This window comes from Lipophrys pholis (genome assembly GCF_963383615.2).
Source record: "Lipophrys pholis genome assembly, chromosome: 22".
Lineage (NCBI taxonomy): Eukaryota > Metazoa > Chordata > Actinopteri > Blenniiformes > Blenniidae > Lipophrys > Lipophrys pholis.
In genome coordinates, this window is record NC_137644.1 from 8,601,131 (window position 1) to 8,745,309 (window position 144,179).

At 42.4% G+C, this 144,179-nt stretch overlaps 4 protein-coding genes across 6 annotated transcripts; 1 reads left to right on the top strand and 3 right to left on the bottom strand.

Annotated features, from left to right (window-relative positions):
• Window positions 1-461: 461 nt before the first annotated feature.
• gnai1 (guanine nucleotide binding protein (G protein), alpha inhibiting activity polypeptide 1) lies at window positions 462-22,131 on the bottom strand. Of its 3 annotated transcripts, none has more exons than XM_080492179.1 (10): window positions 21,844-22,131; window positions 21,548-21,695; window positions 8,891-8,933; window positions 7,679-7,820; window positions 7,290-7,447; window positions 5,123-5,251; window positions 3,585-3,714; window positions 2,987-3,140; window positions 2,644-2,872; window positions 462-1,555 (listed from the first exon to the last, which is right to left on the bottom strand). In XM_080492179.1, the coding sequence occupies exons 2-9, from the start codon at window positions 21,663-21,665 to the stop codon at window positions 2,682-2,684; spliced, it is 1,065 nt and encodes a 354-aa protein (XP_080348305.1). In that variant the 5' UTR covers window positions 21,666-21,695; window positions 21,844-22,131; the 3' UTR covers window positions 462-1,555; window positions 2,644-2,681. The 3 variants fall into 3 exon arrangements, with proteins under 3 accessions (XP_080348305.1, XP_080348306.1, XP_080348304.1); XM_080492180.1 differs by having other exon boundaries at window positions 21,548-21,711; window positions 21,844-22,010; XM_080492178.1 differs by having other exon boundaries at window positions 21,548-22,051.
• A 4,206-nt stretch (window positions 22,132-26,337) lies between these two features.
• Window positions 26,338-33,489, top strand: cd36 (CD36 molecule (CD36 blood group)). Its single transcript, XM_080492375.1, has 12 exons — window positions 26,338-26,709; window positions 27,078-27,238; window positions 27,925-28,069; window positions 30,061-30,216; window positions 30,304-30,395; window positions 30,634-30,683; window positions 30,777-30,846; window positions 31,635-31,822; window positions 31,948-32,066; window positions 32,158-32,231; window positions 32,407-32,461; window positions 32,831-33,489. The coding sequence occupies exons 1-12, from the start codon at window positions 26,587-26,589 to the stop codon at window positions 33,005-33,007; spliced, it is 1,410 nt and encodes a 469-aa protein (XP_080348501.1). The 5' UTR covers window positions 26,338-26,586; the 3' UTR covers window positions 33,008-33,489.
• A 924-nt stretch (window positions 33,490-34,413) lies between these two features.
• On the bottom strand, window positions 34,414-86,132 carry sema3c (sema domain, immunoglobulin domain (Ig), short basic domain, secreted, (semaphorin) 3C). Its single transcript, XM_080492260.1, has 18 exons — window positions 85,947-86,132; window positions 79,843-80,029; window positions 62,676-62,836; window positions 61,994-62,056; window positions 58,920-59,039; window positions 55,779-55,869; window positions 52,340-52,459; window positions 52,108-52,250; window positions 51,908-52,022; window positions 51,294-51,363; window positions 49,405-49,549; window positions 47,957-48,179; window positions 44,170-44,258; window positions 43,204-43,245; window positions 42,816-42,973; window positions 41,035-41,102; window positions 38,372-38,502; window positions 34,414-36,767 (listed from the first exon to the last, which is right to left on the bottom strand). Exons 2-18 carry the CDS (start codon window positions 79,976-79,978, stop codon window positions 36,327-36,329), a joined length of 2,316 nt encoding a protein of 771 aa, XP_080348386.1. The 5' UTR covers window positions 79,979-80,029; window positions 85,947-86,132; the 3' UTR covers window positions 34,414-36,326.
• A 31,616-nt stretch (window positions 86,133-117,748) lies between these two features.
• fam180a (family with sequence similarity 180 member A) lies at window positions 117,749-130,935 on the bottom strand. The gene is made up of 3 exons (XM_080491674.1): window positions 130,587-130,935; window positions 121,040-121,137; window positions 117,749-119,792 (listed from the first exon to the last, which is right to left on the bottom strand). The coding sequence occupies exons 1-3, from the start codon at window positions 130,705-130,707 to the stop codon at window positions 119,463-119,465; spliced, it is 549 nt and encodes a 182-aa protein (XP_080347800.1). The 5' UTR covers window positions 130,708-130,935; the 3' UTR covers window positions 117,749-119,462.
• Between the last annotated feature and the right edge of the window lie 13,244 nt (window positions 130,936-144,179).

Consider the following 144,179-nt stretch of genomic DNA (forward strand, 5'->3'; position numbering starts at 1 on the left):
GTCCTCACGGGGTGAGGTTATTCGGTGTTTGTCCTCACCTGTCATCCTGAAGTAACATTTCCTCTGAGGAGAAGTCCTCACCTGTTCCTCAAGTAACGTTCTTCTGTCATCCTCGCTTGCTCCTCATGAAGTAACTTTGTTCTGTGCAGTCGCCCGTGAAGTTACGTTCTTCTGTGTAGTCCTCATACGCAGTCCTGATTGGTTGGTTGTTAGAAGATGCATTCAAATGTACTGGGAATTCACACTTCACACTCACACGTTGCCAACTTTGTTTATACTAATTTCGGATTTATTTATTTTTATTTAATGTTTTTGTGCTTCTGAGTTCAGGCCATTACCTGTGATGCGATGTTGAAATAATGTAGTGGGAAGCTCCCCAGCCAGAATATCAGTATGAAACAGCACAGCTGACGGATTAACAATAATCTGCTTTAAAAGGTTAATAACCCAACCACAGCGTTTGCTTTGTAAATGGTTTTTATTAGCAAAATAAGGGAGATGAGTCTACAAAGATTCTCCTTTCTGGGAGAACAAACACATACACTGACGGTTGTGGCAGTTTCTTTTCATGAACAGATCCAGGACCAAAGGTTCCGCCACTTTTCTCGGTAAAAGCAGAATCACAGACCCGGCTCCGTCCGCCTTCTCCGGGGAAACTCTTCTTCGGACCGTCGTCGCCGGCGAGGAACAACCTCCTGTGTGGTTCAGCTCCTCCCCTCCAAATACGTTAAAATATACAGTAAAATGTGCCGACTCGGGTCTCTGCACGGAAAACACTTGGGCGTCGCCTCGGCTCACCATCTTCTGAATGGAAAAGTTTATGCGTTTTAGAAACCAGAAGCCCATGTTAGTGGGGTAAAAGTAACAATTTACATCTCAGTATTGTACTGTGATCAGCCCGGGGGGCTTCCATTGTCATGGCGGGGCGAGGGGGGGTTTGGGGGTCTGTGGAGGCTACGTGTTGGTCCCGATGGAGACCAATGTACCTGCAGAGGAGAGACCAGCGTCTTCCTGACGGGGGTGGGGGGCACAGAGGAGACACTAACATATGAAGACGGTTCCCCTCTTACGTCTAGAACAATCAGCAGGCAACAGAACGAGCATCAGGACAACGACCGCGGGAAAATTCATGCCAAGGCACAAGAACCAACCGACTGGGCAGCCGAGTTGTCGCGCCTCCTTTTTTCTTCCCCGCTCATTTTTCAAATTTTTCTTTTCTTTTTTAGGTAAAAGGGAAGAACGAAAAGATGCTTTTTCCACCAACTTTCCTTTTCCAGAAGACAGCGGCAGAACAGACAACAAGAACGACCGCCTCTTTTCTCCTCGAAAATAAAAACGAAGAAGAAAGAAAAGAAAAAAAAAAAAAAAGACGGTTTTACAATGATACAAACATCCTACACAAATGTTGCAACGCTAAGTTTCAAAATGTTCCAAGACGAAAACATAAATAAAGCTGTTTAAAAGTGGCGTATAGTACAGCACTGGTCCGTGACTGATCCTCCCCGATCCGCTCGTCTTCAACGCCGAAGACGCAAGAAAAAAGTGGCTCCGCCGCCTGAAAGGAGAAACAAAGAAACGATGAAGGACCCACGGAGACGACGCGCAGGTTTTTCTGTAAACGAACGATTTGATTCCCGTTTCTTCAAAACGACTCATGACAGAGAATCCAGCAAAACAATGGAATGTGATCGGTTGATTAAGAAATAGCATCTGCAAGAAGAAGTCCTTTCGCCGTGTATTGGGTGTCCGTTTACACAACAGTGGTGCTAGGAGCCGCTGAAAAGGCAACTTTTGCAAAATACTCCGACTCCCGTCTCCATGAAAACAGGGGAAAACACAACTCTTTGAAAACGCTCCAATTATGACTATGAAATGAGAGAAAACGCAACTTTTGCTTTTGCTCTGACTCCGTCTCGTGAACAGAAGTATACACAACTTTTTTGAAAACGCTAAAACTTCATCTCCAGGGAAATGAAGGACATCGCAACTTTTTGAAAACGTCAACACGTCATCTCCATGGTAACGGGAGAAAACGCAACGTCTTGAAAATGCTAAGACTTTGTGTCAGTGGAAACGAGGGAAAACGCAACTTTTTGAAAACGCTAAGCTTTCACCTCCTTGGACACGAGGGAAAATGCAACTTTCTGAAAATGCTAACATTTCGACTCCGCGGAAACGCGACAGAATTAAACTTTTTGAAAACAACTTCAACTCCATCTCCATGGAAACGTGTGAAACGCAAGTTCTTGAAAACGCTGAGACTTTGTCTCTGGAAAAGAAAAAAAAAAACACAACTTTGTGAAAACGCCAAGACTTCATTTTAGTGGCAATGGGGAAGGGCAACTTTGTGAAAATGTTCAGACTGTCTAAAACAGACAGAAACTTTTCTTAAACAATGCTCCCGCACAAAAATGTTTACAAGGGACAATTATTATGTTGTATGAGAAAATGTTTTCTGACATAAAAAAGTAGCTTGAATGTTAGACAGGATGATCGGGAGATGTAGTACACAGACTGTGTTTAAAAAAAAATGTTGAAATAAAAACTCGCTTGAGGTTTCAAAACCGACCAAAGTCAAATGGTCTGGTTAGTGACGACATTAGTTCCCACCCGGGCCCGTTTGGGAGCGTTTGTTTTCCTCACCAGGAGTAAAAAGATGGTGTTTTGCGCTGGCCGCCCGCTCAGAAGAGCCCGCAGTCTTTCAGGTTGTTCTTGATGATGACGTCGGTGACGGCGTCGAACACGAACTGCACGTTCTTGGTGTCGGTGGCGCAGGTGAAGTGGGTGTAGATCTCCTTGGTGTCCTTCCTCTTGTTCAGGTCCTCGAACTGACACTGGATGTAGGCGGCCGCTTCCTCGTACGTGTTGGAGCCTGCGGACGGAAACGGGGCAGTAAAGTCTGACCCACTCTAATGTTTGAACCCCCCCTAACCCCCCCCACCCCCCGCCGCCGCTTTAGACAGCGGCTCCCTGCGTGCGGCCTCACCGGCGTACTCGGGGTAGCAGATGGTGAGCGGACTCTTCTTGATCTTCTCCTCGAACAGGTCCTTCTTGTTGAGGAAGAGGATGATGGAGGTGTCGGTGAACCACTTGTTGTTGCAGATGGAGTCGAACAGTTTCATGCTCTCGTGCATCCGGTTCTGAGGGAAGTTAAAAAATTTTTTTTAAATTAAAATAGAACGGGAACTCGGTAGAGCACATCCCTTCGCCAACGCTACATTTGTCACCATGAAAACCAGAAGATCACAAGGTTATCTGCTCCGCCACACCACTCCGTCCATCATTTGTCACGGTTGTTTGAATTGCTTCCTGTCGTCACTGTTTGACACTGATGTACACACATTTTACAATTTCCATATGATCTACCCACCCCCCCCCCCCCCCCCACCCCCTGACCTTTGACCCAATTGCTTTCACCACCCTTGGATAAAAACAAATCATCCCTGAAAACATCATGCAATTTGTGTCAATAGTTTTGGCGAAAAGTCAGTAACACCTAGACATACAAACCAACCGATAAATAAACAAATACACGCGGACAGAAATGTAACCGAGAGCGCCGGGTCGCCCCCTGAGCCCCTCACCATCTCCTCGTCTTCGGCCAGCACCAGGTCATAGTCGCTCAGCGCCACGCAGAAGATGATGGCGGTCACGCCCTCGAAGCAGTGGATCCACTTCTTCCTCTCTGACCTCTGACCGCCAACGTCGAACATTCTGAGGGGAAGGTCGGCGAAAACAGCGCGAACGCTCATTTAAACGCTCCTGTTTGCATGTGATGCTGTTATTGTGAGTAAACATTCTCCACTGCACTTAGGTTGGAGTTTACAGCTTAAAGCTACATGATGTATTTAATTATTAGGGGCTTGAATCAGAGTATTATTCCTACAAGCAGACAATTCAATGCGATGTGGTCCAGAAGAAGGGTTTTATATTGATGGATTTCCATCAATGTGACGCTTCATTAGTCATTTTGGGGATTTTTTTCTCCACCAAGTCAAATTTAACTGGAGCCGCAAAACCAAAAAACTAAAGTTTCATATATGCAGTTGTTTTAAATCAAAACCTGTATCTTATGTTGCTTTCATTAAGTTTACAATTAGTTATAATTTTCACAATTTCAGCCATTTTTGTACCTGATTTTAGTGGTTTCATCTTCCTTTGGCAGCATTTTTAGACAATTTGGAAATTTTTTAATAGAATACAATAGAAATTAATTCCATTAAGCATTGATTGCTCTACACGGAATAAATAGAAAACAAATTGAAGCTCAAATAAGACAAGCTAGAATATAATACATTTTAAATATCAATACGCACAAGGCTTATCGGTCACATTTAAGTTATTTAAAGCCTTTTTTATCCAAGAGATCAAAAAGTCATTTTGAAAATAATTCTCATGGGTAAATAAAATAAAATGTTTGTTCAGGTAAAACTTAGTGAAAGATCCAAAGAGCCACAAGTGGCTCCAGAGCTGCAGGCTGCAGACCTCTGGACTCAATTTACAGAACATTTTTGAGTTAATGTAAAATCCCCCCCAAAAATACTATCTTATAATATAATTTAAAAAAAAAACAACTAGTATTATCAGCAAGCAATCTTAAAAAAAAACGGTTACGTTATTGTGAATAAACTTCCCCAAAAATGTTTAATTTGAGTATCTAATAAAAAAGTTATTTCAGCGTGTAATTCTCCGACAAACAATTTCATTTTAGATGTAAATCCTACAAATGTGGCTCATCTCAGTGTATAATTCCTCAAAATGGGTCCCAGTGCTAAAAGCTCAGCCTGGTAGTCGTTTGGTTTCTTAGGCAGAAGAAGAAAGGCAGGGAGGGACCGTGTGACGTCTTTATATACTCAAACTAAAACCAGTAAACGCAACTTTAACTTGTTAAAACATGCAAGCGACAAGCGACAAGCTCAGCAGGTTGGCCCGCTTTCATGAGGAGTAAAACATGGAGAAAAGTCCTTTTCTCTTCCTTTTTCTCCATGAAAGTCTTCAGGTTTCTGTTCCTTGTGATTTATCATAAATACATGGACTTTTTTTTTTTTTTTCACCTTATTGTTTTTAATAATGACATAAAAAAAGACAATTCTGGTCGAATATTGACGAGTAAAATCCTCACTTGAAGTGCAGGTCCTTGAAGGTGAAGTGCGTCTCCACGATGCCGGTGGTTTTGACTCGGGTCCTCAGGACATCCTGCTGGGTGGGGATGTAGGTGGCCTGGGATATCCTGTCCAGGTCGTTCAAATAGCTGCGAGGACGAGAAGAAAGGCAGTGAGGAATGTGTTGGACAACTTTTCTTCCTTTCTACCCCAAAGACGGCCCCTCAAACGGATTTAAACTGACCCATATTCATATATTCAGCTAACTTCTTCTTGAAGTCGGTTTCACATTGGAAGGGTCGCCGACCCAATGACCTTTAACAAAACCTTGTGCACAAGTGGGAAACAGACTTGAACCAAACTGGAACCTGGTTCACATACAAACATTCACCGAACAGAATATCACTACTTGTTTTAGGTGGGCTGTGGTATCCTGGAGGTTTGGAACGGTTTCTTTACAGATTTTATGAAGTCCAAAGAAACCAAACCCCAAAATATGACAACTCTTTCTAAATATATCAAATGCAGAACTTTGCATTTAAGCAATTTCTCCCTGGGATAATAATAGTAGTATAGAATCATTTTGTATTTACCTGTAACAGTAAGAAGGGTCAAACTCGCGTACGGGTCAAGCTCGAATCTGAAGGTTTAGATTTGCATTTATCCTTTAACATAATAAAACAATTTATTTCATCTAATAAAATTCTTAAATTATGTGAAAGTGTAACTTTTCCATGGGATTTTCTCGACTAGTGTATAAGTGCTACGACCTTGAAGCGCTAAAATTGGGAATTGAGTTGCTATAAAAGTAGTTTATAATTATTTATAGTGTCTTTGTTTGACTGAAATCTTCATTCTGAAGTATTTGATTGTTTTATTGTGTTGGACTGGTGGTCCGAGGGCTTCACCAGTGTTCAGCAGCACCTTTTCAAGTTTTGCATTTACACGCCAGTGTTTTGAAAGCGGTGTCAAGTTTTCCATTGTCGGCATTGTCCATCAAGTGCAGAGGATCTGTTTACTACGGCTCTGACGTGCAGGAGCGGTCGCATCATTTCACAAACGTTGCGTTTCCACGGAGACAGGAGCGTTTTTAGCAGCTCTCGGCACGTCGTTGTGCATACAGACTCGTAAAATATAACAAAAGTTTTCCATTTTCACTCGACATCGTTGCGTAAACGTGGCCTCAAAACGACCAGGAAGAAGATGGCGAGCCTCTGCAGCGTTCACTTCCCCCCGGGGCAGTTTCAGGTTTTTTACGTATCATCTGCGGTTAAACACCCAGCCGGTCTTTTCCGTGTCATTTCTGTGGTCGGTGGCGTTCCTCTCGGGCTCCGCTCGCTCCCACAATCCCACTGGAAACTCCCCACGTGTGAGCCTGATTGTCTCTGTGCATCAGAGCCTGTAATGGACTCTCCACGTGTCCAGGGTGCCGTCCCACATTCTGCAGAGTGCTGGGACAGAGACTCTCCCGGCTCCACGGGAACAGATGATTGGATTTTTCCTCAGTTCTCATCAGTTTTGTTTTTTTTTTTACTCCTTTTTTTACTTGACCTTGACATGAGTTATCTTCGAACAAACAAACCATTTTGTGTTACTTCTTCTCTGTTATCAGGATATCAACGTGTAATTAGAGCAAACAGACTGACTGCATTCTCATAGATTATGTTTCCATGAGCTGTGCGTTGGTGCTCCACAAAGCCAGAACTTTATATGTTTTAAAAAATGTAATTAAATAAATACAGTTGGGCTGGTTCAGGACACGCTGGATTATTTTCTAGTGAAGCTGCTGCAGGTTTAGACTGCTGGAGGTCCCCCTCTCTTGTGTTGCATTTGGTGCCATAGAAATCTAATTAAAACTGAGTTTCCTGTTTTTGTGCCACAAAGTATTTTGACTTTACATGACGTGGCGAATGTTCCAGCACTGGAGTGTCAGGTCAAAGAGCCGCCGCTCTACAGGCTCGGTGGAGGAAGGCAAATATTGACAGTGTGAAAGTCCAAACTGCTTTCTGAGAAGTCAAATGACAGTAATTTGGGCTTTTGGTGAGAGGAGGTGAAACGCTGTGTGTGTGTGTGTGTGTGTGTGTGTGTGTGTGTGTGTGTGTGTGTGTGTGTGTGTGTGTGTGTGTGTGTGTGTGTGTGTGTGTGTGTGTGTGTGTGTGTGTGTGTGTGTGTGTGTGTGAGACTCACTACGCCGCCGAGTCGTTGAGCTGATATTCTCGGGAGCGGATGAAGCAGGCCTGAACTCCTCCGTCCTTCCACAGCCGCTTGATGACGCCGGCCAGCTCGGCCGTCATGAAGCCCTCCTCGGCCGATCCGGCCAACACGAACAGCTGCCGTGCGTCGTCCTGGGAGAGCGGGCAAGGTCAAGAAAAAAAAAAGAAAAGAAATCAGCCTTCAGATATATAAACGAGAATCTGCAATTAAGGCTCTGGGAGCAGCTCAACGCTCTTCTTTTAATCATCACCATTAACAGAGATGAAGTAACTACGTATAAATCAGTTTCAGATCTTCTCTCAATGTCGAGGCCACTACTACTTTTAACCGGACCGCGTCACGCTCCTATCGCCGTCACTCACAGCTCTGGCAGCGTTGCCGAAGTCGATCTTGAGGCGCCCCATGGCTCTGATGATGGCGATGATGGATTGGATGGTGTTGCTGTAGACCACAGCCTTGTACTGCTTGCACTCCTCTTCTGAGTAGCCCGCCTCGTGGATGATTCTGCAGAAAGAAAAAAAAAAAGAAAAAAATAAGAACTCATTTTGCCGATACTCCCCGCTGGATGGCTCGTCATTACTTTTCCCCCCCCAACACTAGAAAAGAGTGATGTGTCTCCAGGGCTCAGTTCCCTTTAAAACACCTCGAACGTATCCTAATTGTTTCATCCGCACAAACAAAAAGCGGCCAGAAAGGCCCTGAACTCTTTAATTCCAGCCACTGGAATTCTGATCATCCAGGGACACAAAGCCTCCATGAACACACGTCCTGGATGAATGCATCCCAACCCCATCAAGACCTACTGATTGAACTGAAACAGGGATCAAAAACACTCTATGTGAACCAAAATGAGGCTGAATGTCCGAGCTGCTGAAAACAAGCCGCAAGGCGATGCCACAGGACCATTCCCAACAGAAACGTAGATTATTCCTACAAGGTGGAAAATCCGGCCCAGACTTCAGAATAGTTAGACTAAAATGTCTACTACTGTTCTAGAAATGTTCAGGCTACACATTTTAATGAAATCATTTTGTGCAAAAAAAAAACAACAACTGAGAAATAAGCTCCATCTTTACCGTTTACATTGTCTAAATCAATTTGTCAACTGAAACTGTCTTAACCACTCCATATCATGACCGAAGTATTTCCATAAGATTTCTCAATGTGCAGCATTCAAACCGTGAAGCATCAGAAAGAAAAAGCCAAATAAACATGACTGTACAATCCCCGTACTGCACAACTGACGTGTGCATGTCTGTCCATTGATGGGAGTCGGCTTATGAAAAATACACGCATGCACGCACGCACGCACGCACGCACGCACGCAAAGGCTCTGTTAAAGTATTCTGCTGGGGCGTCTCTGTGATCCATTATGCATGGTATCTGTTTTGTGCTGCGATCCGCAGAGCGTAGCATTGCCCAGAGAGACGTCACAAATGCATGATTGCTGTTTGACAGTGTTTGTGTTCTGGAAAATGAGTCCTTTCTCTGGTGTGTAATCTACTGTGGTGCCATAATGCTGATCTGATAGGAGAAGTCACTGTAGGGGGGGGCGGGGGGGGGGGCAAACTCACTTCATCTGCTTGACGATTGTGCTTTTCCCCGATTCGCCAGCACCTGAAACAAACAAAAGAAAGCTTTGTTAGAGGGTGTGAATATTTCAAGAGGTTAATGCTTACAGTATATATACACAAGATTAGATGCAGCTCCGTTTGTAGAGCGAGTCTTTGTGCAAGGTTGCCAGTTCACCCCGTCCATGTGTTGAATTGCCCTGGGGAAAGACACTAAACTCCAAATTGCTCCCAATGGTGTGCGAGCGCCACGCATGGCAGCAATCACCGGCGGTGTGTGAGATGTGACTGATCATGTAAAACGTGTTGAGACTGCTGAAATGGTAAGAGTGCAGGGCATGACTGAAGTAACCGACCACATTCCTTCTCCATCTTTACTTTTTTGCTCAACGTCAGAAACATTTTCAAGTGAAAACGGGAAACGTTCGTTGAGTTTTGGGTGTCTGGTTTACTAGACAACAACGCTCTGCGCCACTGAAAACACGATTCATTTTAACTTGAAACTTTGTCATGCAAACGGGGCCTGAGCCAGTTTATCTGTTATCCAGGTGCAAACAGCTCCGTCAGACAGTACTGGAACAGACCCTCATTTTAAATCAGAATGTGCATTTATGAAAAAAATTAAATAAAATTAATATGAAGGCTGTTTCAGGAAAATAAAACGCGACATATGAACACTCAACTGGAGCGGCAAGCCAAGCATCCGTACACTAACCTGCACAGCGGCTGCCTCTAGTGGTCAAGAAAATAAAGTAGTTTATCACTATAATGCTTCTCAGTAGAAGAATTAAAAGCTTCAGTAAGTCCGAGTTGTGTCTCAATACAAAGTGCCCGGATGCTAAATGCTAATTCAACCCATTAACGGCTATGATTGACGGCTTGAAAAGGCTAATAACCCTTTATAGGTTACTAATGTAATTCTTTATATTTCTATATTTTACAACTGTTTCACTTTCGATAGAGAAAAATAAGTCTGAAAGAGTAAAACTGACCACAGTTAGACACACTTCACTACCGTGGTGCGATTCTGACGGGATTCCTGTAAAAGATTGTCGACACACTTTTTCAAACAAAGGACTACTGAATCTGACATGCATTTGAAAGCCAACATTATTCCCCCCCCCTCACGCCAGACAAGAAAGAAATGTGCAAATTACCAAACGAGGTCACTTATACAAAACCCCGATGTCGAGTGGTCGACAAAGAAATCGCTCCAACACGAGAATTCTTTGTGACCAGATGGCATGACAAGAGACCTGGGAATGAACTCCGCGCACAACCACTTCAATCAAAATGTTACTGAGAGACGAGTGTGTGTTTAACCTGAGGTCTGCATATGACTTGGATATTACAGTTAACAGGGCGTCTTTCACAACTGCTGCTCTGTCCTCTGCTGCAGGCGGCCCAAGCTTCACAAGACAAGTACGGCGAGCCCTCCACGTACACCGAGATTAGTGAAAACCCTGCGCGCTACGTTCCGGAGGGTCCGAAGCATCGTGAAGCCAGCAGGAGGGGATGAGAAAACAGATTCATCAGTGACATGTGATAGCATACCCTAAATAAACCAGCGGTTGTCGATTAGACGTGTGGAGTAGTATATTGTAGCTGGACTGAAGCTGCGCCTGCATTCAGGGCAAACAACCAACTCTGAAATCTCTCCGCGGATCGTCGATTCTGCAGATTGATTCCCCCTTGCATCAAGTTTGCTCAAAACCGTTAAAAGCATCGGGCATGATTTCTCAAAGCCGATGATCGGATTGCTTTATGTTGTTATCCTGGACGAGGGGAGTCAATGCCAAGCGGTAACCACACACAATGATTACTTGAGGAGAAGCAGATGTTCCTCTGGGAGCCTCATTTCCTCCTGGCATTTAAAATGCATTCTGGACGGGTTGGACTGGAGTCGAATAGCATCCCGCCACATCAAAGTTCAGCCTCAATACAGCCGAGGTGTCCGATCGTGACGGAGACCAGACTAAACGGTCAATTCATGTACAGCAATGGTGACCACCACTCTCTCTCCGCAAACAAATGGCTGAACGACTAAAAGCGTCTCTTCTGGATGACGCCAAACTCTAGGCAAATAAATCACATCTAATCGTGGACGATTTCTTTTGTTCTGGTTTAGAAATGATGAACTGATGGGGCCTTCTGACATCTTTGGATCTACGACTTAAAGCTTCATGCCAAACAGCAAAACTGCACAGGTCATAGGAAGGACTAAGGATGACGTCGCATTGGCCACTTAAGTACAAACGATTTGAGTAACAGCCATGTTTTTTGCTATTTTCAGTTAAAACTTCATGAAAAAGTGTTTTATTCGCTTCGTATCTAAAAAACAAAAACAAACCTCCAGTCAGTAACCGTGTGGCCGTGGTGCTTTATTATCATATGCAGTGGTCACGGAGAAATGACGCTCCAGACCCACTGTGTTGATATAGTGTTTTTTGCGTTTCTTGAGAGAGAAAGTAGCATGAAAGCAACCGGAGCAAAGTACTGCAGCTCCTTTTCATTCCCTGACAGCCGAGTTGTCAAACTCATTTGGGCTCAGGGGCCGTATAAAAGCCCCGCTTCAGGCCGGAGTTGCACGGAGAAGTTCCGTAAGCCTTTTACTTTGTGAAAATGGTCTCTGGCAGGTATATTTGATGCCCCTTCTGTATATCTGTTCATTGGACTCATTAAAGGCTACTCTGCTGAAACGTTCAGTCCCATTCAGCAGCATGTTGACCATTTCCATTCATGCGTGTAGAGGTAGTACAGTTCGCCTGTGCTGAGTTCTTTTAGTCTCACACATAATGGATAAAAAAAAATGTTTTAAAGCAAAAAAGTCCTATTTGTGTGGTCAATTTAGCACGTGATCCGTGATGAAGATCTATGGGAGATTACCAATCAGGAAGAAATGGCAGGCACACGCTCAGGACTGCCTCAAACCGGCATAAGATTGCCAGATTAGCTCAAGATCATTCGGAATGGCATGATTTTGTGGATACCCGATGCCCCTCTTAATAGGATTGGGCTAAATTAACGAATCAATTTTGTAAAAAAATAAAAAAAATAATTGAAATGAAATGTAGATTTCAACATCACCACTCAGCAATCAAAACAAGCTGGAAGGAAAAAAAAAGTTAGGCAACCACTGACATAGGGGGTAACAGCAATTCAAAATGTACTTCAGAAGAGAAACAGATACCAAAAGATGAACCAAAGGCCATAAACGTTAAATCAGATGACTGCTTCGTGATTAATCAGTTGGTTTTTTTTTAATGTCAGCAAGTCTCTCCTTGCACAAGCCCGCTGTGTGTCTGGAGTTTTATCAGCTCACAGGGTTCACCTCATGTTTTGGGCAGGGAGGCCGCTGCCTCACCGTTCACGGTAAAACGGATCATTCCAGGAAAAGACTGTCGACGGTTTACGAAGGACGGCAGAGATGATGAGACCGTAAATCTCTCAAACGTCACAGTGTCATGGCAACTGCTCTGGTTATATCCGGGACACCTCCAGAGTGGGTCTACAGTCACCTGAGGAGGATCTGTGAATTGTGTGTGTGTGTGTGTGTGTGTATGCGAGTGTGTGTGAGATATATTGGCTCCCATTATGTATTATGCATCTGCTGCCCTTTCTCCCTTTGGTGCTCAAACCATTGGAAGTGATCTTTTATTGGAAATCTTCCGTTTACCAATCTCAGTCATAAGTGATATCCCCATAAGCCATCATTAGAGATAATGGGCATTACTATAAACGACATTACATCATGCTGAATCAATGTTCTCGTGTTACAGTGGAGACTTCCAGCCAAGCCGGATCTCTCCCGACGTGATGCTCCTCTGCCACCGGAGAAGGTTTCTCAAACCCGGCGAGAGTGTCTACTCCCTCAGTAAACACCCACAGCTTTTCTTGAAACAGCAGAAAGAGGAAGTGCAATCATATCAGGAAATCTACCGCTTGGCTTGTTGCTCCCTCGTGATACTGTCAGCATGGTGTGTGCTCTTGCAAAATATATCATCCACTGAGATCTACTTCCACTTTTTGTGAAGCACGCCACTCGCTGACTTCTTCACGAGCTTGAATCATTGGGTGTGTGTGCGGCAGCTCCGCTGCAATCCCGGGGAAGCACAAGGTCCACGCTGAAAACCCGCAAACCGGACTCGAACCGGGGACCGTTGCACTATGAGTCACTGATATGAACCAATAAACCATGAAAAAATCCCTGATAAAGCACCAAGAATGTCGAGAAATAAATGCTTTTCTGGTGCTTTCAGGGCTTGAACTTTGATTGGAATTAAATACCTGTGAAACTGACACAGTAAAAGACTTAATCCTGTTTCATTTTTACATTCCGAGATCAAATACCTCACAGAATGAATAAAAAGTCCCTTTCAGATCCTCACATAGCGGTCATGCAGATGGATCAGACAAAAGAATTGCAGATAAGAGCACAGCCATGTGCCAAAAAAATAAAAATAAACACGAGATAGAATTTACATTTCAAGTCTTTGGTACAGGTATTTTGCTTTCTTTTTTAGTTTTCACGACATGCCTTTGACATGTTTCGATGGTGCTCTTTCGTTGACGGAACAACGACGACGAAAGAACGTCATGATGAAGACGGTCAGAAGGTTTCAAAGGTGTTCAAAGAAGCTTAAACACATACGAACAAACTAAAGACATAATGAATTTAATTTGGATGAAGTCTTTGGTGAAACCTCAATGCTGAACATGTTATATATATATATATATATATATATAACATAAAGAAATCACATAAGTAAGAAAAAAAAACCTGAATAAACATGATCCGTAAGTCTACGGTTTCATTTATTCATCTACCAAAATCACTTAGAAAAGCATTGTTCTTGCATCAATAAATTAATAAAATGTGATGAGTTGCAGCTAATTTCACAATCGAGCCCCGTCACGTGCTCCTTGCAAAGAGAGGTTATCCAATAACTGATTTTCACTCGGTTGAGTTGCTCAATCGTGCTCCACAAAGCACTGCATCCCTTCGCTGTGTGCACACCGTCGGTCTAAATTCCTCCAAAGTTTCCCACCAGTCACAGCCGTGTGTCGACAGTACAGTCCTGGCGCTTCACCTTCAGGATAATTGGATCAGAGTCACCTGAGGACACATTATTTTAATTACGTGTCACCACTCGGGCACCCCAGAGACGGGGGAGGTGATGCTACAGTGGCAGCTCCCTGTGCTCCGGGGCCAAGCGCTCGGCTGTACGAGTCCCTGAAGGGAATCGGGCACAGACGCCAATGCCAATGCCCCTGCAGCCATTTTCACCACACCTCAGACACTTCACATACCAGTGCAGTGCTTCTTGAATGAACAGCTACTTCAGGCGGCCAGCAGGCTCATACCCAAGTTCAAGAAGCCTCCTTATAAAGGGAACTCGGGCTAAGTGGCAGCGGCATGGTCAATGTAGGCTGACGTGTTTGAGACAGAAACCTCATCGAGCCACTGATTTAAAGGGGTCATATTATGCTAAATTCACTTTCCAAATGTAATATGTGACCCCATACCTGGAAATGATGCCCCAGAAGTGAGGAAAATCTGTCATCTCCCTCCCTGGCTTGTTTCAATTTTTAAAAAGTGTGTGCGAATCAGAACTCAAACCCTATAGTGTGTCATCGGGGGTTTAGCCAATCCCAATCAAGGTAGGCCCTCCCTTTGACCCTCCCAACAATTAGGCAGCTCTGCTTTGGCACATGGCGCCACGAGAGGAAGCACTTCCTCCTCTTCCCAGGATGGGCATGTGTGGGCGGAGCCAGTCCAGCTCACGCGGACACAGCAGATTCTGAATGCAGCTCATATGATCTGATTTTAAGTCAGTTCAACAAGCGAGCCAACTCAAACCAGATATTTTTGGTAAAACCAGTTTCTTCCACTGGATGGTGCAGTGAGTCGCAAAAGAGTATATTCTGCCAACTCTTCTCATCACTTGCAAATTTAGCAATCAATAAAACAATGATTACAGCTCTTCGCAACCACATTTGTGTATCGTCCTATTTTGGGATAAATTTAAAAAAAAAGTCAAAACATTACGAAGAAAGAACATTTTCTGTAGTTTGGATTTTCAGTTGCAAAACTATATTTCTACTGTACCCAGCTGAATGTAAACATTTTACTATTAAATGTTTAGCTCTTCGTTGGTAGCTGAAGCATTGGTTTCAGTACGGCGGATAAATGGCAAATTCTTACTTTTTTACAAATCTTTGAGTGAATCGACACACCATCTTGTGGCACAAACTCGTACTGCAACAATAAATCACATTTTAGTGGTTATACCATCATATATTCTGATACGTTTTTTCTCAGTAAGATAATCATTTTATCTTTCGATTTTTCTCATAACAGGTTTTTTAATGACATTTAAAAACGTAAATCGCTATTTTTTTTTTTAAGAGTGCAAAAGATAATTCCTCACATTCCGGGAAATAAAACAACTTGTCGAGCTCAGCCAAAATAAACAGTAATGTCAGTTAAATCAAAGTGAAAATCACTCTAAACGAAACCAGCTGTACAAACGCTGACTACTAATTTTACCCGCTCAGTTTAGGTAAAACTGGATGAATCCCATATAGTTTGTGGGCGAGCATTTATTATAATCAATGAGACGTGAGCCTCGTGTTTATGTAAGTGTCCTCCCAACACCGGTGATATCATCTGGGTGTGTCTCCTGTCAAGGCCTGGAGGTCTGACGAGCACCGAATGCACACGCACTCAAAGACCTTTAAGGGTTTTAGAGGAACCACAGAGTCATGTTACACACTTTGATACGCCCACCCCAAAGACAGACTGAAAACCACTGGAGCAGCTGGTTTCTGTTTCTAGTAGGTTCAAACTATTTTTGGGGGGGAAGATTCGGAGTAACTCTTGCAGTGGAAATGCTTCTGCTTCTCTTCTTCCACGGAGAACAGAGCAGCCTCTATCTACTGACCACAAACACATCTTTCCTTTGGGTTCGACCTCCCCTAAGTAAGAAGTCAGAGGACAGGGAACGTTGTATAATCATGGTATCTGCAATGAAATGTGAGTAGAAAAAAAATAAAATAAAAAGGGGGGGGGGGGGGTTACTTTTCAGGCCAGCAACAGTTAATGTTGAAAATTCTTTTGGGGTCATTGAGATAAGTTTGGTCATGAGACGTTCACTTTTAGTTGAGGAGTTAAACGGCCCCGGGAAGGTTTATGGGGTTTGGCACAATGTGCGAAACACATTAGTGATGCCGCATTAGTGGCATGAGCCCGCCGACCCTCTTCTCAGCTTTTGGTTCTCGGATCTTACTCAGCCGCACACATCCTTCAGTCATACCCTCGTCCTGATTTATTCCTCCTTTCATTCACTAACCAATTCCTCTTTGTTTTACGCCCCTCCCCGCCAACACAGGGGGATGTGAGCATGACTCACTCGTGAAGGACTCCAGGAGCGTCCGAGCAGCGCTGCCCATCGAGCGGAGGGAGGGCCGCCGCGACGCTAAATCACAAGGATCGATACGCCGCGAGAGGTAATCGACGGCGGCGGGGATTGTTTCCCCCCACACGTGCTCGCACCTCCAGACTGCTCGCGGCTAATTGTCGCAAACTCCCAACAACTCGACTACTTTGTCGTCTTGCGTTCAATCCGAGGAGCCTCTCGTCTGGGGGATGAGTGGCAGTCAGGTGGTTATATAACGTGAACAGTATGGGAAACATCGGCGGGGAGAACAATGGCTGAAGTCACACAAAGCTGCCTCGAGGATTATTAAAATCTTCCCACAGTTGCACGGCAGCTATAGAATGAGTAATTAGGCTGAGGTGATTGTAATCTATTTTAGCACGTAGATATGAATAGTAGGATAATTGGGTCCTGGAGAGGACGGGGATATAACGAGAGTCAAAGAAAGACTAAAAGGCTTAATGAGAAATATGCTCAGTATATTACAGAAAAGATTGAAGTAGAACTTCTTGGGGTTTTTTTTTTGTCATTTTGACCGACAGAGAAGATTCTACAAAATGATCCATTTTCCCTTTTACACTTTAACACAGTTGTTCACTTAAATTTACCCAACTAGAGATTTCCTTACAGGAGGAGTGTGAAAATCGGATCACAAGTCTACTTCTCTAACCTCGAGGCAGTGACCATGAAAACCAAGAAAACACCTCTTGATAAAGATACATGGTGGAAGGAGAACTGCTATAAGCACGACTTAAAAGTGAGCCGTAAGCATGAATTATGAAAAGGCCTAAAGATTGTTGAGTCGTAAAACACAGTTTTTTCAGAACATAACCTTCTCACAAATGAAAAAACGAGGTCTGATCTCAAGTTTTCTTGTCATTACATTCTGCTGTCATGCATTATCACGCTATAATCTTGAAGAATATACCCGGTTGGAAAAGTTTCCAGTTAAATTAACCCTGTAGAGGTCGAGTGACTATATTTGGCAACTCAACACAGGATACATGGCATAGCTGAACTATATATCGAAACTTCTCAAGTTTACCATAATGGCTTTACCCTTTTGCTTCGACTGTGAGAAAATACTGAAAAATATTTCATTGTGTCCAATGTATGTATTGAATGATTCATATTAGGGTCAGCTTTTTGCAAGGAAGACAATAAATTGTTGGTCTTTGACAGTATTTAGCTCCAAATTCTGAAACAAATGTACTTTAGGCGAGTTTTGCACTTTAAAACTGATTTTAATAGATATTGATGACCTAAAGCAGCAGGTTAATATCGCAATAATGGAATAAACCCAATATCATATGTGAGCTTTGCAAATCTGAAAATACTACAGCGACAGTGTGTTCCAGTTGACCTCAGATTCATTTTTCAAGATGAGAAAGTCGGATTTTCACAAGCCGAGGCAGGAATTCTGGGTTTGAACTTGAAAAACAAGGTTTCTATAAGGCTACAGACTTTAATGTATTCATGCACTGCAATGACTACTGCAAACATAAAACTTTGCTGTTGAGAAATTATTGTATTCTTGTAAATAGAATAAGATTTTTTTTTTTCTCCCTATAATCTGATTCATTCTCATTATAGTGCAACACGGACGGTTATGATAGCAATTTTTTGGGGGGTTCCTTTTTCACTTTCAACATTTCAAACCAGTTTCTGTAGATGTGCGCAAAGTTGGAGTCATTTTGACCCGTGCGACTTCCTGTTCTTACATGGATGTGATGACTGCAAGAGCCCTCGAGCGCGTGATCACCCTTCGCGGGGACGTTCTGGAGCCAAACACACCAAACTGCGACCATCTGGACTGAAGCGTCTCCACATTTGGTCGAGTTCCTCAACACCCTGAACACACACCTCTGAAGGCCGTGCCAGCTGTTTACTACCAATCCACACGCTTTGTTGACTCCTTCTCTTAGTGGAAAGGGGGTGTTTAGAGGAAAGCACACGCTGAAGTTCACAAAACCTCAAAGAAAAGTATATTTTTAGTGGTGGTTTATCTGCACGGTAAACAGCTGGAAAGCCTAAGAGGGTTTTCGCCGGGCGCAGCTTCTTCATTTTTAATGCTTCCGTCACTGGCAGCGCTCTCAGCTTACAGGCCCTCGCTTCCTTTCTCCCGGCATGTCTGCGGTGTCACTTCGGGCGAGTAACCTGAAGAGGCTGAGCGGGTTACCTGGCTACCGAACAGCCAGCGGAACGCGCACAAACGACGGGCCGCGGGTCCTGACGGACGGTCATCCCGCACGGAATGCCAAGTCGTAGTCAAGCCTCTGGCGGCCAAGCACAAACTTGACCCGACTCGTCCCGTCTGGCTGCCCCCCCCCCCCCGAGGAATCCAGCCTGCCATCACCGTGAAAATATGTACATTCCTCTTCAAACACAACGATACTCGCATCCAATCGTCACGTCTGTGTACCGGGATTACAAAGCCCCGTCTACTGATACAATAAACACTCGGATAAAGAAGCCCGAGTGGCTGCGCTCGTCTCACTCGGGCTCGCTTTGTGTCCACAAAAGCTGCAAACAAGCTCCCATTCTGTTGCATTCTGTCAGGTGTTTGCTCGCCGCCGCCACTGACTACAAGCTTTGTGTCCTGGTAACCCACATACCACGTGTGTGCATGTCAACATTCCCCGCAGCTCCGTGGAAAAGTTTCTCACCCATGGCCTTTATTGATGAGTGAAACAGAGTTCCCCCAAATGTAAGTAAACGCCATCTATTTACACACAAACGGGCTCCTGGCTGCGAGGAAATCACGTAACTGTGCAAGAGAACAGGCAAAATAAATGAGATAAAACAGCAGTAATGAGGGACTGAAGACTTCAAGAGTTGCACGGGGAAATTTAAATTCGATTGTTTTGGTCTTCAAAAGTGCCGGGATGTATAAAGGTCGGGGGGGGGGGGGGGGGGTAAAACTGGCCTCAGCTGAGAGAAATGAGAGGCTCATGAAGTAAACAACTCAGCGTAAGCACGTAATGTTATAAAGATGGTTGGTTTTTTAAGAGGATCATGGCCATTTAGTTTAATTGGAAACTACTTTCTGCTCCTGTTTTGACATTTTCATGATGCAATATTTCAGCCAGCTCAGTGAGAACTGAGATTAGGCCAAGTGAGCACAGATTAAACGACTTGGTTGCGTTTGGTTATTGTTCAGTTTCATGAAATTGACAGTTTAATATAAAAAAAATAAAAAAAATAAAAAAAATGTAAATCTGAAGGGAATTACACATGAAAATGTTGACTAACAGATTTTTTTAGAAGTTGGCTCAAATAATCCTTCATAAACGTCATATTTGAGTCAGATTTTTTTTCTATTTGGAGGATGGAGTGTTGGTAGGTTATTTTTTTAAATAAAGCATGAGAGGAGCAGCAAAACATTGTAAACTCAACACCATCTACCTCATTCTTACCTTTTGTAAAAAACAGAATCTGCATGTGTGTACAGGCGAAGATATGCGTTTGGTAGATTATTTCTCTTTAGTAAAAATGCATCCATGCAATAAATCTGTTGGCAACTCTGTTCGCTCCTTTTAATTGATGAATTTGTGTAATAAGGAGCAAAGCTGGGAATGTGTGCTGCACGAGAAAAGAGAAATTGTCAAATATAAGTTTCCCCGAGTAGGTTCCAGTTGGAAGTTGGAACATAAAACCTTTAGTGTGTTTTGGGCGTCTGTTTATACAATAACGGTGCTCGGAGCCTCTGAACTTTTTGAAAATGCCCCAACTCCGTGTCCACGAAAACGCATCTTTTCTGACACGAAACCACTGCGCTTGTGCACCTCGGCCATAGTAAAAAGCTCTTCTGCACATGCTCAGTAGATGGACAATAAGAACAATGTTTCTTCCAGAGTGTCATGACTCCCGGTCCACATTCTCCTGGGACTTGGTAGTTTTATAGTCGGCAGCCACCGTAGTAATAAATGCAACTTGGCCGTCTGTCCATACGAAGGTCCGTGCGCTCCTAATGGTTATTGTTTAAAAGGTCATTGTTGTGGGTGTGGCTTCACGAAAAGCACAAAACAACATAACAGCGGCAACCCCTGGCCTGGCACGTTAACTACGATTTCTGTAAACAGACATCGTTTTGAAAACCTTGCTGCATACATAAATCCAAAACTTTTCCGCAAAAAAAAATGATGCATTTTCACTTAAAACGTTGTGGTGTAAACAGGCTCCTAAAAACCTACTTGCCTGAAAAGATGAAAGCAAAATACTAATGACATAATGAACTCTACATTTCTCTGCTTGTATGTGCTCTATGCGTAGAGGTGTGGTCAGCCTGTTGGGAGAGATGTAGTGAAACCTGACATTTATACCCGATATAAACCAATAAAGACATGCTGGTTGATGAAATTCGCTCATATTTCGATTATAGTTTGAGTCGGTGAACCTATCGTTCTGACAAACATGATGCCCGCGGGCCAAAACGACCCGGAAGAGGCTCCAATCTGGCCAAACCACCAAACAAACGGTGAAAATTCCATAATACCGAGACCCGAGCTGAGATGTCATTGATGCTGCAAGGAAAAATAGCTCCCTGCAAAAACGTGCATTATGAAGCAGAATTTAAAAAGGTGTTTTTGGACATCTGACTGTACTTTGCAGCAGAAGGTTTAATTAAATTTGGCTTGAGATTCTAGCCATTTTCAGTCTGAACATTTTCATCACATAAAGTTGAAATTTAAAGGTTATTATGGCACTATTTTACCAGTCTTGCGTACTCAGGAGGAAAGTGTGCAGTTTGTGGCCCCTGAGGTAAGATGTGTTTGACACCTTTGTGCTAAAAAGACAAAAGGGGAACTTGGTAAGAATTACAAAGCTTTAGTCCATCAGGAGGTTCAGTTTTCTTATGGATGGATCCTTTGTGCCTGGTGAAAAATGAGTTTTAGTCACCCTGACTCGGGCCTGGGGCCCCATTGAGCCACTGAGCCCATTTCCACTGGATTAACCAAGAGGAAATGTGCCATTGTTGGGAGGGATTCGGTCTGTGCCAGTGGTCTGGGTGGGTGTAATTGGAACAGTTGCAAGAAAAAGAAAAGGTGGAAATGTCATGAAGTGGACTTTTCAAAGTGGAATTAAGGTTTGCGAGTTTAATTATGTGTTGCGTTCCATGGCGCACCGAACCTACAGACGAACCAAGTGTGATCTGGCGTACTGGAGGTGATTAAAGAGCGGTGTGGTTCCAGGGAGTGTCCTCCTCCTCCTCCTTCCTTACCCAGCAGGAGCAGCTTGACCTCCCGGGCAGCCTTCTCCCCGTCGTCCCGCAGGTTGCGGTCGATCATCTTGCTGCGCTCCACCGCCGCCTTGTCCTCGGTGCTCAGCGTGCAGCCCATCCTCCACCGTGTCCTTCAACCCACACCGTGCTGAGAAGAAACACCTCTAGAACACCATAGATCCCGGCATAAAGGGGTTCAAAACTGCCTTCAAACCCGCACACACGCCCTGTTGTTGTTTTTTTTTTTTTTTTTTTTTTTAGATGGCGTTTAAAAAGCAAGAAAAAGAGGGAGGTACCGATTAAAATAACGGAGGGAAAGGGTGTCGGTAATCTCCAGGCTGGCGCCGATTCGGGGTGATAATCCTCACGAGCATCCGAGGGACAGCGATGAGAAAAGGGGAACGGTTCCTCGGTGCTGCCTCTCCCGCCCGTCCGCCTCCATTCGTTGCAGTCAGCGGTGACTGTCAGTGAACGTCCGTGCGGCTCGCGCTGCGCCCCGTGCGTAAAGCTGCGCCAACGAACGAGCGCGCGCGCTCCCGGACGTCCGCTTCGACAAAATAACAGCCTCAAGATTAAAAGTCCTCCTGCAAAGTTGGTGTTACATGCATATGTCAGGTTATGGTAAAAGCAGCAACTAAGTAAATACCACCTATCCATTCATCCACCCACCCATCCATCCGATAGAAGAAGAAAGAGCCATGCAATAAAGCTAATAATAATCTGCTGGCTCCACAACTACTCAATGTGTGGAAGGTGGGCTGAGCAGCTGGTTGTGTTCGTAACGCCGCATTACATTTACACCGGATGAATTTTCATTGAAATGTGATTTAAAACGAAAATCAGAATGGCGCTTACACAGATTCGATCCATATGCCCAGGGGCGACTGGTCATTAGCATCAGAAAGGACTGCATGCAAAGTATGCGAATATTTCTTTAAGATTATCTACAGTATTTTCTTGTCTGTGAATAAAACTTCATCTTATATAGCATATAATTACTGTGTGAGGACTGTACTCCCTGGTTATTGGTCTCCTCTTGCGGTTTCAGGTTGTTTCCTCCTGATCCACACCGATGCTGCATTAGTGGGGCTAGCCCCTCTCTCACCATGCAGTGTGTATTGGATGCAGTAAAGTGAAAGTGCGCATGCTCAGGCTGTGGCGCCATTCATTCAGATCACGTGATTCTGGTGCCGCGTTATTAGACTGCTCAAACCTGATTGGCTGGTGCTGATTGACGCGGAGCTTCACAGAACCTGAGCGAGTCGTGACAAATACCATCTTGTTAGCAGCTACAGCTAACAAACACTTTTGAATAAAAATGTATTAGTTTGATTATTTCCGAGGACGAGTTTAAAACGCTTAGTTTAGCAGAGAAAATTAAAGTAAGTAGTTGAAAAACTGTGTGACACGGTGAGGAACATTTTTTAGGAATCTCATTAATTTGGAGCTTTAGTGGCCGTTGAGTGGTTGAGCTGTATCTGTGAACCATTATGACCTGGTCCTCACCCCATCGTTGATATTTTTATATTTTTATTGAATTTCTTTTTTTTGATCCGCTATTTCCATGGCTCAACATTTTTTACGGGATCAACTCCTATATGGTTGTTATAATGTTGTGGCTTAAAGGTTGTGCACACACTTTACTATGGAATTCAATAGTGTCACTCGACCTAAATAAACTCTTGCCCCACCAAGTATTTACGTCTAGAAACGCCACTGCATATGCCTTCATCAAACAACATGTAGGCCTTGTAGACTTTGACCAGCTGGTATTCCACACAACAAGAGGAAGTGCTAATGGCCAGGCCTAAGAGAGGGAATGCACACATTTCAGGAAGTGTTATTTAAAACAATGTATTGCTTAATCTCATTTCCAAAATATATCCAGCTGGGTTTTCCATAATTGAGAGCTTGTTGATAACTGGTCATACTTCAAACACAAGACTGCTGTGTTGATTCACTGAAAAAGCAGGATGTTATCTTATAAGAAGTTTGAATATATTTACATAAAATTACGTGAGCTATGAGGGATTATACCTCTGATCACATTACCTGCTCAGGTTCGGGGAAATAAGCAGCCAGCCTGGGTCAGTCCCGTCCCATTGCATTCAGTTGCACGGCCATTGTTTGTGGTTTGAATAATTTAACCTGCCAAAGTCAAGCCTGGTTCTTCAAAGTCATGGAAGTCTGCGTTGCGTCTCTTCATGAAACTTTTTGAAACAGTGGAGCGAATGATCAAAGTGACTTACATAAATGTTTTTTTTTCTGAGCTTCTGCAAACTCATCATGTGACCTCTGAATTCTAGTTCCTGCTGATTTACCTGTCACAGGCATGCACACACACGCACACACGCACGCACGCAAACACACACACACACACCCACACACCACACACACACACACACACACACACACACACACACACACACACACACACACACACACACACACACACACACACACACACACACACACACACACACACACACACACACACACACACACACACACACACACACACACACACGCACACTGGCTAGAAGGCTGACATTAATTTATTTAGCACATTAAAACCACAGACAAGGAACCATTGATTAATTTCCTTGAAATATTCCCATGAGTATCAGTATGTGAGAAAAAAGGCTTCGGCTTCAGGCGGTTTTTCTGCACATACATTTCTTATATGTGTCCAAGAGTTATAATCTCTTGAGACTTATGTGTTTTTCTGTGTCTCCTTTTTTTTTATCACTCCATCCATCCATCCATCCATCCATCCATCCATCCATGTATATATAAAAACTAACTTGGATCTGGAGTCTGTCGATGTTGACAGTCTATGTCTGTGGCAGTGGAAAGGACTGGACAGGGTAGTCCACCCTGGCCTGGGTAAACACATGAAGATAAACAATCACATGACCTTTTTTTCGTCTATTTACTTCATCACACAAACATCTGATTTTTCCAATGTATTTTAGTTTTTTCAGAAGCGTATTGTCTTTGCATTGCATTATTAGAGCAATAAAAAAAAAATCTGTGATGGACTGGTGACCTGTCCGTGGTTGTGGATGGCCGGCTCTAAACTCTAACCTTATGTGTTTCTGTGTTTCCACAGGCGGGATAAACACTCGGTGAGATTCAGACTGTTTGTTAAAATACAGACGTCTTTGCCATGAACTGTAGAGGCCGGGCCTCCACACTGCGCGCGCACATCCTGAATGAAGGAATGCCAGTGCTGCACTCTAGTGGTAGGCATATGGAGCTTCACAGTGTCTAAGTCGTTAAAGGTGCAGGAGCGCCACTAAATCCTACAGGACCGACTCACAATGCATTTAAAGCAGCTTGTGATGGAGAATTTGAAGTTAGGGATGTGAAACCTGCAGCTCCGGAGACACTTTGAACCCAGTTGCTTTGTCAAACTACATGCAAGTATTTTCTTAAAAAAAGAAATCTTTAAAATATTGATGCTGCCAGATAAAAGAAAGTTAGAAACTAAAATATGCATTATATTCAGGTGATTTCTCTTCTAGTGGTTTATTGTTTCACACATCAGACTTCTGCATATATGAAAAAATACAAGTCTCTGAGAAAAATTATTGTTAATGTCCATGTATGCCAACACATATTTGTTGATTTACAGGTATTATTAGAGCTCCACTACACATTTATATCGTAGTTTAAAGCATGCATTTTCACATCAGGGCAATTTCTAAATCAATAAAGATAAATCTTGCCCTCTATAAGATTATCATTGTATTGTAACAGCTGAAAACAGTGACATAATGTTCCTAATTGTAGTTCAATGATTTAATTCTTGCAACACAAACTATGTGTAAAGATTTGTAGGTTTTTAAAGGTGAAATTGAGATTTTGGAGACAGAGTCAGAGCCTTTTCAGAAAGTTGCGTTTCCCCCCGTTTCCATGGAGACAGAGTCAGAGCCTTTTCAGAAAGTTGCGTTTCCCCCCGTTTCCATGGAGACAGAGTCAGAGCCTTTTCAGAAAGTTGCGTTTCCCCCCGTTTCCATGGAGACAGAGTCAGAGCCTTTTCAGAAAGTTGCGTTTTCCCTCATTTGCACAGAGACGGAGTCAGTATTTTTCTGAATGTTGCGTATTCCCATGTTTCCATGGAGACAGAGTCAGCGTGTTTTCAAAAGATTCCACCTGGGCAGCCGCTTCCAAAAAGCGGCTCCCAAGCTTCTAAAACACATTGTTGCGTAAACTAAGCCTGAGTTGGGCGATTGCCTGTGGTTGCAGAGACTCATGATAAGCATGAGGGGATATCTGGGAGAGATAAAGAGCAATGAAAAGACACGGCTGCAGATTGCAGGATAAGGCTTTGTGATTGTGTATGCGCAACGAGAATACACTGAATCATTGATGTGGTGTGGCTTCTTATCAAAGTCGCTTGTTGGCGGAACGGGCAACGAGTTTGGGCCAAAAAAAGGAATGTGATGGATTGGAGGGGCAGTGGTGGTCAAGAGGGTAGAGAAGAAAAGGTTGTGTTGGGAGGTTTACCAGTTTGAATATCTGATTAATCAGTATGTAGTAATAATAATAATAAAAAGGTCACGAAAACTTGAGGAGTGATTTATGTAAAATGCTCTTCAATCAAGTCAAGTACTCGTACAGTGTGTGTGTGCATCAGGTTCACTTTCAACCTTTATCCTCAAGTAATTGTGGCTGTTATCAGCTGGTCAGAAGTTGATGATACCTGCAGGGAAGGCTCTCGGCTGACCCTCCAACCCGCCATGTGCTTATATAAATGCCTGTAGGGGAGGTGCCTGGGCACCTGCCAGAGGCGTGTGTACCTTTACCTGGCCTGGGCCGCACCGTCAGCTCCTCCGACAGCTCAACCCGCCCGAGTCTGCCGCTCCTGCTGCTGGGACGCAAACACAGGCAGTGCTCAGAACACACACAATCACACACACACACACACACACACACTCTCTCTCACACGCGCTCCACCGGCAACACAGAGACAGAAGGAGAACCGGCGGAGAGACGGACAGACGGCTGAGAGAGGAGGGGGAACGCACACTACCATGGGCTGCTGTAACAGGAGGTGCGGGCTGATCGCCGGAGCGGTGTTCGGGGCGGTGGTGGCCATCCTGGGAGGCGTCCTCATCCCCCTCGGGAACAGCATCATTCAGGGGACAGTGGAGGAGGTACAACGCTCCCTTTCACCCCAGATTAGAGGACAGGGAGGGACAGAGATGCTTGAACAGCATGTGTGTGTGTGTGAGTGTGTGAGTGAGTGTGTGCGTGTGCCATATGCAGGGATCAAGGTGAACGGGGAGAAAGCTTTTTTTGGAAAGCTGCTTTCAAATGGCAAACAAGGAGCCGTGCAGAAAGTGTGCCTTTCGAAACACATCTGTGCTTGAGAAATTTTCACCGATTAACATCCAATTGTCCTTTCAGATGACATTTTTTTTATTTTTTTATTTTCTTCAATGTTATCAGTGGAGCTGTCGGCCTGCTGGCAGTCTTGAAGGCAAGTTAAAAATAGACTGTGTCTCTGTCTTGTGGGGTTTAGGAAGCCGTGATCGAGCCTGGAACGACGGCTCACGACAACTGGGTGGCCGCGGGGGCAGGGGTGTACAGGCAGTTCTGGATTTTCGACGTGAAAAACCCCATAGAGATTGTGGAGCACGGAGCCACACCGGTGGTGTTGGAAAAAGGACCGTACACGTACAGGTGAGAGCGGCTCGAGAGCTCCACCAGAGGGCGGCACGATATTTGGGGAAAAACAGACTTATGTCGACGATGTGAATGTCTTTGCGCGTTGACAGCGCTCTTTCTCCAACTTCGCTGTGTTTTATTGGTTTGTTTTTCCACCACCCTTCACTCGGCCGCAGTTCAGTCAGTCTTTTGTTTTTATCGTAAATCAAATTGCTATCGTGAACACTTACATCGACGATGTGAATGTCTTTTTTTGAGATTTGTTCTGTCTACGGACAGTGCTCTTTCTCTCTTTCTCTCTCCCCAAATGTGTCGCGTTCAGTTTCAAAAGAGACGCAGTTTCTCGACTTTCTCGTTTTTTTCAGTCATTTGTTTGTATTCTTTTTGTGCCTCTGAGTTTTTCTAAAGATTAAGGAGTCAAATGATCAGAATTTTTCCTATTGGCTCACATGTTTTGAGTTTACACTTTGAATTTGAAGAGCATGAAAGTACAGTACCTGGAAAGGGAAAGTATCATGGTTCAGTCAGTCTTTCGCAGTGTGTGTCTGACGCATGTCGCAATATTAATCAGCAATTTATTGCGAGGCGCTTCCTCACATTTCGATTTCCCTGCTGTCAGATTTGTACAATGTTTGAAACGGGAAAAATCCGTCTTTTTCCATGACATTTTTCGCCGGTTTCGGATTCGTTGCTGTTTTCAGGACACGCTATCTCCCCAAAGCGGACATCGTCTTTAACCCCAATCTGACCGTGTCCTTCAATCTGCCCGGGGGCGCCATCTTCGAGCCGTCCATGTCAGTGGGACCCGAGGAGGACAACGTCACCGCCCTCAACCTGGCAGTGGCTGTGAGTACCTGCATCCAAGGCCGATGACTTCACTCTTAACATTTTACTCGGTTCCCGTTGTGAGCGATGCAAGCAAAGCCAAAGCAAACTGTGCAGGCCAGGGTGGGCCGCTTTGGTCCGCCATCAGTCGGTTTAGTAAACCTTTTTGACTTTTCCCCGTCTGTGTTTGGGAAATATGACCACAGAGCAGTTCTACTTCCTCCTTGGGTATTTGTTTCGACTGAAATCATTTCAGAAAGCCATGATTAAAGGTGAAGAGCCATTTAGAGATTTTTGAATACAGCCACTGTTTGACACCTGACATTGTGAATAAAAAGACCGTTTGTAGTTTACAAGGAAATAACACCTCGTATTTGGAACCATTACAGTTATTTGATCAATATCCTCTTTGGGTTCAAGCTTGAGTTTCTGTTACAGATTCACACATATTTTTGAAATGCGCCGTTTGTAAGCTATTAACATAGAAAGATTTGCTCAAACTCAAATGACAAGAAAAGGGTTAAAACATTTCAAGAAAGAGCTCAAAAAAAACAAAAAAATAAAAAAATCTCTCCAAAGAAAATCTGGAATGACAACAAAATATAACATTTTTGATCAAATGTCTGCTGTTATAAATTGTACTTCATGAATGTCATAAATGCCAGAATAGAGAAACGGTACTAAGAAATATAAAAGGTTGAATTTCATGACATTTCTAAAAAGAAAAAAATCAATAATGGTAAAACAACTGATGCAACTAAATCCACAAAAGATGACTAAGAACACAGAAATGCATTGTTGACCAATTTAAACCAAACGTGAAAAAAATTTCTTTTTTACAAATCAATGTCAGGCTATAAATGGCTAAAACTGCAAAAATGGTTAAAATAGCTAAAACAACTAAAACAGCTAAAATCACAGATGGAACGGTTAAAACAGCTAAAATCACAAGAAATGTAGAGGTAGTTTAAAAAGTCAAAAAGTCCCATTTACTCGACAATGGTATCAAGGTAAAACAAACATTTAGTTGCGTTTTAGGGGCCTGTTCAAATGACAACGGTGCTCGGACCCACTGAAAATTCAACTTTTGGAAAATGCTCCGACTCTGTCACTGTGGACACGAGGAAAATGCGACTTTTCTGAAATGCTGCTATTGTGCACGCACACCAGGGCCGTAGTAAATAGTTCTTCTGCACATGCTCAGCAGATGGACAATAACAAGAATGTCATGACTCCCTGTCCAAATTCTCCTGGGTCTTGGTAGTTTTAGAATCGACAGTCACCGCATTAACAATCCAACTATGTCGTCTGTAGAGTTTGTGTGTGTGCTTTCAATACAAAAAAACTCAATAGCACCAACTCGTGGTCTGGCATACCAACTACATCGTTTTCAGCATTTCTGCCATTTTCGTGTAAACGGATATCATCTTCAGAACTCTGTAGTGTAAATGTCATATTTTCCTAAAATGTTTTTGCTTGAAATGTTGTGGTGCCGATGAGGCCTTAGTTGATTGAAAATTTTACAAAGCGAAAAAGTCAAACAAGCTAAAATAGCTCCATTTACAAAAAAATATAATTAAATTTTTAAAAAAAGTTTGAAATTCTGAACAAATTTCTTTTGTAGTTAAAACAAAGTAAAAAAAAGTTTAAAAAGAATCTAAATAAAAATAAAACCGCAAAAGTCAAAAATGGCTTAATTACAAAAAATATTTCCCAAAAAACTACATAGAAGAAAACAATAAAACAATATGAAGAACTACATGTTGTCTTGAAGTTGAATATTTAGTGATATCATAATAACATTTGCCAACTCTGGTCTCATCTGGGCTCAGCTCGAGTTATTGATCATCAACAAACCAAGGAACATATTTATTATTGGGTCCTTTGATCAGAAGTTATTGTGTAACCTTTAGTATTAAAAGCATTTTCACACAGCTGCTGTGTTTGCATGTCAAGTACGCGATGAAAATGAAAGCATCTTGACGTTATGAATGTTTTTGATTTTCCCCCAGGGAGCTTATTCAATGGTGACCCCAGAATTTCACGCCACCCTCAATCTTATGATGAAATTAAGCAAGTCATCCCTGTTCCAGCGCCGCACGGTCAAAGAAATGCTGTGGGGCTACATGGACCCCATGCTGAAAGGCACTGTGGGACTTTTTCCGGCTGTAAGAAAGTCTGCGCACAATCCCGACGGTTCAGTCCATATTTGCGAGTGAAATGCGCCCTGACTTCCTCAAACGTGTCTCTTCCAGTACAACAGCACCACTGACGGCCCCTACAATGTCTACACCGGGAAAGACGACATCGCTAAAGTGGGAAAAATTGACAACTGGAAGGGAGAGAGGTGAGTCCAGCATTGAAAAAAAACAACAAAAAAAACAAGCTTCTAATCACTTTCAAAGGTGTGATTTTGAGACGTGAGAATCCTGTTTTCTTTCCAAACTGTGAAATTTCAAAACAAAATGAGACGAATCAGGTTGTACAGACATTGACAAGTGAGGACCATGATGTTTCTTTTTGGGGGGGGGGGGCCGTTAAATCAAAAATGTGCAAATCTTATGTGTTTGATTTTAATCCAACAGGAAGTTGAGTTTTTGGAACGACACGTACTGTGACATGATCAACGGCACAGGTACAGCGGTCTCATTGACACACAGCAGGAGTAAAAGGTTTTCTGTTGTGAACCCTTGGATCAAAACATTTCATTTTATCGTCTTTTTCTCAGATGCTTCCTCCTTTCCTCCCTTTGTGGACAAGACGAAGCCCCTTTATTTCTTCTCCTCAGACATCTGCAGGTACAGAAATTCCTCTCCCCTATCCCAAGGTGGAATGTGCACAATTAATTGAACGTGCAATATGTGAAAAATGCAATTGTTGATATCACAATAATAAATCCCTGATCAGTTGTGAGACAACAAACCGTTCGTCTTTGCTTGAGAGGTGCAATTTTTCGGTTTCAGCTCTTTAGTATCTATTGTTTCTGGTTTATTTGCACTTCAAAGGTAGAAACGGCTTAACAATGAAATTCTACTTATTTTTCTTTGTGTATTTTAAGATCAAAGCTGGTAATTTATGGATTGTAATACAGTCATTTTACTGTATGAAATCGGGGTCTATGTGGCCCCTGGATCTGAAACGAGGTATTGAAAATAGGTCTGAAACCTTTATGATAAAAATTTAAATTTTTGCCCGTTTTCCACTCAATTAATATTGTTAAGAGACATTTTATCCAAGTTTGGAGCTGTTTTAGCCATGTTAGCATTTTATTTTTAGCCGTTTTTACCTCATTTGCTCTTTCTAGTCATTTAGTGACCATTTTTTCTTTTGTTGTCGTATTGGTTCAGGCTGATTTCTGTGTCAAAGTTTTAGTATTTTTAGTTACTCTGAATGGTTTAGTCATTCCAATGTAACGTTTTGTTCGCCACTTTCCATCCTTACCCACTTTTTCCTGACACACATATTAGAGGACGCTCCTTGACTTGAGTGTCACATTTATCCTCATGAACTGTGGGATAAGAGTTTAGACGGGTTGCAGACCTCTTCTTAAGAGGATGGAATCAAGTTAAAGTTGCTTCGTCTTCAGGTCGGTGTCGGCCAGCTATGACTTCAGTTACGACCTGAAAGGCATCGAAGTTTACCGCTACGGCCTCCTCCCTTCCACCATGGCGTCTCCTGTGGACAACCCAGAGAACCGCTGTTTCTGCAGAGACCCTAAAACCACCAAGAACTGCACCCTGGCCGGAGTGCTGGACCTCACCGCCTGTCAAGACGGTCAGTCAGAGCTTTGTTTTGATCCTGACTCAACTGGAAGTCGCAGCCCACAGTTCTGCTGTTTTGTCACTCTGCTCAGCTGCCTGGCATTTTGACTTGCTATTCTTTGCTCGCCATCTGGACAGGAAGAACCATCTACATATCCCTGCCCCATTACCTTCATGGCAGTCCGTCCCTGCGAGAGGCCGTCTTGGGCCTCAACCCCATCCCGGAGTACCATAACACCTACATGGACGTAGAGCCTGTACGATCCAACGGATAAGTGTTTTTTTGCTTTTTCCAAGCGGAAATACTTAAAAGGTAGTAACCTCGTCCCCTCGTGTTTTCTCACTCAGAATACTGGCTTCACCCTGAGGTTTGCCAAGAGGATTCAAGTGAATATGATGTATGGGCCGTCGAAGAACATCACGTAAGTAGTTGTTTTGTTTCCTCGCTTCATTTTGTACAACGCTACGTGTTTTTCCATCCCTGTTCCTCACACGAGGGAGCACAGGCAAAATTCCCAGAGTCAAACAAGTCAAAGAAGCAAAGTTTTGAGGCAGAATCGTGCACCGAATGTCAAGTAACAAAGTCTCCTCCTGCAGGGTGCTGAAGAAAGTCAAAGATTACACCATATTCCCAATTGTTTGGATGAATGAGGTAAGAAAACAAAGAAATCTTGAAAGTCTGTTAGCTCCAGTTGCATTTAAATCAGATACAACCATCAGAGGCTATATTCACTCTGCACTGTCTCTGGTGATGGAATTCGAATTTTTGTACGAGTAGCCCGTGTCAGATTTAAAACCAGACGAAGGCATATTACCCTGATCTCGACTGAAATGAGATCACTTCCGACTTATCACTGTCAAGTTAATAACGGACAAACAAACCGATCAACAGCAATGGAAACAAAACAAAAACAAACTGGTTTCTAAAACAAGTACATATAAGCAAATCAAAACGTGGTACTTGAGCTTCTGCTGCAGTGTTAGCCTAGCCTCACGCTTACCGTCTCTCCTGTGGAACCAGACGGCCATGCTGGACGACGAAACAGCCGACCTGTTCAAGAAGGAGCTCGTGTCCCGCATCCAGATGCTGGAGACCATACAGCAAGTGCTGATGGGAGTGGGCGCGGCCATCTTTGCCCTGTGTCTCATCTCGTATTGCGTGGTGAGGTTCAAGGGCAACCAAGAGAAGTCCGTGTGAATGCATCGCCACAAGCACAACGCCGTTAAGCTGCTACTGGAAAGCCAACCTTTTTGATATAGACTTGCACTTTCTTTGGGCGGGAGGTGTTATTCCAGTGTTATTTATAATCTATTTGACTCCGAGGGAGGAATACTGTGATTTTGTAAATGCTCAAGAATTCCTTTGCCAAGCGTTATTTTAATTGCAAAACACTGTAACGTGAACTCAATCAGGGATTTCTAAGGAGAGGGGGTAGCGACTTCTCTTGACTGTTGAGTAAAATTCCTCCGACTCCAGCAGAAGAGTGTGCTCCTGCGAAAGAAATGTATATGAAGCCAATACTGCACAAATGTCTGTATACCCTGCTGAACTGGTGTGTTCCAAATGAATAAAAGCTGAAAAAGTGACTTTTTCATTGGGTGTCCTCTACTTGGATTGTTGAAAACTGCGCCGTCCTTTGATTTGATGTGCAACTCGGGGAGAATAAATATCTGCATTGTGCTTTCGTCTTTACCTCAAGTGACTTATGAATATTTCTATCCAGTTAGAGGTTACTCTTAGGTTTGTTTGTTTTTTAATTCACCTTAGCAGGCTCCTACAGGTGGCTTTCATTCTACTGCACATACTGTATACTATCATAACAATAATATAATAAAATAATATATGACCACATTCACATATTGAAAAAACTTTTCTCCATTTAAATTTGGGTAAAAAAAATATATGTCTTTTAGGTGGATCTTATTTTCTGGCTTAAAATTATTTACAAAAGTAAAATAGTTTAAATGGCATAAAGCAAATAAACTACACATAAAAAGGGAAACAAGCTAAAATGGTTAAAACAACGAAACCAAGTGAATTGGCCAGAATGGTCAAAATTGGCTAGAATGAATAAATAAATAAAAATACAAAAGTTAGAATCGCTCAAATGGGCTAAAATGGCAAAAAAGGTAAAATGGCTAAAGCTGGTGAAATATATGTACATAGCTTGCGTACATAACTGCAAAAACATTAAAAGATTAGTTTAGGTTTTGCAAAAACAATAAAAAGGAGTATTTAACACGACTCCATAAATCTGATATAACATTAACATTGTTCCCGGCTTCTCGTGGAAGAATTCCCCCAAATTCAAAGAAATGTGTCTAAATATTATAGTCAGCATGTTAAAATCTAATTTAAAAAAATTCCTTAAAAAACATTTGAGTTAGCAGGCCAACTCAAATGTTTTTATTCCAATAGTTCTGACATCTATCCTAGAGCATTACAATTAGCAGGGTTATTAAGCACAAAATCCACATTTTGATAAATAACTTGATTAAGAATGAAGTCTTATAATAAACTCATTATTTTCTATAAACGGGAAATTCATCTGAACATATTTATTCAGGCTATCATCACATTAATAAATAGAAATACATCGATTTCAAAGCGCTAAGTTTACACTGGTGTTACTGGTAACACAGTTTTATTGAATGTTGGGCAGAGAACCATACGGGGGAATAAACAGTCTTTTTCTCAGAATGAAAATAATACCGCATACCTCTGCAATTTGCAGATACAGTCACAGTTAGTGGGTGAAATGTGGTGAAATTATAAACAGTATGACACTTTCAAAAAAAAACAGGCGCAACATTAAATTAAAAGCATGAGAAAATACTTTGTACACGAGGAACCATAAACTATCTACATTAGCTACGTTTAAAAAAAATGCTATTCACATATGTCAACTGGTCTAAATCACAGATTACTTCACTACGTGACAATAACTACATTTAAACTGAAATTATGTACATGTGTTGTAGAAAGTGTGAAAAATGCTGAATTATATTGTCCTGTTCCAGCACCTCATATGATTCCCAGGAGCTAAAATGTGCGTATCAACTAGCTTTGCTGCTAAAATCGAACCCAGAGACTTTTTTTTTTTTACATGAACGATGGAATTCTACCGGCATGCAGGAGTGCTGGAAACAGGTTGTGATAAAGTATGCAGCTGAGGTACATGCTCTTCCACTATGTACATCAAACGGAAAAAAAAAAAAAAAACATGTGAAAGGTTTGCAGCAGCTCACATGGAATTCATATTCTGCTCAGTAACTTAAGCTCCTTCAATTTCAAATTTTTTTTTTATTCGGAACACATCTGTGCTATTGTACATAGCATGCAATGCTACTATTCCCCGATAAGTTGTGTTTTGCGATAATGACGCAATTCATGATAAATGCAAACACTTACGTAGATGATACTGATGTATTTGTTGACTTTGAATTCTTTATAGGAAATAATTAAAGCTGTCAATCAATGAAACTTCTCTTATTTAACACGGTTAATTTAAGGATAATTTATCGTATTTCAGCTTGTCATTTGCGATGTTCATATTACGGAAATTTACTATGTATTTTGAGGCCCTAGAGTAGATACACTTTGGTGAGTATTTCAACTAATGATACACTAATCAGGGTGTTAACTATATATGTTCCTCCATTTATACTGCTAAATTAACATAATGACATCTGCAATATACAGATTGCAAAAGACTTAACAGCGATAAATTGTGTTTCTATGCATGTGCATATTTAGAAGAAATATGGGATTAATTGCGATGAAATCACAAATAAACAGTGCCAATATTGATTATTAATGACAGCCCAAATAATTTTATACCTGGTCTCCACAAGGGTTTGGAATACATTAAAAATGAGAGATTAAAAGAGAAATTCTGCTGATCGGAACTTAAGATTCACACTGGATGGGAAAAGAACAAAAAGCACTGTTATGTAGATGGAATAACAAAGCAAAAAATACATTGACATCGTCACCATAAGTGTTTGTAGAATCGTATCGTTACGGCAATACCCAACATTAGCGCATGTTTATCGCGCGGCCCGAAACCAAACTCAACGTGTCCGTTTCGGTTTTTACAGTCCGACAAGAAAGTCAGAGAGCTGCGTCACAGACTGTTATTCTGAGAAATGTCAGCCGAGGACGGTTCAACAATTGCATCCACTTCAGTTTGTTTTGTGACTGCAAATGAATGACTCGTGTGCGTGTGTGTGTGTGTGTGTGTGTGTGTGTGTGTGTGTGTGTGTGTGTGTGTGTGTGTGTGTGTGTGTGTCACAGCCATCTGTGCAACACAGTACTTCATGCTAAAAAAACAAGGATTCTGCCTACAAAGCTCCTCACACCCACCTCCTGGGTTTACTGTACGTCCACGGTGCAGCTCTGCAGTCCAGATGAGACTTTGGGGGGCAGGAAACAAGGATCAGCTTGATTCTGAATCAGGAGGAAGGTGTGAGGTTTTATTTTATTTTTTTGCCAGTTCGCCCTCCATCTCTCTGCGTCAGTCCTCGGGGGTGTGATTCCGCCGATTGCGGCTCTTCCTCCGGTCCAGGAGGGGCTTGAGTTTGGCCAGATCCCCCCTGAGGGGTCCGGGCGGCGGTGGTTGCTGCTGCTGCTGCTGCTGCTGCTGCTGCCTCTGCTGGAGGCTCTGGAGCTCCTTCCTCTCCTTGCAGTACTGCTGCACAGCCAGCGTTTCCGCGGGGCTGAAGGCTGCCAGCAGGACTTTGGGATGCAGGGAGCTGGCCCACGCCCAAGGAGACTGCTGCTTGTCCGTCAGCACGCTCACCATGGCCTCGCTCAGCACGCGCAGCCGGATCTTGGCCACGGTGCGCTTGAAGCCGTTCTCGGTGGTCAGGCAGTAGTACAGGCCCTGGTCGGACAGCTGGGCGCTGCGGATGAGGAGGCCGTGGTCGGTGGAGACGACGCGGTCGCTAAGTTTGACCTAAGACAAACCACAAACACAGCAAAAATGTTGTGTTTTCACAGTTTCATGGTCCACAATGGGTTTGTTGTTTCCACTTCGAGAGGCACCGATAACGTCTGCCCTGCAATCTCTCAGACTCACTCCATCGCTCACAAATTTAGAAAGCTTGGGAGAGTTTCCTCAGTGTCAAGATCTCACAGTGCTTTACTTTGGGATAGTTTGAGAAACACTGAAAGATTTTGGTTTGGTGCCCTTTCATACTGCAGTTTTCGGGTGCAGGACGAGGTCAAGTTAAGTAATTGCTGGTTGTTGGTTATGGCTAGATAGATGGATGGATGGATGGATGGATGGATGGATGGATGGATGGATGGATGGATGGATGGATGGATGGATGGATGGATGGATGGATGGAGAGAGAGAGCTAGAGAGAGAGATAATGACCTATAGTATAAGTATAATCATGTTTATGGAACAATATTATTAGAAATTTGACAAGCCAATACAGATACATTTATTGTCACAGATGTCCTACATCTGTTCATTGGTATTCAATGGTTTTTTTGTGTGTATCTTTCACACAAATTCGGGATACAGACTTTTCTATTATCGAGAAGGTAGTGTAGTTCATTGATTTATCATCCTCAAATTCCCGTCTTCACTGACATTTTAATAGATGGTTGACAATCACAAAACACATGAAAATAAGCGGAGCTTGTTTTAGGAATAAAGTAAAAGCCTCACACTCCTGCTTCTTAAAAAGTAACAACATTGACATTGTTTTGCCCCTTTTCCTGCCTCATATTCTCAATTACTGCACAAGTTCACTTCTCTGATGAAAAATTATATCACCACATGTCATGAGAGACTATAGGCAGACTATATGATTTAGATTGGGATCTGATTTCAGACCTTACAATGTCTGAACACTCAGTTACAACATACATGCATCATTCCGGCTTTTATTTGTCTAACATTGTGCAATTTATACATATAAATAATGACAGCGCAGCCTTGTCTTTCTAATAAATCTAAATAAATGCAGCGTACTTCTTCTTTATTGACTGCTGAATATATGAGCCAAGTGTCGGTTTGGAGAAGACCGCAGTGATTACACGTCGTAAAAACTGCAGTGATATATTTCAGGGGCCGGCTTCTTTTTCTCCCGACGAAACGGTGATTAAATGGCCATTACTGTGACACCGCTGGGCTGAGAGGAGGAAGAAATCCATAAAGGACGTGTCTCTATGAAGCGGCTGCTCTCCTGCAAGTCTTTATTAAAGCTTTTTATCGTGCAACACTGCAGAGGGTAAAAATGACCCCCCCCCCCCCAAAAAAAAAGTGTCTCATTCTAATTCACCGTCCAGCACAAGGTGGACGACTCATAACTATACGCTATGAAGTAAAGCCTCGTTTCCACTTCGCACTATGTGCCGGTATGGTACGGTACAGTTTTTGGCGCGACAAGAGTTGTGGACAGTACCGAAAGTACCCAACCATTACTAGCACACGGCTCATCGGCCGTATGAACCATATACAACCTGTGTGTAGACACTGGTATATTAGCGTGTCATGTAACGCGGTCGTGACATTGACCTTGGACGTCTTCTCCGAGTCCAACAAACCTCTTTCCTCCTGTCGTTGTCCCTCTGAATCAGCCAGCGAATGGACGCCTGAGGAGACTTGGGAAGACACTCCAGGAAAGTGGTGTTGTTTTTCACGCCGTACTGCGTCATCTCCACCGCGTTTCTGTAAGCTAACACACACACACGCACGCACGCACGCACGCACGCACACACACACACACACACACACACACACACACACACACACACACACACACACACACACACACACACACACGCACACAGAGTCGAGGGAGATGCATCAGACGTCAGTCGCTGACAGACACAAAGCCCACAGATGGAGTCGGATCTGCGAGAGTGAAAATGTTGACATGGAGCTCAGTCTGACACCTGCAGCACAACCGAAGGGGGGAAAAAAATAAAAAATGCTCTTACAAACATGACGATCCTCCCCGCTTCGGTTCCTTCGGTTCGTCATTTTTGTTGTGTTCACATGTTTTCTCGCTCGGCTGGAGGCATGACGGCTGTGACTAATTACTGGTATTGGGTCTCATGGCTGTTCTCCCACTCTCACGTTCATTTTTTTTCCAAAATGGAAACCAACAATGAATTCTCCTCGCTCATTAAAGTCCACGGGATGGGCTTTCATGAAGGATGTCATGCCATTAGAAATAATCTCATAGTAACATCTGTCGGATCCGATCCCAGCCTCAACCTCTTTGAGGGATTTCACAGCCTGACCATGCAAATATTGCAATAAAAAGAAAAATATGAATTATTTTCAAAACCTATTTTGTATGTTTTAATCATCTTATAAGAAAAAAAATTTGCATTATGACTTAACATTTCACTGTACAAGATGCTCTTTAAAAAATTTTTACTAAAACTTTTGATGAAAATGTGATGCCTCTGTGTATATAGAACATTTATTCATATTATAAATAAATATATTTTTAGTACTAAATTCATGTAGGCATCTTAGAGATTCCTCAGCATACTTTATTATGTCTAAAATAATGTGTCTTTGATAATCAATAGGACAAAAAAACTTTAAATATTTACAATTCAATAATATTTAGAAAACAAAAGAACAAATATAGTAGGTTCTAGGACAAATATCTCCAAAAATACAACTTTAATTGGTAAGTATGGCTTGGTTTTCTCTAAAACAGCAGATCCAACATATTTATTTTTATATATTTTGAGTGCATATAATTTCTAAATACCTTTGCATGAACTTGCCGTCATTTCACGGCAGGGAAATAAAAGTCAAAGTTTGTAAAGCGACTGTTTCTTCTGTTGCAGTTTGTCTTCAGCGTGAGTCCTTTCAACACTTCGTCCCAAAGTGTTGATATTTAGATTTTATATTCTATCTACAAAACATACAACACGTATGTTATGTGATCTGTTCGTTTTGCAACAAAATTCCTCTAAAGTGACTTGATTTATTGCTCATTTAGATGCACGTTACTTAACGTCAGACACTTTCCATGTTGATGTTCAGAGGACCGAATTACTTTGGATTAACGAGGTACTTCTCCGCTAGTAAACAGGAGTTTAGTTAAACAGTAAGGGAGACAACAGCTGCAGGCAGTGCTAATGCTAACAGTTGCTTCGTATGCAAGAAAAAAAGAAGAAGAGAACAGCTCAACAACTGAGCTCATGCTCCACAAACGTAAGAGGAATAAACCTACTGTAACTGCATGTGGAGTAATCAGTTACTAATGAGTTACTAATGACATGCTATTGCCTGGAAAAGGCTCCAACACCATAGCGACACATTATGTAACACTATAATAAATTTTCACTCATTATTTAATGATGCCGTATTTTGTAATGAAATTCTTGGAACTACTTTGTTATAAACTCCATCAGATTTTGTAATAACTTAATAATAATAGTAATAATCATCTATAATAGTTGCATGACATAATTCCGATTGCATGTGTTTAAGTCTTCTGAAAATGTTCTTGCATGACTAGTTTTCAGTCAGTAATAGTTAATTAGTGTCGCTTTTGCTTCGAGCTTGTAAACAAATTCTCCATTATAACGAGTATAGTTACATTTGGTTTCGGTTTGACCGATGCGACATTAGTTGGAAAAAAATTAAAAAAAAATAAAAATCTAAGATGTTTAATGTTGTTCTGATGGTATGATTTTTGTATTGTTGTTTTTTTCAAATAATTAATTTGGATGGTTTGTTACACAATACACCAAATTATTACATAAAAAATCCAGTTGTAAAAACAAGTTATTTGAAAATGCATTCAAGAATTGTATCACAAAATACAGCAGATTATTAAAAAGTGTGGCGTTACTACAAGAGGTGAACATTTTGTACATTATTATTTTTAATAATAATAATAATGATAATAATAATGGATTATTACATCATGTGGCCCTACAAACCCTAATAAAACATTTAATAATAGTATTTTATGTAATTTCACCAGCATGAAACAATGACGATATTAAACTATATAATTCTTCTATCTGGAACGTTTTAGCATTTACAAAACAAATCTTTGAAAAAAATTGATTTTGTTGCTCTGTTTTAATTCCTGCTGAGAAAATAAACAATAAACGATCCTGCTAACGCACTATGTTCAGCCATGTTGAGTGAAGTTCTGCAAGTTTTTAACTTGCGATGGCTGAGCTTCTGCTCAGCTCTGTGTTATATACAAATCTCTTTTGTTAATTACCTTTTAAATTGAATCCCCGGCACTGAGTGAGTGGATTTCCATGGATTATATCCTGCCGCCTGCTTCTCCTTTAAAAAAAAAGGAATAAAAAAAAGGATAAACGTGAAATGCAAAATGAAATACACAACCACAGAGAGCCAAAACAAACGGAGGGAAAGTCTGACTGTGTTTTTCCACTCAGTGGAGCACATTCATGTAGAACAGCTTGAGGGACCGAGCAAGTAAACAGCTGACACATCTCAGACACATTCTCTGTGGGGAAAAACAGAGACGGGCTTTTTGTTCCTGGGACCAAACTAAACTTGACCTGCGTCTGAAAGAAATGTCAAGAGACGCGCAGCTGGGCCTTCGGCAGACCGCAGGAGGATCGGCGAGGTGTCTCTCGCAAAAAACCTCGTCTGTGTTATGTCTCGACGCATAAACAACAAAAGCTCAATTTGTGACAAGTGCGCCCTGAAGGATGCCAGTCATGTGATCTCTTTGCCCTCGTCAAGTTGTTGAACAGCTCCATTTTTCGAGCGACGCATTACAGTACGGCGTTGTACAAAAAGAGTTGGTTGCTGATGGTTCGTATATCCTTTTCAGACTGAAAACACACCACCCGGTGGTATACACTGGTATTACAACACACTTGTCTTCAGACACTTTCAGCTAAAAACAAGAGGACAATGCAGGCATAAAAACATTTAAAAGCAAAATGTTGTAGTAGAGCTTCATGGATAAACAGTTTTCTCAAAGATTTTTTTAATTTTTATTTTGGTGTTGAAATATGTTATTCTATTTTTATATGAGACTTGCGCCTAGCTGGTTCCTCAACTCAAGTTTTTCATGCATAAATGTTTGTTCTTCCCATATTTTACGTCCTTGCTAATACTGTTTTAGTTTTTTTTTAGACTGAAAACTGACCTGGCTCAATGCAGGTACAAACTAGTATTGCAGCAACTCTTGTTTTTAGCTAAAAAAAGAAGGCGTGCATAGAATTATTTTTTCAAACTACCCAGCGATAGAAGGCGTTCCCAGAAAATCAGTTTTTCATGAAAAAGAAAATCTCTCTGGTGCAGAAATGTTTATTAAATTTTTTCTTTGTTGGCCTTTCTTATAGCTTCTTTGATGCTCTGTCTATTTTCCCCCTGAAAACACAGCTGACTCAATATACCACCTTGTGGTACAGACTGGTATTGCAGAAACTCTTGTTTTTAGCTAAAGGAGGCAGTAGGAGGCATTTCTTTTATGTGTCTATAAAGCTTGATAAATTCCTTGTCTCTGTATGTTTAAGTAATAGTATTTTTTATGTATTAGTTTGGTCCGATTTTATTCTCACTCATTCTTTTTCTTTGTATGAATGCCATAGTTTATGTTTTCATGGATGTAAAATGCTTTTGGTGACTCCAGGCCATTGTAAAGTACTATAAAAATAAACTATCTATAAAACATTATGTGATAATAGTCATAGTGAATGAGAGGCTGTGTAATTTTTATGTGGCAAAAGTGCCCAAAACAAACCAATATCTACTATATATATTGCATATGCGGAACAACAAATGCCACTTGTTTTTCTCAGTGCAACGTGAGAAAGTGAGGGTAAAATACTGGGAAGTATTTAAAATATCATAATTTAGCTGTTGTTTATACAACAGCAGGGAAAGTTTGGAGCAGCTGTCTCCATGAATGAAGACTTAATCAGCACCAGTCCGCTCTGATTAACACCCAGAAGACGTCCTGGAGCGCAATTCACAAACAGTTCTTCATAAAAGCTTTGCAAAGTTGAAAACTTTGATTACCTTTTGCCGGTGGGGTAGAAGCGGGAGCAGGTCAGCCCGTCCCAGGCGCAGTAGGGGTCCCTGGCCAGGCAGCAGTCGGCGCAGGCCGAGCCGTAAGCGTGACAGCGGTGCAGGGAGACCTGCGAGACCCCCAACTCGGAGCTGGCGTACAGCTGTTGCTGCAAAGCAAACAGTTCAAATGTCAGCCGCCCTGTTTGTCTTAATAAGTGGTCGGCTGACAGGAAAATGAGGCGCGGGACCGAAGCAATTACGTCTTATTATTTCCGTCCCTCTGGGAGGCACTTTATGCACTGGAGATTTCTGCTCCGTGCGTTAGTGGAAACAGACAATGAATTCATTGAAATATTATCACAGGTCTTTGGAATGATAATGAATTGAGGATACTTACTTTTTTAGATGAGATCCTTAGATTTGTGATAGGAGCTTGGTTCTGAAACAGACATAGGAGAACTTCTTTAAAACATGCAGGCATTTTTTTGAGATAATTCACATTTATATCAATCAGTTTATGGTAACTATACAACTAAGGCACAAACTAAGGCAGAAAACAAGAAATATTGGCGTAGCATCACTAAAAGCTCAGTGATTGTCATATGTCTGCTACATAAGCGACAGAAAATTTATATTCATAATTTTTTTTATGATTTTTTTCTTTCCAGAGATTGTAAAGTAGGTTTAGTATACAGTAAATGACTTCAGTTTCTAGCTTTTGGTAAAACGTTGAAATGTCTTCAAAAGACAAACAACCAGGTCCTGTTGAATTGATTAGATTCCTTTGGAATACATTCTGAGAATATCCCAAAGTTATTATGCGTCAAACTACCATTTAAATATCTCAAGGTCAGGCCAAGTCTCTTCTCTGTTTACGAGGATGGAACGGACAGACAGACCAAAACCAAAAGGCTTCCAGTCCATCGCAGCCTTCAGGCGAAGCACCGCGAAGATGAAAGAAATCTCGAAACCGTTTTTTCTCTTTACTTTCAAAAAAAAAAAAAAAAAATGATGTCGAGAATTTCTCTCGCCATGTTCCAGGTGCGGCCGCGAGATCAAAGCTTCACGGCCTTTACGTCTGATGGCAGGTCCGTCGAGTTTCCTTTTAGCTTTTTTGAGCAGAGATGAAGCAACATGTGGCGAGGTTCACTCGGGGACGACGTCCAGACGGTTGCACGTTTCCTGTCCGTCTTCGCCGCCTCGCCCTGCAGGACGTCCACCACCCGAGTGCCACCCTGCTTTTGCCTGTCTGCCCCCGGCCTTTGAGTCGCAGCCCAGGGGCGCACTCCTCCCGCCTCTCTTTGATATTGGGGAAGGAAAAGGATTAAAGCAAAAGAGAGAGAGAGAAAAAAAAAAAAAGAACCTTAAACACTTCCAGCTCCTCCAGGATCAAGTCTTCATGGAGGGACTGATTGGTCGGCAGCACGATCACCTTCTGTATCGTACCTTTGTCTGAGGGCAGAAAGCCGACATGTCAGGAGCCGTAACCACACACGGGCTACTCAACAAGCGTATGGAACAGATACGGCACTTCGCAAGGAATCAGTAAGACCAGAGCGCAACTGCTGGTGGCAGAAAAACTAAGCTCCCGATCTGTTTTCCTTCGCACATGTTTGCTTTTGAATTAGGAGTAAAAATCAGCAGTGGCAGGAAGAGGAATGGGGTGTCGAGGACTACGAAACGGGGGAAATGTGACACAATTACCACCGTCGATACAGAGAAGGATTTTACTTCAACCAAAAAACAAGCTTAGTAACCATACATGAACTGAAATTAAACTTTATATGGGAGCATAACTTAAATTTAGTTTTACTAGGCCATGTTTACGCGACAATATTTTCAAGTGAAAACAGAAAGCTTTTGAAAATGCTTAGACTTGTCTCTGTAGAACCTGGAGAAAATACATCTTTTTTAAAAGTTGGCTCCCTTGATGTATTTTGTATCTTTTTGTCTTTTTCTAGGTGTACCTGTATTGTATTGTATTGTTTTGTGTAAGACTGATTCCGTCTCCATGGAAATGGGAGACGTGCTACTTTTTGAAAACACTGATTCTATCTCCATGAAAACGGGGTAAATGCAACTTTTTGAAAAAAAATTCTAATTCCGTCTTCATAGAAACGGGGGAAACCGCAACTTTTTGAAAACACTCGGATTCCGCCTGCTTGTAAACGGAGGAAAAGACAACTTTTCCGAAATGCTGCTATTGCGCGTGTGCACCACGGCCGTGACAAATGCTCCTTCTGCACGAGTAGATGCACTATATCAACAATGTTCGCCTCCAGAGTGTCATGACTCCCAGTCCATATTCTCCTGGGACTTGGCAGTTGTATTATTGACAATCCCCGTGATACCAATTCGACTTTATCGTCTGTCCATACAAACGTCTGTGAACTCCCATTGTTAATGTTTATAGCATGTTCCTCTCTGTGTGCATGTGTCTGTGGTTTTATTGCAAAAACAACCAACAGCAGCCATTAGTGGCCTGGTGTTATAAATAGTTTTATTATAGAAAGAAGAAAAGCCCATGTAAAGAGTTACGACTGAAACAACAACATATGGTTTACATATTTGGAAAGTGCCTCTAATCATTTCAAAAAAGAGAAAGTAACGAGTCCAGGAGGGAGGGAGGGGTTGTATTAAGAGCTCCTGGAAAAGCCCGATAAGAGCGTCTCCCTCATCCGTGAGACAAAGCACCTTTTCGGGAGCAGATGTGGCGAGGCTGTTGGCTTTCCTTCAAGAATCCCGGGGAAAAGGAGAGGCTGCTTGATAAACACGAGCAGATTCGTGAGAGAGAGTCCCGGAGTGGCTTTCTGAATATAAATGTGCACACGTGGACAAACAGAATAGCAAGCGTAATTCTGCATGTAATCACACACTTTCCTGTTATTCTAACAACGGATTTACACAGGTATATAATATAATACTCTGCCCCAATATAGAATACATACAAGTGTAGAGCTCGTGTTTATATTTAGATTTTGCCTTTGAAATATCAGTATTCTGATCTTTTGTACCCTTTTTTAACTGACTTGCTGCTATTCAAGGCTAAAATCAAAGGATTTTCAGCTGCTACCTGATTGTGACCTGATCAAAACTACACACACACACGCACGCACTCACGCACTCACGCACACACGCACACACACACACACACACACACACACACACACACACACACACACACACACACACACACACACACACACACACACACACACACACACACACACACACACACACACAGACAGACAGACAGACAGACAGACAGACAGACAGACAGACAGACAGACAGACAGACACACACACACACACACACTCTGTACTATCCTCTCTGATATCTTATCCGATAACCAGCTGAAACAATCGGCCCCAAGTCACAAATGATTTACTTCTGAATCCCCTCAGTGATAAAACAGAGAGAAAAAGGGCTGCGTTGGTGTTTTTTTTTTTCTTTTCAGCGTGTCACTGTACCTCGGTCTGTTTTTAGCTTACCTGCCTGGTAACAAGGCTGCGCCGGCTCACCGTGGCTTATTTTAAAGTGTTGGCGGCAGCATGCAGATGTTGTGGCTCGAGCTCGTGACGCTGCGGAAATGTGCGTCAGGAGTGGCGTGAGTTGAGATGGTTCCTTGTGTGTCAGGAAATCTCCTGAATGTGGTGAAATACTGACAATTCAATAAACTAAATGTGCATCAAATCGGGTAAAAATTGATTTACTTCCTTTTGCCACGACTTAATTAGTCATCGTGGGTGTTTTAATCAGACTCCAGCCAAAAGAAGAAGAGTTTGTCGAAGACCTTTTTCTCTATTCCAAGATGACTGGTCTGGCAGGCAAAGAAAGAAGCAGAAAGGTTTTGATGGTTTGATGAATTTGGAAGTTCTGATCAGTTGAGATGAACTGCAATGACTGACAGCTTATTTAAATCAGCGCTGAAAACATTATTGTTCTATATTGTCTTTAAAATGATCTTTTATTTTCTTCAGCTTTGAATGTGATTTCACGGATCTCTCTGCCTTCGTGAAGCACTTTGAATCGCCTTGTGTACGAACCGTGCTGTACAAATAAAGTTGCCTTGCCTTCTCCTCCAACTGACTTCATAAATGCTCTACAGTAGAAAACATGTAGAAAACCTCACAGAAACGCTCTAATGCCAGGGGATTGTGGGATTGGGGGTTGTTGGTGACTCTCATTTGCCTTGAATTAGTGTGTGTGTGACCGTCTGTCTCTCTGTGTTTGCCCTGTGATGGACTGGTGCCCATTGTTAGGGAAGGTTCCCTCCCGCGCACTGCCTCGCTGAATTGGATGGTAAAGAAGATTGATGGATGGATGTGAGACAAACAGTGACGGCTCGGCTTCATCTGATTTTTCTTTTCTTTCATTTTTCTAGTGAAAAAGCTTTTAGTGTTATGTGGAAGAGAGACTTTTGAAATGAATGCATTTTGTACAGTGCATCTGGAAAGTATTTTATCACATTTTAACGCATTTTGTGATGTCACGGCCTAAAGCTCCATTTAACTGTAAACGGATTGTGTTTGCATTTTGGTTTCAGGAAATTATTAAAAACTATCAAGTCCTGACAGATTATGTACCGGGAGTCATGCCACTCTGGAGGCTGCCATGTTTGTTACTATCCATCTACTCACACATGTGCAGAACATCTATTTACTACAGCTGTGGTTCTGCAGGCGCAGGAGCAACGTTTCCCAAAACGTGTGTTTTTTTCCCTTTTTAGAGAAAGACGGAGTTGGAACTTTTTCGAAAATGTACGATTTCACCCGTTTCCATGGAGAATGACTTTGAGGATTTTCAGGCAGTACCGTCTCGGTTGCTGTTTTCAAAAAGTTGCAATATCAGTGGCTCAGAGTACCGTTGTTGTGTAAACATACACCCACAGTGCAACAAGTTTTCTGTTGTCACTTGAAAATGTCACGTTAACAGGGGTCTTATTCCAAAATAGATTGAATTCTTTTATTTCTGGTTTGACTTTCCTGTCATCGTCACCTTAACCTGTTTTCTTTGAAATCATATAGAACGTGAGACCTGGTAGAGACCCTTATCTGGCTTGTTTTTTCACACCAGCAGTTGGCGGACAGTGAAAATAAAAGCGAGCGCCTATTTTCCGAGAAGCTGCAGGACCTGCGTACGTCCATACCTGTGCCGAGGAAGAGCACCTGGTAGTTTCCGTCGGCGGCCGCGACCTGGTCCACAGCCACTGACGTGTACTTGTAGTCAGCGTTGGTGCGGACCACCAGGGGTCTCCTGCCCACCGGGTAGATGGGGTTGAACATGACCGGGTGGTTGCGGACAAAGGTCACCACGTCATCCGGGAACTCCTTCGTCGTCTGAATGTCAGGTGTGAAGGCTCCACCGGGACACTGGAGAAACAAACCAGTGGGATGTATTGTGTGTGAAGACCTTTTACTTTCACTGTATAATCTGTAAAAATTAAACACAGAATAATCTTGGGGAATACACTAATAAAATAGATCTCATATGATTTAGTAGCTTCAAGCATATTACAACACATATTACCGTGGAGTCCCACAAGAATCAATACTTGTGCCTTTTTTATTTGTGGGAATTTACAATAGTCGTTAAAAATGGTGCAATTATTCCACAATAAAAACACTGCTATGATGTAATGGAAGTCTTCATGCTCCCTGGACAATAATTTGCCAACATCTTTTATGATCCTGTCACAGATAAGAGTTTGTGTGCTCTCGCGGACCTTTATCACATATAGATAACAGTTTGTGTTAAAAGTAAATTGCAGTTTTGATTTTAAGGTATCATCGAGATCATAAACCGGGTTCTGAATTCCAAAGATTAATATTATGTTTGTCCCGCACTTGAAGAGAATGGCGAGCAAGGGACGTGGCCTATTTGTAAAAACGTGACAGGCTGGTAACATCAGCTGATCGAGAGACACATCCTCCACCACCACTGGACGGCATTTCCTGACTAAGATGAAAGAATCCAGTCGAAACGTGTCAAAAAACACATGTTGAAAAAAGTCTCCTCGCCTGGACAGAATAAGAGAATAATAGAACTGAGGGTAGGAGGAGAATTATGTGGTAAATAACCTATTTTGAGGAATTATATGCTGAGATTAACCACATTTGGAAAATTTACATTGTAATTTGTATGAAATTGTTTGTTGGAGAACTACATACTCAAATAAAATATTTTGTGGGAGGTAATTTACTGCTAAAATAATATATTTTTTTAGAATTACATTAGAAAATTGAATCTTTTTTGAGGGAAATGCTTTCTGGAAATACTAGTTGTGTGACAGTACAATCTAAAAGCTGTATATTAAAGTAACGACTTTTAGTGGAAAAAATGCTAAAATATCCAGTTTGGTGGATAATACATGCTGAAAATAGCAGCTTTTTGGAATAAAATTCAAAACTGTTTGAATATATACTGTATATATATATACACTGAACACACTGTTTTTTATGGATACATTTAGAATAAAAGTAGTTTTATGGGAATGACACACTGAAACATCCTGGAATATCCTTTTTTTTTTTGGTGAGGTTTAAATGCTAACATAACAAATGGAAAGATGACTGAATGACCTGATATTGAACTTACAGTCCCAGGCCTCGGATATGGGATGCGTCCCTGGAACGCGACCCACTGGAAGTTGGGCCCCTCCCTGTGAGCGAAGGGCCCGTTGAAGACGGTGAGGATGTCGGCCATGTTATAGACGCACACTGCCGAGCCCTTGAAGACGGAGCTGAGGGAATAAGATACAAACATTTGAATGAAACGCCGACTCCGGTGACCGGCTTTCACAAACTGCCCACCCTGCTGAAATATTTGGCCGTTGTTTGTTGAAATCACAGTTTGGGAGGCGGTGCGAGTCATTAATTCCGGGGGAAACCGCGGCCGCGGTCCACTGAGGACAGCTCACCTATTTCCTCCTCGGTGACTCAGTGACCTGATGTGGTTTGGCTCGGTCATTTAATACCACACTGCTTAACACATAAAAAGGGGCTCTGCCGACAACGGGTAACAGAAGCGTACTGTGCAAACGGGAGGGGAAAGAGAGTGGATATAAGGATAATATTGAGCTCAGAGCCCTCGAGGACCCCGATGTTTGGTTTGGATGTGTTCTTGGAGCCCGGATACACTACTGTAGGCTTTCAGAGGTAACAAGTGGCTGGATGGAGGGCCTGCGGCCCAATTAAAGATCACAAGAGGAGGATCAAGTGACCATTCCTTAAAACCTCCAAATTTGTCATGCTGGATATGACTAGTTATGACTTTGTGCCCGGTGAAAGAACCACATTCATTTCGTTCGATTCCTTACAACACATGCTTACATTTTTCCCTCAGTTCCAAAAAGTCACAAATGATCAAACTTTGGTCGCACACAGCCTGGAGTGTGCGAAAATCCCCTCGCCGACTCACTAATGAGAACACAATCAAAACATTGTGTGTATGGGTGAATTCAGAAGACACATTGCATTAACAATACACTTTTCTCAGATTGAAGCCACTGAATAACGAGAAAGACGCACAGTGGTTAAACTTTGTTGCTTTGTATGTTTTTAAATCTTTATGATATTTATGCGAATCAAATAAAAGTAGCGCAAAAATATTGATACTTATAGGTACGTAGATATTATTTTAAATGATACGCTATCGATATTAAAAAAAAAAAAAGTCACACAATAAATAACAGATGGCGGATGAACTAAAAATGTTAAGGACTCGCATAAACAAACAAACAAAATAAAGAAAAACTGAAAGAAAATGCATAACAATAAACTAATGACTGATTGAATGAATAGATTAAAGTAATGAAATAAAGTATATGAGATGAAAAAAGTCAAAATAAATAAATACATCAGCAGAAACATGAATACATACTTATGTGGAAATTATATTTTTTTACAATTACAGTATTTGTACATGAAAATAACAAATCAATAAACTGATAAAATAACTTTCTATCCATCCATCACACACTTACCTGTATTTATGTTGTGTTTTTTCTTTAGAGGTTCTCACTTGGTGGCTCAATCAAACATTACAGAAATCTTTTGGCTCAGATGAGCTGCTTGTAAATTCAATTTAGAATTGATTAAAAAAACCTCCACGGACTTATAAAATATTCCCTGTACTCAAGTATCCCGCTGAGCACTCCTATCAAAAGCCTTTGGAAGAAATCCAACAATCATGTAATGCATATTTTCTAACGCTGTGCACTATAAAGTTATCGCTTCAGCAGAAATGTGCAACGCCACCAGAGATTATAGGGAACCAACAAAGAAAACCAAGGCCATATGGTGGAGCCGACAGGACGCTGTAATTGATAGTTCATCACATGAAGAAGCTGCTCAGCAACATGACACATGACGTCTCTATGCAACAGGCTCCCTGACAGGCCCAGGCCCCCCTGCTGGTATCCAGTCAGCGATTGCCGTCGCCACACAAGCCCGCAGGAATGTTACAGTTGGCTTTGCCGGTCTCACCTTGTGGACGTGAAGACTCCGAACACCAGCAGGCCTTTGGGCTGATCGGTTTCCAGCAAAAACACGCTCTCTGTAAAGGAAAACACACGTGTGCACGGGCAGACGTATGCACATACCTCCGGGTTAATACCCTGAGCAAATTCCCCAAATCCCCTATCGATTCATCCAGCAGGTAAGAAGGCCTAAACATGATGAATGCAGCAATTAAAGACGTGCGCATGTTGACAGATGGAGTATGGTGACCTGAATAGAAAAAGCAGGCCTGTAATAGCGTGTGCCGAGGCAGATGCTAGCAATGTTCTGGACTAATGTGCTCACAAATGAATACAAGGCAACCAAGAGCAACAGAGCAATTGTTGTGAAAGCTGACTAAGGGCTACAGTCCTAATCCAGACCAAACATGGGAAATTCTGCGGGTTGTTTGTGGAAAAAAGCTATCACAAGAAAAAAAACATGGCTCGGATACGACAGTGGACCGTGGCCATATATTCTTTCCGAAAGTTCCTTTGAACTTGTTTCACCAACCACAGTCGTTGAAAATATGGAAGACGAGATGAAAACACAAAATGTAAATTCCACTCTCACGTCTGTGACGGTGTTTTTTTTTAACTCACCGAGTTCATCGAAGTGGGTTTCGGTACCGTCTTCCTCCAGGACCGAACACACCATCCTGGCTTTCAGGAAGGTGGTCCATTTGTTGACGAGGCTCCGCTGTCCTCCGATGTCGCTCTGCGGGCGGAGAGCTGCAGGTGGTAACTTGAAACTGCAAGGCGGGCGGTGCTGATTCGTTTAAGCTCAGACAAGAGGCACTTACCGGACAGACTCTGGCCAGCATGGTGTGGATATTTTTAGTATTCCCATTGTTATCCGTGAGCCTCTCACGGAAGAAAAAATACAATTTGGCATCATTGGGGTCTGTTCCATCTGGTATCAGGTGGGCATCGACAAAAATGGGCTCTGAATGAAATAAAGAAATGAACTTTGCATACATAGCCAGAAGAATGCAACGTCTTCCGTGTATACTTTTACAATGCGCGCGTGCTCACCACTAAGCCACTTGGAGTTGTGCTGATCGGTCCGTACTGCATTTCTCTTGGTAAGACTCCTGAAGATGGCAGCATCTGTCCCCATGAAGTCGATGTACATGCCAGAGAAAAGCTCCTGATCTGGAAGCATGCACAAACACCACATCGACAATATTCTCGCTGCTTCTTCTTTTTTTTTTTTAAGAGAGCGAAAACACACAAAACATTAGAGAATACTGCCACAAAGATGGAAGAGGAACTACAGAAACATTGATCCAGCCGACAAGCCCTTCGTTTGGATTATAGGAAGAAGTACTGTATATACACGTGTGATGATGCCAACCGCTTACACGCAAAGACAACGATGTTTTCGTGTGCATCATTACAATTCGCTGCTGGTGCCGTCAAGCCAAACTAAAGATGCTGACCCCAAATCAAGCCCTTCTTCTGCACCATTTTCCACTGCATTTGCATTGGTTGATGATCAGCCGTAGTGTAATGACTCCTGCCTGAAAAGTATTGCAGCTTGCGGGTGGATATATGACCTTGAAATGGCTGTAAGCGAACCTCCAGCATGGCCATACACAAGACTGTAGAACAATGGATATTCCATCTCCTGTCTGGGATGGCTAAAATTGCAAAGTCTGCAGCCACAGTAACAGGAGACCATGAGAGTCCTGACGAATCCACTTCAAGCGGCTCCACTTTGAGCTTCTTCTGGATGACTGAACTGTTCACTCTGTCCCAAACTCATTTTGGCTGCTTGTGTCTCATTCTTTCGGTCATGACTGACACACAAAGTGCTTTGCCTTTCTGTTTAGCACCATATTAACCAACAGCCTGGATCTGAAAAATACCCTGGGATACACAAAATTCCCCTATCTGGTGTCCACTTTTTCCTCGTTACACAAAGAGGGTACAGATTTTACAGAGTTTTTCCTGAAATCGGTATCGGGGCAACATGCAAACCCCATACTGAAAGCTCCCTATGAACCAGAAACCTTCTTCCTTTTAGGCAAAACTTCTGCTTACAATGTCAACCGTTCATACAGATGAAAATGATAATGGAGGCTTCGAGAATCCCTAATAGATTCACAGTTTGCGTGTGTCCTGCTGCTAATAAGCCACCTTATGCTCTCCACAGCCGCCTCATGTTTTTTCGCCATTCCTTTACTCTCACTTCATCATCGATTAGTTGCAGACCATGTGTTTTGGAGGACGGGTGGCAACTAAAAGGAAGATTAAAACTATGTGGCCCTCATCCAAGCGAGCCTGCTAAGGAGTGGGTGTCGACAGCACTCAGACAGTCTCCGAGAATCCAAAACACGAGGACCAGGATATGAAGAGCGGTTTTTTTTTTTATTATTATTACTGAGCGCAGACAATGCCTGGGATTGTCCTCTGAGGCTCGCAGTGCTGCATCACTGCTTCCACTGTTTTGCCTCTGACCTCGGCAACACTTGGCAGACCTCCCCTCCCTTCAGGCCGTTCCCCCCTTCCCACCCTTTCCCTCCCTTCCCTCCTCTGGCTCTCTCCTCGTGGGGATCTGTGACGGCGCTCATCCCGCCTGGCGAAGCCGCTGCTGACACGGCGATGCTCAGGTGTCAGAAAGGAGAGACGGTTTTACAGCGTGCGTCACCTTTAGCCGAGTCGAAGCAACCCAACACCACCTCCCACCAATCACAGATCAAAGGGTGGAGGGTCGTCGAGGGGGAAGGTGTTAGACTGACTTGAAGAAGACACGTATCTCTTCATTTTTAAATGACATCCCAGTTCAAAATTATAACCGGCATTGCTCCCAGTATGAATACAAGCTCATTTTTCACATTAGACTTATTTTGCATGCGGCGCCGCTGACACCCAATCTCCTGAACGGAAAGCTGATTGACATTTGAAAGTCGGTATCACTTTGAGGCAAGTTGCCAATTTTTGTGATACTCTTACTGACAGGGGCAAGTAATAGCCCTGCATGATATTTTCACACCGAGATACGTGACAGACCACCCCCACTTTTGAAAAGCCCATAACGTTTAACACTTGTTCTCTATGTGGTCCAGTCAAATGCTTTGCTGAGTTTATTCATAAAGTGAGTAAATATAAACGGTTATGACATTACACAAATTTACCCTGAAACAAGAGGCAGAAAATTCAGATGTTACTCCTTTGGTTAAGTAAACAGATAAAACAAGTAAAAGACAGGGTCTGGAAAGAGATCGAGCTTTCAGACAGCTCATCTAATAGACAATCAAACTCAATCAAATTCAATTAAATACTAAAATATTCCATTTTAATAAACGTTAGATGATACAATGGATTTGCCAGCTTGAAAGCCATCACACACAGAGCATTTAGTGTGACGCTGGTACTTTGTGCCAGATGGTGTCACAATATGGGGAATGTTTTCATAAGCCAAAGGAAATAAAATACACCATTTATTTTCATGGAGAATAATACTATGAGTGTTTTATGGAAACAATATATTAATAAAAAAAACTATTTTCTCCATTATTATTTCCATATGATTTCAATTTTTGTCAATTCTGTTACGAAAAACCTGTCATGAAAAAAGATGCAGATTACTCCCAAGTTCCTCCACTGTTAGTAAGGGTTCAAATGAGATGGAATTTAGCACCAGTTTAGATGACAACGTTTCAAATGGAAAAGCATTGCTTTTGCGTTTTACTTTTAGAAAAGTTCTATGTTTACACAGCAACATTGTGAAAGTGTGCAGTGTTTTTGAAAAGTTGCGTTATCCGTCATTTCCGTGGAGAAAGTGTTTTCGAAAAGCTGCATTTCCCCTGCTTCCATTTAGTAAGCCTTTTCAAATAGTTGCATTGTCCCCAGTTTCCACGGAGACAGAGCCAGAGTGGTTTTTGAGAAGTTCCACCTTGGGAGCCGATTTCAAAAAAGTTGCATTTTCAGTAGCTCGCAATGAAAGTTATTTCTTTTCACTTGAAAACGTTGCGTCGACGGGGCCTTAGTCAGACAAGCACAGTCATCAAATTTTTGCATCAGAAATGTTTGAGGTTCAGTCAGCGCTCGCCGTCTTTATTTCCTGTCTCTTTGTGGTGTGAAAGTGAGCCAAGTAATCATTCTGCACGCTAATGGACTAAAGTAGGAAGTATTGAAACCACAGAGAGAACCACACTCATGTCGGACTCGGTGTGTATCGAGGTCCCTAAAAAAACCAAACCAAGCAATGCAAAGTATTTTTAAACACCGTGACTAACTGTGAAGTCACGCATCAGCAGCTCCGCCACCTATCCCACATGGCCTGAATGCAGCAGAATTAAAGCCCTGGAAGCGCACTCCTCAGTGCCCACAGCCCGCCTAGTTAGAGGCCCGAAGAACCAGCACCGCAAACATGTTTTTATTGACACAAACCCAAGAAAACCTTTATTTTAAACATCCTATTTGAGGGTTTGAAACATGCTGAGAGAAAGTGAATGGAGGCACCTACTGAGCATGACTGAGACTGTATTCACTTGGGGGTTGAAGGAGCACCTCCCCTTTCCTGACTCCGTCTTTGAGTCGATGTGAAAAACTTGTTCCTGTCAGAAGAGGAAAAAAAAAGAAAAGAAAAGGAAATCAGACATCCGGGAGACGGTTTTATACGAGACGTTGGTCAGGCTAGTCCAATAAAATGGCTCTATGAGCAAAACAAATGTTGCACAATAGTTCGGATCAGGTTCAAACAGCATTTGGTCTTAAGTCAAGAAAAGAGGAACATCTCTCTCCTTAACAGGGCCAGGAGGGACGGTAAAAAAGGAAGGAAGGGAGTCTCTCCATCCGAGGTGGAAACACAGATCAACATTCATCCTCTGGCAGTGGTTTCGTACACATTTACTTAAAACCCAACACATGGTGTGATGAAATAAAAAATACGGAAACAAATGATCGTCAGCTAACGAGAGTGGACCGAGAAAAATGCGTCAATTGACCAAAACTTTCAGGATCATTCACATTTTCATCAATTTAGAGTTTCTCGTTGACAAACACATACACAGGGAGAACATGCAAGCAAAGCCTGGGCCTGAGATAAGAGTACTAACCCCTACCCCACAAATACAACTTCAAAATTGAGTTTCAATCCTTTGCCTGCAACCCGGGTCAACTCTGTACTCCAGCATCTTGTTATACTTAACAGATTGTTTTGCAAAGCGAGCACTCCGTCTTTCAAACAAAAACCCCAAATGACAAAAAGGCACCGCGGTGAGGGAAGAGTCTGGTCGAGCCTCGCTCGCTCTCCTTATTAGTGTTTGGCAGCGGCCGGCAGTCTGCGGCCCGACGCCGCTCGCTGGATGAGCACTTTTTCCCCCCGCAGGGCTTCCTCGCTCTCGGAGACGAGCGGGCGGGAGAGCGGCGCTCCGTGACCGACGCCGCAACATCCACCAGCCAACACTCATCACCCCCCCCCCATCATGTGGGAGCAAACATGGAAAGTTTGCCCGCGTCTCATCACGGGATCTCTAACAGCGTTTCTGACTGCTCACCCTCCCGAATCAGATCAGTCAAAACACGCAGTTGTTCAAAGGAAAACAATTTAGTATGCACAAGCTGTCGCTTCAACACATTCTGCAAAAGCTTCTTTGTTCAAGCTGCTCAGTGAATCCTCCTGGCACAGTATTTATATTTATACCTTTTTATTTTTTTTCTAATTTGGCTTTATTTATGGCGTTTATTTACTTTGCACTGTTGTCTGTCTGCGACTGTAACTGTGTCTGCCTGTAACTGTTTGTCTGTCTATCCTTAAACCATCCTTCAGATGAATGACTTTTTAAATGTGAGTAAAGTGCTATAATAACTTCAAAACAGTTGATAGTTCAACTGATTAAAATCTAATCATTCATAGCTATACAGAAACCAATAAATTAGCAAATATAAAGGTCAGAAAACAAAGAAAGGTGGTTAAACACATTTGTGCTATAGATATTATTAAAGACGACTAAACTTTTTATATATGAGATAAACAAAACAAACCAACATGTGAAGAAATACACACACAAACATGCATGCACACACAATAAATAAATAATAAATAAAAATGTCGACCTCGAATTCTGAACACATTTCAATGCATAAAGCGCTGGAATGAACAAAACAATAAACAAAATAAATCTATATATGATAATTCACTCAGACGCTATTGCAGTGAACGTGTTTTATCAGGGCGTGAAATTATATATACTGTATATATTTACATAAAACAGTTTTTTTTACATTTTCTTTCTGGTTTCACCTCTTTCCTCACACAATGGTTGTTGTTGTCTTGCTCTGGGTGGCAGTGTTCACACTCATTTCGTTTCACTACACAGGTTCACTCCAACAGTCTGCTCAAGGTGGTGAGTTAAGCACCAAAAAGGAGAAGAGACTTGTTGGGTCTCCAGGACAGAAACTGAACTTTAACTACATCAAATGAGCTAAAACAGGTTAATTGATATCAACACTATTTCAGTGTATGATCGCTACATTTTTAATCCATCCAGAGTGTAGATATTGAAAAATGTACTTCTATGCCAGATGGTCCTCTTGTTAAAATCTTAACCAGTCTCTTCAATAAAGGGTTGTCAAACCTGCGCTGGCCTGCCAGAGGCTCCAATCCAGCCCATAGGATCATATTATAAAGTGTGAAATTCAGAAAAAAATAAATAACTCAAGTAATCCCTGTGTACAGTTACAGTATTGATATTACACAATACCCGGATCCAGAACTGAAGAACAGATTGAAGCAGGATTTTTTAAGTTACCCGTTTTGTTTGTAATGATTAACTTTGCATTGTAATCCATACTGCGAGGGTTTGTTTGTGAAAACATGAATGTGGTCGTGATCTACGGCTCGAACTGATTTGATACTGTGACAAAACCATAGCCGGGATGATATTAATCGATGACAATGATATGCTACTGATCCAACACAATGCCAATACTATACGGAGACAATGCTCATCTGATATATTACCAACACAATACCGATACAGTACAGATATGGTACTGATTCACATTATACCAATTCAATACTAATATATTACGATACCAACACAATAATGATGAGATTCTGATACTCAGTGGAAAAAAATTCTACCTGGTTGTTTAGGTATTGGAAGTATTGGTGTTCTGGTTTTTGGTGTTTTGGTATCAGAATTATTAGTGTTTTGGTATTGCAAGTATTGGTCTTTTAGTATCGTAAGTATTACTGTGTTGGTATCAGAAATCTTGGTGTTTTGCGATCAAAAGTATTTGGTGTTCTAGTATCAGAAGTATTGGTGTTTTGGTATCAGAAGTATTGGTGTTTTGGTATCAGAGGTATTGGTGTTTGGTGTCAATCTACAGCATGGAGACGGTTGCAGGTATCAAGCAGCCTGAGAAGCGTCAACAATTTGCCAGAAGACGACTTTTCAGGTTGTCCATCATAAGTTTTTGCAAAAAGTGCCTTCGGTGTAATGAATTCCACAAAGTACTCATGAGTATTATTCCGGACACCCACTGGTGGTTTGAATGGATCGCTGTGGTGTCAACCATCAAAGCAAACGTTCCCTGAACAGTTTAGAACCTCTCACGAGTTTGTTACTATAAAGAAGTGAATCCGTCATCGTGGGCCCACCTCTGGTCTGCGGCCTCTGTTGATGTACACACAGACGGGACTGTACGCGCCGCTGCCGCACATGAACAGATGAGTCCGGTTATACGGCTGCACCACCCGGATGAAGTTCCCACAGCCGTGCTGGAAAAACAGAGACAAAGAAAAATACTGTATATAAATAAAGTGAAGTCCTGCTCCCAAACCACTTTGCTGCAAACCAATACGATACTTTTAAAATAAAAAACCTATTTTTCAATCACACTTATGACACATTGCCCTGGAACAGACGAGAGGAAAGGTCTATTTCCTGGTATGGAGCCAAGCTGACACCAAATCACTCTTGAAGTGTCTCGTTCCATATGAGGTAGTAATTCAAACTTATCTTACTTGTTATGACGGTTATACAATCACATGCTGCACAATAAAACGATCCCTCGGCTCGCCGGTGTGGTATTGGGGCCAGTGGAAAAAGCACGTCAGTGGTAAAAGTGATAAATGAAGGTAAGATCAACCACTGAGCTTCCACTTTCTAAGCAGCAGGGGCGTCGGGGCATGGCTGCCCATTAAACCTGAATATTCAGAAAAACGAGTGAGCAAAAGAGGAAATAAGTGGGAAGGAGAGGAAGACGCAGCAGTCAGGAACTTGGCCGTGGCTGCAGGAACGGCAGCTGCACTCGGCTCCTCGGGGAGCCATCAATGAAAAAGTGCATGCTTTTTCCATCACACGCCCATTTCTGTTATTTATCTTCTACTTCTCTATCGCTGCCCCTCCATACTGCTGCTGTCTGGCTTTTTATCACCCGTTGATTTCATCACACCCCGCTGGAGCCTGCGTCCATATCAGTGTTACAGACAGATACACGTACAGCCCGAGGCCTTATCCAAGGACAAGTATCACCAGTTCAAGCGTGTACTTCGGCGACCTTTCTGTGCAGAATTTGCATGTTATTCTTGTGCATGCATGAGTTTTCTGCAGGACTACTCTGCGTTAGAGGTGAATTGACGCCACTTGACTAAAATTACTCCCGTCAGGCGTGACTGTTTGTCTCTGCAGCCGAGGTCGGCTCATGTGTCTTCCCACCCGATCGGCCTAATTTACCAAGATCCTGCAAAGATTTCACAGCTTTCACTTTCAGTTTGAGTGTATTTCGCAGGAGGGCAACTACAAACAGAACACTTTCAAGGGAAAATGGAATTCTTGCGTTGCTTTTCGGTGTCCGTTTACTTAAATTAAATAAAAAGTTGTGGGAGGCCAGTTGAGAAAATGCCTCTTTTCAAACACATTAAAAACAGAATCATATACAACCCAAATGTTTTCAGCTGCTTCAGATTTCAAACACTAAATTGGGTGAAAGTGGTATGGAAGATGATTGGATGTCCTCCTCGTGCATACGTAACCTTCTGGATCATGTCCTATAAACAGCAGCCAGCTTGAAAGCCTCAGGGACAAGTGGCCACAGAGAGAAGCGTCGGAGGGGCAGGAAACAGGCGAAATCTAACTAGTTTGTCTTCAATTCCCCTCCGCTGCCATCCCAAGGCACAAACAATGTGTTTTCTTGACCACAGATTCTATCGGAGGAAAATTCAACATACACAGATGAGGAGGGGAACCGGACCAGATGTATGCACAAGGACAATGCGGATATGAGAAAATTGAATAAACTGCGGTAAGAACAAATGAATACACGTTGAAAGGATTGGAACAAGTAAAGAAAGAACGTTGTACTATAGAAACAGAAATGGATGTTGGAGAGGAGAAACTGGCAGGGCTGTATGTTAAAAAAAAAATAAAAAAAAGAGATGACAGAAGGGAAAAGCGCCCGTTGAGCGGCTCCACACCGAGATGGCTCACCCAAATATTTGTGGGAGCCTGTCTGCAGCAGGCGCGCTGTGACTCAGAGCACAAATCACTCAGTGACTGGAAACAGCTTCCTCTCTATTTCTGCAACAGCATGTTGGACAAAAACCTTGGCTCTGGTACGCCAGCTGCTGTCAAAGGGCGGAGTTATGGTGGAGATATGGGAGACAAATGAGCCGTCCTGGTGGCGAAGAGATGCTTCTTATGGAGAAAAAAATAAGCTTCAGTTTATGCAAAAAAAAAACATCTGAGAGTTTCTTTTACTTTCAAAAGCATTGTTGTCTTTCCCCCCATGCCTTCTGCATTGCAGGATCTATAGGAAGCTGCATGCAGCCCACTTGTTCCAGGACAACCCAATTAGAGGAAAACCGAGGAATCGGTCCTCTGAGTCTGGCTGTGGGTCTTCATTAAACCGCATTGCAGCGAACAAGTTGCGAGGATCCGATTCCAGTTCATTTATTTTTCTTGAAATCCTCTCACAGCGACGCGCGGCCTTTCGATCCTCCCACGCCTCCTGTTCGTTCTGCCGCACCGTGCCACCGCCAGGAGGACTCCGGGCCAGTCGGTCGCCCCGCGGACATCTGCTGCTCGCTGTGAAATAGGCTTGGAACTGAGGCAGGCTCACAGATGCGAGTGGGAAATCCCAGGAGGCGATACACTACAAGTTCCACTGCAAGACCCAGTTGGAGGAGAAGATCCGAGAACAGCTGACAAAACTTTTAGCCTAGATTTGCACCATCTTGGAGAAAAACACCGGAAGCTGTGTGATTTGTCAAGTACCAGTTGCTACCGATGTGCGACACTGTTCGCATACTTTGTACAAAATGTGTGAGAGCAAATCCTGAACGTATGTGTCTAGAGAAGAGGGTTAAAAGTATTTTCTTTCCAAATTCATATTGGAGGAAACACAAATAAATCAATAAGTTAGGCCCTGTTTACACGAGAGTGTTTAATTTTTGTTGAGAAAAGTTGGAAATGACAAAAACACTGATATGCTGTACATAGCATGCCAGGCCACAAGTTGGAGCTGTTGTTTGTTTTTTTACACGGCAATGTTGAGAAAACGCATACATTTTTGCACCTTCCGTTTCAAAGAAGCTGCACGTTCAGCACGTGTAAACGGACACCCTAAGCGTGAAAAAAAGTTTTGCAATCACAATCGTTTCCATTGCAAACGGTGCCTCCGTTTGTTTTCAGTTTTCATCTTAAAATTGTTAGAAAGAGATGCTCTTCTTACCGTTGGGTCCTTGCCAGCCATTTGGCATTCGTCTATTTTGCTTGTAGACGCCGGCCAGAACACCTGGTGGTACAAACAGCACGGCATTTAAATTAGTGACTGATCCATGTGGAAACAGACGTGAAGATGCTCGCGAGGGTTTGATTTACATCCTGTTCAGATCCAGCGCACATCACAGGGACAAAATGAACCTTTCCAAAGTTTCACTTTCCAGGGGAAGTTGTGGCGTCGATGATTACAGCGAGCCATCACCCGCAGAAAAAAATGTGTGTGTTCAAACCCGGGAGAGGTTTGGCTGGATGAATATATCAAGCAATTTACTCTGGAAAAAAAAAAAATGGATGCAGAGCAGCAACTCCCTTGGGGAGCCTAAATGCTTTCCCATCTGTTTATGCACTTCATGCCTGTCAATTACAGAGGAGATAATTCCTTCACTGCATGCAGAATTAGTTGTAAGCGAGCTCGAGCGTTTTTATGGCTCTCTTGAATGACGCTAAAATTGAACTGATCATGGTAAATGTACACCAATTTGCATATCTTTGGAACAGGCTTCAATAATATCCACAGCAGCAATTTCGTGCGCTGGTGGCAGATAATGTTTTCCATTTTTGTCTCTGTTATACAAAGCGTTGGAGGAAAAATGTATTCATTTATTTTTTCAGAACAATGGGCATCTGCTGACCTTAAGCGTGCCATGTGTGATGTTGTTGATATCCATGGAGAGGACATGGTCCTTGCAGCCCACGTACATCCTGTCCTGATCCTCGTCCATCTGCAGGATCCTGTAGTCCATCGCCTTGTCTGATATGCTGTAGTGTTCAAACGCCTGGGAGGCCTGCAGATCTGAGAGAAAGCAGAGGGGGAAAAAAACAAAACAAATAAGCTTGTTTCCACACAGAGGTGAGAGAGTGGTTTCTCTCTGCAAATGAATAGAGAAAACAGATGTACGGAACCAAAAGTACGTCTGTGCTTGAAACACAAACATGTCCAACTTCACAACATCGTCTTTTCATACTTGTGGGGGATTTGTCATGGCAAACCCCGGCAAACAAACAGAGGTTTCCACACAGTTTTCAGTGTGGCTGTTGTGTAAGCAGCTCTAATGCATTTAAAACTACCAGTTAAATCGCCAGTTTGCACCTGATTGTCACTTGTAGTGTTCATCTTAGCTGATGACCTGCAAAACACAATCAGACTTGCATAAGCATGCACGTTAGCACATTACATCCAGGATTGTAGTAATTCAACATGATGCCCTTTTGCATCTATGTCTCCATCTGATTGGCTGAATATGTTTATGTGTGTGATGTGCATGTTGTTATCGCAATGACAAATGCTTGATACCTCCTCTTCATAATAGAAGCACATGGAACAGATTAAATTCTTGGTCAATACCACTTAAGTCGCTTCCAGAACAAGTTCAAGTTCAGTGCTTTCTGAATATTTCAGGACCGAGAAGGAAAACAGGAAGGAAACCGAGACAAGACTTAGAGCAAAGGAATGAAAGTGTGGATTTGATATTCCAAAGCCTGCAGGTTTACTGCTGCACCGAGACTCAACTGTGATGTAACTTCTCTGATTTAGGGACATGGAGAATGCAGGATCCTGCATGAGGCGTTATGAACGGATTTAGTTTTAAAATGTAGGACCTACTGACTTCCCTTCACCTCTCGTCACCCAATGTACGAAACAAACTCAATGTATTGAAACCCATATATGCCTATGTTTCGCCACGCTCAATTAACATAGGAACACAAAGCACCACCACCTGTTGGAGTATGCTCATAGTATGTTGGATGACTCATAACTGAGTTCATCCAATCTCAGGTGATTAGCCCAAAACACATGATATGAACAAGTGTAAACAGTCTGTCAGGGTCGTGTTAATGCCGGGTGTAAACACGTCCACACAGCAGCCGCTAATCATAATTAATGTTATTGGCTTCTAATGTCAACACTGCCCCCCTACAACTACCAGTGGTACTGCAATAAGTATTTTGCTTTTATTTTGTTTTGTTTTTGCAAAGTAGGTTTTAAAAGCATCGGAAACATTTCTGATGAAGAAAAAAGTACAATGCTTATGTACACACTAGAGACGTAATGAACTTAATTGAACTGGTACTGCAATGCTTGCTGCGCTTCTGTTAGCTTCCAGAACACTGACAGAAATCCATTCTTGCGGAATACTTATGGAAGGCTTTCATTGTCTAATTCACGTTTCATGATAGTTTTCCCACATATTTCTGCTTAAATCAAGAGACACACTATTTTCTGCTTTTATGCATTCATTTCGGATGAAGCTGATTATGGAGCACATGTTCAGTTGGAGATGTGGCATAATACATGGTATAAAAGTTTTCCAGCAGAATCCTTCCCTATTCATTAAAAGTGCACATTGTTTACTTTGCGTTGTGTGAACACTTGCAGACGGTTATTTTCAGCCTTATTTGCTTCAGAGATAGAGAATCCTCAACCATACCATCAAAGGCCTTCACTGTCTAAGTCAGGCTCATGCATATTTATCACTTTTTCAATCTGCAGTGAGCAGGGGGCGTGTGGAAGGGGGGCTGATGTAGATTTACGCCCTCCATTTCCTCCCCTCTATTGACCCTCTCTGAGCTCCCTTTGTGTTCCCCTCGCTAATCAACAAACAGGTTGCTGGTGCTTCGCTTCAATGCCTCAGGCTAAAGTCACATTTTCATTATTGTCTGACATATGCTTTTGAGGCCGGAGCCTTTTATCTGGGAGGAAAGTGGCTTTTTTCCTGTGGCAAGCCTCTGTTTGGTGCGTTCGCCGTGCAAAATCCTGAAGTGTTTAACTTTAAAGAAAGACAAGTTTACCACTCCAGCCGCAGGCAACTTTCCCACGACTGCTCGCGCTCCCTTTTCTACTGTGTTTAGGTAAATTACCTTATGTGGTGGAGTGAAAGTGGGGGTATTTTTAAGCGCCGCATCATCTGTAATGAGAGCGGCGTGTAGTGCCTGATGAAAAACACGATCGGTTTTTTTTTTTACAGGACGAGCCAGAGAGCAAATCAAAAGCATGCTCATTCTATCAGGCAGATTTACGTTCAATAAAAGAAAAACCTCCTAAAAAACAGAGATCGTATCAGATGTGTGTTTGAAAGCGGCCACACTGCAGATAGCATCGCAGAGAGCGCCGTGGAGGCAACATTATCCCGCGGCTGCGAAGGCTGAAAGACATTGCACGCGTTGTTCTGGGCAGAGTGCACGCCACCAGGGGTGAAACTCTCTCTCACAAATAATTAAAAACATGCAGGGTTTTTAAATTCCTGCCAGTAAAACAATCAATTTGAATCGTCTCCACCGAGCGATGGCCTGGAGGAAAGAGCTCCTACTCCACAACAGTGAACCTCACGTTAGCGCTTCCAAATTTAAACACGCTTCAATCTGGATTTGTCTGGAACAAGAAGGTGGCGGCCGCCATTAAACACACAGCTGTTTACAGTGGACGGGCTGAGTGGGAGTTTCTATCTTTTACCGGGGCTGCAGGACAAGAGAGGAATGATCTCAGTGTGTCAGCCGAGCAGGATGAAGCTACAAAGCACGTTATGTAACGTGAACCTGACACTCCAGTGAAATAGAGGAGAGGTGAAGATAAAAGAAGGTACAGTACGAAAAGGCAAGAGGCTTTTTTTTTGTAAAACTTATATGTTAACGGATAATCAAGAAGGCTCATGCCATCGCTTCTGAAATGTCGAGTTCCGGTTATTGCCTGATGGCTTTCGGCTCAGGCTTCAGGGCCACTAGTGGGCGCTGTTGATTGCCTTTTGTCATGTCGTGTAAGTGAAATGTTGATAGCTGCACGTTCGGTTTGGTTTCTATGTTTGGCCCTGGTTGTTTAGATGATCTCAACTCCACCTCAGACTATCCTCTATATGGTTTCAGCAAATTAGGAATGAGAACAGAATTCAACCTGGTCCTCATCCAGGTCCAGCGGCCCCATTTTCCTTTAATGCTCGATGACAAAATGATTGCTGGACTGAGGCGAAACCGCATACTTATATGGTCAAGAATTTTTAATCGCCTTGCAGGACCGTCTCCTGACTGTTCGACAACATTGTGTTTGTATGACGGTCGTGAGCTCAAGGAAATGTAATATTATCTGCAGAAATTCTTATGAAAACCCATGCAACATGTAAACCCATGAAACAACCATCGCACATTGTCTCAGCTCAGTAAGAGTGAGGCTTCATACAGACTTCAATCTGCTCTTTCTACTTTTCACACATATTTATTATTGATGATTGATTAATGATATCATTATTGCTATTATTGCCATTATTGTTATGATTTTTAATATCATATTTCTCAAATCATGAGTGCATCATGCATTATTGTTTTATTGTCTTTTATTTGAAAAATTTTCAAAATAACAAGGGACGATCCCTATTACATACAAATATCATATATTAATATATGTTTGATATTTACTAACACTTTTCCACGTGCTGGCATAATCTTGTAATTAAATATTTAGTATTTCGCTATTTTACATTAATTTAGCAAAAAAAATTGAATTTCTTAGGAAAACTACGGGAAAGGTTTCTTCTCTCTGTCATTTCACTTTCGCTCTGCTGTTTCTATACTTGTGTCTGTTTATTAATTTGTGTTGTGTATTTGAATCTCGGCCCTCTTTCTTACAGCCGCAGCTATAAATTCACTCTGACATTAAACAAGGGAAAGCTCTTGTTCTTCCAGAACATTCCACCAAGGGGAACAAAGTGTTCAGATGGGCGTGGCGAGGGTGAAATAACTGTTTAATATTATGCTGAACCTTGTATTGTTTTCCCAGCGGGGGTCAAATGGGAGACTTTCATGTTCCCTCGTGAGGGTGGGAGGCCGAGTTAAGCCCGGCGTTGAGATGGTGCGCAGCAGGGGTGTGTCACAAGGATCCGGCTTTTTCCGTCGGAGACGGACCCAACAAACCTCTGGAGTCCACATGCCAGGGGGATCCAGTGTCATCTCGGGGGGTCTGCTTTCAATCCCACATAAACATGAGTCCTGCAGCATTGTACACAAGTGGTAAAACATGGTTGGATGCTGCACCTGCTCTGGCAACAAATATCAAAAGTTTCTGGGTCATAAAAACCCACCCAGTTGAAACAAGCATTTAGAAACCCGCTGCCAGCTCATAACCTCTGGATCAGCTTCGCCGACTGATGCTGTAATGCACGTTAAGGTCAAATTCATCCCGTAAAGTCGGGATTATTATTATTAATATTAACTGAGGCCTCCTGACTGAGCCTGAACAACATTGCAACACCTTGACTTTCATGTGGAAAATCTTTATCGCAGGAGAAATATCACAATGCAGGGTGTTTATCCTACTTTTTTTTTCTTAATATAAGCAGGGTGTGATTTGCTCAGTGGGAATGGGGAAGATAGCAATCTCCTCTGCATCGTGATTAAAGCGACTTTACCAGCACTTGGCGATCCACTAAAAGCCCCGTTTACACGACGCGTGAAAACGGAAAACTTTCATAGCATTTTGGGTTTCTGTTTACATGACTGAACACACAACTTTTCTGAAACCGCACTGCCCATGTGCAAGAAGGATTCATAAAAACGAATGCAGTGTGTGTTCTTCACCCTTGAATTTAACGGTACTTCTCTTATAAAGTGTACATTTATTACAAAATCACCTGGATCAAATGTAGAGACACATTGGTTTGTTTGTTTTTTCTTACAAACAACCATCACTATGTCTAAGTGGATCAAAACGTTGAGGAAATACCGGTTAAAACGGCTTAAACGCTTCAGTGTTCAAATTAAAACGTATTCACTTTGGCCCTAGTGCACATTTAGAAGAGCAACATTTCAGAACATTTGTGTTTTTCCCCCGTTTCCTCGGAGACAAAGTGTTTTAAAAAAGTTGTGTGCTTCTTTGGCTCCAAACATTGTTGTCACGCAAATAAAGCCTGAATATAAAAGTTGCTGTTTCTGATGATATATAAATAAAGATCGGATTCAATTGCATTCTGGGCTAAATGCAACACACAATGGAGCAATGTTTTTTTTGACCATAAGAAGTCAGAAATAGCTTTCATATTCATCAAAACCTCAGCAAGGCCACCAAGCTGAGCCCAACTTCAGGATGAGAACATTCACACTAACAACTGGATCGGTGTGAAATGTCCTTAAATACATGAGCGAGAATGATATTTCACCAAGAACCCAAAACAAAAAAGTCGGGGCACACCCGTTTTGTTTATATGGCTGCGATGAAAAAACTCCACTGGACCACATGTGCTTTGTTAGTCGCGGGTTTATATGCATTCCTCGCTGTTGAGATCGCACAACCCTCAAGGGGGAACCGCGTGTGCACATCATTACCAAGCCACCGTCAAGCATCTTGTTATATTTCAAGGTGCGTGTGTCTTGTTTGTGCTGCAGAAAAGAAGAAAGGAAGAAACCGTTTTTTCAGACGATAAAGACACGAATGTGTGACCTTATTAGGTGGAAGTAGTGGCTGATATATCAACAAAGATAGAGGAAGTGTGTTTGCGCATTGACAGCTGGTGAGTTTTCTATAATGGATGGGTTCAGGTGGGCTTTAGCCCCCTGGGTGCTGCCTTTCAGGCTGAGCTTCGACCCACAGGCTCCACGGCAAAGCAGCTCTGACCCCGAGCTGCATTGAAAGAAAATGTTGTTTTTTTTCTGCTCTGTAATCACAACTTTCAGTTCATTTTTTACTTTTACAATTAAAATACAAAGAAATGACATAGGAGAATCAAATTGGTTTATTTTTTTTTTTTTTTCCGAGAAATATAACCAATATAAACAAGAGTGACAAATGATTATGTGAGATAACAGGGCGAAGTAGATAAGCTAATCTTCTGTCTGCTCCTTTTTATTCGGAAACTTTGAAAACTTTTGTTCTGTATTATATTGAATTGATTTGTGTTTTTTTGTAATTTTTACAATGAATTAAATAAATAATCTAAAACTTAATGTGTTACTTGATGTTTGTCATCTTTATAATTTGATCAATAATGTAATCACTATGAACTCGGTCACTGTTTTGACAACTTGATCTTACAGTGGAAAGAACAAAAGCTGTATTTGATGTATTTAAGATTTACAAATGTCGTTTTATTCATTTTTTGATAGCCATTTTTACTCAATTTTACATGATTAAATTTTTTTTTCAAGCATAATAAGTGGTCTTACTTTGCTATAACAGTGTTACATGACCAACCCATGTTGTTGCAGCAATGTCTGTGCACCGTAGTGAGGCAGCGGTCGTGGAATCGAAGATTATATTTGCTCTTTGTCTGTACTACCGGGACAACGGTCGTTTTTCGTCTGGGACGGCCGGACCAATAGCCGCCCTAAAATGCATTCTTTCCCACTCTTATTCTACTTCTTTAACAACTCGGATCCATGCAAGAGACAGTAGTGTGAGTGGGAAGGACAAGGCGGTGCCCAAAAGGCAGAGTCTTTCTCTTTGATGTGTTTCTTTCCCCCCCTTTTCTTTTTTGGTGTGAAGTGGCGAAGCGGAAGCAACACAAAAGCCTTTTGTTAGACCGAGAAACTACAGTAGTCATTCAATATTGAACAGTACCTTTCTTTCTTTGTTTCTTTAGTGCAGACAGGCTCTTATTGACAGGGGGGGAAAGCATCTTATGTTAGCGAATGGATGGTGATTTATTAAAAAGAAAAGGCTCAAGATATACAGTTTATCGACTCTTCCAATTAGTAATGCTTTTGTTTGGAAAATGCGAGGCCTAATTGAGCTCCATGTTGTGACATTTGCCGAAAGCGCATTAATGATGCATTCAAAGCGCGCCACTCTTAAGTATGACTGACGTCCTTTTTTGTGGTTTTCAAATGAGACAGTTCGGGTTTTGTTTGTTCGGTCATGATATTCACCTCGACAGGAGAGACACTCCAGCTACAAGCTGTGATCACTGTGGCGGTTAATTCCACTTTCTCCTGAACCGGAGTCACAGAGTCGCTTGTTCATTGGCTCCAGTGTAAGGACCCAGTGAGGCAAAAAAAAATAAAAAATACAAGCATCCAGGAGGGTGAAAAAAAAAAGCAAACCTTTTTTATGTAACTGTGAAAAGCAGAGTAGAAATGGAGGAGGGGGTGAAAGCAACAGGAGAAAACCTGTCATAGTGCTCCTTGTTTGGCAAATATTAAGTCAGTGGAGTCGGCCGTCCGCTGATTATACAGCCAATATAAGAAATGCAACAGCCGCAAGGAGACCCAGGTCATGTCTTCAATCCATGTGGCTTTCTGACTGAACTGACTCCACCATGATTATTAGCATGCTCAAATAATCGAGTTTTACATCGATGCGAGCCGCAGTAAACAACGCCTCCATGGTTCCAATTTGGGATGTCCTTACAAGGAGCGGTTTGTTGTGCTGCAGCATAGGGAACATTTAGAAATTGACAGCGGCTGGAAAGTATGCAGGATCTTTATTGGAGAAACAACTGTAGTTCTGAGTCGGAGGGCTGTGGAAGCTGAGAGCAGTGTGACTGGAGCAGGAGATAGCGAGAAGTGTCAGGACTTCAAAGAAATTAAGAAATATAGTGGCAAGAACACGGAAACAACAGCTGAACTGTGTACGATTCCACTTAATGCCAAAAAGAAAAGAGCTACCTCCTCAGAGATTCATCAGCGGATGCTTTTCTTCCCACCAAAAAGGCTGATAAATCAGGAGAGAGCAACAATATGGGATCATCTTGTCAGAAGATTGGTTTAGCCTTTGCACAGCAGGAGACGACACAGCTTTAATCAAACTGACTGGCCGCCTTAGGTGCCGCGTTTCTTGATTAATGCCAGTGTCTGAAAAGTGGCCAAAATACCCTCACGCCAATTAAAAACACTCCGGGGTCAGACAGCAGGCCAATTACAAACCAAAATTAGTGTCTCATATATACATCTGGCCTCATCAGTTAAGCTTTCCATGTGAAAGGCCGGGATGAATATATTACCTCAATGCTAATGAGGCTCGCTTTCCATGTACGTAAGGAACAACCTGTTCTATGGTTGTCAGGGGCAGCTGGTGGGAGGACCCCAATCACCCACCCGTCTTGATAAATATTGGAGCAGAGGCTTATGCCGCCCTCTTGCAATTCATCTCTCCTCACAAGATGGAGTGGGTCCCACACAGTGGCCTGACTTCAAACCTGTTGCCAAATGCCATTGCTCTCTGTCCGGGACAATGCTAAGAGCTCTTTGAATTCACTTCTGGATGACTGCACTTACCAAACACAGTGCTGGGCTGGTAAACGAGTCTGTCCTGGCAACTGACAAGCCTCCTCTAGAGATAAAAAATGGCTGAAACCAGAACAGGACCCCGCTCGTACACATTAATGACTGGTGCCGTACAGATATGGCAGAGGGGAAGTTAAGGCGTCGATCCAGTCCAGGAAGACCACCCAAGATGTCGTGCGTGAGCCGACGGCGTCGTCCGATTGTCTGTCCAAGAGACATACTCCACATTCCCAGGAATGCGGCACTCAAAACGCAAACAGCATTTGCTGTATAGCAACTGCTTGTCAAGGACAGAAGCCAAAGTTAGCGCAGACAGAAGAGACTTTGTATGTTATTAATTTGCTGATTGTTGTCTGTCACCGATTATCTACATGCAGACATTTGTAATGGGAATCATATGGCAGCAGAGAATGCCTGAGTTCTTATGTATGCCTCGTCTCACGCTGGCCTCACTAAGTTGACACCATATCCAAGTATGACATTCAAGACGAGAGCATATTTTCTTTCCTGTCTCTCGGTGTGTGTGTGTGTGTCTGTGTGTGTGTGTGTGTGTGTGTGTGTGTGTGTGTGTGTGTGTGTGTGTGTGTGTGTGTGTGTGTGTGTGTGTTTGTGTGCGTGTGTGTGTGTGTGTTTGTGTCGAGTGATGCGACTCAGAACTAATCTCAACTGCTGGTTGCATGCGCATGGCTGACCTGCTGAGGTGATGCCTAAACGTCCCTGAGAGATGAAACTGGAGACGGTAAACTTGTCCGTCAAGCCGCCGCTGCCGCCAGCCAGTTTGCGTTCCCGGTGCCCCAATTAGCACTCAGCTCCCCCTCACATGTCACCCCACCTATACTGTCTGCCACCGCGCCTTTTAGCACGTAACCTCTCCCCTGCCCACATCAGGAGCCTCTGGTTACCAGTTACCTCCAGCAGATAGTAAATCTCCGTAATTTTACTGTCACAGCGGCGCTCGGTGAGTCTCAGCACGAAGGGGAGGCTTCCAGGAGATATGGGTCAGAGGATCTTTGTAGCCGATGTGTTTACTGGTCACGGCGGATGGCCAAAGGGAAGAGAAAAAGCTCAACCAGGTGGAACGCCGACTATTTTCAAGGCACGTTGAAAAAATTTGGGTTTGCCCCGTGACACTGATGTCAAAAGGTTGTGTCTGTGGTGTTGAGTGAAGGTACAGATTTACTGCCGGAGCAACAATGACATATGCACCTGTTGGAATGTTTGCTAAAGAAAGACTGTTTACACATTTTTTAAGCCAGAGGTTTAAGAATCAAATCCTTTCCATCACCTAATATTTCCAGTAATGGAAAAGGCTTAAGTTGTAATGCAGAAATAGCTAATGCCTTTTTACCGGTGCAAGAATAAATACGGCTGAGCTGAAGGAAAATCCTGAATATGAGCGTTGCTTTACAAAATTCAATATACTCTGCACAAAAGTAACAAGCATTTATGTCTTCTCATTAGAATATATTACTGTTTTGTGATAGTTCCACCCTCTGACTCGGCAACCTTTTAGTGACCTTTCCTCTCCTTGAAGAAAGTCAGTCTTTGCTCGTATTGATGGGACATTGATTACCTTTCAACATGTGGCAGGGCGGGAGTAATGAAACATTCAACAAGGCTTGCAAGGTCAGACTCAGGAATGGCTAAACACGGTGAGACAGGCAGAGAAAGGCAGACTGACAGAAGAGCTGTCAAACATCTCACAGGCTGTCGGCCCCAAGCGAGAACTCCCCACGGCCGCTAATCCTGTACCGCAGAAAATATCCATGCAGCTATGGTAATTACAGGGACATGTCAGGAGATCGGGAAGATGCAGCACTCTGCATGCAAGTCTAACCTACAGCTATTTGGAGCACGTCTGTTTGTCACTGCAGACAGCTTTGACTGGCCCATGCTTTACCCACTCGGGAATTATCTGTAATAACAGAGCATCACTGATTGTACTTGCAGAAGCTTCATTCGTGATCACCCCTGAAAAGTGGAGATGCAAATGTGCACGTTAAATGTAAAGTAAAGGCAGGAGACTGTCACATGTTGGACCAGCGGTGTTAAACTGATGAAGACAAAGACATCCTGGTTGGCTTCTGGCTCTGTGTCATTGGGGCACTTTGACCTATTGATCTCTTGTTGACCCTTAAAGATCCCACATGCCACTAGCCCTCTGTTTCCTGTATTGCTGAACATTCAACATCTAAAAAGTACTTCAGGTAAAATAACACTAATTCTTCCTACTTACCAAGTAAACTAACAGCTAAACAGCTAAAACCACATTAGCATCAGCTACATTAACTTTTTGTCATTGTGATTGAATTCTTTCTGATTGAGAGATCAGAGTGTACTGTTTACATAAACCCTGAATAAAATGATTGAGTTGCAAGTTTATATGATTTATACACTGGATTTCATTAGGAACTAAAACACCAAAGAGACATCATCCTTCTACAGAATCTGATGAAGAAAAGGCGAGCTTGAAGTATTTTTAACGTGATTTGACAGCTTTGTCTCCTGTATCGACCGGTGGCTTTCCCCCCCTTGCATCTTTTTTTCCAAAGCACCGCGCACGAAGTAATCAAATCACAATCGAAACTCTCGCAATCTATTTGTAGTTTCAATTCAATTGAATAGTAATTATACTGCGCCAAACTTTTGAGGCACGTTTGCAGGGAAAAACCAACATTTCCACTTGAGCAAGCAGAAGAGACAGTGAGAAGGAAAACTCCCTGTTCACAGGAAGAAAGTTCTGGTTTGAGGTTAGAGGATAGAAAAAGAGAGAACAGAGACAGATATAATAAATCTGATCCGATTGAAGAACTTCATGGACACGGTGCGATTCTAATTGAATCTTACGACTTACAGTCCATGCTACCTAAGCTACAATCTTACCCGCCAATAAAAAAACCATGGTTGGCTTTCTGGCCTGTGATCTTTCTGTGTCGAGTCTGCGTGTTCTGACAGTGTCCATATGGCTTTTCGTCAGTGAGTCTAAACTGCTTTGAGTTCAGTCATTGTGTATCATTACCAGGTCCTTCAAGCAAATCATCCGAATGGTAACTTGAATAAAAAGAGAGTATAGAAGATGGATGAACTACTAAGGCATATCAACCCCCAAATGGCTTCAGGAAACACAGTAACTGTTACAGACAGTCCATGCTGTCGTAGTAGTCTACTCTTTGAGTTATCCACTTGGCAAAGGGGCTGTAGATTATGTTTCTCAAATGCAGACAGCTTCCAAAGCTAGAAAACCGCACGGCTTCAACGTTGAATCAGCAGAAAGTTTGACATCGAAATGCAATCAAGTCAAGGAATGCACATTAACACACACATTCTTTGTGAGATTTACTGACATGCACACACTCCTACAGACCCCGACTAAGTAAACATCATCAACAGACCGATTTCCACCTACATATGAATGAAGAGTATCAATCATGGCTGAATAATGGCGGTGAGTGGAAGTTGTAATGAGTCATAAACTGGACGAGGGTCATCTGCTCCCCGACGCCTGCTCCTATTCAGGCGCTGCTCCATGTGGGTCTTACAAGTCTGAAAACAACAGGCATCCTCTTAATCAGTCTTTCCTGTGTCTCAACCAGGTTCTCAATCGTACTCACAAAAATCTAATCAGGAATCCGAAAGCATGCGCACGCCTGCTAATTTTCCAAATAAACATCCTTTATGGTTTGACGTGTCCTCTGTGTATATTTCTAAGTTAATATTGTGTTGAATATGGAGGTTAGCCAAGACAGAGTGAGACTGCTGATGAGGTTAAATGATCCTGATCATAAACATAGACCACTGCTCCATCTGTCAAGCAGGGGGGGAATAAAGGAGGCATTTTGTGATCCCTTGTTCATGTTCATGGCAACAATTTGGCCTCTCATACAGTAGCAGAGCTCAATGAGCCGCATAGTGAAAGTGTTACTCTCAGAAGCTTTTATAGAGTGGTTCTACTTGGAGCTCACGGGATGTAAAGACGTGTCAGTGCTCGTACTTGTCAGTGAGAAATGATGGTTTGGCACGATGAGCAAATAAAAAGACTCATAAAGATATTTTATATATTAAATCCAATCTGCTAAACTACTTATTTCATTAATGAACAAATTATTTCAGCTTTTCCAATACAACATTGGTTTAATTTAATTTAGAAAGACATTTATTCAATGTGAAAACAAACTGGAGAACTTTATATACTTATACAGGATTATAAAGCAGAGGTGTCAAAGCATAATTTTTTCGTGTGTTGAAATGCATGAAGTGAAAAGGCTGTCTGGCATTTAGCAACTTCACTATAATATGAGCGTACATGAGCACAGGAGTGACCATCCAAAGAGTGGGATTCGTCATAGGATAGACGTAGGCCTGCGAGAAGACAAGCATTATAACAATGGAATTCGGCAGTGTGAGGCAGATGTGAGGGTGGTCCAAGACAATCTGGAAAGACTCAACAGTTCACTGTAATAAGTCTTGTCAGGAGCTGGGATGATGTTCCCAGCGTGCAAGCTGGATCATCCACATAGTGTCACAGTTCGGGCACAGTGGGGTCAAGCAGAGTGATTGTCACTGGCCAAGAACACATTCCAAAAAATCCACAACAACCTCAAAAATGCATTGCCAAAGTTCCGCTGGAGCCCTAAGAACCCATGGCAAAGATCCATGGGAGCTCCAACGAGCAGCGCAGTCCTGTGACCGGGACTTGATGTGACTCGCTCCCTGGGGGATCCCAGAAGTCGCCTCCAAATGAATGGAAAAAGAAGGGCACGCTCAGTGCCAGCCCAACCGATGGCCAGTGAACCCAAGGATCCACATATGGGACAGAACAGACCTCCCACGAGGTCACCCCTCCATTCGGGGCAGAACCCAAGCAGATCCATACATTTTGAAGACCATGTTCTGTAGGGCTCCGCCATACCTGATCAGACAACCCACTGTGGGATCCATAGAACCCATCCCACCACAGACTAGTCAACAACACCAGGGTGGAAGTCCTGGGCCGTCCCGCCGATAAGGGGCTAAGATCCACAAGCCCTGATAAATCTGAAAGTAGTGCAGTCACCACACCTCCCTACCTCCCCCTGACCGGGAACCATTACCCTTAAAACATAAGTGGGTCCAAAATATAGTGTCATGTGGAGTATCAACATTGTATTAAAAGGTGATTTTAACAGGGGAATGTTTGTTATATGGTGAGTTTCAGTGCCAATCAAAACAATAATATATACCCAATATGAATATAATGAAACCTACAACTTAACCCACACATTTTAAGACTTTCTAGTCATGAAAATTGTTAGTTTCTTGTAAGTTCCCAGCCTCATTCTGACACAGCGAATCCACCCAACATGCCACAAATCAGGTCAAAACATCTGTAGAGAGAACAGGAGATATATAAAGCAACTGAAGCGGGGTAATTATCTTTTATCAGGCCGGGTATCCCTGAATAGTCCTGCTGTAAGGGAACCGGGGCCCCGTGTTAACTCTGGCCACGGAAGAAAAAAACACCACTTGAGAGTTTATTATTTGGGTTAGCTGCATTTTTCACTGTTTATTATGCGGTTTTAATTGCGGTCTGGCTGCATTTGCCTCGAGATTACGAGAGTAAGCAGAGTGAGGGAGAAGAGGAATGTCAGAGGCAGCAACTTCTCGGCAGGACGCGAGGCGTCGGTCCCGTGAACCTGCCGTACCCCGCGGCTCAGGTTTCAGCAGGGACACGAGGAGGGTAAAAGACGAAAGGATATTCTTCTGGTCTTCCGTGATCTCTGGACGTACTGCTTGCAGGTTTATCTCCCTGCCTTTCGTAAGAATTAGCAGGTCTTCCCATATGGGAATGAAGGAATCCAGAGTGAAGGACACACAACAGGTGCCAAACACCTGCATATTCTCCCCAGCTCGTCTTATCAGACGCTGCATACATCTTTTCCTGGACTGAAACCAAAACCCCTTGAATCCTTCCCTTGAGGCAGGACTTTGGTTGTTTATGTAGGAAATGAACCTCCACCTTGGTCCTGAGGAGTCTCTCTACATCTGGCGCTCAACAATGCCAAAATATCTGCTGAAACTGGGACTTGAAAAACGATTTCGACCCCAAGAAACAAAGGTGCGCCTACTCAGAGCTCCCCGATGTGCCGTATCAAAGCTGGAATGTAAATGTACACCTGATGTCGGCCGTTTGGCCTCGAACAAACATTTGGCTCACAAATTTCCTGTTGTGCGCACACCTTTACCTCATCATATCCATAAGCACTCATTAGGATTAAAGTCCGGAGCTTGTTATACAGGGCTGCTAAATGCATTCACATCTTTTTTTTTTACTGAACACTTTAGTGGGCTGCCAACAATAAATGGTTTCTGGCAGCTTTTTCTTGTTTCTGTAAAACAAACAATTATAAGATGCGACTGTGCATGGGCACCACAGCCATAGTAAATGGTTTTTCTGCACATGCACGAGCAGATGGGAAATGATTAAAAGAAATGGCGGCATCACCTTTTTCAAAATGTTGTTGCGTGAACGCAAAACTTCTCGGAAAGTCAAAAACTTCCATTTTTGGTGCTCTTTGCAGTAAAGCACACTCAACAGTAAATAAGGCAAGTTCAGTCTAACCCACACTGACAGAGCGTCAAGCTGTTTTAGGTGTATGAGGATTTTCAGCTTGGCCACCTTTGACACATTAAGATGGGGTTTTGGAAACATCACAGAGAAAGAAGTGAGTGAAAAGTGTGACTTGAATGGACAAAGCCCACGAAAATGATGATGTAGATTCTTCCTGCCTTTTTGTGGGGAAGTCTGGAGTGTTTCCAGGATGACAGTCAAATTGTGACCTTTTTAACCTCAACCTTTCAACAAATACTTGGGTAAAAATGCAATTCATATATATCTGTAGCTATTATTAGAGTGTAAAAATTAACAAAATCTCATATTTCACAATTTAGACATTAGGAAATACCACGTTACGTCCTTAGTTTTCGAAATGAGACACTCGATAACAGTTTTCTATGCAAAGCCAAATATGAAATTGTCTAAATAAAAGTATCACTGTGGAGTATTTACAAGCAGGATACACTGATACACTGCAAAGTTCCAGAGCGTATTACCTGTTTGTGCAGATTGCTCTACGTGACACTAAAGAATGGCACAATTCTTTCGGTAATGATAAATTAACCATGCATGAATTAATTTGAGAGAACGTTTTATTAAAAAAAGAAGATATGTTTGCTCTCAATGCATGTTTGGAGTGTTGAAACTGAGTAGTAAAGGTAAAAGGTTTGTAAAGAAAACAAAAATGTTAAAATCAACAAAATTGCCAGAAATGGCGAAAATGACCAAAACAGCTAAAACACTTGAAAACAGCCAAAATAATTGTCATTTTCAAGGTTGCAAACTATCCTAATGATTAGTACATTAATTCAACCATATTTTATGTTTCCTGTGATCACTTTAAAAAAATGTAAAGAAGTATGTCCAAGTTACCACTTGTGGTCTCTCTGTGATACAGTAGATACAGATTACTCAGGCTGTACAGAAGAGGTCATAAACGGGTTCAAAACTGTTGAATCAAACCAAAACTCACACAACGGAAAGAAAGGGACTGAATGTGAAGGATTCAGACCAAATTGGGACAAAGCCCCAACATATTAAGACAGATATAGTCATGTAAAGTCGGAACAGAACTCCTGAAAGGCTTCTCTGGCTCGGTGCAGGAGCGTCACTGATGGACAGCCTCAGCTGCTCTGCGTTGCCTCGGAGAAGCCAGGCGGAGTGAAAGGTGATCAAACGCCTCCTCCAGCCACTGCGAAAAGGTTACTGCCACTCCACACACGAGCCGAACCAGCAAACCACAACTCTCATTTCAAACTACTATCAAAAATTCATTAAATAATCCGAGTTTGAAATAAAAAACACAACTAAATAAAACAAGAGAATCAGAACCAGAGGCAGCCACAATACCCACAAGGCCCAATACAGAGCAGCGTGATTAAAGTTTAACTAGGAACAGATTGAGGGCAGGACCGACAGGCAGTGCCACCTCCTGCAGAGGTTTGACTTCTGCATGACACACAGCAGGACGATGGATGGGCAAGGACCGTCGAGGAACAGGTCAGGAGAACTTTCGCTTTCGTCTTTATGGGCAAGTTGATTTTAACAACATAACTTTGACACGTTTCGATTATGTGATTTTATCAGAATCATCATCAAATATGTACAAACTAAAGTCTTAGAGAACTTAACTGAACTATGGTGAGGAAGTTACGGAACGTTTCCGATGAAGACATGTCATTGGCATGCTTTAAAAACCAACTTGCCCGAAAAGACGAAAGCAAAAGAACAAAGCAAAATGCATAATGAACTTTACTGAACTACGTTGTGGAACAGCGCTAAAAAACCCTGGGAACGTCTCAGAATTGACTCTAATTAGAAATCCAATGCAAACAATCTACCACAGTCGAGGCTCTTTAAATGTCACACAAGCTTTATACCACGTTGTAAAGACGAGCCTGCAGCTACCGATATGTTTAGTGTTACTGCACTAAACGCATGGCTTTAGTGACGAAGAAACGGGCACAATTAAGCGGATGATTTACAAGAATTGCTTTTCTTCTTACCTTCAAAGGCGAGGAAGACTCTGGGCAGAGGCTGCAGGAGGCCGGAGACCCCGGTGCACAGGACAGAGAGAGCCAGGAGGGAGAACGCCATGTCTGGCACCAGAGGTGGCCTGGCCAACCCCTCCGGCCTGCCCATAGCCGCAACAATCAGGACGAATCACCGGTCCGAAACAGCCGAGAGGACGGGCTGTGGGAAACAAGCAGAAAAGGGTTGTGTTAGTTTGTGAAATGTCCGTTTCTGACTGAGTCGGAGTGTTTCCAAACAGTTCCACTTCGGGGGCCGTGTTGCACATGCACAGTGGTGGAGTTGCATTTTCCCTAATTTCCATGGAGCCTGAGTCAAAGACCTAACACACCCAAAACGCAAGACAGGTTTCCCATTTGTTTTTTTTTGAAAATGTCCTGTAAATGGAATCTTAAACTGCTTTGACTAACTTGGAGTTGCAGGACTCAGACCAAGGGAAAAAAAAAAAGCAACCTCAGGGATATCATGCACACGCTGGTCTCCAAGCCGGGAATTGAACCATGGTTACTTTCACAGTGAGGTGATTGAGCTAATCACTACAGATTATAAATATATGAAAACACTTTCAATTTAATTCAGAAACGTATAAAAACACTTATCGAGTTGCAAAGCGATGCTTTTTTAACAGATGTATCACATTTGAAATAGAATTGCTCTTTTTGGCCACTAGAGGCAATACAGTTCTGCAGAAATCCTTCTGCAACATAGAAATAAGAAGGATTTTATGCACAAAGTGTTGTGTTGTAGCATACTGCAAAAAGTTATTTCTCTGCAACATCCTCAACATCACGACCACAAACCAGGGAATGAAGAGGAAACGTATTCCTCCTGTGATGCATCGATAATCTCTTTGTGCACGGTTTTCCGGAGACGTGTCACCACTTGCACATATGTAACGAATATAGACGTTAACGCCCCCTCGAGATTAATGCATCTTGATACAAGCAAAACACGATGAATGCTCGGTGCGCGGTTATTTCCTCACGTAATCCGAAACATGAGCGATCTTTAGTCTCCAGACGAATCCTGAGGCCGGCAGGATGAGGAACACCGACTTTAATGTTGAATTCAGACACAGACGACAACACAACAGGTCAGTCGAATTCCACCACTTTTCACGATATCCCTGCAAATGTACCTCTGTTAAATATGGATGAGTTAAATCTGCACAAAAGAGCTGCCAGAGAAACACTCCCCTCAGCCTCTTGGCTTTTCCACAGCAGGACAAGGGCGGCTCAATTATTGATAGAGGCAGGTACTGTACAGCCTGCGGGCGGATAACTCCTGCAATGCAAAAGACAATTTGGCCTGTTTTTGCGATTTGCTACAGAGCCTGCATTGCACGAAGCCACCCGGCACTTGACGTAAGAAATGAACCTTTTTCTCGACATGGAAAAAAAGAAAAAGTGATGCTTTTTAACAGAATCTCCGATCTCATGGCTTAAACATGCACAATGAAAAATTGATGGCCAGGAGATAAGAAAGCCGCATCATTGCAATGAAAATTTCAGGTGTAGCGTACAAATAGGTCGAGACACATGTGTGTTGGAGTGTGCGTGTGTTGGAGTGTGCTGTGCAGCTGAAGCGTTCAGTTCAGGTGCAGGAGGAGAACATGTGGGGAAACCGCCGAGCAACGAGATCTCTGGCCGCACTTGAGAGGAATAAAACAGCATGTGGTTTAAACAGACGGGCCATGTCTGCTGTACCGCAGCCCCTCTCCTGCTGCATCACCGACACACCCTCACACACACATACACACACATACACCCATCCCCCCAGAGCCTCCTTCAGCTTCAGGCATCTTTTTGCTGCTCGGGCCCAAATCTGACCTCCTGTCCGACTCCAGAGGAGGTCCGGCTCGAGATCACACCCATCACCATGACGTAAATGTGACCGTCACTGCTCAGATATTCAATAATAATCTGCAGACATGTCAGCTGGACTATCTCAAAAGGCATTTGACCCTTTATTCGATTCGCCTCACAGCTTCAAAAAGTGTGAAGTATGAGCATGAAATTCTGCAGCATTTGTCAAATTCCCTTAAAACTTGCCTCCATTCTTTTACTCCCAACTGTTTCCATGCAGAACGCTCCAGAAAGGTTCTTGTTATTACTGTGTGAATGAGGCCAGAAAATGCTGCGTGACTATTGTGAAACAGTTTTCACACCATCACTCATTTTCATAGGCAATTTATCGTGTCCCAGAAAAAAAACAAAGAAAAACAATAAACAACCTGTCGTAGGATTTCGCAGAGAATCCACAGTAACTGGAGGAATCTGGCAAACGCTATACAGAACAGCCCTGTCTCAGAGTAATCAAACTTCTGGATGTCACTGCCAATCCAGATTTTTTTGTTTTATTTAATTTATGTTATAGCACTGTAATAATCCCCAGAGGGGCAATTCTTTCCCAAATTTACCAATTTTTCCAAAACTGCCACTGCGGGAGGAGTGCCTCGTTTATGCAAAGAGATTTCAAGTGAACACACATTGTTTCGTCACTGAAATGTTTTGCATTTACACAGAAACGTTTTGAAAACGATGTCCGTTTATACAGAAACAGCGGAAACACTATAAAGGATGTAGATAGCATGCCAGGCCACAGGTTGGTGCTGTTGGCCATTTTTTGTCATGAAGCTACACACACGTGTGTGCAGAGAACGACACACTATAAAATAGCTGTTTTCAAAAAATTTCAGTGGCTTTGAGCACCGTTTCTGTGTAAAAGGACACTCAAAATGAAAGTTTTCTGTTCTGACTTGAAAATGTTGATGCATCAGTCTTTCTCAGTTTTCATTTTTCTATTTTTGCCTAGTGAAGGTGATTTATTATACGAGTCTATTAAATAAGTATTTAAACCTTTCTATAAGCCCCACATGGCCCCCAGGCCTCACAATGTCCATGTCTGGTTCTAAGATGTCTGATAAAATGACAAATGGAAATAACAGAATGGGTCATTTCGCCATTAGAAAGGTGGTGACGTGGTTAGCACGCTCAACCCCACAGCGAGAAAATCCCGCTTGTGTGGTGGATTGTGTGTGGGCTTTCTCCAGGGTTTCCAGCTACAGTCTCAAAACATTTGAAGTTTTTATGCCGGACATTTTTTGGACTAAGTCCCACCTTAATCAGGAAGTACATCATAGGGAGGAAAAACAAAAGACACATGAATTCCCCCATGTTCTGATGTAACTGTTGATAATTCTGGTCCAGCAGCTGCTATATCAAAGTCGTCCTTGAATTTGTTCCTCAGCTCTTGTTTTTAAGCCACGATTTGTCTTGCATGTTTTACTATAGCAGCATTCTGTTGTCATACAGGGACATCTAGTGGTACCAGATGGTATGTCCCGGTATATTTTGATATACAAGCTGCTTGAAAATAGAACTAACATGACCAACTAAATATCTTAAAAGGGTGCAACTTATGGTCTGAGACTTATGGTAAAATGCTGCAAAAAATCCCTCAATTGTAGTCAAGCAACTACCGTATTCCCCAGACTATAAGTCACATCTGTAAAAAAAATCATGTCATGATGAGGATAATAAAAAGAAGTCACATTTAGGAGTGAATGTCCAGATGTAACGACCTTCTTCCTGATGTCTATTTCTGCTTTTAAATTTCTCCTGTGGACATTTTTCTTACTGCTTTGTTGGTCACACACAGCAGTTAAGGAGGATTTTCTGTGGTACTGTAGCAGCTTTCTGCTGTCACACAGAGACATCTAGTGGTCACACATGTTATGGACTGTATTCTTATTCTTATTGTCCACCTGAAAAGCCTCGAATCCTCACCTCAAACTAAATTGTGTTTATGTTTGCTTTCTCCCTTGCTCCCGTCATAATCAACATGACCACTGGGGGTCCCGAAAACAAACGAAAAATCAACAATTCCCCACTGTTGTCTTCGATAGGAGGACAGGCTGTAATAGCAGAAGCCTGGTAATTAAATCTTGAAGGTATGAGGATGAGCAACACTTGACAGACATATTTATTTTTTCACGGCTCCTACATTTTAGCAGGTCAAACATTGAGCGTCTGTCCTAATTCGGTCCAGGCCTCCAGCCAGCGAGTCAAAGTCAACCTCAAGTTGTTCTTAAAAGATGGCTGAAGTCCTTTTGTTGGTATACACGTCCGGGAAGAGGTGACGTAAACTGCTGAGGTTTCCCCAATTATTCTCAGGAATGAGACAATCACAATTATAAAAGCAGCCACACCGTTGAACCTCGGTTAACTCTTTAAGGAGACAGAGTTGGAGCGTTTGCAAAAAGTTCCACATTGTTTTTTGAAAAGTGGAATTTTTCCAGTGACCCCGAGCACCGTTGTCATGAAAACAGACAACCAAAACTTGAAATCGTTGTTGTAGAACCGGGGCCTGAGTCTTGGTGAAAGAAAAACGATCATACATCATAACGTTTTTAACATTATATATTAAACGTGGGGGTCAAATTTGAGCGCTGCTGTTTTTAAATCTATCCCGACTAAATGGCAAAGAATTGAACTGGAATTTCACAAAAAGGTAAACATTTTAAGATTTTGAGTTTTGTGTTTCTTGGGTGTAAAAAATATTCAATTTAATCATAAAATATTTCCGTTTTTTTTCTTTTAACCACTGATAATTGTACAAATGGGTCAATTTAGAGCCAAACAGGTTAAAAAGTCACAAAAGTATCATCAAATCTCGAAATACTTTTTCAATTCCCATTTTATTCAATGAGTGTTTCACCAATGGTGAGCCGACTTCGGTAACTCCACCATGCGTCTCCCGTCGTCAACCCTGAGACAGATCCACCCTGTGAACACGCACACCTACAAGCTCTGCTGATCCTTCCAGCGCGGATAATGTCGGTCCCACAGCTGCTAAACTCGTCGTCCGGGTGGAGGGGGTGGGGGTGGGGGTTAAGTGGCATCCCCATGAGGTCAGGATTTGACACTCGGTTTCGCCACGCTGCAGAAGCCAATGAGCTCATTACCGCGTTGCCCTCACACTCTCCGAGCACTGCGACACTCCGACATGAAAGGATTCCCCCGATCCGCCCGGCTGTTTGTTGCCATGAGCAGAAAAAAATAATAAACACTCCAATTAATTTTTTTGCTCAACTCCTGTGCCCAGAAATTCCAGGACCGTGTCTTGCCAGGAATCTCAGCAACAAGCAATTAAACGTCTCTCCACAAAGGAGGTGAGTGGAGGGAGCCAGCCTGGATGGAGAGTTATATTTCCAGTGGGGTGTAATGATAATTGTGTTTATTGTGCTCGCCGTTTGGCTGACGGCCTAATGAATTTCCCATCTCATCATGTCAGAGGCGCTGCTGAAAAACTTCATTTAATGAAAGCAGAGAAGAAGAATCACATTTTCTGTTGTTTTCCTAACATGGGAATGGAATTGCTCCACTGAATTAAAGGAACGGAATCCTGTCAGTTGGAGGCAGATGCTAGAAATTCAATTAGATCCCCGTAATGAAAGAAAAATGCATGAAAATCAAAGTAAACAAGTTGCCCCATGCTCCAGCTCTAACAGGACGGTGTGTGTTCATACCACACCCTGTCAGTCACTTGTCAGCAGCTCTATTACACGCACACACACACACACACACACACTCACATAAACACGTGTGTATTTCAGCTATTTAAACTTTAGAAGAGCCAGTTGCAGTTGGAACACCGACCTCTCTTTCTGCTCCGTATCTTAATCTAGAAGTAGGCAACATTTAAAGAGGAGAAACTTTATTTTATAACCAAATGCACATCCAATCAGTTAAAGTCTCATGTTATGTCCGTGCGCTTCAGGGAGACTCTAAATAAAGTCCCGTCTGATCTGTGTGGGAAGGCACAGAATCTCCAAAAGACCATTGCAAGTGAAGCATGGCAGTGACGTCTGATGTAATACTGTTTGGCTGACTCCTCTCACATCAGTCACATTGAGTTTACCTCCATGTAGTCTCAGCCAATCCCCCCCCAGCGCCGGGGAGCCTGCACCTGTCATCTAAACTTCATCCACCAACTCCCCCCTGCATCCGCCGTCCACGTCTTACCTCTCTACAGACCGGCAGGTCAAACCTCCTGTCCCTGTCAGGGCAGGACTCACCTTTTGGAAACTTCCTCCAGCCGAAAGAAGGCAGGCGAACCAATGACCAGATCTGATCTGATCTGAGATCTCCTTGTCCAGATTATTTCCAGTCTCCTCCAGTGACACCAGTGAGGGGAAAAGGCTGTTATTCCATCCAAGTGCTCACAGGCTTGACTGGGTGAGAGCTCAGGAGAGCGAGAGAGAGGAGAGGAGAGAGGGAGGAGAAGGAAAAGACAGAGAGGGAGCCGGTGTCCTATTACACACTCTCCAGCAAAGTCCTCCTCCTCCTCCTCCTCCTCCTCCTCCTCCTCCTCCTCCTCCTCCTCCCTCCGTTAACTAGACAGCAAACAGATCACTTTAACATGCACAGCTCAAAACATCACAGATGTGGTGGACTCGCTGTGCTGCACCCGGTGGGAGAAATAAGCCGGACGTGTCCACAATTTACACCGTTTCTAATCTGCAGATGCACAAATCAGCCGTCCAAACACATCCAGCTCAGATGATATGAATTAAGTTTTGTGCTTCTGTGAAGCTACTCAAGTGATGATCTGGGGGGGTTTTCTGACCCATTTTCACCCTTTTGACTCAATAGAATAGTGTTTCTGAAGAGTCCAGATAAAGATTAAGACAGAAAAGTTAAAAAGCTACATAATTATGTGTCATTTATTTAAAACAAAATCTGTGAACAAAAAGTATGAAAGTTGGACATTTCATGATCTTATTCAGGACATTGTCCACATGCCCAACAAAGGCCACTAAACATGCAAATTGAATAATTTTACCTGTTTTTAAATTTCAATTTGGTGTCATTTTTCACTCCAGTGGGTTCGATCTTGTGTGATAACCGGGAATAAAAAGTGATTTTCCAAGACAAAACGTCCAAAACATGTCAAAGTTTAGGTCAGACGTTTAAAGCCAAAGTGTCCCAATTTGTCATTATTTACAGAGATGAGAAAAATTCGACATGCGCAACACGTCTTTTAATCCTTTGGTGATTAAGTGAAAAACCTCATGAAGGGTATTTCTACTTTTTAAAGTGACAAAAGTTAAAATAAAGACATTTATGAGCCATTTGTTCAAATATAATGTGAAGTAAAGTGTAAAACTGACCAGAGTAGCTCATTATTTCATGATTTATTGCTCATAAACTATACAAACCCAACATGAGCAGCTCCTCCTTCAATATGTCACAACAATTTTTTTCATGTCGTCTATAATTGTCTTTAACTCAAATTTAAAAAAATATATATATAGTGAACAACGTCAATGACCAAATAAAAGCTGCAGGTTTAAGTCTTACAGTGGAGCAGAAAGATGCAAATGAATGTTTTCCAAACAAACAAAGAAGAGTTATTTTAAATTTTAATGAACTTTTACTGCATTTAATGGTAATTTTCTGGTTCTATTAAGATAGTTTTCAACTTTGAGGTTGGTGGAAAGCGTTCAACCCATTTTAAAGTTACGTTTCTAATATTTGGCTACTTGTCTCCACAGAATTTAAAAAAATTTTGCTAAATTACATTTTGTTGTGTGAGAAGAAATAAGAGCTTATATATATTAGACAACATTTTAAAGATGTTTCTCTGTCATTTTATTCATCAAAAACTTAAAAAATCCACAAAGTTTGAGGTCATGACCTGCAACAATTTGACAAATGAGTAAATGTGATTATAAGAAATGTATATGGAGGGTTTACCAGATACATCTTTTAGAGATATATAAAATCAAATGTATGAAAATAAGGAAGATTTCGAGCGTTTATACGATAAACTGTTGTAATGGTGCAGCGTAAACACAAAGCTGTTCAGGGAATGAAATGCGAAATGAAAGATGCTCTGTCATCAAATCAAAGCTGTGGGAAAAATGAGAGAATCAAAGGACTGAGCTGAGACATAACAGACACAAGAAGGTACTACAAAACAGAAAATATATCTTCATCCAATCCTCAAATGGAAGTCGATGTCATCCAGCTGAGGGGAGAAGCTTCTCCCAACAACAGCAGCAGCTTCTCTTCTGAAGGCGGAGTTGATTTACGCCTCCTTTTAAAACTACTAAAAACAGACGGTCGTAAACAAGACGTGTTGTCAGACATTGTAAATCACATTTTGACCGTTAATCTATTATCACAAATGCCTCCCTGTATTTTACCCAACCTGGTTGAAACGTCCAACGTTACACATTCCAGTCAACATGGCGCGTCCTGTCTGGAGATCAGCATTCACGTGTGGATGCACAATGTCATGTCGTGCTCTGAACGCCTAATTTCAAATTAACCGGAGGTGAAGTCCAAGCAGTTAAAGCTTGACCGACAAAAGTCTCATTAGATGTTCTACAATCTGGGATGTTTGAAATCATCATAAAACGTTTTTTTAAATTCGTGCCATAATGATCTTAAAATTCAAATTTCAGAGTTTTTCTTTGGTGTGACACTGAGTATAAGTAAAAAATAAAGTATGTTTTTGTAATACCAAACAGTTAGTACTGAAATATGCTACAATTTCGACATAAAGATCATTTTTGTCCCCGTTTCCATGGTAATGTTTTTAAAATAAACCCCACTAATGTAGTCCTGTGTGACACTGAAGTGATTCTGGGAGAACTACTTTGGCGCGATGTCCAAAATACTGTCGTTGCAATATCTGGGCTTCCTGAAGACTGGACAAGATAGTTTGATATCATTTACATCTAAAAACGCTCCATCTTGTATTCAATGCCTCACTGGTGCCATGTCATTTTTTGTTTTTTTAAATTAGAAAAGGTCAGAGGCAGTACTGGCAGTTTTTATGGAAAATGGCAGCCTGTTCCATCTCAGTTTACTTCCTTGAATACTCTTGAATTCCCCCTCCCTCTCCTATTCATTTATTATATGTCTTTTTTTCTTCACTTCTTTAGTTTAGAGTTGAGTTTTTTAGTGATTGAATCACTTGCTTACCTTAAGACACAAGTGGAATATGGGGCTTGGTTAAGTAAAAAAAATAAAAAGAATTTTCATGTTTAATCATTTGTTTATGTAAAAATCTTGTTTAAAAAAATATCTGTTACCAGCTCATTTGCTATAATAAAAAAAAAGAAGCTATAAACCTCAGGAGAGCTGGTACTTTACAGGAGGGCTAAAAAAAACAGCAGTATCCGTCCAAACCATGTCAAACCTCCGTCAGCACAACGCTGCAGCGAGTCTGTAGCTTCAAGTTAAACAAAGCAGGAGTCCAGACGGACTTGGCTGCTAAACGTCTGCTGTGGAATGCATCACAATGTGCCTTTGATTTTACTGGATTTCCACGCGGAGCGCCGCAGAGATATTATGCTCTGTTTGCAATTCCATGAATGGATGCACTTGTACTCCTCAGCTGGGTGTCACATGTCACTTCACTGCAGGTACGAGCCAGGACGTGAACAATTTTACACTTTAACGCGTCGGCTGCGAGGGGAAAATGTGAGCTTTTCTGCTGAAAATAAATAATAAAATCCCCACAAAGGAAAGAGAGAGAGAGTGAGCCAGCTCTGAAAGGAAAAGTAAAATGGGTGAGAGGAAAGAGACAGGAGGAAATAATTACCCCTCTCGATGACAATGGAGGCCTGATTTATGCCTCTTCAATTAAAGTGTGAGGACGGCCCACCAGAGGCGTGCAGGCGTTCCATTGGCGCGCCGGGACTCGATTGCTCGCCACTTATAGGTGGAGGAAGAAGAACAAGGAAGAGGTGTTGCGAGTCGGAAAGTGAAACGACGTCCCAGTAAATTAACTTAATGGCGGTGGTGAGTGTTTAGCTGCAGGACGGACACCAGACATGATTACAGGACATTACGTCTGACACTAGGTGAATAAGCGAAGGACAGAAAACCGCTTTAAACTTCACACGACAAATTACACTGAAATAGAACGAATGCTGAAAATGTGTTTTTAGCATTTGGGGGCCACCAGTGGGTGCTGCCGTTAGTTTTTTGGTGTGTTTTTGCCCGTTTCCATGGAGACGGAGTTGGGCGTTCTCCGCAAAGTTCGACCAAGTCAAGGTTTTCACTTGAAAAGGTGGCGTAAACAGGGCCTTGATGGAGCGCCGTCTATTCACGCACTTCTTAAAACTGCTGGTGATAATTCCCTGTCATGCCAGTTGGGAGACACCACCCGACACCGGAGTCGACCACCCACAAGGTTTGCTTGAATATCGAACTGAGCTGCCGAGCACGAGACATCGGAGGCAAAAACACATTTTGTGCGGTGGCGTGGGATACGTTGAAATGAATCACGAATTTAGCATGTCTGTATTCACAAGATGTTTTTGTACAAGACTTCAGAAAATAGCTTAGAAGTATATCATTTAAAATACATTTTTATTTTTGATAAACCAACTTAGAATGTATAACACCAGGATAACAATGTTCACATGCAAATAAAAGGCAACTAAATCATTCAATAACTCCTCGACTCCAGCTGGACCAGGTTTGATCGTAAACACTTCAACTAGACAGATTTGACGAAGGTTTCCGCTGGAGCAGGTGGACTTTGGGTCATTTTGGAGAGTGATTTTAATTAAGCTTTTTCTTTGTTTTTAGCTCGCCAACCTCTTTCTCCCTCCCTCAAACACTTTCAATTAATCTCTCCAAGTGAGCTGTTGAACGTGAAGGACGCTGCCTATTCCCGTTGAGCATTTATCAGATCTGCCCTTTAGTGGCTGGCAGCTAATTAACCACCCCATTATTCACGTCCCTGCCTTTTGTTTTTGCCTCCCCTCTCGCACTTGTCCCTCTGTGCGAGCATGCGACGGCAGCACAGATGGATTGAACATGTGCATTTGCGAGGAGCGGCTGCCTCGACGCGGCGAAATTGATTCCATTTGTGCAAAAAACTAATTTATCGCGCGCATCAGTTGGAGGGTTCAGTCACACGAGAAAGTTAAATCGGATTTTTCTGACAGCGAAGCGCCAGACTTTTTTTCAGTGAATCCTTCATGCGTGCCGCGGTATTAAAGTGAGCGAGTAGACTTTAATACACTAAATTAAACTGTTTAATATTCACCCATGTTACACACAGACGCACTCTCCATGCCTGCTGTGCAGGAATCTGCCTTTAAATGATCTTAAAGCACATAAATATCGGCGCTCGGACGTTGACAGGTAAGACTAACGTTTGATAATCCAGCAAGGGTTGTTTGTGTTTTGACCGATAGAGTCTAAATGTGGCGTTAGAGTACAAGGCACTTAAAATAAAATAAAATATTGACAGGGAATTGTGTCAAGGTACCAGGAGACATACTGGCATTGGTAACTATAAACACTGGTCGTACACCCAGGACACTTGTTCAGTGATTTTAAACTTTGTCTCGCCCCGTCTACGTGTTACAAACAGAAAGACGGAGATATAATCATTTTCGGTGACTTGTAGCTTCATTTATGTGTCAACAAAAGGCCCAAATGCATCAAAATATCCCCGTTTTTGTTGTCGTATAAACAGGGCCTGAGAAAAGAACATATTCCTCCTCTGGAGTTTGAGCTAACTAACCCAGAGGGAGAATTTGTGGGCTATTTTTGACAGGCGAGTTTGGAAACGGGCCAAAGTGGAGCCCATCTGTCCCTGCTTTACCTGACACACTACACCGGTGATTTCTAACGTGCAACCCCCCCCCACCACCCCCCACCCGCCCCCCGCTGTCTCTGCACATCATTTCCTCCCGTCTCGGCAGGTGGGGAAAACAACAAATCTTATTAGAAAAACTTCTCCGCTCAAAGCTCAAAACTTCCACGGGGGAACTAACAGGATCTGCTCACCATTTATTCCTGCTTCTTGTGTCTACATGTGATCCTCAGCTCCACGGTAGCAAAAAGAGTCCAAGCCAAAGATCTTAATACATTTTGTAGTAAACACCATACACGGACACCCGCAATTTTATTGGGGCAATAAATGTAATTAACTTACATATTAAGATCTGCTGCTGTAGTAGCTGCGGTTTTCAGCGGCAGCTTTAACAAGCCTTACCTTGGATTTATGGGTTTTGTAGTTTCTAAGTTCATGATATTGAGGAGAAACCTCTCTCAGGACAGACAAACTTTCAATATTATTATTTTTCATGCATGCTTCTGATTTTTTTTTTTTTTTTTGTGCAGACATCATTTTACAAGTTTTCTCTTCCGTTTCTGCAGGGAATAGCACCGTCCAAAAGATTACAGTCTCCGTCTTGAATTTAGGTTTTCCCCTCAAATCGCCTCCAAGGAGGAAATAAAGTGTTTTCCTCAAGCTGGATGAGACGTGTGTATTCTACACGTGGTAGTTAGAAATCCTTTCGTTAGGCTAAATGAATCAAAAGTAGCATCGACATTTTTCAAGCTGATGTCTCGTGCATCAGTTCATGTTAATTTCCCAGAGGTTTAACCTGACATGTTTGAAATTACCTGACATTTAAGATTAAGCTGCTCGCATATAAATGATAAACTCAGCGGTTGTTCCGACGCAGGAACTCAATTAAGTAAGTGCACGAGTTTGAAAGGGTTTGGCTTTTATTTGAGTAAAGGATTTGGGCTTTTATGCTGAATATGAATGATATTTTGATGGAAAGCACAACGATCCGGAGTTAAATTAAATCCCGGCAGCATTACGGAATGGCAAATCGAAACATCCACAAGAGCTTTTTGTCGTAAAGATTTGTCTTTGCTTCAGTCATCACGAGTCACTGGGTTGCAAACAAGCCTTTTAGGCATCCGAAACAACGTTAAGTGTTAGCAGATCAGCGTTGTTCGGATGTTTGGCTCCACGTCTGGATGAGGCGGATTGCTCTGGGGATTGGATGCAATGAGACAACCTCCTCCAGGGATTCAGAATCTGGACCCAGCGGTTTGGACTCGGGCGGGCGGCAGCTGCTGGGAGGAGAATCCTGGACGCAGGTCCAGGATGTAATGGAGCCGCTGGAGCTGAAACGCTGCGACGTTGATGGATTCGATGTTTGCCACCGGGCTGGAGACGCACTGGCGGGAAGCGGTCCCAGTAACATGGATATTTTTCTGGCTGATGGTGCAGGAAGCCACACAGTGGTGAAGAAGCCAGAACTCTGGCAGAAGGTACCAATAAGCTGCAGCACCCTGCTTTGGGAGAAGCAGTACAGAATATGGGCGGATGCTTAATGCAGGACTATGTGATGGCTGACTCACACTCAGACGACTGCTAGGGAAATACTGTGTCGAGATGGAGGCCGAGGCACAAATTCGAATGTATCTGTATCCAGAAGTACACTGCTAATAAGATAAGATAATTTGGCTCATTAAAAAGTCCTATAATCTGATGTTTTCATTCAAAAATCTTATTTCAAGATGTCTCGTCATAATTTAATAATTTGGGGATTCAGAATTAAAATTTCATGGCATATCGGGGTTTCATCGAAGAAGCGACATGCTTTATTTCATCCTATTTTCAGAACATGAATGAATCAATAAATAGACATATATGTCGACTATGGAGGACTTAAAGTGGCAAAATTCAACAAAAAACATGAAGCAACACTGGACCATGAAATAAATGGTGAAATAATTATATATGTTTTTTACATCCAAGATTTTGTTGTTTGATGCCACATTTTGGCTCACAGCTGACGAAGCGTCAGAGCTTAAAGAGTCACTGACTTGATTTTCTTAATTAGCAAAATGTACAAAAACTATTTTCTTTCTATGAAACTTGGCTTAAGGCCAATATTACCCTTACGTTTTTGAATCAATTTAAAGTTAAAGGTTGTCCTGCAATGGGAAGTTTACCAAAGCGAGTTTCCTTTACAGCCTTAAAAAAAAAAGCCTTGAAATAGTAGAAAGAATGATGACATTGTGTGAAATGTTGACCTATGACGACTAAAGAAAGCAAAAGATATGATTTATCATTACAGGGTCTGCAGCGCAGACCAGTTACTCATCCTTAAATGAAATAATAAAAAACTTCTGGACAACCTGGCAACAGTTAAAGGAGAACTACTGTCGATGATTCCCTAATGATGGTGAAGCCTCTCTGCTTGCATCACTTTATATTTTGTTTCTCCAATTATAGTGGGACTATAAAGTAACATCAGTCTCTCAATACAATACATACCTTATTTATTAAGTCCAGAGGAATGCAATGTACACACATGGGCGTGGTGGCCTTCAAGCAAGAATTTTATTTTTTTTCAAAGTCAGAAACCACAGGCCCATTATATTTAGCTTAATACTCACACTGGCATTTTTTTTATTATTTCAGACTGAAACTTGGAAATGAACTCAACGCTGGATGTTTGCAACGGTTTGCTAATCAGCTGGGAGACGACCAAGACCTTAAAAATGTACAAAGGAATCCAAACAGTTTTGAAATTGCTTTTTTTGCATGCAGTAACACACACATACAAAAAAGAAAACCTATTTTATGCCCGTCACGTCTCACATTTGATCTATTCATAAGTCTTTGCTTAAACTGAATGTATCTGCTCCTCTAATGTCTTCTGTCAGCATGTTTTGGAGTATTAAGATGACGTTTTTTTGTCTTTCAACTTGTCAAAAACATCCTTTGTGAGATTGAGTCAGGAGAAAAAAGAAAAGAAAGTTAGATAATGCAAGGGACCCTGGCAAAGTTGAGAAGTTACAAGTAAAAACTGCAAACCTGGCAACAGTGTAATGGATACCATTGGAAGCTCCAACAGGTACCTGGCAAGTCCCAATGTGGCAGGAAAACAAGTGCAAGCAGCCAAATAAAAGTGCCAGAGGAGAGGAGAGGAGGGGAGAGGAGAGGAATTGCTGTTACAGAGATGCAGGAGCGGTGGGCTCTGACGAGATCGGAACGAAGCGCATCCACCAGTAATGGGAACTTTAAAAAAAGAGGCATGGTTCACCATTTGTCATCAAAATGATTCACAGAGACTGCAAACAGTTTGTGCTGTTGGGTTGTTTTTGGGATGAAACCACACAGAGAAGAGAACAATGCACGATATAAAATGAACAATGGCAGTACACAGGCATTCTAGTGGACAGACGATGAAGTTGGACTGTTATTACGGTGACTGTCAACTATAAAACTACCAGGTCCAGGGAGAATATATGGACTTGGAGTCATGACACTCTGGACACTCGTTTTTTTCGTGTGCTGGTACAAACCTCCGTCCCCAGGGCCCGATCAATAAAAGTAAAATCGAATGGAAAAGTAACATTAAATAGGCACAATCTACTCATGCCTGTGGCACAGTGGCAGTGTTTTGGAAAAGCTGTGTTTTCAAAAAGTTGCACTTTGGGAGCCATTTTCGAAAAGATGCGTTTTCAGTGTCTCCGACCATCATTGTCATTTAAACCACTCTAAATGCACAAACTGTTTTCACAAATAATCTCAAGGAGAGAAGGGTCTGACCGATCCGTCCAAAGCGAAGGGTGATAAATGACGCGTCATACGACACCACCTGATGATGATTCTGATGACGACGGAGGCGCTGGGCCATCGAAACATGTCAGACACAAGTTATAAAAACCCACTTGCTCTAAAAGACGGTATTAAAATCCAGATAATATGACGTTGTCCTCACAGTCATTATTTTCCGTGCTTGTCATGATAAAAGACGAAGTTTCACATCGGCAATGTTAGACCGTGAAGATTCTTTTTTGAAAATGATTGGTTCGAGTTAAAGATGTAATCAGGGAGACAAATGCAGCCTTGAAGATGGTACGTTATACTACACACAAAATACTACCCGCTATCATGGCAAATGCATTTTGGCACGTCGGCTGCAGCTCATTAACTTGCCACACCAGTTCCCCTCCTCGTTATTCCGCCCTCTGCTTCGTTTTGTTGAATTTCACAGCTCATTTCCTTTATTTATTTATTTATTTAATTTATTTTCCTCCCTCCCTCCACACCGCACTGGCTAAAACTGTTTCAGCTTAGAACACAACATTTCTGTGAATTCAATGGAAATAAAACAACAAAAACAAGCTGAGATCTAAAACCACTTCACTTGGAGACCCCTTTTTTTTTTTTTTTTTTAAGAAATTTGCATGATGAGCTTTTGGGAGAAGCTGGTTTTCCCAATATTTGTTGGAGCAACGTGTTGGTTTAACCCTCAGTTAAACTTTCGGATCGAGAGCGCACCTCGTTTTGGCCACGCTGATAAGATCTACGCTGATTACCGAGCCGTAAACACCCTCAGTAATGAATACCGATGAGATAACACATACCAATAGGATAAAATCTTCTCAACGTGAAGAAAAACTCAAGCAACAACACGCAAAATTCAACCCCCCCAGGAGCATTTTTCATGATTTACACGACTGCGCCAGATTTGCTTTAGGATGTGGAAGGATAAACATCTGCTTCAGGGAAGGCCGATATTTATCTTTTTCATCTGTAATTTGACTGTCACTGCGGATCACTGCCTCCACTTTGGATCTTCCTGAAAGCCCTCCACAGGCATTTCAATCAGGCCGAGGGGCGGTTTCCTCCGTCAGTCAATAATTGCCAACATGTTGGAGGCGGTAAACGATGATATACATTCAGTGGGTGTTCCCAAGCTTTGAGGAGAGCGGGTCGGTGTCGGTTCAGGAATGGGATCGTCTGATTGAGGACTCTTTAATCTTTAGGGGTCAGCTGTCAATCAGTGACCTGGCGTCAGTCTCACATGACCTCTCTGACCGGGCGGATTTTCTGCAACCGCCGCAGTAGTCCTTTCTTGGGTTACTTATGTTGTAAATAGGTTTTGCTCACCAGTTTCACTTGACGAGCGTCATGCGTCTTGGTTTACGCAGCACACGCCTTTCTGAAGATATCTTACGTGGAGTCCTTCGATTAATCGAGGCATTTTGATAATCTGCCGTACAACGGCTGACAGTCTGAGGGAAGATTCAGAGGGAACAGAATTGGTTCAGACCGCAGGGGAAAACAAAAAAAAAATCTTTGGAATCAATCTCCAGCCTCTGTTTGACATCAGGAGTGAATCCTCTGTGATCTTGTTTCCCAACTTAACCTAACCCTAACCCAACGGCGAGAGCTGCCACAGATTATAAGATCTCGTACAAGAGATTACACCATTCTAGCCTGATCTGGTTGTTCAAACTCGATTTGCACATGTTAGATAAAACCATAATACCAGACTTTGGGGAAACTGATTCCGAACGCTCCAGGCTTTCGTCAGAGTGGCCATGACCGTCATTGTTTGGCTTCACAGGAATGTTTTGGCAAATCAGGGATGAGTGCAAAGACAAATAGTGTAACAGAGAAAGTGAATGAACACTTAAACATAAGCCTGTCGTGGTAATAAAAGCCCGCATGATATTAGTGAGTTAGAATATGTTGATTCCAAAGCAAGTTTTGATTAAAATGTTAATTATTGTTAGATCTTTAACACTCCAAGAGTTTTCAGACTGTCTGAGGTTACATACAAAACTAGCAAGGCTCTAGAGGTCTGATTTAAGTTAGGTCTGATCAATGTTGTCTTTATATAAAGATCTTTTACATGGTTTACTTGCAGAGTATGAATGATCCAAATTTTGGAATTTTTCCACAAGGTTTCTCGAAATCAAAACGTAATCCTTAAACACAGCGATCTGCTCTGCACAAACTAAATGAATAAGGCACTTTGATGGAAAAAACAACAACAACCCTGCATTCAGTTTTCTTGATTTACAAGGAACCCAAGACAAATTATGAACTTTATGCAATGTTCAAATACTTGTGCTGTTATAATTTGTTTCCTTTTAGTACAAGTACTGACTGAAGTAGTTCAACCTCGTCAAAAAAGAAACAAAAACATCTGTCACATCTTTGTTTTTGGAGGCCATTTGTTATCATGGAGCCAATAACATCACATATTTGTCATGAATAAGGCCACATGTGGGAGATGGATGATGCCATGTATTGTCTCTATTCTCAAAGTTATTTCTGTAAATTCTTACTGCCAGATATCAGTTGTTTTGCCGTGTTGCATCATTCACTACATTTTACATTCACTGTGCATGAGACTCTAAAGAAACAAACTAAACAAAAGAAAGGGTTTGCCTGTTGTCGAATCGAGAACGTCTGAAATCAAATTGAGAACGTCCATAATAAAGCAGCAATTCCTCTCAAATGAAGATTGTGTCATAAAAAGGAACATTTATGTTGCGATGTCAGATTTTAGAACCTTGAAAAGCCAAATCAAATACTACTTTAACTGCTTCCTCCTTCGAATTTGGATGATTTATGTGACTTCAGGCAGAATGAAAGGACACAAAGGTCTAGTGAGCTCACCTATTATTTTCCCCTGGTTTTATCATTTGGAAAATTATAGTCTTCATCCACTGCCGAGCGTAATACCATTTATCAGCCTGTTTTTAGCAGAACTATTATCTCTGAATCAGTAGCTCGTAGATGCAGCTCTTGTCAGTTCTGACTTTTCCGCGTCACAGAAATACAGTAGATCATAAAAACTAAAATAACTGTTGTCTCAAACATCGTCTTGAATATAGATGGGTTGGCATTTAATTCATTTAAAAAACTATGTTTGAGTGTCACGTTACAAGAAAATTCTTTATTTTCAAAAATACAGAAAATATGATTTGTCAAAGGGTCAAACAATATCGCAACGACTTGAGCATTTCCAAGATGATCAACCTGTCTGCAATGTACAGGGAGAAGAAATGACGAAGCATCGGGTTAAATAGAAAGGTGGATAGAAGAAGATGAAGAAAAGGGAGTACTGAGAGACTTCTTTAGAACTTCCTAGGCTCCGTTTACACTGCAGGTCTTGACGCTCATTTTAACAATGGTACAATTTTGTTGGGAACCACTGTTGTCAACGAGAAGATACTCGAAAAGTAAAATGTATACAGAGCGTTTAAACAAAAAAAAAATTTAAAAAAGGAACCAGCATTATTCATCTTGGACAATATAAACAAGCAAAGCTTCCCTAATGACCACCTTCCACCATCATTCTAAACACTAAAGGGGACACCCTGCAACAATCGTGGCATTGTTTTAGGTGTGGAGATGGATGGAGCACTTGCGGTCAAAAGACGTCCCATTTTAAACATTTTATCTCCGGGGGGCATCTTATCAGCGCCGCTGAGGGACTTTGTGAAGTTCAAAGGTGGGCGCTGTCTGCGTCAGTGTGGATAAAACTCAAAAGATATACAGCCTCATTAGACTGAGAGCCAGGGTCTCCCAAGAAGCACAGGGCTCCGCCGCCATCAATTTAGACACATCAACAGATTGGTGGGCTTCACAGAAGCCGCACCCCCCACCACCACCAGCACCACCACCCACCCCCACACACGCTACCTGCATTATGAACAGATGTGCCAGGAGCCCGCGCTCCCGATCCAGCGACGCATGACGAATGGCTGGATTTCACCGTGGGCCAAAGGTCAAGCCGTATCCCTTACCCGACCCTGGCATTAGACACAGACGCATGATGTCAGTTCCCTTGTGCCGCGACTGGAAGGTGACTGCAAACCTCCTCGACATACCAAAGGCTTCCCAGCGGAGCCGCAACCCCTTTGTAACCAACTGGCAGTGAACCGCGGACCCCCAGTTCCCCGATACACACTTCAAATGATCTGGCCCCAGAGGATCTGTGCACTTTATTCCGTTCACCTTCACCTGCCATTCCCCGGGAACCAAGCAGGCCCCAGACGCCCGCCAAAGCCGCTCACCTGCAGAGCAAAGTACAAAAAGAGCTTCAAATTATGTGTTAGCTTGTAGGTCCTGGCCTTGTAAACGTTTCTATTATTATTTATGGAACACTACCCAGACACACTGTGGAGGTCACTGCTGCACATGGCAACGTTTACCTTCATTTCTTCTATGAGTCCAGAAACTTCTTGTTTACAACCAGATACTGCCATGCCACAAACTGTGCAGATCGGGAAAGATTATTAATTTTTGTCTCAGACAAGAAAGTTGTCCCGATCCGTTGTGTTTGCGATGACAGCAGAATGGATTTATTGATCCTGGTCACATCAATGTACAGATTTTTAGGATGTGTCCCAAATTCTCCCAAACTGAAATGTATTGATCCTTGTTGCGGTTGCGACGGATTGATAGGAAAATAATCCGTATGATTTACTAAGGCTCTGTTTATACAACATTTTCAAGTGAAAACAAAACTTTGGTTGCGTTTAGAGACGAAGCCACATTCACACCGAGGAGAAATTTCCATCCACCCATCTTCTATAACGCCTCATCCTGTTCAGGGCCGCTGGAGCCGATCCCAGCTCACTATGGGCGAGGACAGGATACACTCTGGACAGATCGCCGGTCCATCACAGGGCAAACACACACAGAGACGGACAACCACACACATTCACCTACTGACACATGGGGAGAACCTATTACCTATTTCATTTTGAACTTGTCTTATTGATATTTCCATTTTCCCTCTCTTAACAAAACTATTTCTCTTTTATTCCATTTTTATTTATCAGATTTTGAATTTGGTGCAAAAAAACCAACAGCAGGCCCTGTCTCTAACTGTTTAATCACATATTAAATGACTGTCATTGATAATCAGTTAAAAAAAGAGGAAGAAATGCAGAATTTATAATACTATATATAATGATCACTTGTCCACAACAAGGGCTATTGAAGGCTTCAGATTGATGTCACAGAATGAATTTATAGTAGAGCAACCTGCATTTACTCATACTGTATACATCCAAGTGAAACAAAGGTCCATTCATCAGATTAGAGTGCCTGCATGGCAGGAACCTCACTAATATACGGCCTCATATGTCACCCATCACTTCGAAATTAGGGCTTGTGTAAACTTCCTGCTGTTTTATATGCTTCCTGGGGGGTAAAGGTCAACTGACGAGCATGACTAATCTCAAAATAAATCAACGTCTGAAAGCCTCCTGTCATCAGCGGACCAGAATTCAATTAGCTTTAATTCATTGTATAAATGCCGCCGTGGCTCCAGCTGTTACTCATCTTGACGGATGAGGTTTTTAAGAGTGGCTTTGCATAAACGCGCGCAGACAAAGCATTTAGCTGGAAGATATCCGAAGACGTCAGCCACAACTCCGGGTGACGTGTGAAAACCAGAAAGAAACTGTTCGGCGACGTCCTCACCGTTAAGATTTTACGAGGCGGTAACGCGTCAGAGGTTGTATTTTCAGCTTGTTCTTCAAAAAATAAAATCAATGAGTGCGGCCATAGCCTCTTTTCTGATGTGACACACAAAGCAAGTACTCACTTTTACAGGTAAAGCAGCACAAGGAAATGAGACACAGGTGTGAAGAGGAGCTAATTAACAAGGGAGGAGCATAACACTGGGGCGAGACAAGATTTAAAGTGACACCACAACAGTAAAGAGCCATCAAATTCATTAATGTCTATACGGTCAAATACAACACAATGACTTCCGATCAGAAACTGGGAGCTGGATCCACATGAGAGAAGCCTGATAGCTGAAAGCTCGGCCTCCCGTCCCACCCACAGCCCAGTTTGACCTGACGTGGGCCACAGTGGCACAATGACTATAGACGTTTCTGGTCAGTGAGCGTTGTGGATTCTACATCAAAAACACTGAGTGTGTTGCTCATTGTCCAGTCATTGTCGTATTGTTGCCCGAACAAGACATATATAAACCATCACATTTTTTGCATGTTTGTGCATCTCCACATATTTGTCTCACCATAACGTCTAACTTAACAGTGGCCGTCCAAACCTCAGACAAAACCCCGTAGCCAATTCAAACCCTTTTTTCTTGGAGAGAAATGTATCCAGGAACATTTTTTTAAAGCTATAAAAGCAAAAAATTTCAAAAGGGACAGTTCCAGGACCCCGAAATGTGGTTTGTTGTTGGAGGTCAAAGCTATGCTGTAGAGCAGGACGTCAAACATAAGGCTCATGGGCCAAAACCAGCCTGCAAGAGGCTCCAATTCGTAGAAATCTCAAAGCAATTGATATTTTAAAAACAAATTTAGAAAGGGATGCGGACACAACACAATGCTGAGAAGCTGCAATTAATTTGACACACACAAAAAAAAAGAATCCACAAAATGTCTTTTCAATTTCTACACGGTACAAAGTCAACCCATGGTTTGATCATACTGGCCGGCCCAGTATGTGGCCCACAGGCCACATGTTTGACACCTCTGGTTTAGTCATTCTTCCGAGGAAGAGAAAAATGCTTTCCCTCTCTCTGGGATCTGGTTTGGGAGTTCTTGCAGCTCGACACATCATCCAAGTGGAATTTTGTTTCCTTGGGTGGTGTCGGAACAACTACTGTGTGATTGGTTAGGAATTTAAAATGAGTGTTTTTCATGACAAATGAAGTGAACATGCCACTGACATTCACCTTTTTTTTTTCATCCTCTTCAATGAGTTCTGCTTTTGGGTATTTTCAAAAATGATGACCTTCCCCGACTCGAGCTAACTTTGTTCTGACCACCTTGAGATAAATGCCTCTGATCTGACTGAATATGTTTCTACCTTAAACAAAGATGTTAGAAAGGGAAGAGTTCGTACAGCTTATATGCATTTGAATCAACTGTAAATCACTGAAAACATGTTTTAATCAATGACCTTTTGTACTTTTGTTGAATCACGATGAGTTTAATGATCTCCTGGCCTTTTCCCGCTCTCGCAGTATCTGCAGTTTACTGGGAAATATTTAAAAAAAAATGATTCACTGGATTTCAGAGATATTGAGTCACGACTTTTGTGTTTCCACTCCGGACCGATTGTTTTAACTCTGAACGATCTCTCAACTTCTGCTGGGGCCAGATTATAATTACATTTCTGTCTTTCGCATATGGACAGTGAAACATTAGAGGAATTATGTTTTCGACTGGCTTGCCTATCCGTCTTATTCTTGGTATTGTTCAGGCTCCAGAACACGTGGAGAGAATTTCTTAAAATGTTGGCATGTTTATTCTCACTCGCTTGAAGATGGATCAGTTTTATTTTGATCACCAAATGTTGGCGTTCACGATCAATGGACGCCAAATGTTAATTTCCTAATACTTCATAAATTCTTTCAAATAGCCAATCTTTGAAGTGGTTGGCATTCTCACTTCACAGTTATGACACAAAAGCATGGCACATCCCAGATGCACAAGTCTGCGGCAGGCCGTCGTAAAACAAAAGGCTTTATGGTCAGGCGGGTTTGATTAAGTACTGAAGAATGCAAAAATCTATCCAAAGACTCGAGAGGGCAAAGGCAGAATCAAACACCAGGACGACAGACACAATAACAAGACGGCTTGTAACTAAAAGGGGAGACAAGTGCAACTGGTAAATAAACATCACAGAGCACCCTGCTTGTATACACACAGGGACTGGAAATAACAAGACACAGGCGACATCAATCAGGATGACGTTTATGGCGAAGACGGAAGTACGTCATTGAAACATGTCAAGGCGTGTTTTAAAATTTTGCTCAAAAAAAGAGAGAAAAGAACAATTTATCAGCTGTAAACCTGTCAAACGGACGTCTGACATGGGAGGACGTTAAAAAAGACGTTAACAAGTGATACGAGAAGAAAAACATGAAGGCTACATTAACGGAGGTGTACGTTCACGCAGTAACAGTGGTTGGAGCAGCTGAAAACACAACTTCTTGAAAACGGCTCCCAAGGGAGAACTTTTCAAAAACGGCCAAGCTCTGTCTCTGTGTAGATGGTAGAAACAGCTGTAGTAAACAGTTATTCTGCTCATGCTCAATCGATGGACAATAAAAACAACTGTGGCCTCCGTCGAGTCATGACTCCCAATCCATATTCTCCTGGGACTTGGTAGTTTTATAGTTGAGAGTCGCCGTAAAAACCTTTTAACTTCATCGTCTGTCCATACGATTGTCCGTGCACTCCCATTGTTCATGTCTAGAGTATTGTTCTCTGTGAATGTGCGTGTGGTTTCATTACAAAAACAAACATTAGCATCCACTAGTGGCCAAACAAGCCAACTACGTCGTTTTCAGGATTTCTGCCGTTTCCGGGAAAGACGACATCGATTACAGAACGTTGCCTTGTAAATGTGAAACTTTTCTGAAACAAAAAAACATTCAAACTTTGTCGTGTATACGACTCCTAAAACACAAGGTATAAGAGTGTAAATCGAAAAATTACTCATTAGCATCGCTGGTTAATAATGTGACCTAAAATAACAAATGAACCACTTTAAAAAAATCTGCAGTAAAAGTTGCCTCAGTGACTCCAGCTCCTATAAAGACTTTATTTCAGACTTTGTTTTATTTTTGGTTATAAACACGACCTGATTTTAATTAAAGCACATAAAGTGGAGGACGTGCTGTTTTCTCTGGATTACGTCATGCAGGTGGCCGACATGTCTCCCTGCCGCCGCTCGCTGCTTCGCTACCTGCTATTTATTTGCACCTTGGTTTCATCCAGAGGGCCCCTGAAGGCCAATTAAACCCTGAGTGACACGCTGATAGAGGCCGCGACAGTTTAATCAATATGCTGAGGATTAGTGGAGGTAAGACAGTGTCATCTGAATAACTTCCAGCTTTAATTAGCATTACTGCTGCGCTTGCTGTAAGAAGAGGAAAGCACATTTAAATAACCACCACAGGCGCAGTGCTGATTTCCTCTTTCCCATCAGTTTATGATCAAAAAATAAATCACAAGCGACCTCGATATCTCATAGTTTGGGCTAATTAAACTACCTTCCAGGAAAGTAGATCTCACAGTAAGTATCGTTTGAGATTTGTTTTCTCATTATGGCGCAAGAATTCTGTTTCCTCTTCCAAAGTTGCTCTGCAGCATGAAGGTAATGCAGCAGTATTTTAGTTTTTTTTATAGCACAACCATTTGAAACCAAATGATCCACTTTTCTTATCAATCTGAATTTGAATCACTCAAACCGCTGAATGTTACTCCTGTGAAGATTTGAGCTGGAGGCGCACGGGGCGGGCGGGGCGGGGGGGGTTACATGGCAGAGGATATGACTTCACTTCATGTGAAGCGGGCCGCCGCCGCGTCACGAGGAAGAGACTCATTTCGGCAAACAATCTGCGGGATTATAAACATATGTGGTTGAGGGGCGAAACAGGTAGAAGCTGGAAACAAACACAGCGAGGCGGATTGTGTGGCAGTTTGGAGTTCATCTTGTCGAAGTCTGACGATTGCGGAATTTGTGCAATAGAATAAAGCCTCATAATCAATGTATTCATGTTTTCAAGTGGAAACCGGAAACTTTTTTTTGCATTTCGAGGCAATTACTTTTATTGCGCAATGAGAAGTAATAGTAATTCCACAACTACAGTATCTAAAATAGTGACTATAACTGTAATCAAGTCCTAATTTTGCCCTAGTGTGTAGAATACTGAAGGTTTGAAATGAGTATGTATTCTTGATGAATGTCTATAACACCTCTGCAGTTAACTGTTTCTTTTTTTGAGAAGCCAATCCGTACAATTTATGCTATCGTTTAAGTAAATGATGTTATTGGCAATAATTACAACTAAGATGTGCAAAATTTAGATGTTATGATGAGAGATTTACCATTATTTGTCACTATTATATAATAAAAACAACAAAAAAGTATTGTATCCATCGGATAAGTGTCCACAGTGCTGCTATTTCTACAGATTAATGATCCAACCTTTAGTTTTTAACCTCAGTGCTACTTTTCTAATATAAGGAAGTCATTGACGAGTGCCCGAGCCGCCCTTCTCTGTATCCCCACGTCACTCAGAGTTGTTTGGTCTCACAATTCAATTACAGCAGCATCTGTGACCTGCCATTCTCCATTTCCTTGATTGCCCCCTATAGACTCCTGAAAAGGTCTGAATCAATAATCAAAACCCAAAGACTCGCCCCATCCTGCCACAGAGGGGCCGCCAAGGCTTTTAGGAAATGAGTTGGAAGAGAGCAGCAAAAAAAAAAAAAAAGACGTTTAATTAGTTCGACCGCTTGGCCGTCGGGGGACCATAGTACTAATTGGCTGAGTGAAAGATCAGAAATACTTACAGGTAATCCATCCAAGGCTCCGATTGATCGGGTCAGCATTAACCTGTGGACTCCCACTGGGACGTATATGGGAGGCGGGCATCTTTATCTCGGAGTGGGCAAAAATAAGAGAATAGCAACTTTGCTGCGTTAGCATTATGTCTGTCATCACTGATGCACGTCAGTGAGCGAAATCACAAATCTTATGAACAATTAGTCTTGCTTCTCTCCAGCCTGTGTCACAACAGTGAGTAGTACAAAGGATGAGTGCGTGGATGAGTGAGCACATTCCCGCTGTCGCCTTATTTTCACAATGAAGAGCTTCAGTAAATATAACTTCACTGGACTGTTGAAGCAAGAAGGAAGTCATTGGAAATTAGCACGAGCTTACAGTTATGCTAATAGTGGAGTTACAAATTCTTATATAAGTCTTTTTACCCACAAGCATAACTCTGGGACACAATGAAGTCTCCACCAGATCACAATTTATGCTGACGCCAGCCAAACACACAAATACCAGCAGCGAAGAGCCAATAAATGAGTCATAATGTGCACATTAGAGGTTGGATGCATCACCAACCTAAAGCATTCAGGCGCGCCCTGCAAACACCAATCCTCTTGGTTGTTGTTACAGGAATTTTAAAAAGGCACCAGACAAGTGCTTCCACTCTCTCCCTCTCTTTCTGCAATATTCATTGAACCACCAGCAGCAGCCGCCAGACAGAATGAACAACAATAACATAAAAGGTGCCGTGTGTTTTTTTTTTTTAGGAGTATTTGAAAACTGAAGGAAGGTGGATGTGCAGAGGGTGGAGAGGAGTCAGCAGTTTTGATGGGATTGAAGACGTGTGGGGGAGCGGAGAGCTGGAACCAGCAGGTGAATCCTAAACAGCAGAGGGGCACAGCGGATCAGTTCCATGAGTCGCAGGGGGAAAACACAACTAGATGTTCTCGAGTCTGACAAGCAAACTGCCACGTGAGGAAACCGCGACAAGGACAGCGCAAACAGCAAATGCAACTCTCAAGATATGCCAATATGCAGATGATATATTACTCTTCCTGTAAAATGCACGGATACAAGAGAGTTTATCAAGAGATTCTCTTAATTTTCAAAATGATCCATGAATTGGAAGAAATCAGTTTTCATTGTTCTCCCAAAGCACCACTAACTCCAGGGTATATGTTGACTGGTTGGCTTGTGTCGGGGTTTGGGGCCCAGTGTTCATTCGCCTTCTTCTCACTTTTCCTCTGGTGTGTCCTGGCTGACAGACTAGGGCTCCATCAGGTCTGGTGGGGTGCTGGGGGCCCAGGTCTTGGCCTGTTTGCCTGGAAAATGCCAGACATGTAATATTGTACGTCTTAGCTGAAGAACAGAACAAAATTTAAACCAGCTTGTTGTTTGTTTTACTTTGTGTACTCAGATTGCTGTCGAGACAGCACATGAGCGAAACAGCAAAAATATTGCAGTCCAGCTACAACAGATATAACAGATGAGAGATAAAGATGCACTGTGCCAGAGAATTAAGGCTTAAATATGTCCATTGTACTGAAGTAATGCAAAAATCTGGATACATGTCGCTGCCAGTTTAAACTGTTATTCTGGCTGTGGAGTCTTTCCATTTCATCATTTTTGTTGTAATTCATCTTTTGCTGCTAATAAGCTAATATCTAAAATTCAAGGCAGGCTTATATGTGTGGAACGTCTCAGCAACAACGCAAGTCAAAGTACATTAAAAACATGTACAGTTGTCAAGAGCAATAAGAAAGGTGGAAAAAAAAACTGAAGACATCAAAGCAATTCTCAATTAAGGCCTGGTTTTAACTGAGAGTCTGAGTTGTCAGACGTTTGGTTCTGACTCTGGGAGCAGACACAGGTTTGGTCCAGATGACCTGAGAGATCTGGAGGGATCAGACCATAACAGAGAGTCTGAGATGTAATCTGGGCCTAAATTATTCAGAGCAGGAAACCAGTGCAAAGACCTGAGAACTGGACAGATGTGGACCACATTTCTGGTGTTCGTGAGCGTTTTGTATTAGCTGTCTGATAGATTTCTTAGGAAGCCCAGAGAAGTCGATTGAAGACAAATGCGTTCTTTTTAACTTGCTGAGTCGCCAGTCTTTTAACCGTTGCTGTATTGTTCAGACGATAATAATCCGTTTTAAGATGTTTTAAGATGACTCAGGTCAGAGTCCATGAGCACACCAAGATTTCTGGCTTCATCCCTGCTATTTAACATCACAGATTGACGGAGTACACTGAACTTATCTGGCTAGGAAAACAAAATCTTGGCACATCCAAGGGTTTGCCTGCTCAGTGCACTCACTCAGTGATTGTACTGGAATGTATATCTGTGTGTCATCCGCATAGTTACATTTGCACACTTGGTCGTTATCAGAAATCTGAACCAGTCGTAACATGTATATTCTTAACAGAAGTGGGACCAGTATGGGGCCTTGTGGAACTCCACATGCAGTTTTGTTAAACCAGACCTCAAACTGTTGCGCTTATATTATGTGCTTTCATGTTTTGTTTTATTTATTTGTTTTTGAATATATTTTGTAATATCCATTTATGTTCCTTTTCCATACTTTATTATTATTCTTTTTGTTAAATGTGTGTGGCTTTTTTGTATTTGGAGACTTTTTGGGGTTATTTTCTGTTCTGTCCTTTTGTGCGATTTTTCTTCATTTTTTTTTTCTGCTTCGCATTCAATTTTATGTCAAATAGTGATTATTTTTATTTTCCTTCCGATGATTTTGTGCCTGTTTGTGGTTCTATTGTATTTCAAATACAATTTTTTTTCCAAGACTGTTTCTCTCATTTCAGGTTCATTTCAAGAACCACAAAATGAATCTGGTATATAATGGCTCTCGCTGAATTGACAGATCACAATTGATTGTAAACATCTGTCCCGACATTACTCATGAGATACTTAGCCAGTCATGCACATTATTATGAAACATTGAAAAGCAGTCTAAATGAAGTTTATTGTTTATGTGCTCAGAACTGAATGTTTCATTTCATTCACTTTTCATTCACTTTAAACAGGCAGATCTGCTTCCAATGTCTTGTTTGGTTTGACAAAGTTTTGACGGTAAATAGATCACAGATGTGGGAGCATGAGTGTGTATTTCCCATGTCCTGACCTCAGCGGAGTCTTTTTTAAAAACCTGCTTTGTAACTTTGGGGCAGTCCTGGCAACGCAACCAGACGAGGATTTCCTGGGTAAAGCTGGACGGACTCGTGCGGAGGGCAGACGAGGGGCTCTGATGGAGGAATGCAGCAACATGCGACCGGGCTTGGAAAAGAGCGCCCACGAGCTGAAGCATTCCTGCCCCCACAAGATCCCACCAAGGAAAGCCCTGTTTTACATATCTCCTCACGTCATGATCATCTGATGAACAAATGTGGTATAATTGCGCAGGAGATCATGCAGATTCACACTGATCGACTTTCAGTGTTCCTTCAGATGTGATGATTAATGTAATCTGATTTACACAAAAAGACCAAAACTGATGTGTTCACACCAGAATCTGACTCCTACTTCTGCAGACGAAACTTCAGCTGAACTTAAAATAGTGAATGAGTCAATAAACTGACCCACACAGTGACGACAGCTCAGCTAATGTGTCACACAAACAACAACACAACTCAGTGACCGATATCAAGACAGGACGAAGACAAAGTAGGCTTTATTTTCAGTAACTAGTCAAATTAATACACTGCAAACAGCAACTAGTAATTGTAAATACATCAAGTTCAATTCTTTTGTCAGTAGCAAATGACCTTTCATGCTATTTGGAGAAGTAATGAGCAATAATCCACGACAAATTTATTTCCAATAAAAGAGTTATTCAGAGCAGTGACTCGTGATTTTAAACATGTGCAAATGTCTACTACTATTTGAAGCAATAACTGTAATTAAGTTGTAATCAAAAGTAACTAGTCACGCAACTTTGCTTTCTATTTAACATTGTAACGAGTATTTATAACTGGAATTGAGTAAAGCCAGACAACAAGCTCGATAACATTCTCAAGTGAAAACTGAAAACTTTTGTTGCATTTCGGGTGACCGTTTCCATGACAACGGTCGTGGAGGCTTTTAAAAAACTTTTCGAATACGTCCTGACTCCATCTCCATGGCAAGGAGGAAAAAACAAACTTTTCTGAAGCTCTGCTACTGCGCACGCGGACCACAACCATGGTGAATAGTTCTGTACATATATACGTGAGTAGACGAGCAATAACAGCAATGTTATTGTTTATTGTGTATCGTTCTCAGCGCGCATGTGTCCTTGGTTTCATCACAAAAGCAAACAACAGCACCAACTAGTGGCCCAAGAGGCTAAATACATTGTTTTCATTCTTTCTGCTATTTCTGTGTAAATGGACATCGTTTTCAAAACATTGATGCTTCAACACGAAACTTTTCTGAAATGAAAAGGCAACATTGCGATTTCACTTGAAATGTTGTGTAAATGAGGCCTAAAAAGATACTTTTGCTTTTACCTCTGCTAGTATTTAAAGCATTAACTGGCGATATGAGTCAAGTATAAGACTTTCAGTTACTAGGAAAATGACTCCACTACTATTTGAAGCAGCCACTTTTAGAAAGTAGTTAGTGCAAATTTTCAGTTCCAAGTAAAGTTACTTCACTCCTTTCAAGTCATACTTGTAACTTACAGTTATGAATAAAGTGATGCCACTGCTACAGTGTTTAAAACAATAAATATTACTATAATTAAGTACTATTTTTGAGTGACTTGTATCGTTGGGGGGTGTGGCTGCAGATCAAATCAAATCAAACTAGTTGTATCCCACTTTTCATACATTTCTGTAGCACAAAACGCTTTACATGCTTAAAAAGACATAAAAAATAAGGGTGAGATGGCCTCATAGTTTCCTTTAACTCGGGAGCGTCCGGTAGTCCGGGCGGCTCCGATCCCACGTGCTCGTTGACGCAGAAGAAGATCAGTCTGAGTGGAAGGAAGTGGAATCACTGGAAAAGACGAGGACGACGGGTGAAAATAACACTGCACGTGTCAGTGAGGTGAATTGTGGGGATTTTTGGCGTCCAGCTGCCAAACTGAAAGCATCTGCTGAGCCACTTCGTCATCACACACACACACACACACACACACACACACACACACACACACACACACACACACACACACACACACACACACACACACACACACACACACACACACACACACACACACACACACATCTGTTTCTTCAAACCGTCTCGCTGTAAAACACAACTGGAGGCCCGTGTATCTTTGGTCTCTCTGCTCCGACATGTTCCCTCTCTGAAGAGGAAAACTAAAGGCGGCAGTGATGCAGAAACTGGCGAGGTCGCGGTGAGGACGGCACCATTTTTAAAACTGTACACCGATGATAAACAAGCCAGACCGCTCGGAGAAAGGAGCGTGTAAGCAAAGTGTGAGTAAACGGTTGGTGTCAGGCCCCCCCCCCCCCCGGACACTTCAAGCGCGGCCAGTTTGAAAGCAAACACTTAATAAAGTAGGCAGGCAGGCACAGCGTCTGATGACTCGGCCGGGGCTCCAGGTCTCACACAAACACTGTGAGACAAACACTGCAGTTAACCGGCCGCTCGTGCTCTGCCATCCCCGTTCCCGACGTCGCGGGTTCCTGAGGGTGTTTACACTGAAGCTAAACACCCATTAGCAGGAACCGTTAAAACAAAAACTGGCAGACAACCGGTCGTCACAGTCACTTCATAATTACTTCTTCCCCCGAGAAAAACAAAATAAGCCACAGAGTCGACGTTCTAGTCCGAGAATCAACAAATATCCACTTTCTCTGAAGTGTTTTACGGTGTTTTTACATGATGGATTGCTTCTCTTCTCGTTCACCTCTCAAGCTTTGGCCGTTCGCTCATTACTCATGCAGATCCCGATCCAAAGAGTCCCGCCAGGATCCATCTTGGTCCCACAGTTCATTTTGAAGACTTGTAAAGCTATACTGTTATACTGTCTTTAAAGGTTTATCGTTTAAAAGACAAATTCTACATATTAAAATGTAACTTTGTTAAGAGACTTCTATGAAAAACCAGTGCAGCGATGTGGAGTGTACATGAGGATTCATTACAGGGACGCAGGAGGAGGAAACACTTTTGTGGTTATGTGGTGCAGTTTGATGATTCTTCCTGCTTTTAGTTACACGGTGACCAGAATTCAAAAAGGCTTTGAACCCTGGTGATGTGGGGGTCTCTTTCTCTTTTCGATCAGTAGATCCCTCATCACTGTGGCCACTCGAGACATCTGAAACGTCACACTCTGCTGCCATCATGTTGCGTTTTGTTTTATTCAGTTTGAATGTTCATAATGGAAACGACAAGGTGAATCGCTGCACGGCGAGGACGCTAAATATCTGGTCAAAAGTGGCCCAAACTGGCACCGTTGTTCTTGAAACAAAACTACAAAAACATGCGAGAACAATACACTCTAATCATTAGTATTTTATACACATGGAAAACAAATAACTGAAAGGTTCTGTTTACAGCTCAGTTCAGACTTTTGTAACAATAAATCATGAAGGAGCCATAAATCACTGCTTTCCGTGGGCGTAGTCTAAAAATGAAAAATATGTTGGATTTGGTTTCATGGATAAATACACACTCAACACATCACGCGAGGAACTTCTCCATCAGATTCTGTGCATCTTTAAAAGCAATCATCCCCCGACTGCAAGGAGTTGCCGTCTCAACGTCTCCTCCATCGCCTCCACACGGCAGCGCCCGTCATTTCGAATGCGTCATGTGAAGCCTCCCCGTGAGACCGCTCCACCTGCCGCTGAGCTGCGCCCCTCCAAATCAGATTAGCCGCGCCGGCGCTACACAACACTGCGGCTCCCATGTGAATCCAGAGCGCCGATAAAGAGTGGAGCAAGGGAAAACCTCTGCCAACTTCCAGCCTCGCTCCTCTTTTCGAGGCTCTGTCGTGATGTGGTGGGAAAGCCGAGGAGTTTACCAAAACTGGAAAGATTGTGAGGCTGTGTGTGTTTTAAGAATGAGATTCTCATTGGAGTTTGGCCTTGAGCTCCAGAGTGGGGGACCCTGGTTTGAGTCCTGGGTATGAATACATGTTCACGCTAGATAGATCTTCAGTGCGGTGTTGAGATTTGTGTAAAAAGTCCTTTATAAAGAGCTTTTCCACACTCAGCGGCTTGTGCATCGATTTTTGGGGGAAAAAGGTTTTATCTTATTGATGAATTATACATTTACACGTACAAATATCATTACTGTGATATTCTGTTCATCCGCGTGGATCCAGCAGCTGAATCAGCAGCAATGACACATAATGATTCAGTCGGTGTCTTTTGTTATTTCGTTTTGAGTCAGAAACATTTGAAGAAGAAACAATGACTCTATCTTAATTAAAACACTATGAATATCCCTCCAAACAATATACTTAAAAAAAAAAATCTGATAAAAATAGATGAACACAGTCATCCAACCATTATCGCCATTGTTGATGTAACTTGATGACTCATAAAATCATTAAAATCCTGATGTAATCATCCAATGCTGAGTCATCGTCCATCGTCCAAGTAATCCAGTTTTAAGAACACAATAACAGTGGAAGATGCAGAAATTAGTGTTCAAAGTACAACAACAGAGTGCAGATATTTAAAATGTTATCTCCACCGTCGTCTCTCAGTCTCCGAGGTGTTTTTATGAAAAACTTTGTTTTCTCTTGGAATCCGGAGTGAGCAGGAGGTTGTTCTCAAGGCTCACGCTGTGGAATTGGCTCCGCTCCTCAGTGAGGCATCCATCTATCTATCTATCTATCTATCTATCTATCTATCTATCTATCTATCTATCTATCTATCTATCTATCTATCTATCTATCTATCTATCTATCTATCTATCTATCTATCTATCTATCTATCTATCTATCTATCTATCTATCTATCTATCTATCTATCCATCCATCCTCTCCTCCTCTTCTTCCCTCCGGTCTCAGTTACAATAACAAACACATCAGCCACGTTGCACTGCAGAAACTAGGACTTGTGGTTTGAACTGATGAACTGTGATGATGTCAAACGCTTCCAGTCGAGTCCTGGAACGTGGAGGTGGGGCGGCGGAGAGGTGGTCGACGTGTCCGAGGCTGTGACAGACGGACGTCCGCGACCCCGCGACCTCAGCCTGTTGTTGATTGTGCGGCTCAGACCTCGCCGCCCTCCCACATCTGGACCGTCGCTCTGTGTTTGATACCCGTTAGGAATGATAGTAATTTGCCTGATGGAATAGAGGGGGAAAAAAAAAAATTGCTTTTAAAAACTTTGTTCCCCCTCAAGAACACATTGTGAAGACAAAGACTTCAAAGAGGATGTTTTCCAATGCGTCCAACTAAAGAGCTTCATTTATTTTTTCATAATATCCGACGTTTCCATGGGTTCTTCTCTGGCTGGTTTCCATGCACTCCTCGTAAACACTGCATGTTACATCATTTGATTTTCTGCAGAGTGGCTATATGCGGTCGACGTGACACGAGGTGACGTCCCATCCACTCCGGCTGCCTGAGAGAGCGCCGGAGCATGAAAACACGCCTGACAGCTGTGGAGGGAGAACATATGCAGCTGATAAGCTCCGAGTTAAAACAACCGCTGGAGGTGATCACGGAGCGTCTCCACCAGGAAAGGCAGCATTTCTCCAGAAGACTCTGTTCCAGTTAGGCCACCTCGTGCACAGACGTGCACTAAAAGGCAGATTGAATATGCCACGTTTTATTCGTTTTCATCTCAAAACATATTGTCCCGTCTTCAAGGGGAGTTTCTGCACGCATGGAGACAGAGTTAATGAAATGAGATCGTTGGTGCATGAATGCACAGGTTTGTCATTTATATGATCAGGTTCATGTGTTGAAGCTCACAATCTGCACAAATAAAATGAGGATGAAGCGATGAACGAGGATCATGTTGGAGATGCTGCCACCTAGTGCAAACAATACTAATTACAAGCATTATTTGGTCTCAGTCGTGAAGGCCTGCAGGGTGAGAACAGCCGCGTTGGGCTGTAAGGACCTCTTCTGTGTGGAGTTTGCATGTTCTCTCTGTGAAAGCAGGCTTCATTCCCTCCAAACACAGAGCACGGGTTCTGAAAATCCTGGCCCATAATTTCGTTTGATTAATATTTTGAGTCACATTTGTTTTCTCTTCCCCACAATGTAAATAGTAACCATCACCTGTGCAATTTAAATCCCAGATCAAGGGTGTCAAACACATTTTAGTTCAGGGGCCACATACAGACCAATTCTATCTTGAGTTGGGCTGAAACAGTAAAATAACGCCATAATTACTTTGAAAGCTTTTAAAGACATCCTTCACCTCGCTGCTCGGATCCACAGACAGTAACAAGGATGTTCCACATGTTGAGATTGTTGTAATTTTTACTCCCAAATTGTTCAGATAACAAAAAAGAAGATTTTTTTATCGCATATACTATGAGCCACGACAAAGAAGACATTAGATTTTAAATATAATGATTATTATGCCTCTATTTTTGGCTCAATCAAAAATGAAATTAGGCTGAACGCGGCAGCTGAATTATACCTTTGACACTCCTGTGGAGTCCTCTGAGAAATTCAAATGGGTTTTGATTCAAGTCTTTCAATAAGATGAGTCTACTGTATATTTTATTCCCGTTTCATGCTCATGTGAATGTAGTGGAGCGTTACAGCATGGAATGGGTTCGGTCTGTATTCTACTTGCCTGGAATCACAGCCACCAGATCAGAGAGATTTTACAGATTTCTATGAGGAAAAACCAAACAAGTGAAGCAGATCAGGTTGCAGTTGCATTTTGAAAACAAAAAACAAAAAAAAAACTCCCTTGATTAACCAGAATGTGTCTAGACTGCGCTGATTACATGATTATATTCTGTATTTCTGGGTTGGAACAGATTAGAATGCTCAGTAATTTCCCGATGTACAGATATTTGCATTACATAATGTTTGAGTATTGATGAGTGACGACACAGCAATATACTGCCTGCGTCCACTTGGTGGCGCTCACTCAACATGCATGGAGTTCCACATGACACTTTGGAGATAATACACTAACTGGATGAATTATTACAGTCATTTTTCGTGACGCATGGTGATAAGTCAGGAATCTACTTTTTTTCTCCTTCTTCTTCTGCTCCTTATTAAATCTGTGCCACAATCACAGAGGAGGAGAAGCAGCGTAGTTAGTGACATTAATACTTTAATGCCATTAAACAGCAGATTGTGCAACAAAAAAAAAGGGGGTTGCACTTGGACGATTTCTAAATGAAGCCAAATAATTAAATAACTCCCCAAAGGCCCCAATGACACAGGGATGAGTTCTCAATTACAGACTTTTACATTTGAAACTCAGATTCTTGAAGTACGTTAAACCAGGGGTGTCAAACTTAAAGCCCCTGGACTGATTTCAAAGAAAACATGGATTTTGGGATTTTGGTTTGTGTAGTTTTGACAGATTATATTACTTTTCTGTTGTAAAATTATTATTATTACTTTTTAATGGAAATAGACATTCCCATCACATAAACTCTGCACCATACCAAAGAAAAGTTACCATTTTAAGGTTATTATGGCACTATTTTACAGGTCCCGCCCACTTAAGATGACATTGGACTGCATTTGGCTCATGAACCAACATGTATTTGTCACTCCTGGGATATTTACACTTCTTTTTAAATGTATGCTGGAAAAATGACAGATTAATATGTCATTTTACTCTGCAATATTACCAAGAAAATAATATAAGCTTTTAAGATGTTATTCATGTTTTTACAAACTTCTGCAGCCTCATGGGGGGAAAGCAGCTACCAGCTGGGATTCGAACCGGCCAACCCCCAAACACAAGCTTACTTCTCCAACCTGGGACCCACCATTTATAAGGGAAGTGACCACATTTGGTAACTTCTTGTTTCTTCCCAAAAACATTGATGGCAGCCACATAATCCAAGGTTCCCGACCTATTCCAGAGCAAGATAATGAACCACTTGGTGTGTGAAAGGATGAATTTAAGTCCTCTTTATCCCATTTAGATCAAATTTGACGCGATGCATTGTGAAGCCTGCAAGATTTCAATCATTTTTCACTTTGTAACTGATTTGCTTATATCTAAAAGGCATATAACGTTGATTATCAAGGCTGAATGAAACCGTACAAAAGTTTGAAAGGCTTTAAATGTCTTTTAGCAACATCATCAAATGATGAAATGTATTAAATCTAAGCCTGTAGCATCTGAGCAAGTCTCCTACACAAATCAATATGTTCATCTTCTACATTATGAAGTGACTTGAGTGCATTGATTTGGGATTTTCTTGCAATATCTGAAACATTAAGGGGTTGTGTGAGGTTGTTCTTTCAATTCTGTTCGACACAACGGTGGAGGATAACATTTATCCCACTTTCTCGACTCTACGTCAATCCGTGACCTGATAACACCTAAGAAATCTCATCATCATCATCATCATTTGAACAGTTGAGGGGATAAATGCTGATTTTTCTGTCCTGGAAGGAAACTGCTCGCCGCAGAGATCTTTGGTTCCTCATCAATCATGCCTCAGAGTGAGTGTGAAGCCGGAGCTCTGCACGACATGCTGAGAAAGGCAAAAAAGAAAACAAGAAGAGAAAAAAACCTGTGATCAACATATGCATTTTTAGAAGATGCTGCTGGAGGAAATGACAAAAACCACTCCCAGGCTGCATGAAAGCTCAAACTGAGGATGTAAAACTAATCGAGTCAAGGAGGGAAAACAACACAAAATACGATATATGCACTCCGATCCACTCTCAGACATGCAGAGTGCACAAAAGCTTATTAGGACAAGTACCGATTTCCCAAAAAGAAGTTGGGGGGGGGGGGGGGGGGGGGGGGGGTAGGTTTTGAAGCAAACAGCCATCAGACATTTCACACTTTGGTTAAATGAGCAATCAATGGTATTGATGTACACAGACTCTTAAGTACACCATTTTCATTCAGACAGTTTTTTTTTAAACTGACAAATCAAACAAGCTGAGCAATCTGTCCTCGACAGAGCCGAAGACGTCTGGTTACTCCGCATCCAGTTGTGGATGTTTGTCCCCTTTTTTTTTTTTTGAAGTCGGGCCGAGAAAGTCGGAAAAACAAACTCCGGGGGCGTTTAAAAGCATCAGCAGTGCTTCTGAGACTTCAGCCGTGTTGAAAGTTGTGGGAGTTTACTCAAGCTCACTGGGATTAATGAGGCCGTCCTCCAGTTTGCAGAGGAAGCTGCAACGCTTGGTTTGAGCTCCTCGCGGTGAACAAATAAGTCGGCTCAGACGTAATGTGTGACAGTTACAACGGATTGGGAGGGAAAACAAACCGAGGAGGAATACAGTCAAAACATGAATCTTAAAGGTTCCATGTTATTCAGTTTTTTGGGGGGTTTTTTGTTTAACAATTTCAAGTAGGTGTCAGAGGACCAACAACATTGTATTTAAAGTGTATTTCCAGAAATCCAGCCTCTGAATTTCAGCCAGTCGAAAAGTCCCTCTAGTGAGCTCGACTGAGAACAGGCTGTTTCTGTGTCTGTCCACGCCGACTCCACGCCACTCTTGGGGGGAGAATATGGAAAGCGGTACCATGGGCTCATGTTTATGGTGGATTTATCGCTATTGCTCTACATGTAGGAGGGTGAAAAGGAGTATCCATAACCAGAGCAAGGGGCAACTTCCCCCTCATGATGTCATGAAGGGGAAATCTCTAAATCCCCTGTTTGAGCACACAATTGCAAAAAAGTGAAGCATGCAGACAAGAAAGATGAGTTTCTTCACATCTCTGACCTCATACAGGCTATGGGGACACGTATTAATGTGAGAAAACTATTATGAAATAAATTTTGCATATTATGGGACCTTTAAAGCCACTGAAATACCAGTGTAGTCTGAAGGTATAGAAGTAATAGAAGTAAAATAATCTTGACATTTCTACATTTATTTGCATAGGTACATTGTAATATTTGTGCATTTATTCATCTTACAGCTATACAAGTGAAGGGTGTGTCATGTTTCCTCAAAGTCGGTGTCAAAGTGTGTCAACAGTGCCCACAACACATCCGCAGGCACATTTAAACCATTGAACCTGATGTGGACAAAACTAGAGAGCAACACTGTTCTCTAAAATTAAGGGTTGGGACAAGGACACAATCATCTTCTACCTGCTGTTAAGTGGATTTAAATATGGCTATTGTCTGGCAATGCTCTGAAAGACGAAAATTGTAGGAACTGTAGCTAGAATTAAAGCAATTTGAGGATGATGATGGATTTTCAAGGCAAACCAAAGAGAGAAAGTCTGAATCGTCTGTCTGGAGTTTGCAGCACTGCCTCACACATGAGACTGTAAAATGCGCTAAAGTCTTGAGCTTTATTCTCGACCTTGGAGCTGTTGAAGTCAATACCTGGGCCCACTTCATTCAGCCAGAGAAAACCTGTCAAACCTACAAACATACCAAGAGACTTTCTTATAGAGCACCCGCAAGTAGTTCAATGCAGCAAGTAAATGTAAGACTGTATGAAAGTAACATTGAGGCTATGTGAAAACTGAAGCCAAGGACTGCAGCGTCAGAATTAAAGATGATCTCTTTCAAAACTAAGAGACCATGTCTGATTCTTTCTCAAAAGAGTTTGAGGTCTTTTTGAATGTGTCGAAACAGCCGGATCATCGTGTCATTCCACATCTCTCTCTGGTGCCGGTCGGTGATTTGAGCCACCGTCTGGGTGCTGTAGACCAACGTCAGCACCGTCCTCTCGAAGTCCGCCCAGCTCAGAGGCTGCCGACGCCGGTCGAGCTCGGCGGTCAGCCGGCGGATGTCGGAGAGCGTCTTGGGCAGGACGTCCTCGCAGAGGACTTCCAGCTTCTCCACGCACTTCAGTGAGGCCAGCTCCTCGTCTGGGATGAGCAGGGACTGATCCCCACCTTGGATTTCCATTCCAGCCAGAAGAATCTGCAAGAGACGGCAGCCAAAGTGTGTGTAGATAGGTATCAGGGAGATCACCTGTGCAGTTTGAACATATGTTAGTGGAAGTGGGTCTCATCTTAAACATCCTTTGTCCCATGTAATGAACTCTATTGGTGCTTTTTGTCATTCTGAAAATATTTCTACAGATTTGTGAGCAGAACGTTGGGTCTGTGTTGATGTTGAGATCTTCTTCCCGTTTGGAGGTGGGAAGGGATATTGTGATATTTGAACATGACAATATTGAGACGATTTTAGAAAGTGGTTTTGGTGTTGAGATCTTCAGGAGGTTTGTTACTGTCTGAGGTAAGTTCAGGTTAATCCGTTCTAGTTTGAAGGTAGTTTGTATTATTGACTTAAGCTGGAGGTATATCCAGATGTTTTGGTTGATTCCATATGTTTCTATTTGGTCATTAAATGGAATAAAAGAGAGAGCAGTTGTTCAGAGTTTCTTATTGCTTTATTTTGCCATCTTGGCAAGTTTATTGGTTTCCTTCACATTCAGCGGGGTGATTCATCCCGGTGAGAAGTGAACGATCGTCGTAGTACAGAAAACGCAGGGTTAATCCTTGAAGTTTTCTTCATAAGAGAAAATCCAGTGTCGTCATACTTTTCCACAGAGACGGAATTGGAGCATTTTCAAAAACTTGCTCTTCCAGTGGCTCCGAGAAGCATTATCGTGTGAACTGACCCCCCTAAATGCAACAACACTTTTCTGCTTTCACTTGAAAATGTCGATCTGAAATCTAAGTGATGAAGATCAAAATACGTACACAATCACTAATGCACACACTTACACCAATTTAAAGACGGTAGTTTACGAAACACACATGATCTGGGATTGTCAGGAAAAGACAAACTACTTAAAGAAAACAGGCTCAGAAATAACTAAATTCACACACTCGCAGAGTTTGACTGCAGATTTGACTCATGAGCCTTCTTGTTGCATCACAATGACAAATTCCTGGACGAGGAGGTGGAGCAACCGTCTATAGTTCTAATCTTACTGTCAGTCCCAGAACTAAGGTGAACTCATCCTTTGAAAGCCTCACTCTGAACCTAATGCACTCCAACTCCATACAGAAGACATCTGAGTTGAGAAAAAGTCATCATACAGGGCAAATTTAACATTCATGTCGATGCTGACAATGATAGTCTCGACAATGTGAGGAAATAAAGATGAAATAAGAATAAACATAAAGATGAATAGGCACCAAGATTACAGATAAACTGACCTCAAAAAGCAGATTGGCGTCCTCCACCGAGCGCTGGAATGTGGGGTTGATCAGTGTATGTGTCCCACGCTTTATCCTGTGTGCAGACGGATATAGAGCTGCAACACACAGAACAGAAGCACGGTTCAGATGATCCGCTTGGCATTCACGAGTCGAGGCGTCACACTGTCTGAATGGACACGTGCGTGGGCCAGAGGTTGAATAAGCAGAGATTCATTACTGCTTAAACATCATGGAGGTGGAGAAGAGAAGACTCTGACTTCAGCTGTGAGGAGGTTAATTGGTCTTCGACTTCGGTTCTGGTGAATGCAGAGGTGAGATATCTGCAGGTTTGTTCGAGGGGAGGGCAGCTGTGATCAACTTCATTTTTGGCAGATATCACAATGTCACTGCCTGTGAGCAGCAGACCGGGAACTCCAATATGAAGAGTATATTTTACCGGAGACAATACCGTTCTATCACATGGCCGCACACGTTATCCGTTAGTGGAAAGGTAACGGTCACAGAATCAATTGAAGATACACATACTCAGGCTCAGTGTTACACAATTCAAGTGAAAATGCACTTTTTTTTTTTTTTTTTTTTGCGTTTTCGTTTCAGAAAAAGTTTTCATGGCAACATTATGAAAACAAGGTCCATTTACACGGAAATGCTGAAAATGATGTACTCAGAGAACAGTACGCTATAAATGTCAACAATGGCGAGAAGACAGGCATTGGTATGGACGGACGACTAAGTTCGATTGCTATTACGAGTCACTCTCAACTCTGAAACTACCAAGTCCATATACTTGTTCATGTGCAGAAACTTTTCTGAAACGATGCGCTGATCAGACAGTGGTAAAATCGAGAAAACCAAAAACCAAACAACAAAACGGAATCTGGACAGTGGCATGAACACAGAGACGGCGTTGGAAGAAAAACCAGAAGTGGGACGAACGGAAGAATTGAAAAGGTGAAGAGATACAAGGACGTTAACCTGAGCTAAACACACCGACCAAGAAAGAAGCACGGGCAGGCTGAGCTTATATCCACGCACAGGGAGGAGAGGCTGGACGAGGTGCAGGTGAAAACACTGGAGGGGCGGTCAGGCAGGGTGGAGGGGAGGGGAAGTGCTCTTGAAAACACACTGTAGAGGCGCAGCACACAAGCAGACGTGAATATGTAAAGTAAATGGAAGAAAACAACGCACTCAGGGATCGGAAACACAAAGGATTATAAGGAGATGACACACAATGAGAGACTCATCAAGCACGTAGAATTAAGGTTTTATAAAAAAAAAACTAAATAGACTGAACAAGCCTGAGAAGAAGCCGAGGATTCAGTGGCTGTCCCCCCCCCCCCCCCCCCCCCCCTTTCAGTACAGTTTAAATACAGCGCCGCTGCTCGCCAGACACTTGAAATGTTCTCATTTTACGGTTCTTTCTTTTGTGTGAGACTTGGAGAGCAGCTCGCAAAGCGAATTCGATCGGAGCACTGAGGGGACTTTGGTGACGGAGTACGGGGAAAACTTCCTCCCGAGCTTCTCCAGACATCTCACCCTCCTTTCCATTGCCTCACATATCCTGTTGTTGCCTTCTCGGCGCTCGGCTCAGCGTGCGAGCCAGCGCGCGGATCACACACACTGATCTTAATGAGGTATACAGTATAAACACAGCGCTTCATCCGAGTTTGGATCAAATCCTCCCTCCACCCTACAGCGGCGGCCGCTTCGCCAATCCTGCAGTAATGATTGGCCCCGCTGCCTCGCACACCAGATGCATTTTGGCTTTCTGGCGATGATCCGGCCGGCCGTGGCGACAACCACTGCCCCCCCCCCCCCCCCATGTGTACCTGCCTCCTGCCTGGGTGACCGCCAGTCTCAGTGCCTTGGCTTGATTTAACAATTCAGTCACCATTCAGAATGTAAAGAGACCCCGCAGCTCTGCTCCAGCGCTGGAATAATAAACTCCACATATTTGGTGCGTCTGTGTAATCCGCCACGTATTATCTTGAACCTTTCACCTGTCCCAGAGCCCAAAACCAAACAGACCCAAAGCCAGGATTTTAGAGAAACAGGAGTCAAAAGTCCCAGAATAAAAACTAAAAAAAAAAATCCATTCTCTTTGAAAAATGTGTAACAAAACTCCTAAAATGTTTCTATTAACTCAACACATCATAAAAAGTAAAATGCTCAAATCGTGTTACTAAAACTTGGACATACATTCTTTTTTTTCCCCTATTTCTTTTCTTGGTTCCTTCACTCCAGAGTCATTGGATTATTTTAATGGCTTCTTGGTTGGATGCCTTCACTCTTCCAGCTCTCAGATTTTATGATCTCGTAATCTCTCATAAAGCCCGTGTGCTTCCCCCTTCAAAGCAGGAAGCAATATGATTTGAACTTTTTTTCCACAATTTTCTGTTTTCCATCACAGAAGGAACAGATAATTTAGTAAATACAGAACTTTTGAAAGTACTTCAAAAGATTAATATAGTTTTATATACCATAATGGGAAGAACGTAGACTGAATTTGGGTTGTCTGATAATTAGAGTTCTGCAACCTTTAGGATCTAAAGAACTGTTTGTGTCACTTTTCACCAAATTGAACTCCAATTTAACTTTAGAATTAGGCGAACACGGCGTATAACGTTTCGTGTATATATAGTTTTCATATGCCTACAAAAAAGTTGTCTTTTGTTGCAGTTTCAAACTTTCAATTTACGATTTAGGATGGCAAATATTCCGTAACATTTTTACCTCTTTTGTATAGGATTTAAAACATTTTTTACATTTTAGTTGTTTTAATTATTTAGGCTTTTTTCAAAGCAGTTTTATATGTAGGTTTTTTTTAGTTTTTTTTGTTTTTCTCCAGGAAATTCTATTTGTTTTTTTTAAAGATGTTTTAGCAGTTTCAAATTTTTGTTTGTCATTTTATATACATACAGTATATATATATATTTATATATATATATATATTTTTTTTTTTTAGTTATTGTGCCTTTTTTTAAAGCAATTTTTAGCCAAGCGTTAAGAATCCTTTTATAAAGGACACTGTTGTGTAAATAGGATGAAAATAAAATAAAATGTAATTTTGTGAAATCTTCAGGGAGCCACAGCACGAAGAGCTAAAGAGCCTCGGTCTAATAATCAGCTCTTTTCGACTGAGCTGAAATGAAGAAAACAAATCAATAAACTTCATTTGCAAAAGCCTGACATGCAAGATTAACACTCTTTTCTTTACTTCAGTCGTTCTGTCTTCCAAACAGCAGTACTGATATTTCCCCCGATCCAACGCTGACATGCGCCTATGAGCCTTCTTGTAAACTGCGAGTGAAACTCTACACTCCTCATTGACTGGGCGAGTCCTGGAGGCGCTATTATCAGTGGAGGTGGATCGCCTGAGCAAACATTAGATTAGATGCTGAACTGACAGACGCTGCAGCTTCAGTGGGCCATTGCCGATGTAAACAGAGCAGCACTCGGGAGCGGAGGAGTGCTCATTAGAACAAGGGTTACATTGTTAAAGGATGGAGGAGCTGCGGGGAGACGACGGCTCGGAGGCCAAGCCGCCACTGATTTACATTCAAAATTAATAATCCTTAATTTACATAAAAAGGCCGTCTTCTTCCCTCTGTCATTGTTTGCTGTAACACAATCATCCTTTGGTATTTTGAAGCGGGTTCTGTTTTATGTTTGTTGCGCCGGCGAGAGCAGTTTGGAATAAAGATGTTATTGTTACTTAACGCTCAGATGGTTGGAGAATCATCACCACCGGAGACGAAGATAACCCGCGAGATTGTGACTTTTATTAGGCCAGATACGTGAATGTTTACTTACTCTTTTTTTTTTTTTTTTTTAAGATCGGGCTCCAGTGGACAACTTTCAGGGTAAGTTAAAGTGTAGCACAAAACCTTTCATCTTGACAAATAAGACTAAAAGCAGGATGTATGACGATTATGTCAACTAACTAAACAAAAAGGACTAATGGCATGTGTCTAGCTTTAATCAACATAAATGCTTTTTATACTTTTCATCTTGGAAAAAAAAAGATTGATACAGTAAAACAGAGAAATTACAACTAATACTTGGTTCAAATGTGCTTAACCTGTGAAATCCACTATTTCTTAGTATGTGGAAATTAGCCGGTGAGAAACAAAGTATAAGGAAAGATTCAACCAGTAGGTAGAGGATCAGAAATGGGTAAGGATGGATGGATGGATAGCTGCCCCCTACATTCACCCATGATCAGCTGAGCGGAGCACTAGAACTGGGTTCTATTAGAGGCCTCCAATTGTTTTTGCAGAAAAGGATGAAATCTTCTGCACATATTCCACTGCTCAGTCACCAAATGTCCCAAAAGGTGCTCCCACTGGAGAGCTTCTTTGGAAAAAAGACACACCAAATCACAGGTTTATCTCTACAGGTCTTCCTCATCCTGCACACCCACTCTCCGTACTGATCTACTCTTGATGACAGTCCAGCTCATCAACCATCAAAACTACTTATATGGACACCAAACATAACGGGCAAACGGATATAAATATCCCCAGCGGGCCGCAGTAAAATTGTCTGGCAAGGAAGTGTTCCGTGGTACAGGAATGGTGACAGACCGCTGGCTTACATAACATATCCTGGCATGAAAGTGAGTGGAGGCGGCAGGAACATCTGCAGAGCAGCTGATGAAAAGATTAGGCGCAGGTGCCGAGGGCTTTTCGAGGTCATGTCATGATAGGAGGCAGAAAAACCCGAAGCCCGGTGGATAACAAGGTCAGGCATGAGAGGAGAACCCGGTTCTGAAACCGCCGACTTTCAAGTAGGTGGTTTTCACATTATGACTCTGGACACTCCGATGCAAGAGGAGGATAAAAAAATAAATAAAAATACGGCGTTACAGAGTAAACATGGAGTAGGTTTACAATCCAGCTGGTGGCTGGCAGCCTAATTACAGGCGGTTAATGGTGCAGAAAAAGAGCTCGCCGTCACAGCGACAACACATAAAGTCAAGGGACCCATGGCAGTGTAGTGGAAAACAATGACATCTCAAACCTATGCAGTGGAAAGACACTCACTTGTACTTGTAGTGGTAATTTCACGGGACGATACAGATGACTGTTGTCTTGCACCTCGCATATAAAAATCCTTACGACGGGTTAAAGTCCCAACTCAGTCAATTCTGAACAAACAGAACTTGACCTGATGATGGAAGTGAATAGTAATGACATCATGATGGCAAATAAATACAAACTACTGTCGTCCTCTATTATCAAGGTGTCCAAATAAACGCTTAAGAAGTCACCAGTTGGTTCAAAATGCTGCAGCGAGAGAACAGACTAATATCAGCGTCTAGACAGTAAAATTCCTGATAAAGAGGCACAGAATAACAAATTTAAATTCTATAGTAGATTTAGGAGGTGAGGCGCAAAGATCACTCGCCTCGGGGCCGGTTTACTTTCTCACTATTTCTGGTACTTTATTGATATCTCTTTAATGATTATTGCTACTTATTGATATTCTTTAACTATTACTGATACTTTATTGATACTTTTTGACTATTACTGTTATCATTACTCATATATAGTCTCCTCTCTCAGAGACACACACGCAAATACACAATGATAGCGCGATTGCTATTTGAACTTAGAAGTATGGAGGGGATACGAGATAGCAGCAGAATTTAATCTGAAATTTGCCAGTTTTAACTTCTAAAGCTCTTAACAACCACCTTCCGTCACGTTTTGAAGCGCCGCTCGTCCAGCGTTCCTCCACCAGGCTTGAGCTTTCAGCTATCAGGCTCCTCTCATGTGGAACCAGCTCCCACCGTCAGTTCGGGAGGCCGACACAGCCTCTACTTTGAAGTTTGCACTTAAAATACGTTTGCACTGTTTCCTTTTTCGCTCCACATGCAGGTGCGTGTCACGAACACACTCTCCCTTTTCCTGTAGTCTGGGCGTTTCTCTGAAAGTCTGAACCTCGGAGTCTGGCTCTGCGGGTGTCTCCTTGACACCGTCTCCTCTGTTTGCTCCAGTCGAATTGCTCTTTTTGCCTTGAGATGACCGTGTTGTATTTTGGTGCTGCATAAATAAAAGGGAATTGATTATAACTAGGCTGGAAAACAAAACAAAACAAAACAACAAAAAAAACAATACGCATTACATTTAAAATACAATATCTTGACTTTTCTGTCGGCATCACTTCAGGTTTAAGGAACTCCAAACATGTGGAAATTGCCTAACTTGAATTTCAAATGTGAGGCAGGAAATGAAGGAAAACTTACTTGCATAAATGGGAACATTTTGTGCACGATAGGAAGGCAGCATTCAATCTACTTTTGCCTCTAAACATAATACATTTCAATACGTTGCGGATGCATGTACAGCTCCCGGACTGCTCGGCCATAAGCACTGCATGTGTGATGCAGGACTTTGTCATGTGAAATGAGCCGACACACAATTTTCTAATTCGAGCTGAATTTTTATTTTTTTTTTAAGTTTAGAAGTCGTCCATCAGAACATCTCTGCTTTTCCTGCAGGTTGCTCTGAGTGCCTCCGTTTGCCATGCGTCGTCTCCCTCCCTCTCTCTCTCTCTCTCTCGCCCGCTCACTCCTCCAGCGCTTCACACAATCAATGTTTGGATGGGCAGGCTTCCCCCGGTGTCATTATGCAGAGGCAGGGAACTTGTAATCTCCTGCTAACTGCTCACAAGGAGATGAGGGGAACAACAAAGATCCATTAATTAGCTGGGCTAAATGGTACTGCTGGCTGGAGGGATGTCTTGATGGGAGAAGGAGAGAAAGAAGAGATAAAAAAACTAACAAAAAAAACAAAACCGATCTGTGGATGCCCCGAGCATATAATAAAAGGGAAGGGTGAAAGAGGACACGAAGGAAGAAAATCGTCACAGTATTTGAAATGTAATTTGCCTCCTAATGTTGGTTAATTCAAAAAACGAGTCACAATCATCGGCGGTTCGCTATGTAAAGATAGATTTCATCACCATTGCCCCCGCTGTGACTCCAAACTGAGGCGAACTAAACTGCAATGAAGTCATACAGTGTTTGTTTTTGAAGCTGACAAAATGTTCCATTGTGCCTTTTGGACTAATGGGGGAAGGGGGGAAATTATTATATGCAGAAATCACAAAGAGGGGGGAAAACAACTACTTGCAGTACTAATATACATGCTAAGAGGAAACTGAATATTTCAACTATACGAGAATACAAACCCGAAATGGCTTTTGACATCCACAAAACAATGACTTGGTACATGTGACTTCTTGTCGATTAGGAGAAGTGGAGGTGACCGAGCTTCTTCCCAAAGATACAGTTATACACATAAATTGACATTTAGAATCACAGTGTTTCGGTCCATTTCCCTGTCATTCAATCCGTGGAAATGCTTCAGAGCTACAAACTCAACAACATGAAGAAATTGATGCATTTACAACTTTATATAATTTGGTCCACTTTACTGCCCGTGGATCAGTGGAAGTGTCACGGAAACTGGTCGATAGTACGTCACTACTTTGCGAAGATCAAATGACTTGAAGACATTAGTGGTTGAGATTCTCCCTGGATATTGTGGGACTTTCTTGATTGACAAACCTTTACAATATTACAGGTACCTTGGTACAGAACCTTTGGACTGTCCCATCAGGGTGGTGGTCCCCATTTGCGGAAAAAAAAAGGGAACGAGAGATTGTGTGCCAATCATATGGGGGATTACACTTCTCAGCTTCCCTGGAAAAGACCAAGCGAGGGAACTGGAAAAGAGACTCCAACCGAAAGTCGAACCCCTAGATACGAGGAAGAACGTGGATTCTGTCCTGGACCAGATAATCCAGGGGGAATGGAAGTATGCTGCCGAATGTCCTTTGTACTTCCGGTGTGAGAGCTGCGTCCATATACTCGGCATATTCCGTTAAATAATACAGTTTGATAACTGGTCTCATTAGCAGTTTCCTGGATTCAAACTGAGCTCATCAGTATTTGTTATGCGGCCCGCTATTCTTCTATGTGCCTCAAATGACAAATGGTAATGTGAAAGAAGCCGCTGATGGTGACAAAGCAAACACCTAATAATTACCCAAGTATACAGTTCCCCACCATCTCTGTGGAGTTTCTGAGCTTCAATCAGCTTCAATCAGCACAATGTTTTTGTTTTATTTTTGGTTCCGTCTCTTCGTGCTCATCCACAATGAGTCTTGCGGCGGCGGCAGGCAGCTGCTGTCAACAAAAAGTCTGACAAAAAAAAAAAAAAAAGAAAAAAGATGGTGTGTGAATTAGAGCAGTGAGCTTCTAAAGTCTCAGAATTTTCTTCTAGAAATTAGAGGGAGTGGGTGATGGGTTAAAAGGAGGGGATTTTCAAGGCAATGGTGGTGAGCACTCTCTCCCCATATAGAAGTTCCCCAGTTCATGGACATGTTTGGCTCTTTATGTGTCACTTTACCATGTTTTACCTATAAAATCATGGGTTTTCTTTAGATGATCTTGCACAGTCTGAAGCAGCGACATTCGTGTCGTCACATCAATAACCTTGAAAATGAATGTTGATCTCTCCGTTTTACAGTGAAGCGAGACACTTTGTGTACAAAGGGAGCCATTGGAGTTTATTCTAAACCTCCACAGCTGCCGTATCATCGTTTTGGTGTAATACCACGTTTGTCCTACAGAGGGCCAAATAGCGTAACCACATCAGTCAAAAACCTGCTTTTCGTAAACAGCAGAAAATTTCATTAGACATGTCATGAAATACCCCAATAACTAAAAATAAATCAATAAATTCCTAGTTCTTTTCATGTCCTTTTTTTTCTTTTCTTTTTTATCACTTGTGGCTTGTCCAAATGTTTTTCTGCTACGTGAATACTAAGACAGGAATTTCCTCAGCTGGCTTTTCCAGCAACAACACACCGAGTCTCTTCTCTGGAACTCATATTCTGGTGTTTGGTATGTGAACAAGTTTCTGATAAGTCCAAGAAGAATAACACATTCTTTCACAGCGGCATGCACCAAAAAACCATCTCGACAGTGGCGGCTGGCGATACGTTTCTGAGGCGGGATGCTTCATTAATATTCAAATTCAGCCCGCGTTAACGTCATTTAAATCAGTACGTTTGTAAAACCACAATTACAACAATCTTGCCTTTTTTTAGTATAAACAAATACAAGTATAAGCTTCATTAGTCCCTTTCAGAAAATGAATGTGTTTTAGGGCTGGTTTACTTGAAAGGGCAGTTGGTCTGAAAATATAACTGTTATACCTTTAGTTTTCCCTAAACTCAAACAACACATCTTTTAAATTATTTTAGCACCTCAAAAAACACTTGCTTTTTATCCACTCTTCGGTTTTCAGTCATTAATAAATATGAGCATATCTAACCATTCATAAACACGACCAAATCTTTAGACATTTGCAAAATTCCGACTCTTTTATGGAAGTTTATCTAATGACACAAATCATACATTTCTGCACGTCTCAGTGCCAACGTCCCTCTCTCATGAAGGCGACGCTGTGATTTGTTGTAAAGTGAAATTCATGGAAGCCTCACGAGTGGAACAGGTGCGTCCACCTACCTTTCCTGTAGGGCTGAGCGGCGGCTTCGTGGATGTTCGCAGACAGGTAAACAAGGAGCAGAAAAGCCCGCCACTGCATCGTGTCGATCCCCTCCCCACGCACGCTCACACTCATGTGCATTCACACACACACACACACACACACACCTGCGAGCTCTCCTCCAGTCAAGTGCCGTCTACCTCAAGGGATGCAATCAAAATCATAAATGAGCATCGCAAGTGTGGATGAGAGCCTTCCTCCTTCTCGTCTCCCTCTGTCACACAATAGTTCCATGTGAAGGATCATGCCTTGATTTACAATATTCGCTTTTCTGTAGCCTCCACCCTCCCCGCATGTGTGTGTGTGTGTGTGTGTGTTCCTTCTCCTCTCAGGCCAGGCAGTCTGGGCTCTCATCTGGAAATCATCAGGAGTCGGGGAAATGCCTGCCCTCTTGGCTGGACTTTTCTCACAGCTACTGGATGACTGCTTGACTGGCCCCGGTGACTCAGTAGCTGTTCAATTGACTGGATAACTCTGTGATTGAACAACTGGCCGAGAGACGGGCCTGAACGGCCGCCCGCCCGATTGACCGAGCACAATGGCGTCCCACGGGCCAGAACCAAACATGTGTCGGGGCGTAGAGATTGTTTTTGTAAAGCATCTTAATACTGCATTAGTCTGAATATAAGAAATCAGTCTAATATTCAGGGAAAAGGAGATATCAGTTTTCTTCATCTTGTCTTTTAAACATCAATAAACAGGCCACAGAGAAGTAAAAGTCTCTCTAACATCCATATAATCATAACCTGCACCTAAACTTTGAGGAAAACCTGGAAAAAAGTGGCTCAAAAGTAGGTCAAATTAACCAATTCCACTTTATTGTTATTATTTCTCCCTTGAAGGGAAATTTGTTGTGCCGCAGTTAGAAAAATGTAAATAAAAAAACAATAAAAACAGTAAAAGCACCGTAAAACCATGAAATATTCCACAATCTTGGTCCTTCGGTCGGCTGCAGTTCAGTGCAAAAGGCCGCTCACTCAGAAGCATCGAGACAGGATCAAATAAAGTCCAGCAGCAAACACAGCACATTACCCCTTCTTCTTCTTAGCCTTTAAAGCTGGGATGGAAGTACAAAGGAGAACAAGGTAAGATGGGGAGCAAAAAAAAGAAGAAGAACGAACGACACAAAGAGTCAGAGGAGATCGTGCTGTGGTCCTCAAAGTGGTTAGGGAATGATTACCGAGCGAGAAACGCAAAGACAGAATGAACATGGCCAGAAGTGTTATTCATCTGAAGGGACAGAAAGTCTCCACAGAGCTCAGCTTCCCCGATACCGCTAATGAAGCCGGTCTGGGCTGGTGGAGAAGATTCATGCGGTGTAATGGGCTGTCATCACGGAGCCTGAACTCCCGACACGGAGAAGTTGCTGTCTTTACACTCTGATTCAGGGGGTCTGGGTGTGTTTTCCTCCGACTGATGACATAAGAGAAGAAATGCCCATTAAAGCCTGCATTTTTCACCTTGGAGAAAAAAGGGATCCGATCAGTGACGGTGAGGTCCAGTGGGAAATAAAAGAGTCGGCCTCCGTCACGCTGCACGTCTCACACAGAAGTAAACTTCTCCCTTATGTTGCCTCGAAAGAGGCCGGCAGGCATCATCGTAAGTACGGGCGACATTACCTTCAGACATATGGCAGCTCAAAGCAGTTCCTTTCTAAACGAGCATCATTCATGTGCTTCTGATCCTCTTTTCCGTCTTCAAATATTCCACTTTGCACTTTTTCACCGCAGCATTGCCCACGCCGCCGCGCTCACTGCTCCTCCAGCTTCTTCCAGACACATTCAAGTCACGTTCACATGGCTTCCTCCTGCCAGATGTGGATCCAGACAAAGTCCTCTGACCTCGTCTGCACAGCAGCCCGAGTATAGCTGCAGTTCAACGGCTTCAACTCCTTCAGTTCCAGGACAATTCATCAAAACAAGGTCCTGTCGGTCAAAATGACGGCTTGGCTGCAGATGGCCGTTGTTTTCCCAAGCACACGAAAAAACGACATTCCCATATATGGAGACAGACTCGACAGAACTTCCGCAGGTCGCCTGAATCAAGTGGACAAACATGAGCTGCAGACAGATGGAGTCAAACAGTCAAGTCCAATGTCAACAACAATATAAGGACCACGCAACGCACCTTGATTAGAGGGTGTCCACACTCTGGACTCAAACTCCTTATTTTGTCCTCCATGAGCACGTCCGCTCTTTATTGCACATTCTCTGCAACAAGCACACCTCCACACTTCTGGGTGCCTGAGCACATAATAGTGTGTGTGTGTGTGTGTGTGTGTGTGTGTGTGTGTGTGTGTGTGTGTGTGTGTGTGTGTGTGTGTGTGTGTGTGTGTGTGTGTGTGTGTGTGTGTGTGTGTGTGTGTGTGTGTGTGTGTGTGTACTTTAGTGTTCAGATGGTTCACATCCTTGCCTGAATCTCTGACGCTCTGCTTGCTAAAATAAGATAGAAATAATATTCCAGGGTCAATTTTGGGTAAAAGTATATATATATATATATATTTTTTAGAAAGACTCACGCTCCCACTGCAGATTACAGAGCAACAATTAACGACTCAAAACAGATAAACTGAAATGTTTCCTCTGAGAATGTCAAATTGATAAGAACTTTCCTTAACGCTGTGCTGTTTGTCCATCCATCCATAACAAGCAACTTTAATGCATTCTTCCTTTTGTGCAATAATGAATCCATACGTCCATACATCCATCCGTCAGTACACGCTGCCGTCTCCCATCATGTACATCCATCCACCCATCCATTCATGAGCCATCCATCCATTCATGCAGTAGACCATGCAACAACCTAACTTTTCCCACTTTCATCCATTGTTCGTTGTACTTTCATGGAATCATCCATCCTTGCATGCAACCATCTTTTGAGTGCCCATCCCTCCACTTCAAAGCATCCACCCATCCCTACATTGTCTCTCTGTGTGGTGGGGGTGGAGCCTATGTGCACTGTGTCTCTGTGGCCCATCACATACAAATGATACGAGGAGGATAGAAAACGCAACACTGTTGACTTCATCAGGGAACACAAACCTTAATCGTGTTAATCTAGCGACGTTCAAAGGTTTGATTAATCTATAGATCGCTTGGCGACTGCAGATTATGACTTATTGCTGCAGTAATGTCTGATTGAGTATTTGCCTGCGACAGATGGGCAATCAAGCTGTGATGGCATTCTCCCTCTTTTGTTCGCTGGAGGAGATAAACTACGCCCCACATGGACGGGATCCCGGGGAGAATGTCGTTGAGGGCGAGCCGTAACTCTTGTCTGCATGTGATCCACATGAGTAACGCATAAGGTGACGGCAGAAGGCATTTTGAAGGGCAAAGCAGAAGTCATAAACATTCGTCCCTGCGCCTCGTGTCCCGTGTGTTTGTCTGCAGGTGTGCAGATTCAACTACTGTAAAACAAGAATAATGGCGCTGACCTCTGTGAGGTGTGTGTGTGTGGGTGTGTGTGTGTGTGTGTGTGTGTGTGTGGTTAAGACACAAACACCCATTACATTTTTTTTTAAGTCAAAGTGACCATAAGGGGGCAGTGTTACGACACATATATTGAGTTATCCATGACTACCCAACTTATCCAAGATCCTGTAAAGATTTCTACTGCTCCCCAACCCTTTTTCTTTCTTTCTTTCTTTTCAATTTTTCATATTTTATTTTATTTTTTTGTCGTTGCCGCTGCATGAATTCAGAAATAATTGAATTCTATGCAGATAAGGTCTGGCAATATAAGTACAGCTACTTAACAGAGATCAAAGGGTTGTTTGGGTTCAAGCCAGGTGGTGACCCTCAAGACATCCTTAGTTTAATTGCTTCTGTGCGGTAAATCACTGGCATGCCTCAAATATGCAAAATTATATGGGACTGGTGTACGTATGAACTTGCACAGGGCTTGCTTGAGCAAAAAAAAAAAAAAAAAAGGAAAAAGGAAAAAGGAAAAATGCTATCACACAAAAAGTCTGCAGCTGTTCTATCTTAAAAGCAAACACACATAATCTGCATGTTCAAATATGTAAAAATTTGCACTATACAGGAGGTTGGGTATTCCTTTCCCAGTGAAGGTATTCTGACTCATGCATAGCGCTTTAGGAAACGTCTCGACGTTAAAGTCATGTTATGACATACTGGATATTGTTTCTGACAGATTGAAAGCGCCGACGCCTGCAGAGCCCAGCAGGAGGCTGAACGCGCTCATGTAAAACACACTTCCTCCAGAAAAAAGGCCTCCAGCTATGAATCGAGCCGATACAGTACCAGTAATGTACATATGGCAGTTCACGTCTGCTGCCCGTGTTGGAGTTTGCGTTTGTGAAAATGATGGGTGATTTCCAAGCCGAGCTCTGCTGAATGGCGGTCCGGGTTTCCTAACTGCTTTATTGTAAATCACTTTAGTTTCTGGTTGTGAGGAGGCAAAAGTAAAACAAAGAGATTTTCTTCACCCACTCATTTTTTTTTTATACAGTCGATTAAGGAAGTGATGCATTTTGAAACGGTTCCTTTTATGTTCTCTGCATAAAACCCTTTCTCAGCTCTCTGATGCCAAACTCACCATTGTTAATGTTTAAAGCGCACTTGTGTGGTTTCGTTACAACAACAAACATCAGCACCCACTAGTTGCCCGAAAGCAAACCTATTGTTTTTGTGGTGTTTCTATTTCCGTGCAAACGGACATCGTTTTCAAAACTTTGCCATGTAAACGCAAAACTTTTCTGAAACAAAAAAAAAACAACGCAAAAATAACACGTTTTCACTTGAAACGCCGTGTAATTCTCAGTTTCTTAAAATCAGAACCAAAAACTTGCACGATACATTTACCGTACTGTACAGCTGTTTCTTGTTTGACTTTCGTCTTTGTTTCATTCAACCGCTCCCAATTGTGTTCTTGTACTTTTTGAATTTGTGACAGACACACGTCAGACTTGATGAATTCTGAGGAACCTTGAACAAACTCTGTACTTCTGTATTACTTCTTATTGTTGCTGACGTCTTGTTTTACCGTATTTTACTGGAAAATGTATTAAAAAAAAGTGATCAAGAACAAGAATAACACAAAAAATTGACAAGGCAGATAAAAGAGAGAATTGAATCATTAGGTAAGAATCTGGGTAATGAGGGAAAACAAACCCCCTCAGAAAAGTTGGAATCGAAAAATGAACACCTTAAAAGTCGTTGATTGACCGTAGTTAGTGGCAGCCGTCACAGCCCGGCGGGGCCGCTGCGAGAACAGGCTGTCGAACGCATCTCCACCTGGCTGGCAGCAGGAAAAGCGCATCCCCAATCAAAACAGCTCGACAGAATATCGAGCGTGTGAGGGTCCCACCACAATGCCTCGCCATCATAGCTCAAGTGAATAATTACCTCCGCTGTCCATCACACCTCTGCAAACGATTCCATCGCGACATGCGAGTCTTTGAATGGACCTGGCATGTCTTGGACAGCGTGTTTGGCCCCGCTGGGCACCGAGTGCCTCCGAACCTAAATAAGTAGTCTGCCTGACATATTTATCCAATCGCAACGAGGCCACCTGCCTCATTACCGCGGCATTATTGCCTCACGACATCGTGATTAGTCATCAGAATAAATAAAGCTCTCGACAGTTGCTGTTGTACAGTCCACGTCCCTAATATTCCGCTTAGTTCTCCTGCGCCGCCGTTTTAACCGATTCGTTTGTGATGGGTTCATTTGCAGTCATCAGTGCATCCGTTGGTACAGTGTGCAAGTGTGGGCAAGAAAAACAACATTAAAAACGGTCTTAGTGGCGAACGAGTGCAGATACACAAGTTTTACTCTATTTTATTAAAACGGCTCATGTGTTCCTGTTGTTGGAAGATTTTTTATTGTGATTCTTGGTGTTAAGTAGGAGATGATCATGTTCATATATGAATTATGTATAACGGTCTTTTACACTTCATTTGTGCCGATTGGTTTAAACTATCAAACCGTCTTTGATATAGAGTCACGGTGGGCTGCAGCCGTATCCCGAATGGTGTCTCTTCACCAAATCGAATTGGCAACCCCCCCCAAAAAAATTATTTTGAGCCCTTCTCAGGTTCTCCAAGCTTCAAGTTGTCTATTCAGCAAAAATGTAAATCCTCTGCTATTTTTATCACATATTGAGGCTTGTGTGTAGTTTTAATACCTTTGATATTTCAGCTGGTGTTATGCTGACATTGTGCATATTCTTAAGAAAAAAAAAAAGACGTGTTTCATCAAATTATCACAGCCTAAGTGATATACAGCAAAAGTAGGGCAGAGGAGCGTCCCACTGAAGGAAAAACTAGACGAGAAAATGTGCAGGGTGGCTCAACTGGGACCAGCAGCTCATTTTACCCAGAGCCCCGTCGGCAGGTTACATTTCTTGTCCTTTATTTTAGTGAAAAATCGGGTACATGTATGACACGTTGTAATAAAGGCCCACTTCGACTCATTTTTGGAGGCGCCGCTCGAGAAAAATAACACCAGAACATTACGCAGGTGAAATGACACAATTTCATCCGAAACATGGTTCAACTTTTTCACTTGAAAGGACAGAAAATGAGGCGAAATCCTTGGTCGAAAACATCATTCATAATTGAAAACATTGTGGGAGTGTGTGCGTGTATTTAAAAAACTGCTTGTCCACTAAATAAACTCTTATATAGCAATAGTCCTAATAGTCTTTTACTTTTTAAGCAAAAGACGCCATTCACACAACGTTTCCAGTGAAAACGCATCATTTTTGTGTTTTTGTCTCAGAAAAGTTTTGCGTTTACACTGCAACTTTTTGAAAACAGTGTCCGTTGAACATGAAACGCTGAAAACGATGGAGTTAGCGCGCCAGGCCACGATTTGGTGCTGTTGGTTGTTGTTTTTTTTGCTTTTTAATGAAACCACACAAGCATGCGTGACAACAATACACTATAAACATTAAAAACCACGAGTTCAAGGACATTCATATGGACATATTTGCCCCGACTTTATTAAAAAAGTTCCACCTTAATAGCACATGTAACATTGATTGTGGGCTGGAAAACAAGCCCTCTTCTGCTTTTACCACAATCCACAACCTGTATATTTAAGTTTCACGGCCTCAGGGATCGCTTGAATATACATTCAATTTAATCATTTTGTTAAGTGGCCAGCTATGCAACACTAATACGTTGACTCTTGACTGTAAATATTAGTTAATGTCAATTAAAAACACAACTAAGTAAGGATATAAAAGGGTTTTTTTTGTTTCAGGTTACTTGAGAAAGCAACCTTTGGGGTTACGCCAGGAGCCACGGGGAAAATTACCACAGTATTAATGGGATGTTTTTTAAAGGATCTCAGGGTCACGAGAGCCGGCAGGATTTAGCTCGAGGAAAAGCTTCTCCTCTTCCCGCGTTACCCCGCCGCCTGTAACTGCCGCCTAATAACGAGAATAATGATGGATACGTGCACTTCATTTCCTGTATAATCAGCGCACCGCTCTTGCTTGAGTGTGTGTCGGCCGTCCTCCGAATGCTAATGAAAGGCGCTTATGGAGCGATGGTGAGAGGCAAACAAGCGGGCAGGCCGACATCTATCACCGTGATCAAGACCGATTCATGAAGTGGATCCGTAATTTCCAGTTACAATCATGAGCTGTTAATGACTAATCAGGACGTGTTTTCTCTCTTTGTACGGCTCGTCCTCCTGGACAAAACCGCGGAGAGTCGAGCTGCACAACCTGAGCCCGAAGCAGCCGAGAGTCTCTCACAAAGAGCTTTGTCACCTCAGAGTGCTATAGAGGGCTTTGTTTTTCCTCACCGAGAGGTGTTTGGGTTCATTCAGAGCAGGAAATTCCATTCAATTGGATAAATGTCAAAAAGGAGTTCTCATTTCTTTTTGCTGGTTTCCGAGCTTACTCTATAACTACATAAAAACACGGCGAATCACAGATGGGAATGAGTTTTTCTTTTAGTTTGTGTGACTTTTTAAGCCGTTTTCTTTTCTCATTGATTTCTTTTATGCGGTGCATTTTGTTTAAACGGTCTCATTTAAATGACGTGTGGCCTTCGAACCGATGGCGACGTCTGATCACATTCACAAGGTCTGGCTCGAGAATTCTTCAGTCACATCGACGACTTTGTGACTGGGAGTCTTTACCGGCTTTGCCGCTGTATCGTCCAGAGGTCTGGAAACTCTTTTGACCAAAAGAGCCCATTTCTGGCTTTCCACCAAATCAAATTGACGACAATGTTTCGACTCTATGATGAGGCTATCGCAGCTCTTAAAGTTTCAGATTTGGTTTTGAAACTGTGTCTTACATTGCTTTTAATAGATTTCAATGAAAGTTAAAAATTTCAGCTGTTTTAGCACCTGATGGACCCATTTCATCCTTCATTTTCCTATTTATTACTGTTTTTTTTAAGCTTTTTTCCCTTTTTTCTTTATTTGTCATTTTTCTTAAGTTGTTTAAGGAGTTTTTCCTAATTTCTTGTGATTAGAGTTATTTTAAAGCAGCAGTCATCTCAGCCCATACATAACTCAGCCTCCACGCCTCATTCCAGTGAAGCTGAAACTACACAGGACCAATCGAACCTTCTTTTAAAATTTGGATGAAAACTTGTTTTTTAATCTGGTGTGTGAACACGGATCCCGGAAAGGTGAGAAAATTGCCAGTTTCTTGATTTCATCAATCTAAATACGATCCATCCACAACTTGATTTGACGTGTTCCGACCTGAGCTGGCGATGATATTGCTCGAGGACGGACAACTTTGTGAATACGAAAAAAAGGATTAAAGTTCAGTGGAGTTTGAGTCATCGAGCTCCTCGGGAAAACAAAGTCCGCCGGAACTGTTTAGCGCTCAATTTCATGTTGAACCGCAGAGCAAGAAAACTCAGTTTGAAATCGCCCCGGACGACCCATTAGATTACTCCGAGTGATATCGTCCAGAAGACCTTCGCCTCCTCCTCTGCTGGAACGCAGGCGGAAATATCAAACAAAGGTTTGTATTTTATGAGATGAGGGACTCCGCTGCGTGCTTCACGTGAAGGAATCAGGACTAAAATAAAAATCGGACTTTATTTCAGTCATTTAGAACAACAAGACTGGAGGCTGATCCTCCATCAGACACCTGCGTCTCTTGTGGCGATCTTTGCCGTCTCTATGGATGAAAACGTTCCTGCACCTGCACAGAACAAAGCCGCCGTCCTGCGAGGCTTCATGGGGATGAATGAGAAATGGAGATCAGATGGCTCTCGCCGAGCCCAGCGGAAGAGGTCGGCCCGAGGTCCGAGGAGGTCGCACAGCGCTCGCCGTGTTTGTAGACGGAGGTGGGAGGTGAGTTTGAGGAGCTGGATTGAGGTGTTCGCTCCTGGCCCTCGGATGGAGGGCGGCGTGGGACATCAAAGCAGAGGCCCAGGTGGCTGGAAGCTGCATGAGACGGCAGCTTTTTGCTGATCATGTAGGAACTGACAGAAAATCGACAAAAAAGGAGCAAATAATGCGCCTTATTGACAGTCGGGCAGGGGGAGACCACATGGGTGAGAATGGATTAACTGATTCCACTGAAACATCATCAGACGCGACCCGGATGAAAGTGGGAAACTGACGGGATAGCCTGGAGCCTAGACGCTGGCGGCGGGGCGGAGAAGAGGTCGATGGCGGATGGAAATGTCGAAGAGGGAGGTCGGGTCCTTTGATGGAGATGGAAAGTTACATATGGAAAATTCAGGATGACAAATCATTGGCCACAAGGTGCAACAACAAAACAATCAATCAGACCATTTCGGGAAAATCACAATGCAGAATTTGTATGTTCAAGACTATTTACCCTGGCCGTTGTATTTTCAGTAGCTTTCAGCGCCGTTGTCATGTAAGCGTGCATGAAAAGGCAATGGCAGTCTTACTTAAAGCTTCAACAGAGGGGCTACATGAACCAACTGAACCACCGACAGTCCTGAAACATCGTGGATACAAAATACTGTCTCGCAATGTTGCGATGGTGTCCGACGGTTCCAACCCACACGGTTCGTTTGTATTCAGGAAATGTGGCTGAAGAAAGAGAAGGAGGGTTCAGTGTTTGTGTGAGATCTACGGCAGACACCGACGAGGGCCACAGTGACAGCAGAGGGAATAGTAAACCATCAAATGACCATTAGGCGACATTACTCAGAATCCAATCTGAAGGAGTGAGATTTTACCAATACGAGATGTTCCATTAGAAATGTATCAGAAATGTGAACCTTGTCAATATTAGGGCAGCGAGAAAATAAGTGTGGATTTGATGTGTTTGTCCTCTCGATATATTTCATCCCCGGGCTTGCAACTGGATTTTGGGGGCTTTTTTTTTTCTTCTCACAGTGGACTTCGTTCGAGCTCCGACTTTCTGTATCTGATTTCAAAACAACATCTGCAGGGGGGGTGGGGGGGGGGGGGGGGGGGGGGTAGCTAAGCTTCAACCTGCCTCTCTCTTTTTATTGTGCTTATATCTTTGTGACTGTCAGACAGTCACAAAGCCGACCAAATCCAAATCTCTCCCTTGTTAAAATCGCACGCTTTTCCTTTTTTTTTTTTTTCCCTCCTCCTCCAATCCTCTCAAAGCCGTCGACCGGGGTGCAAAGTGCCTTGTTAGATCAGATCTGTCGCCGGTTATCCTGCCAGCCAAGTCTGGATTAGACAATTAAACTCTCCAGCTCTGCATCTCCAAGCCTAAGCCCCCTTCATCAAAGCACCAACAACAGGCGGAATTATGAGAATAAACAACAATGAACAAACAAGAAAAAAAAAAAAAGAAAAGAAGAAGCTGAAAGTACGTCCTATACAAGCCGTGCGTACAGAGGAACATGTGTCCTGATTGGAAATGCCAGCAGCTTGGTTAGGAGTTCATGCGCAATCCCTCTTCCTCTCTGTTGTCCTCTTTTCAGGTTATTTCCTGTGAATGTGACGCTCGCCTCTCCTCCGCCGGCTCATTCATCCGTCTCATTAGCCGCGGCGCTGTAAAGTTTTGCTCTCAAAGCTTCCTCCATCAAGGCTTCCCCCTTCTGAAGCAGACTCGCTCTGCTTGCTTTGCTGATTCCTTCACATCCTCAAGACCAGTCAGTAGCAGCAAATGGCCGGGGATCTGCCTCTCCGATCGCAACAAAACACTTTTTTTTTTTTTTCTTTTTAAATGTCCAAAAAGTTCTGTCTGGATTCCTTCTGTGGTGGAGGGAGTTTTTATTTTTTTATTGCTTTCTTGGCTTGTTAGGGAGGGAGAACGGAGCCCACCCAGCGGAGCAGTAACACATCCAAATGTCATGAACTAACAGTCACAGACTTTCGCCAACAGATCAGCTTCTCGTGTGCCGTGGAGTCAAACTGAAGAGATGATTCAGGGCTTAATTCCTTTGGATGAAAGTTCAACATTTCTGGGAAGCACCGCTGAGAATTATTGCAATGGAAGGAAAACTTCAGACGGAGTACGTCTTGGATCATTCAACATATCTTTGAAATGATTTGCATAACACCGAGCAGTGTCAAAAGATATTATATTCTTCCTGGCTGTTGATCATCTCGCTTTTAAAGCTGCCAGAGACTTGATCCATAGAGTTTCATGGCCTTACAAACACATTGTTCACTTAATACAAAGTGACGTTTTAATAATATGAAGTGCTTCTTCTAACCTATCAATATCCTGACCTTATAAAAAGGGTTAAACACTTTTCACTCACAACTAGAATATTCCGAGTTCCTGGGCTTTGTCTGTGTGGAATCACTTTATCTGTGTTGTTTTGTTTGTGTGTGTCAAGAAATGTCTCATTAAAATGTTGATTATTTACCTTTAAAAGGGCCTCTTCACACGACATTGTTTCAATTGAAAACACATTGTTTTTGGGTTTCAGTTTCAGAAAATGTTCCCATTTACACAAAAACGTTTTGAAAACGATGTCGAGCCAACCAGACCATCCTCCCTCAATAGAATTACCAGTTATGCCTTTAGAGAGACGTTATACTGTGAAACAGCTCCTAAACACAGACCACACCCATTTTTAAAGATTTTATTTAGAGGACATTATTTCTTTTCTTATTGTTATTTTTTTTTCCAGTTTTTAATCTTCTATGCTTTATCTTTTATATTGATTTTTATCTTGTTCTACAACTTGTGTGCATAGGCTATTCATTGTGTTCTGACACCTTGACATCTTGATTATTTATTGATTTATTCAAGTTGTCTGACCTGAACTGAGTTAGTATTCCAGGGCAAGAGTTGACGCCGTTTTCAAAAAGTAGAATTTTCGGTGGCTGTGACCACTGTTGTCCTGTAAACGGACACCCAAAACACAACTAAGGTTTTCCGCTTTCATTTGAAGGCGTTGTGTAAAACGGGGCCTAAATTGTCTGTGGTTGTGACTGTGAGTGTTTGTGTCGGTCCTGTGATGAACTGGTGATCGGTCCAGGGTGGAAACTGCCTTCAAACATGTTCGGCTCTGCTTTCTAGCCATAAAAACAAACAGAATGACGTGCAGCCTGTTGTGCTCCGAGCTCAAGAAAAAAAAAACAAGAAAAAAAACAAAAAAAAAACACGATTATGACCTAAACAGCAGCATCGCTTTTCAGAAATAATAAGCCAGAAAACTTTTCTTGCCAACAAATCAATGCCTCAGAGCTACTCTGTCTGCTGTGGAGTCAAAACTAAAACAACATGCAGGGATGATTTAGGACTTAATACCTCCAGACAAAAGTTCACATTTGCTGAAAGCTGAAATATGTAGTTCTTGGGTTGAAAGTCATTTTTTAGTTTGTGTTGGATCATTGAAGAGAAACTAATAGAAAAAAAGGTTAAAAAAAAAATAATTATAACAATGTCTGTGGCGTCTACTTCAGTGACCTGCAGATGTGCCCTGCCCTCCAGGACTTTACCATCGGGTGGAAGCAACTACAAATGGGAACGGCTATGTGTTGCTCCATTTCCCCAATCTTGTTTGTGGTAGCCTTTGAGATCATTCTCATTGGAGCAAGACAAATGGTCGGAGGGATCAAACTACCATCTGGGCAGAGGCTACCCCCGCTGAGGAGCGACATGGACGATATCACCAGCCTCCTTCAGACAGCACCATGTCCATCATGACTTTTAAAAAGGATGGACAAGCTGATGGATTGGGTAAGAATGAAGCTCAAGCCCTCCAAATCACATAGCCTGTCACTCAGAAGGGGAGTCAGGGACGATTCCACCACCTTTGTTGTCGGGGGAGAGGATATTCCCCTGGTGTCAACCCAACAAAAACAACCCATCAAAAGCCTGGGGGGCGGCAGTACAACGCCAACCTGTCCGACAAGCAGGTGGGGAGGGCTGTCACAAAGCAGCTAACGGTCGGCCTGTCCAACATCGACCAAAGCCAACTCGACGGGAAGTACAAAGTCTGGTGCAACCAGTTCACTCTCTGAAAATGAGTGAGATTCCCTCATCCACCGCAAGCAAGATGGACAGAAAAGCCAACTCTTTCATCCGAAAGTGGTTGGGGGTTGCCACGGTGTCTCTCAGAAACAGGCCTCTTTGGGAAGAGCAAGCTTCAACTGCCCCTGCAGTCCATAAGGCAGGAATAAATGCAGGAG

Coding starts and splice junctions, on each gene's coding strand:
- gnai1 (XM_080492179.1), bottom strand. CDS start 21,665: ATGGGCTGCACGCTGAGCACCGAGGACAAGGCGGCGGTGGAGCGCAGC. Junction 8,934..21,547: donor GGTCAAGCTGCTCCTGCTGG/GTAAGGAAGGAG, acceptor TGTTTGTTTCAG/GTGCTGGCGAATCGGGGAAA. Junction 3,141..3,584: donor TGGCCGAAGACGAGGAGATG/GTGAGGGGCTCA, acceptor AACTTCCCTCAG/AACCGGATGCACGAGAGCAT.
- cd36 (XM_080492375.1), top strand. CDS start 26,587: ATGGGCTGCTGTAACAGGAGGTGCGGGCTGATCGCCGGAGCGGTGTTC. Junction 30,396..30,633: donor GACAACTGGAAGGGAGAGAG/GTGAGTCCAGCA, acceptor TTAATCCAACAG/GAAGTTGAGTTTTTGGAACG. Junction 32,067..32,157: donor CCTACATGGACGTAGAGCCT/GTACGATCCAAC, acceptor TTTCTCACTCAG/AATACTGGCTTCACCCTGAG.
- sema3c (XM_080492260.1), bottom strand. CDS start 79,978: ATGGGCAGGCCGGAGGGGTTGGCCAGGCCACCTCTGGTGCCAGACATG. Junction 52,251..52,339: donor CAACTCCAAGTGGCTTAGTG/GTGAGCACGCGC, acceptor TATTTCATTCAG/AGCCCATTTTTGTCGATGCC. Junction 49,550..51,293: donor GGAGTCTTCACGTCCACAAG/GTGAGACCGGCA, acceptor TTATTCCCTCAG/CTCCGTCTTCAAGGGCTCGG.
- fam180a (XM_080491674.1), bottom strand. CDS start 130,707: ATGCACATGAGTGTGAGCGTGCGTGGGGAGGGGATCGACACGATGCAG. Junction 121,138..130,586: donor CGCTCAGCCCTACAGGAAAG/GTAGGTGGACGC, acceptor TGTGTGTTGCAG/CTCTATATCCGTCTGCACAC. Junction 119,793..121,039: donor ACGCCAATCTGCTTTTTGAG/GTCAGTTTATCT, acceptor CGTCTCTTGCAG/ATTCTTCTGGCTGGAATGGA.